General features: G+C 43.4%; 2 protein-coding genes across 11 annotated transcripts; both read right to left on the reverse strand.

Annotated features, from left to right (window-relative positions):
* Positions 1-30,598: 30,598 nt before the first annotated feature.
* Positions 30,599-42,808, reverse strand: LOC124097314 (N-acetyllactosaminide alpha-1,3-galactosyltransferase-like). The gene is made up of 5 exons (XM_046451756.2): positions 42,732-42,808; positions 42,019-42,054; positions 39,537-39,587; positions 35,379-35,522; positions 30,599-31,822 (listed from the first exon to the last, which is right to left on the reverse strand). The coding sequence occupies exons 1-5, from the start codon at positions 42,806-42,808 to the stop codon at positions 31,129-31,131; spliced, it is 1,002 nt and encodes a 333-aa protein (XP_046307712.1). The 3' UTR covers positions 30,599-31,128.
* Positions 42,809-59,037: 16,229 nt separating this feature from the next.
* Positions 59,038-121,689, reverse strand: Ggta1 (glycoprotein alpha-galactosyltransferase 1 (inactive)). 10 transcript variants are annotated; one of them, XM_058581679.1, is made up of 10 exons: positions 121,558-121,689; positions 89,310-89,436; positions 89,039-89,154; positions 88,733-88,793; positions 78,583-78,671; positions 74,427-74,462; positions 72,779-72,841; positions 72,133-72,246; positions 65,041-65,178; positions 59,038-61,572 (listed from the first exon to the last, which is right to left on the reverse strand). In XM_058581679.1, the coding sequence occupies exons 5-10, from the start codon at positions 78,660-78,662 to the stop codon at positions 60,879-60,881; spliced, it is 1,125 nt and encodes a 374-aa protein (XP_058437662.1). In that variant the 5' UTR covers positions 78,663-78,671; positions 88,733-88,793; positions 89,039-89,154; positions 89,310-89,436; positions 121,558-121,689; the 3' UTR covers positions 59,038-60,878. The 10 variants fall into 10 exon arrangements, with proteins under 10 accessions (XP_058437662.1, XP_058437659.1, XP_058437660.1 ...); XM_058581676.1 differs by having other exon boundaries at positions 88,712-88,793; XM_058581677.1 differs by lacking the exon at positions 121,558-121,689 and adding an exon at positions 121,266-121,397 and having other exon boundaries at positions 88,712-88,793.
* Between the last annotated feature and the right edge of the window lie 21,253 nt (positions 121,690-142,942).

Genomic DNA, 142,942 nt, shown 5'->3' on the forward strand with positions numbered 1-142,942 from the left:
AAGGTTTACTTCTAATGATAACAAAATGATGGAAGAAACAGCAGTACTAATAAATAATTTGAATGGAGGAGAGTATTAAACTATTAAAGCAAATTAAGACATATATTTTGGAAGGAATTGAATACAAAGTCATTTTGATATTGGGGATTGCAAGCTTTAATTACTAATATAGATCTAGACAGGGTAGGTTTGGCAACCCTTACTAGTTATTAATAATGGTTATTATAATCTGTAATAACAAATCCTTCAAAGTTCCCTCTCTTACTATTTTAGAGATTCTTTAATTTATATATTTAGCAATACTAGGATTGGGCCCAGGGGTGCTATAATTCTGAGCTATATTTCCAGTCTTTTTTTTTTTAATTTAGTTGTAAATGTACAAAATACCTTTATTTTTATGTGGTGTTGAGAATCAAACCCAGTGCCTCACATGTGTGAGGTGAGCATTGTGTCACTGAGCTACAACCCCACCCCTCCAGTCTTTTTCATTTTTTAATTTGAGACAGGGTCTTATTCAGTTTTCCAGGTTGGCCTTGAATATGTGATCCTCCTGCCTCAGCTGCCTCCTGCAACACCATGACCAGTTTATACAATAATTTAAAAAGTCCTCTATACTTACAGCTTATAGACACACATTTCTCCTTAAACTACAATCTAAAATTTTATCTAAAACCATCCAGATTTATCCTTGTCAAAATGATGGCAGTTATAAATTAGCATGCTAATTTATAAAAATATAAATTTGAAAAAAAAATCTATTTGAAAGGATTATAACACTTTGAGAATTATTCCTCTTTTCTAAATGAATCAGATTTAAGGTTTGCTGCCAGATTGAAAAAAAATATTTCTGAAAGTAGGAGGCAATTAAAAATCTGGGCTAATAAATTGTTTAATTAAAGACAAAACAGAAGAGGAAGTAGGAGAAGAAACATGAGTCATTATATTTGTAATTTAGATATGAAGCTCTTCACCTGGGAGGTAAATGCTGGCCAGAGGGCATCCTGTACAAAAAGGACTCTCAGTAGTCTGGTGACAAGATGTCAGCATCTTCCCTAGATGTCCTTATTGCTGGTTTAATGAGCCTCTATACAAACTGGCCTCAGCTACAGGAATGGAGATTACACATGGGCTCAATAACATGGACATCTTACTAAGGTTGTGCTATAACCAGTGCTGAGCACCCAATCTGCCACAGCAAGGGCTGACTCAGAGCCCACAGAATGATTCTGTTTCCCAGGGGAACCACCCAGCCATCTGATAGCTGTTTGACTACATTAGACGGCATCACAAAGGGGATATCACCTTTTTCTCTGGGAAAATACTTTTATTTTCTGGTATGGATTTGCTTTGTCTACAAATCTGCCAGCTTCATTGACTTGCATAATATCTTATTCATTTTCATGGTATTACACAGTTGCCTCACCCACATGTTTTATGGTAAGAAAAGTGTGGCAGTTGGCTCACTTCCATAATGTTCTCTGGTCTTCTACGTGCATTCCTTTTTAGAAGCAGCTGGCCTGGTAAAAAGTGGAATGATCAGTAGAAATCTCCATTTCAGTATTAGTTGAGAGATAATTCTTGGAAAGGTCAAAGTACTTAATGTCTGTAAGATGCCATCCACACTTTGAATCAACAACTGATATGAAATACTTTTTCTTCCAAAGCTACAATATATAGTCTATAAAGTAAGGTGGATTTGGGAATGCTCTTGCTCATGGTTACACCTAGTAACTCACTTATGGAATGTTTAGTTACCATTGTTATGACCTTGTATTCTGTAGGTTCAGAGTTCTTAGTTCTCAGGGGAGGAAGAGCTCCTTTAGGGAATAAAGTCATGGTTCCATAAAGCTAATAACAGTCATTTGAGGTTTCTCATGGTATTGAGCCAATAGGCAGCCATAGCATTACTGTGCTGTCTGTGGCAACCGATTCTCATCCCCAAGGAGATACTGAGTTGCTTTTTACACAGTGATGGCAAGGAGGGCTGCATATAGAACCCAAAGAATTATCTGGGGTGCCCCTTAATACTCCCAATTCCAGTAATAAAGGAGTATTAATAAAGGGAAGTTGTGGCATCTTGATAAGGTGTGATCACTAGGGGATCCTAATCTTCAGGAATGGAGGTTTGGGTCACCCTATCAGAACTGTGGCCATCAAAGATATTAGCATGGTTAAGGAAACCATGAAACTGATTATCATCTATCTCCTTTTATTGTCACTCTCCTGAACAGCTACAGAAGCAGTGATTTATTATGTTCATTATTTTCTCCCTTTTCCCTGTTACCATGTATGAAGAGTACTAGAGGTGGCTAATGTTACAATTTAAATTCAGATGGGAATGTGACTGAATTGTCATCACCTCCTGATGATAGAGTAGCTGATAGGACTTTGTGTTTCTCTTATTTGGGAGACATAAGCTTCTTCATCCAAATGAAGGTGGAGAAATTCTGCTGAGTGGCAGAAGGCCTGGATTATGCTAGTTATTCTCCATTTACCTTCTCCTTATCCATTTTTACTCCTTCTCTGCCTGGCTGTATGCTCTGGGTGCAGATTTGTCACCCACAGTCTCTTTAAATAGGGTTTCCAGTGGGTTCTGATAATGAGAAGCACGAGTATAAGGTTAGAGGGCAAGAAGAGAAGCTGGGCTATCTGATTTCTTTCTCTCTCTCCAGGTTTATTGAGACTTAGAAAGTGGCTGTGTCCTTCTGCCTTCAGCTTCTACTTGGATGTTCTTCTTTCATGGTTCTATCAAACTCCAGTCTCTGTCAACATCATTTCTGCTCTTGCCCCTTTAGAGCTGGGAGTGGTCACAGCTTCCTGCTGTTGCAAGCCTTTGGATGCTTCTTATGTCCCTTTGGGGTCTCTAAAAATCTCTACAATCCCATCATTAAAGTTACTGTATCTCATTTTCTCTTATACCCTGACAGATTTAGTATCTGAGGCAGTTTTAACGCACTGAATAAGGCCTAAGCAGATGATGTTCAGCAGGGCAAAAGGTGACCTAACCACAAAGTATAATATTTGCAATGAAAATTTCCAGAAAGAAGGTATACAAATAAAATGTTAAAAGTTTCTAGTATTATGGAGTATCATAGCTGTGATAAAGAAAAGGCATAGCAGTAAGGAGGGACAATATATATATATGGCCTAAGATAGCAGACACATTACTTGTAGAGAATAAGTATTTAAATGAATTTGAAATTTCAGTGCTAGACAGTATCAGTAAAATTTGATAAGATGTGATAGATACATGGGCTGGGGATATAGTTCTGTTGGTAGAGTTTTTACCTTGCATGCATAAAACCCTGAGTTCTAATTCCTAGCACCACATTAAAAAAAAATCTGTCCCTGGGGTGGACTCAGCAACACATTGAAAGCAATAAATGAAGAAAAAAATTTTAAAAAATAAATGATACATGATAATAGTATGGGAGAGTATAATTTTTTCAAAAAGTATATTTGAGCAGAAATAGTAGCAATTCCTCTTGTAAGCCAACATTATATTGACTTATATTTCGAAACAGGAAACTGAAATCTAAAAGGAGAGAGAAACAGAAGTGATATAGTAGATATATACTATAAACTGATAGAACAGTGCTAGAACATTTTCAAGGTGTATATTACCCACGTTTACTCTTGTTCCATTAGTATAGTTTCTCCATTTCCTGCCTTTCTGGCTGGATTGTCATATTAGTAGCCTAGTTTGTGCCTTTCAATTTCTTTCTTCATACTTATGTAATTTTACAAATAACATGTGTATAATATATACATATACAGAGATACATATATCCATCCAGGCTTTTAAATTTTGTTTATTTTACGGTAGAGATAATGCATACTTTTCTGCATCTTGCTTTCTTCACTCAGTACCACCTTGTGGAAATCCCTCCAAGTATTCTGAAATAGTTCTCACCAGTTACTCTTTATTTTGTTTTATTTTTGTGGTACTGTGGATTAAACCCAGGGCCCCTCACATTCTAGGCAAACATTTTACCACTGAGCTACATCCCCAACCATTACAATTCCTTCTTAAAGACTATAATTTTGGGGGGGCTGGGGATGTGGCTCAAGTGGTAGTGTGCTAACCTGGTATGCGTGCGGCCCGGGTTCGATCCTCAGCACCACATACAAACAAAGATGTTGTGTCCGCCGAAAACTAAAAAATAAATATTAAAAAAATATTCTCTCTCTCTCTCTCTCTCTCTCTCTCTTTAAAAAAAAAAAGACTAATTTTTCACATTTCCAACAGTATTTTTCCTACATGTTTAGGTTCTAGGTTTTAAAATTTTTGCTTTGATGAGTATAAATAATAGCTCATTCTTGCATTATTTTACATTTTTCTGATTTCTAGTGAATTTGAGCATTTTTTCATAAGCTTATTGGCCATCTCAATTTGCTGTATTGAGTTTCATGTTTCTCTCTTTTTTCTCGGTGATTTATTAAAAGAGTTTCTTATATTTAGATAATTACACTGTCATTTGTATTACAAATAATTTTCCCCCAGTGGTTTTCTTATCTACTTAATTTTGTGGGTTTTTTTTTTTTTTGGTACTGGGGATTGAACTCAGGGGCACTCGACCACTGAGCTACATCCCCAGCCCTATTTTGTATTTTATTTAGAGACAGGGTCTCACTGACTTACTTTGCACCTCGCTTTTGCTGAGGCTGGCTTTGAACTTGCAATCCTCCTGCCTCAGCCTCCTGAGCCACTGTGGGTTTTGTTTGTTTGTTTGTTTGTTTTTTTAACCCAAATACAATTTAAAAACTTTTGTATGGTCAAATATTTCTTTTTAAAGAGCGACTAGTCCACTCAACATGGCGGCGGGCGAGGAGGCAGCGCTTTCAGCACCTCCTCAGCCACACGGACAGAGAGACACATCAGAATGTTCAGATTATGCCTGCTGAGAAACTCCCAGCAAAATTCCGCTGAAGTGAGACCTAGACGAGGAGTTTGGAATTATTGGAGGTGACAGCTTGCCCCGGAGAGGTGAATCTTGGCCACCCTGCACGCGGAGGTGCGGACCGCCGCTGTATGGCAACCAGTGCAGAAGGAGGCGTTTCAGCACTGCCGGATACCGTGTGCGGCGTAGAGACCCTTTGAAGAGGTTGCTAACCAAGCTTTCGTGAAACAGCGGACCAACAACCGAAACGAAGACTGGGACAGACCAGAGACAGGCCAGACCCAGCCCTCCCATTGGACATTCTGGCAAGGAGTCTGGGGCCACCATAATAGAGAACTGATGTCACCAGAGTTCGGAGGTCGGGATCCCTTCCCAGTGGAATCATCTTTAGCAGGTGTGTGACTCCCATCCCCACCAGATGCATATAGTTGGGAACCTCAAAAATCTCGCCCCAGAGCTCCGTGGGCATGACGGTAGGGGCTGAGGGAAGCAGAGGGGACTCCCGACCCCCAACTCCCCCTACTACCAGCAGCAACACCCAAGGCCTTAACCGGCAGCACCTGGGGACGTGGCCACCAAAGGAGTCCAGGCAATTTAAGCTGACGGTTCCCAGATCACCCTCTCCACAACCTTGGGGTCTGGATGAAAAGCAAACAGAGAGAGTGCTCAGTCATTCGGGAAATAGGGCACTCAGGGGGCTGCAAGTGTAACTAGATCTGTGGAGATCACCTCCAGTGAGCGGGGCCTGGCTTGCTGGCAGGAGGAAGGGGAGGAGGGGCCAGAGAAGAGAAACTGCTCTGGACTAACAGGATTGGAGAGACGCCCAGTAGGGGATGAGGAGTCGCCTTACAGGGATTGCTGCGGGCACATAGAGGGCAGAAGCTTGGCTCGGAGGATACAGCCCCACCTACTGGAAGAGAAGAAAACAGAACTCTAAGACTTCATTTATCATTTTTTTTCTCTTTTTCTTTTTTCCTTTTTTTCCCTTTTCAATTTTTATTGTTCTTTCCATTCTCCTCTATTCTACCTATTTTTCTCTCCCTCTTTTTCTTTAAGGAATTATTCCTTCCCCTTCCCCCTAACGTTTACCCCAAGCATTACGACTTTCATTATGGGTAATTTTCTAAATGCAAATAGGTAAATGTTCCGAGGCTGTCTATAGGGTTCCTAAGTACCTAGCTACTACCAAATACCCTGATCCTTTCGCCTGTTAATATCCCCCTTCAGTAGAGCAATCTTCCAAGTTGCCAAGACATACTAACCTTCATACCATCATATCACCCAACCTAAACATAAAGTCCTAAGACCAAACAACAGATCACTATATGCCTACAGAATCCATAGGCCTTTTATGAAATGAATGAATCAACTTTAAATTACAATAAAGCCCAACAGCTCTAGACATAGTCTCCCACCACAAAGGAGAGACCACAGAGATATACAAAACCAAAACAAATTTATAGGAGAAAACAGAAGCACAGCAGTTAAACAGAGTTGGAAAGTAACGTGAACACCATGAAAAAACAAGGGAAAAAAGGATTACAAACAATGCAGGACAACTTAAATTTACAGGAGAACCTAGAGGCATCAGAAAAATGGACAGAGAAAGAACTCAAGGCATACCTGACTCAGATGGAATGGAATCTTAGAGAAGTCATTAGACAGCAAGTACAAACAATGAAAGAATACTTTGAAAATGAATTACATAAGCAGATTCAAGAAGCAAAAAATCAACTCTACCAGGAGTTAGAGATTTAAAAAAAAAACAAACAGTAATCCTAGAAATGCAGGAAACCATAAACCAAATGAAAAACTCAAATGAGAATATTAGAAGTAGACTAGATAAAATAGAAGTCAGAACATCAGATAATGAAGACAAAGTTTATCAACTCGAAAAGAGTATAGTCAACGCAGAAAGGCTGGTAAGAAACCACGAGCAAAACATCCAAGAGATATGGGATGTCATAAAAAAAAAAAAAAAAACTTAAGTCATTGGGATAGAGGAAGGTATAGAGGTCCAAACCAAAGGAATGAGCAATCTGTTGAATGAAATAATTTTAGAAAACTTTCCAGACATGAAAGAGGGAATGGATTGCCAAATTCTAGAAGCCTACAGGACCCCAAACATACAAAACCATAATAGACCAACTCCAAGACACATTATTATGAAGATATCCAACATACAGAACAAGGAGAGGATATTAAAAGCTACAAGAGAATGGAGGCAGATTACATTCAGGGGTAAACCAATTAGGTTGACAGCTGATTTTTCATCACAGACGTTGAAAGCGAGAAGATCCTGGAGCAATGTATTTCAAACACTGAAAAATAATGGATTCCAACCAAGAATATTGTATCCAGCAAAATTAAGCTTCAGGTTTGACAATGAAATTAAAATTTTTCACGATAAACAAAAGTTAAAAGAATTCGCAGCCAGAAAACCAGCACTGCAAAGCATTTTGAGCAAAACACTACAAGAAGAGGAAATGAAAAACAGCACCCCAAACTAACAATGGGAGGTAACTCAGTAAAGCGGGGGGGGGGGGAATAATCAAAGAGGAAAAACAAGCCAAATTAAAATAAATAAATAAACATGTGGAAGTACAAACAATATATCAATAGTAACCCTAAACGTTAATGGCTTAAACTCACCAATCAAGTGACATAGGCTAGTAACTTGGATTAAAAAAACAGATCCAACAATATGCTGCCTTCAGGAGACTCATATGATAGGAAAAGACATACACAGGCTGAAGGTGAAAGGTTGGGAAAAATCATATCACTCACATGGTCCTTGGAAGCAAGCAGGAGTGGCCATACTCATATCGAATAAAATCAACTTCAAACCTAAGTTAATCAAAAAGGATAAAAAAGGACACTATATACTGTTAAAAGGAACCATTCACCAACAAGACATAACAATTATCAATATGTATGCACCAAATAATGGTGCTGCAACGTTCATAAAACAAACTCTCCTCAAGTTCAAGAATCAAATAGACCACAACACAATAATTATAGGTGACTTCAACACACCATTCTCACCATTGGACAGATCCTCCAAACAAAAGTTGAATAAAGAAACTATAGAACTAAATAACACAATCAATAACCTAGACTTAACCGACATATATAGAATATATCAACCATCATCAAGTGGATATACATTTTTCTCAGAAGCACATGGATCCTTCTGAAAGATAGACCATATATTAACCATATTTACCCTTAGTAAATATAAAGGGGTGGAGATAATACCATGCATCTTATCTGATCAATGGAATGAAACTGGAAATCAATAATAAAAGAAGGAAGGAAAAATCCTGCATCACCTGGAAAATGAACAATATGTTACTGAATGATCAAAGGGTTACAGAAGACATAAAGGAGGAAATCAAAAAATTCTTAGAGATAAATGAAAATACAGACACAACATATCGGAATCTATGGGACACAATGAAAAGCAGTTTTAAGAGGGAAATTCATTGCCTGGAGTTCATTCCTCAAAAAAAGAAAAAAACCAACAAATAAATGAGCTCACACTTCATCTCAAAACCCTAGAAAAGGAAGAGCAAAACAACAGCAAATGTAGCAGAAGGCAAGAAATAATTTAAATCAGAGCGGAAATCAACAAAATTGAAACAAAAGAAATCATTGAAAAAATTGACAAAACTAAAAGTTGGTTCTTCGAAAAAATAAATAAGACCGACAGACCCTTAGCCATGCTAATGAAGAGAAGAAGAGAGAGAACTCAAATTACTAACATACGGGATGAAAAAGGCAATATCACAACAGACACTACAGAAATACAGAAGATAATTAGAAATTATTTTGAAACCCTATATTCCAATAAAATAGAAGATAGTGAAGATATCCACAAATTTCTTAAGTCATATGATTTGCCCAGATTGAGTCAGGAAGATACACACAATTTAAACAGACCAATAACAAAGGAGAAAATAGAAGAAGCCATCAAAAGACTACCAACCAAGAAAAGCCCTGGACCAGATGGGTATACAGCAGAGTTCTACAAAACCTTATAGAAGAATTAATACCAATACTTTTCAAGTTATTTCAGGAAATAGAAAAAGAAGGAGCTCTTCCAAATTCATTCTATGAGGCCAACATCACCCTGATCCCGAAACCAGACAAAGACACTTCAAAGAAAGAAAACTACAGACCAATATCTCCAATGAACCTAGATGCAAAAATCCTCAATAAAATTCTGGCGAAATGGATACAAAAACATATCAAAAAAATTGTGCACCATGATCAAGTAGGATTCATCCCTGGGATGCAAAGCTGGTTCAATATAGGGAAATCAATAAATGTTATTCACCACATCAATAGATTTAAAGATAAGAACCATATGATCATCTCGATAGATGCAGAAAAAGCATTCGACAAAGTACAGCATCCCTTTATGTTCAAAACACTAGAAAAACTATGGATAACAGGAACTTACCTCAACATTGTAAAAGCTATCTATGCTAAGCCTCAGGCTAGCATCATTCTAAATGGAGAAAAACTGAAGGCATTCCCTCTAAAATCTGGAACAAGACAGGGATGCTCTCTCTCACCACTTCTATTCAATATAGTTCTCGAAATACTGGCCAGAGCAATTAGACTGATGAAAGAAATTAAAGGCATAAAAATAGGAAAAGAAGAACTTAAATTATCACTATTTGCGGAGGACATGATTCTATACCTAGCAGACCCAAAAGGGTCTACAAAGAAACTACTAGAACTAATAAACGAATTCAGCAAAGTGGCAGGATATAAAATCAACATGCATAAATCAAAGGCATTCCTGTATAGTAGCGACAAATCTTCTGAAATGGAAATGAGGACAACCACCCCATTCACAATATCCTCAAATAAAATAAAATACTTGGGAATCAACCTAACAAAAGAGGTGAAAGATTTATACAATGAAAACTACAGAACCCTAAAGAGAGAAATAGAAGAAGATCTTAGAAGATGGAAAAATATACCCTGTTCATGGATAAGCAGAACTAACATCATCAAAATGGCGATATTACCAAAAGTTCTCTATAGGTTTAATGCAATGCCAATCAAAATCCCAACGGCATGTCTTGTAGAAATAGATAAAGCAATCATGAAATTCATATGGAAAAATAAAAGACCCAGAATAGCAAAAGCGATTCTAAGCAGGAAGAGTGAATCTGGAGGTATAGTGATACCAGACTTCAAACTATACTACAGAGCAATAGTAACAAAAACAGCATGGTACTGGTACCAAAACAGGAGGGTGGACCAATGGTACAGAATAGAGAACACAGAGACCAATCCGCAAAATTACAACTATCTTATTTTTGACAAAGGGGCTAAAAGCATTCAATGGAGGAAGGATAGCATCTTCAACAAATGTTGCTGGGAAAACTGGAAATCCATATGCAACAAAATGAATCTGAATCCCTTTCTCTTGCCATGCATAAAAGTTAACTCAAAATGGATCAAGGAACTTGATATCAAAACAGAGTCTCTGCATCTGATAGAAGAAAAAGTTGGCTCCAATCTACACACTGTGGGGTCAGGCTCCAAATCCCTTAATAGGACACCCATAGCACAAGAGTTAAAACAAGAATCAACAAATGGGACTTACTCAAACTAAAAAGATTTTTCTCAGCAAGAGAAACAATAAGAGAGGTAAATAGGGAGCCTACATCCTGGGAACAAATTTTTACTCCTCACACTTTAGATAGAGCCCTAATATCCAGAGTATACAAAGAACTCAAAAAATTAAACAATAAGAAAACAAATAACCCAATCAATAAATGGGCCAAGGACCTGAAAAAACACTTCTCAGAGGAGGACGTACAAACAATCAACAAGTACATGAAAAAATGCTCACCATCTCTAGCAGTCAGAGAAATGCAAATCAAAACCACCCTAAGATACCATCTCACTCCAGTAAGATTGGCAGCCATTATGAAGTCAAACAACAACAAGTGCAGTCGAAGACGTGGGGAAAAGGGTACACTTGTACATTGCTGGTGGGACTGCAAATTGGTGTGGCCAATGTGGAAAGCAGTATGGAGATTCCTTGGAAAGCTAGGAATGGAACCACCATTTGACCCAGCTATTCCCCTTCTCGGACTATTCCCTAAAGATCTTAAAAGAGTGTACTATAGGGATACTGCTACATCGATGTTCATAGCAGCACAATTCACAATAGCTAGACTGTGGAACCAACTTAGATGCCCTTCAATAGATGAATGGATAAAAAAATGTGGCATTTATACACAATGGAGTATTACTCAGCACTAAAAAAATGACAAAATCATGGCATTTGCATGGAAATGGATGGCACCAGAGCAGATTATGCTAAGTGAAGCTAGCCAATCCCTAAAAAACAAATGCCAAATGTCTTCTTTGATATAAGGAGAGCAACTAAGAACAGAGTAGGGAGGAAGAGCATGAGAAGAAGATTACCATTAAACAGGGATGAGAGGTGGGAGGGAAAGGGAGAGAGAAGGGAAATTGCATGGAAATGGAAGGAGACCCTCATTGTTATACAAAATTACATATAAGAGGAAATGAGGGGAAAGGGAAAAAACACAAGGGAGAGAAATGAATTACAGTAGATGGGGTAGAAAGAGAAGATGGGAGGGGAGGGGAGGGGGATAGTAGAGGATAGGAAAGGCAGCAGAATACAACAGACACTAGTATGGCAATATGTAAAAACGTGGATGTGTAACCAATGTGATTCTGCAATCTGTATACGGGGTAAAAATGGGAGTTCATAACCCACTTGAATCAAATGTATGAAATATGATATGTCAAGAGCTATGTAATGTTTTGAACAACTAATAAAAAAAACATATGTACCATAAAAAAAAAAAAAAGACCTACTAGTCTTCCAGCATTAGTTAAGATCTCTTTCTTGACTAGATTCGTGTGTTGTCTTGTAGACTTTTGTTTTTTCTTTCTGGTTTCAGAGATTGAACCCAGGGGCACATTCCCAGCCCTTTATTTTTTACTTTGAGACAGAATCTTAGTAAGATGTTAAGGCTGGCCTTGAACTAGAGATCCTTCTGCCTTAGCCTCCCAAATTGCTGGGATTACTGGTATGTGCCTCTGTACCTAGTGTCTTATAGATTTTTTTATAACATTTTTATTTTTTTATTTTTTCATTCATCTTAAAATAAGCAAATTGATTTTATTAATTAAGTAAATAAAATTGATTAACTTTAAATAAATTCACCAGGAATAAGATGGTGTTTGATGGGGTCCACTTTTTTCTCCATTTGGATTGCCAGTAGTGCCAGCATTAATGATTCGTCCTTTTCTCACTGATTTTTAAAACACTATCTTTGTTATACTTTCACGTACACTGTGATCTAATCCCAGGTTCACTATTCCTCTGACCTATTTCTTGTTGATTTACTTAAATTGGTGTTAAAATATGTTCTGATATTTGTTAACATAAAATTCTATTAACTTTCTTGTTTTTCACACTTTCCTTGGCTATTCTGAGACATCTGTCTTTCATTTTAGTTAAAGCTTATAGTTTTTTTTTTTCTTTTTAAAAGATCTGACAATGTGTGTCTTCCCTGATACCTCACACATTAAAGAAGTCATTTCTTTTCTGAGTACGTATCTTCAAAAAACAGCCAATGTGATGCTCAATTTTAAAAAAATCCAAGCCTTCCAATTAAAGAACGCTGACTTCACCATTATTACAGTTTTAGGAAGTTAGTCATTGCAACTAGACAGAAGGTTTCATACATTTCTTTATTCTACAAATATTGAGCCTCTCCTATGTCTCGGTACATTCTAGTGAAGAGAGACAGATAATAAATGAACAGGCAAATACATGGTATGCCAGGCTATGTCCATAAATACAATGGAAAGAAGAAAGCTCGGAGGGTATGTCATTTTATACAGGGTGGTTGAGAAGCCTTCACTGATGAAGTAAAATTTGGGAGGAGTCTTGAAAGAAGTGCAAGAATGAGCCATTTGGCCATTTAAAGGATGAATGGTTCATGCAGAAGGAACAAAAGAGGCAAAGTCCTGGGAAGAGAGCAGGCTTCACTTATGTGAGGGATAGCAGAGAGGACAGAGTGCTGCAGTGGAGCGAGTGAGGGAGACAGTAGTTAAGATAAGGCCAGAGATAGAGGTCAGGCAGCAGTTTTATCTATATGTAATTGAGGGAAAGCACTTGTGATGCACGTCACTGACAGAGAATTAGTATCAAAAATATATTTTATAAATAAACAAACGGGATGCAAATAATTTTACAGAAATAGGTGAAAATATGTGAACACATTCACTGAAGATGAAGCACATAAAGACATATTCCATTGCTTTATTGATCAGAGAAATGCAGAATGCCACAAAGAAAAAGTTTATGTCCATTCTATTGGCAATACTGGGTATCTGAGAGCATGCACATCCACAGGCTCTCTTGTTCATTGCTGGTGGGGGAATTTAAGTTGGTACACCCACTTTGGAAAATAATATTGGCACTCACTCATAGGTTCAACATTCACATTCAGAGATTACACTTCAACTCAAGAAGACATGTATATAAACATTTATAGCAACACTGATCTTAATATTTAAAACCTAGAAATTCTTCAAGTGCCCATTAATAGGACAGCAAATAAATAAATTGATAAATTGATAGTTGCACAGTAAATTATTATACAGTCATCAACATGAATGTTAGTGATAATTTCCAGATGAATCTTGGCAATCTAATATTAAGGGGAAAAATAAGTCCCTGGAAACTACACGAAGCATGATAACCTCTTAATAGTTATAAACAACCAAAATTTTAAAATGGACTTTACTCCCAGAACACATATAAAGGATATAAATATATATTTTTAAAAAGAAGCTGGGCATGGTGATACTGCCTCTAACTCTAACAACTCTGGAGGCTGAGACAGGAGGATCAGAAGTTCAAGGCCAGCCTGGGCAACTTAATGAGACCCTCTCTTAAAATAAAATTAAAAAATAAAGGGCTGGGATGTAGCTCAGTGGTAGAGTGCTTGCCTAGCATGTGAGAACTCTGGGTTCCATACAAACAGATACACATGAATGATGAACCAAGTTCAGGAAAGTAGCTATTTTAGAGGGTCAAGTGAGGAAGATAGGAAAAGACACAAAGGCAGGTGTTGAAGTTACTAAAGGTTGTAATTTTTTTTCATTAAAAATAAATAAGCAAGACAGGCATGGTAGCACACACCTATAATCCCAGCAGCTTGGATCACGAGTTCAAGCCAGCCCCAGCAAAAGCGAGGCACTAAGCAATTCAGTGAGACCCTGTCTCTAAATAAAACACAAAATAGGGCTGGAGACATGGCTCAGTGTTTGAGTGCCCCTGAGTTCAATCCCTGGTATCCCCCTGCCAAAAAATTAAATAAATAAATAAGCAAGATGGGACTAGGGTGGGTCAGTGGTAGAGCACTTGCCTAGAATGCAGGAGGTTCTGAGTTCAATCCCCAGCACTGCCTAAATAATAAATAAATAAATAAATAAATAAATAAATAAACAAATAAATAAATAAGCATGACAGCAAACAAATAAATGGTATATAGGCTTCTTTTGAACCAATTGCAATAAATGTCATGAACCAAGGATTGTTGTTTATCTAATTTTGTGTACCTGCAGTCTGTTAAAAACATAAGTGTGAAAAAAATTTACAAAAGAGGCAATACAAATAAATTATAAAAGATGCTCAAACTCAGTTTGAGAAATGAGAATAAAATTGAAATATCTTAACTGTTTTGCTAATAATAAAATATTTGATATTACTAGACTAGTACCAAGTAAATAAATATAATAACAAAATAAATAAAATATTAATAAAATTTATCCACTGCTGATTAGAAAATGAATGGTACAATTATTAAAGAGTAGTTGAGCAACCTGAATCAACTTTACAATCCTTTTGACTGATGACTCACCCTAGGAATTTATCCTACAGATAAATTTACACAATGATATAATAAATATACAAGGATATTTATTGGAATATTACTTACAATAGCCCCCAAATTGCAAACAGTACAAAGTTAACAGGGATGGGGAAATAAATTGATATATGACCATAAAATGGAATATTAAATAACCATTAAAAAGAATAAGGTTCTTCCTTGAGTGTTAATACCAAAATCAAGAGTAGCCACTAATTAGGGCTGGGGATGTGGCTCAGCGGTAGCGCGCTCGCCTGGCATGCGTGCGGCCCGGGTTCGATCCTCAGCACCACATACAAACAAAGATGTTGTGTCCGCCGAGAACTAAAAAAAATAAATATTTAAAAAAAAAGAGTAGCTACTAATGATATTTTCATGCTATTTTATTTTTTTATGATTTTTTTACTTTATTGGTTGTTCAAAACATTACAAAGCTCTTGATATATCATATTTCATACATTTGATTCAAGTGGGTTATGAACTCCCATTTTTACCCCGTATACAGATTGCAGAATCACATTGGTTACACATCCACGTTTTTACATATTGCCATACTAGTGACTATTGTATTCTGCTATCTTTCCTATCCTCTACTATCCCCCTCCCCTGCCCTCCCATCTTCTCTCTCTACCCCATCTACTGTAATTCATTTCTCTCCCTTGATTTTTTTCCCCTTTCCCCTCACATCCTCTTATATGTAATTTTGTATAACAATGAGGGTCTCCTTCCATTTCCATGCAATTTCCCTTCTCTCTCCCTTTCCCTCCCACCTCTTGTCCCTGTTTAATGGTAATCTTTTTCTCATGCTCTTCCTCCCTGCTCTGTTTTTAGTTGCTCTCCTTATATCAAAGAAGACATTTGGCATTTGTTTTTTAGGGATTGGCTAGCTTCACTTAGCATAATCTGCTCTAATGCCATCCATTTCCCTGCAAATTCCATGATTTTGTCATTTTTTAGTGCTGAGTAATACTCCATTGTGTATAAATGCCATGTTTTTTTAATCCATTCATCTATTGAAGGGCATCTAAGTTGGTTCCACAGTCTTGCTATTGTGAATTGTGCTGCTATGAACATCGATGTAGCAGTATCCCTATAGTACACTCTTTTAAAGTCTTCAGGGAATAGTCCGAGAAGGGCAATAGCTGGGTTAAATGGTGGTTCCATTCCCAGCTTTCCCAGGAATCTCCATACTGCTTTCCAAATTGGCCGCACCAATTTGCAGTCCCACCAGCAATGTACAAGTGTACCCTTTTCCCCACATCCTCGCCAGCACTTGTTGTTTGACTTCATAATGGCTGCCAATCTTACTGGAGTGAGATTGATTTTGATTTGCATTTCTCTGACTGCTAGAGATGTTGAGCATTTTTCATGTACTTGTTGATTGATTGTATATCCTCCTCTGAGAAGTGTCTGTTCAGGTCCTTGGCCCATTTGTTGATTGGGTTATTTGTTTTCTTATTGCTTAATTTTTTGAGTGCTTTGTATACTCTGGATATTAGGGCTCTATCTGAAGTGTGAGGAGTAAAGATTTGTTCCCAGGATGTAGGCTCCCTATTTACCTCTCTTATTGTTTCTCTTGCTGAGAAAAAAACTTTTTAGTTTAAGTAAGTCCCATTTGTTGATTCTTGTTTTTAACTCTTGTACTATGGGTGTCCTATTAAGGAATTTGGAGCCCGACCCTACAATATGTAGATCGGAGCCAACTTTTTCTTCTATCAGACGCAGAGTCTCTGATTTGATATCAAGCTCCTTGATCCATTTTGAGTTAACTTTTGTGCATAGTGAGAGAAAGGGATTCAGTTTCATTTTGTTGCATATGGATTTCCAGTTTTCCCAGCACCATTTGTTGAAGATGCTATCCTTCCTCCATTGCATGCTTTTAGCCCCTTTATCAAATATAAGATAGTTGTAATTTTGTGGATTTGTTTCTGTGTCCTCTATTCTGTACCATTGGTCCACCGGCCTGTTTTGGTACCAGTACCATGCTATTTTTGTTACTATTGCTCTGTAGTACAGTTTGAAATCTGGTATCACTATACCTCCTGATTCACACTTCCTGCTTAGAATTTTTTTTGCTGTTCTGGGTCTTTTATGTTTCCATATTTCATGCTATTTTAAAAGACACTTCTTTCCTCTAATAATACCAGGAATTTTAAACAAGGTAGAGTATGACAACTTTCTCATTACTACCCTCAACTGCTTGATTCTTGGTAAATGGACCCTATATTTATATGTAAAAAGCTTTTAAAGCAGAAAATCCTAATGGTACCTCCATTATTCAAATTGAGTTAAAATTTTGTGAGCAGAATTTTTTGTTCTTACTTAGAATTAAACCATTTTGAGAGCTGAGGTTCTTCTATTTGATCATTCCTAGGTACAAAGAGAAAAGTCAAATTGAGTAATTCTTTCCCTCAATAAATATTTGTTGAGTTTCTATAATATGACAGGTACACTCTGGTGCTGGTCCCACAACTATGCACAGGAAGCATACAGAAGAGCACGAAAGAGTACTGATAGATACTTATGGGCCAGAGGAGAAAGTGCTAATAGAGAAAAGCAAAGTTTGGTGGATGCATCAGTGTCTGGTGGATGAGTGGGGCATCCAACATGAAAAGCAGAGTCTGGTGGATGAGTGGGGCATCCAATATGAATTTGAGGTTAAGGAAAACCCTTTAGAGAAGGTGTAGGTAAAGTGGGCCTGGAAGGATAAGGGCTAGTCCAAGAAAGAGGAATGTGTTAGAAGTCATGACCAAACTTAGAAAGGTGAGGAGGAGCATGGTTCTTGCGGGTGGGGGTGGGTGGGCGGAGACATATTTTTAAAATGAACAGAGTAGATAGAAAGATATAATAGAAAGAAATATAGAAATATAGATTTAATTAATTCATTTTAATCTTTTGTAGCTTACTATGTGGTAGGTACTCTGTTATGTGTTGAAATAATTGGGTTGGAATAAAAAACCAGGAAAAGGGCAACTAGCAGGACAGAAAACTTTTAGAGACTGATTATTCTGCTCCAGTCAGATACTGTGGCCTCCATCTCTACAATGCCCTTGTGGGTGGATGTTTCACCAGAAACCATGGAGGCCAAAAGGAAGTGGTATAGTGCTCCAAGAAAGTAACTGTCAACCAAAATGTCCCTGGTGAAACAAACTTTGATGTATTTATTCGTAGAATCCCATCCAGCAATGAAAAGAAGGGAAGCGTTGTTAAACACAACAACCTGCTTCGCATTTCAGCCTTATGCTGAGTGAAAAAAGCTCATCTCAATAAGTCATACACTATATGACCTCATTTATAAAATGCTCTCCAAGTGCCAAATTTCAGCATTTGAAAATAAATTAGTTGTAATACCAGAGGGTAAGGAGGGTCTGGAGGAGAGAGTTACACATGAGTTCAAATGGGACATTTTGTGGTAATGGGATGCTTTTGTATCTTGATCGTCATGGTAGTTACATGAATCTACACATTTGATAAGATTATATAGCTATATATGCACTGCTTCAATGTTAATTTCCTGATTTTGATGATTTGAGATGTAACATTGGGGAAAACTGGGTGAAAGGTATACATGGTCTCTGAAACTGCTTATGAATCTGTCATTATTTTGAAATAAATTTAGGAAAAAACCTTAAAGAATGCTTTTCTTTATGTTTTCATAGGTGTCTTCAGCTAAAAATATTTTGTTATGGGATTCCTCAGGAAGCTGATCTTTCAAATTGCAAACATTAAAATATACAGTGGCAAATATAGGACTTTTTAAAAATTTATTCTTATGAAGGTTGGTTTCACTATTTTTGGGTTCTTACACCATGATCAATGGTAGAAAACACAGTTGATTAAAGGGAGACTATCATAATCTAAAGAAAAATGTTATACTTACTGGATAGAGACATCTGAACTACAGCAAATGTCAAAAACTTGTCTAGTGTAAGTGGAGGGTGTTAAGTGAGCAAAATTTGGAGGTGTTTACATACACAAGTTTATATAAACTCGTAGATACAAGTATGCTCATGAACATAGACTATTTCTGAACTGCTATCCAAGAAATTTATCAGTGGTTGCTTCTATGGAATTCAATCTAGTTTTCTGTTTTCTCCACCATCACTATTAGAACTCATCTAATTGCAACCAATTTGCCCTCAATAGTTGGTAGAGTATTTATAGGACAGATTCTTACCAGCAGATATACATCTTCTGTAAGTGATTCTTTATTCTTTAGATAAATGAAAAAAAATGTTTTAAATTTAAACAAATGCCTATTATTATTGGAATAACATTACAGTATCTAGATTTCAGTTTCATCCACCCACTCTTTTGTTAGCCATAACAAGCTAAACACTTTTTATATGTTAAGCATAATGCTTCAGTTATGGAGTACGTGACAAATCCAGGCCTGCAATAAGCTGATGATCTGTTATTTCTATTTTACTAAGTCCTTTATTATCTTCAAAAAGGCGACATTAATATTATATAACTGGCCAGCAGCTTGTTTTCATTAAGGTACAATACCCTTGGAGGGTAAATAATGTGTAGAATATAATATCAAAGAAATAGGGTTTATTTAAAAAGTCATTAGCTCTTACATAGCTCTTACAAAATGATTCAAAACAGCATTCAGTAATATTGCATTACTTATGAAAAAGATCATAAAAGGACAACATGGAGGAGGTCAGAATTTGAATTTTAATTTTTCTATGAGAGAATTTTAGTAGGTTAACAAATTTTTTTCTCTGGTATAGCCAGGTTTCTATAGCAAGTTGCTTTTAGTTCTGTTCATATTGGATGGAACATTTAAGTTTAAAATTTCCCCAAACAGCAGTCTGAAACTATCCTCTTTCCTTGCCTTATTTCTTTCTGCCTAGAATTATTATATAAAATATAATATCCATGACATTATATTATATACTTCTTTGCTTATTTTCCTTCTCCACATAGATTGTAAAGCTCCGTAAGAGAAGTTACTTTGGGTCATTGCTGTTTTCCACCACCTAGACCAGGTCCTAGCACCAAGAAGGGGGTCAATAAATATGTATTCAGTGTTAAAAATATGAAAATAATTAATGCATTGTTTCCTCAAATAAGAGATAATTCTGATTAATTTATTTTTTGACTAAAGCTCATTATTTTAGATCAGTTCTATCAATCATTAAAGATAAAGATTCATCAATATTTTATATTTACCTGAACTGATGCTCAATCCATGTCAACAATGAAGCAAATAAAATCAATAGCAGTATTTTTTTTTTAATTAATTCTTTTCTAGAAAAGGAAGAGAAAATTTTTTTTGGAAAGTAAAACTGCTTCTTCACCCCCTTCTAACATATCAATGTATGGAAATTTGGCCACCAATCTCAGTGTCTGATTCTAGCTAACTCAGCCTCAGGAAGAAAGCATACTTAAGTAAGGGAAACCACCTCTTCTCCTTGAAGTGCCTGAAAAATTTTTTAGGATGTCAACTGATGATTTTTGGATTAGGGATGAAGTGTCTATGGAGCTTCCTTTGCATTCCTTTATCAAAGTTCACCCTGATTGCATAAGGGACGTTCAATAAAACTCTCCTATTTCACTTGTGCTGTTTTGAGAATAAAAAGGTAATTATGAAGACGTGTCAGAAGCCGTCCATGATTGCATGTGGGTCACTGTGCATGGAAGCCTCATGGATAGACACATCTGGTATCTGGGAATGACCAGTGGACATTTCCTCTGGCCTATTGCCCAGGGACAATGAGAATCTCTATCCCACTCTACTGTGGCCCACACTGCACCTGAGATGGGTGTGATCTTCCAAGATGTCAATCAACCTGCTGACTATAAGACATCAGAAGCAAGACTCCTCCCTTGAAACCTTATCCCTGCCTTTGATGTACCCCTTAAATAAACCACCATAGCCATTTTCCCTTTGCCTAGTTCCAGAATCCATATGGACTAGATCTGTCAGGGGCTTTGCTTTCTGTAAATATATTTCTGAGTATTTGTGCTTTGTTATTTACAAATTATTTGAGATTGTAAATTTTATGGTAGCTTGGATTATCCTGGGCAGGAAGAAGAACCCCTTAATGAGACGCTGGCCATTGTCGCCTGATAGACATGCCCTGGGATCTATACTGTCCCAAAATTGATTTTATATGTTTTCTTAATAAAAGATAAAAAGACCAATAATTTATTCAAAGACTATAAGAGTAGTAACCTAAAAATATTTGAGCTCTCACCCAAGTATATCCTTGTAAACAGTAATTAAAAGTGTAAATTAAAAGTATTAAGCTCTAAAGTGGAATCTTTGGCTCCAGCCACTGCATTGAGCTTGTTTATACTGGAGGTATTAGATGTCTACAAGCATAAGATGGTTTTTGGTAGGCATCTGCCAACAGTAGGTTTTTCCTTCGTATTATGTATTGGAGTAAAATAGAGGCTTCTGATATTTAATTTTTGAATACATTTAATGAGCAGATGTTTTAAATCTGTACTTTATAATACAATGGCCATTAGTCAGATATGGCTGGTATATCCTTATAAGAAGATTTAGTAGGAGAAAAAGAATTTAAGATGTCTCATAAGTTTTTATATTGACTACTTGCTGAAATAAAATTTCGGATATAGTGAGTAAAATATTAAAAGCAATTTAATCTGTTTCTTCTTACCATTTTTCAGTATAGCTCCAGAATTCTTAAAGTGACAAATGTGCTTTATATTTCTATAGCTAATATCACACCGGGCAGGCTTCATTTGGGTATAACTTTAGTGTCTCAGCAATGACACTAAAGATCATTTGAAACTCTATATCAAGACTGTGGCCCATCTAGCCAGATTATTTTCTGTCATTATGACCTCAGTGACCTTTTTTTTAAGTCCAGTGATGTTGATGAGTTACATATTATTCTATACAGTGTGCTTTTAAGGCCAAGATTTGGGGATGAGCGCTACCTATGATTTTGCCATAATTACCCCAAATTTTACATAGTTACTTCCTAAGAGCTACTTTACCTTCAGTCTTGATGATCTAAAGAGAAGTACTAGGATAGATTGTTTCCCAGGCATTATATTTTTAAGTGTATAAAAGAACAGAAAATTGAATTCAATACCATTCTCTCGTGCTGTTTGAGTCTTCTATTAATGGTGATGTCACCAGATTCTTTTGATGATGAAAGTGTTAGAAAGGCACTGTCATAATGAGTCATCTGGTGGCAAGTCGCTATCATTGCTACAAAAACAATAGAACTTTGTCTCATTTGAAAACTTAAAGGATTTTAAAATGTTCTACCTTTAGTTACCTTTGTTGTACTTCCTTAGCTTTGTGACTGATCTTTACTCAAATGGTGTGTTATATGTATATGTGTGTGTTTGACAGGGATAAAGTGCAGCAGGCTTTCTTTTTTATCCTCTTTTAGATGTTGTCTAGTTATTCTAGGCAGACCAAATTTTTTCTTTGTTTTAAAAGTATTTATTTTATGATTATAGAAATAATACATTTTCCTGTTATAAAATACAAGTACATAAAAACACAAAGGAAAAATGATCACTTTTAATCACACTAGTCTGACATAGTCATGCTTAACTTAATATGCACCATTGTTTTCCCTTCCCATTTAAAACTAAATTTGTTGGGCTGGGCTGTAGTTCAGTGGTTAAGTGCTTGCCTGGCATGTGTGAAGCACTGGATTCGATCCTCAGCACCACATAAAAATAAATAAAGATACTGTGTGTTCATCTACAACTAAATAAATATTTTAAAAAAATAAAAATAAATTGTTTTTCTTATTTAAAAAGATGTGCATGTGTGTGCACACAATAAAAGATTCTTAAAGAAAAAAAAAGAGTGTTATAGTGTACATTGAGTCATCTTCTACCCCAGCACCTGACTCCTCTTGTTGCCCCATCCCCAGTATTGACCACTCTTCACAATTTCTTGGGATTTATTCTATAATTATTCTATGCCAATAGAGACATGTATATTTTTATATAGTTCCCTTTTAATGCAAATGACAGCATACTAAATATATTCTTAGTATTTTCAATTTCTCACTCAACAAAATATTTTGAAGATCATTCCATTATACTTCATACAAATGTGGCTCATTCTTTTTCTGTGGGTGAAGTGTTTTTAGTTACATGAATGTATCATTTATTTAAGATGTTTTCCATATTGCTAGACATTTAGATTGTTTACTATTTTTGCTCTTATAAGAAATTCCACAGTGAAGTGCTTGAACATTATAAGCACTCGTTGAACAAATAGTGAAGGACAAGTTCCTCGTATTTATGTTGCAAGATAAATTCCTAGAAATGAAATTTCTGGGCCATAACTTAAACTCATTTAGGCTGGGGTCGTGGCTCAGTGGTAGAGCGTTTGCCTGGCATACATGAGGCACTGGGTTTGATCCTCAGCACCACATAAAAATAAAATAAAGGTATTGTGTCCACCTACAACTAAGAATACATATTTAAAGAAAAACTTAAACTCATTTAAAATTTAAGTAAATATCATTACACTGCTTTCTATAGAGGTTGTATAATGAGCTTTCGACATCAGTGTATTGATTTATCCTATTATTACTATTATTGGGCATCTTCTCACTTGTTTAAAGCCATTATATTCTCTAAACTGCTCATAACTTGTTAATTTTCTATTCAATCTTTGTTTACATTTTAAAAGTTATTTTAATTTTGACATAATTTTAGATTTGAAGACATAGTAATCAAGACAACATGGGATAACTGTGTTTATGTGGGTATGTCTCTGTGTCTTCTGTTCCATTGGTCTTCATATCTGTTTTTGTGCCAATACCATGCCTTTTTTGTTACTATAGCTCTGTAGTATAATTTAAGGTCTGGTATTGTGATGCCTCCTGCTTCACTTTCCTTGCTAAGGATTGCTTTGGTTATTCTGGGCCTCTTATTTTTCCAAATGAATTTTATGACTGCTTTTTCTATTTCTATGAAGAACATCATTGGAATTTTAATAAGAATCGCATTAAATCCATGATGTAGCCACATCAGCTTAATTCACAATAGCCAACCTATGGAACCAACCTAGGTGTTCTTCAACAGATGAATGTATAAAGAAAATGTGGTATATACACACAATGGAATATTACTCAGCCATAAATAAGAATGAAATTAAGACATTTGCCAATAAGTAGATGTAACTGGAGAATATCATGCTAAATGAAATAAGACAGTTTCAAACAACTAAAAGCCAAATGTCCTCTCTAATACATGGATGCTATACCACAACAAGGGAGGGTGGAAAAGGGTGGAATAGAAGTCCATTGGATTAGACAAGGGGAATGAAGGGAATGGAGGGGGGAGGCAGTAGGAAGGACAGTAGAATTAATTGGACGTAACTTTCCTATCCTTGTATTTGAATACACTACCAGGGTAACTCTGCATCATGTTCAACCACAAGAATAGAATCCTAATTAGAATAAGTTATATTCCATGTATGTATATTATGCTAAAATACACTCTAATGTCATGTATATCTAAAAAGAAGAAGAAGAACAACAAAAGACCATATGGTTTTTAAGATAAACGAAGAGGTTATTGGAACAGAATAGAGTCCATATATAGACCCACATATATATAAACAACTTACTTTTGAAACATAAAAAAGACAATTTAGGGCTGGGGATGTGGCTCAAGCGGTAGCGCGCTCGCCTGGCATGCGTGCGGCCCGGGTTCGATACTCAGCACCACATACCAACAAAGATGTGTCCGCCGAGAACTAAAAATAAAATAAATTTAAAAAAAAAAAAGAATTGTTAAAAAAAAAAGACAATTTATTAGAGAAAGAATAGTCTTTTAAAGTGGCTCTGGAATAATTGAATATCCATAAGCAAAAATAAAACCAAAAAGTCAGTATGTCATCATACACAAAAATTAATTCTAAATGTATCATTGACCTAAATGTAAACTCTAAAGTCATTAAATATTAAGAAAACATAGTTCCTCCATTTTCCCCACTCCCCCACCAGTTATGGATCAGCATTCACTTATCAAAGAGAACATTTGGCCTTTGGTTTAGGGGGAATGGTTTGTTAAGCATGATATTCTCCAACTCCATTCATTTACCTGCAAATGCCATAATTTTATTCTCTTTTAATGCTGAGTAATATTCCATTGTGTATATATACTACAGATTCTTTATCTATTCATCTATTGAAGGGCATCTAGGTTGATTCCACAGTTTAGCTGTTGTGAATTGAGCTGCTATAAACATTGATGTGGCTACATTACAATAGTATGCTGATTTTAAGTCCTTTGGGTATACACTGAGGAGTGGGATAGCTGGGTCAAATTGTGGTTCCGTTCCAAATTTTCCAAGGAATCTCCAAAATGGAGGAACTTTGGACTGAGGGGAGGGGAGGAGACATGGGGCAGGAAAGATGGTGGAATGAGATGGACATCATTACCTTAGGTACATGCATGACTGCACATATGTTGCGACACTGCATCGTGTACAACCAGAGAAATGAAAAGTTGTGCTGCAATTGTGTATAGTGAACCAAAATGCATTCTGCTGTCATATATACCTAATTAGAATAAATAAATAAATATTTTAAAAAATAAAACAGAAAAAAAAACAATAAAGAAAGCTTCATATTAGGAGAAATAGTTTTTTAAAAAAATAGACAAAAGATTTAAATAACCACATCACCAGAAACACATACACACACACACACACACACACACAAATAAGTGTAGTCACTCCTTAGTATTTATGAGGGGTTGGTCCCAGGACCTACAAATGCCAAAGTCTGTGATGTTCAATTTGCTTATATAAAATGGTGTAGTATTGGGGTATAAGCTAACATACACTCTCCAGTATACTGTCAATCATCTCTGGATTACTTATAATGCCCAATGCAATGTGTAAGTAATTGTTATACTATATTGTTTAGGGAATATTGACAAGAAAAATTCTGTACATGTACAGTACAGGTATAATTTTTTTTTAAATATTTTTGATCCACAGTTGGTTGAATCTAAGGATGTAGAAGGCCAATGTATACATGAGAAGATGGTCAATGTTGTTAGTCTTCAGGCAAATGCAAATTAAAACCAGAATATCAAATTACTGCACTCCTATGGGAATAGCTAAAATTAAGAAAACTAAGTGCTGGTAAGAATATAGAGACTGGATCTCTCATATGCTGTTGGTGGGAATATAATATGATACAGGTGCTTTGGAGAAGAGTTTGCAGTTTCTTAACAAGCTAAGAACACACTTATACAATCTGGCAGTTTTACTCTTAGGTATTTATTCAGATAAATGGAAGTATATGTCTATAAAAAGAGCCATATGTGATTGTTCATAGTAGTTTTATTAGTAATAGCCAAAAACTGGAAATAGCCTTCAATAGATGAATGATTATCCTACTCCTGACACCAAGACAAAAAAAGATGAATGATTAAATAAACTGTAGCATATCCATTCATTAGAATAGTATTGAATAATAAAGAAGAGTGAAGTATTGATATACACCACAGCATAAATGAACCTTAAAATAATTATACAGTGAAAGAAGTCACGCACACAAAAGAGCTCATACTGTATAAAATTCTTAAACATAAAACATTCATACTACATAATGTACATTTTTATGTTTTAGTTGCCCAGAATCTGAGCATCTTTCTTTTAGGGATAACTCTGAATCTGAGAAGCAGCAGTATTCTTCTTTTCAGTGTGGAAGCTGAAATGAGCAGAAATCTCCTCTTTCTCTTCCCACTCCTTGCAGTTACTGATGATCCTGGCTTTTGGCTTTTCTGTGTCCTTCTGGCACTAAGACTGTCATACCTTCTCAGTTTCTTTGTTGTTCCATTTAATTACTTAGCAGTTTCATCATCTGTATAACCAATTCTGACACTAAAATATCTCATTTGAAATACCCAGATTTTCTGATTCATCCTTCTTGATATAATTTCTAGTATCAGAAGTGGTCTGGTAATCAGCTTTTACTGTAAAACGAACAACCCCAAACCTTAATGGGTTGAAGCAACAATGCTTTATTTTTTTTCATGAGTCTGGCCATTTGTGTGCTTCTGTTGATCTGAACCAGGCTCATTTAATCTTATCTAGGGAGCACTCATGGAACTACAATCATCTGTTGGTTTCTTGGGGCTTTCTGGCCTGTATTCACATGTCTGACTGTTAACTGGGGGCAATGCAGAATGTTGTAATGAATTTATTATGTTCAATCCATTCCCCTTTCTCTTATGGCTATGGATACAGAGAGGAAATAATGGTATTTTTGCAACTATTTACCAAAGACCCTTAGAATCAGATTTTCAGAATGAGATTTTAGGATTGGGTTGCTCACCCATTTGAGTTGGACTAACATAAAACCTTTTTACAAGTAGAACAGGGTTGCTACAAACCTTGGGCATATAGTGGCATCACAGTTATTTAGATTACCTTATCATCTCTAGAAACTTGGGAAGAAGAATCAGTTGAAGGGAAGACTGAGAACTAAATTGCTGCTGTATTGTAGCACCACGTTGTGGTTATACTGAGTACAAGATGTGTGGGAAGGAATGCCGCATCTGATTGTGCAAAAGGAGTTTTGGAAATGAATTAAGAAATCCATAGAGATTTACACTCGAGTCATAGACACAGAGCCAGATGAATTTTGGGGGCCATTGTGTGTGTGTGTGTGTGTGTGTGTGTGTGTAAAGCATATACAACTGAGAATAAGGCCAAAAATATAATTGTGTAATGTGGTTAATCAGAACTTCTCAAAGTATCTTGTGTTAAAATTAGAGAACTTGGAAAGACTTGGACTACAAGTGGGATGAGAACACTTGGGTGGAGTCAGATGAATCTGGAGTGTCCCTTGTCAGTGGAAATATATTTCTGAGGAGACAAGACTTTTCCTGCTTAAAAATGCTTTGTTATTCCTATCCAAAATAATTGGATCTCCAAGGGGCTTTTGTTCTCATTACCTGTAGACCAAATATCTGGAGTCAAATACATGTTAAGGTTTGATCTCTAGGAGACAGCTACTACCATAAAAGAATTTCAAGCTCTTGCTAATGTGTATTAGTATGTAAACCCATAAGAGGATGAATTATAAGGATATTATACCAACATGAATGGAATATAAAATTGGACTGAGTTAAAGTTATTGAAACAAGTATACTTACTTGAGATTCTGGACTTAATGTTATCTTAGTTAACTGTGACAAGGTCTAAGAATTTTCTTGATTATTAAACTAAGATTTGAATTCAGTGGTAGCCTACAATTAATGAGGTTTAAATGTCGTAATTTCACTGGCATAATGTAGAAGAAATCCAAAGGTTTAGGGAGGCAGGAATGTTGGAATGAATTTATTATGTTCAATCCATTTCCCTTCACCCTGTGCTCCCCAGTGAGGGTGAGGCTTTGAGGACATTTTCCTTCACTAAGTCATTGAGAAATGAATCAGTGTGGGGAAATTCTGAAATGAGCCTTCAATTTCAATAAGAACAATGGGTACTATATTAATGAACAAACTCTAGGCCTGGAGATGGAAATCTAACTTGAGTTGTCATGACAAATAGTTATGGGGGAGGCTGAGGCAGGAGGATTGCAAGTTTGACATTAGCCTCGGCAACTCAGAGAGACCCTGCCTCAAAATTAAAAATAAAAAGGGCTGAGAATGTAGCTCAGTGGTAGAGCACACCCCTGGGTTCAATCCCCAGAACTGAGTAATGATGATGATGATGATGATGATGATAATAATAATAATAAAATAATAATAATAATAATAATAATAAATGGTCTCTTGATACGTTCCTATAACTAAGTCAGTTTACAGACCATGAGTCCTTTGATTAAAGGGGAGTTGAGATGCTGCATTTAATGTTATCTTAGTTAACTGTGACAGGGTCTAAGAATTTTTCTGCTTATTAAATTGAGGGAGGACATCAAGTCACTTACTAGAATGACTGTGTACTTGGAGGAAAATAAAGAATGGATGCTAGTTCTGAGTTGAAGCATTATTTCTAGAGTCTGAAAATGCCACTGTGGTCTACTGAACAGAATTGAGACTTAGGGAGAGTGGAGGATAAATTAAAATTTGCCCTGAATTTATTTTAGAGAAGTCCCAGAATTTATAAAAGCAAAATCTACTGCTGAATTTATGATTGGAATATTATACCTAGCAACTTGTAGAATATTTGCAATAGTGTCTGTCCCAAGGAGTAAGGGCTAAAATGCTAAGAGTCAAATGAAAACCAGTGGAAAATCTCTCCTACTAAGATAGTAAATAAAAAGTATTGGGCTGGGGATGTGGCTCAAGCGGTAGCGCGCTCGCCTGGCATGTGCGGGACCCTGGATTCAGTCCTCAGCACCACATAAAAAATAAAATAAAATAAAGATATTGTGTGCAACGAAAACTGAAAAATAAATATTAAAAAAATTATCTCTCTCTTAAAAAAAAAGTATTAACACTTGTAAAGATTAGTGTTGCCATTTAAAGACTTGAAAATTAACAGGCTGTTAATTCCTATCACATCCTTGTTTAACTTACTTGCTTGGCCATATAGAAGCCAGATGGATTTGGAAAATTCCTGTGAATCCCTGTAAAGTTAATTAAGTGGTGACTCCAATGACAGCTACTTTTCCAGGAGCATCTTTGTTGGAGCAAATCAACTGGCAGTTGGTATTCAGATAAATGTGGTTTCCCTATATCAATTAGTAAAGACTATCAAAATCAGTTTGCTTTCACCTTAAACCTCAGAACTGAACTCATCTAGACATTTCACAGGATATGATTGTTGACATCAAGCTAATTGGATCATTTAAGTAGAAAATAGCAAGAATCCCAGATGTCATGCTAATACAAATATAGCCCATAAAAACGTAGGAGCCTGACACATCAGTGACATTTCTGAGTAGCAGGTATGCATATCTGCTCTAGACAAGATCCTGTACCTTGCACCACTTTTGACTAAATTCAGAGGCATAGTGCTCTGGATATTGGAGGCAACATCTACTGCATTTGGGTGTGCCACTCTGACCTATATATTGAGCACCTGGTAACCCTGCACATTTTGAAGAGAAGGCTCTATGAAAGGTTCAATATACACAGCAAGATCTGTACCTCTTTGCATGGGCCAGGTAGAGAATCGATGCTTGATCCATGGGTACTTGAACTATTTCTTCCCCTACCCATTAATAATTCAATGCTCTCTGATCGAACAAACTAAAAGTGTGAATGTATGCATCTGCAATCCATTGAAATATAAGTTTATATGAGATTGAACTTGGACAGATTGGAAAATTGGTGAAAAAATATGAAGTCCTTTATGGACTTAGGAAATAGGCACACACAGCGATGATTTATGTGTCCCATGAAAATGTTCTCCAAAGAGCAATATCAGTAGAGGAAATTCTCAGTAATCAAGTAAATGAGATAATCAATTCTGCAAGATCAGCCAGCCTCTTTCTGTAGATACCACAGTGCTTCATCAATGGGTCTACGTACAAAGTGGCCTTGGTGGCAGGGATGGAGCCTGTTCCTGGGCTCAGTAAGGTAGTTTTCTTTTCATGAACAATGGCCTTGCTATCTCCTCTGCTAAATATCCAACATGCCAACAGCTGGGATCCTCCATCATCTGGGAATCCTAGACATCTGATATGGTGTGGGACCATGTCAGATAGTATTTGGTGTTCCACCTTTTGGGGAAGAAAGTGCTTGTTCATTTGTGCAAAAGATGGAAGGATAGGTTTTCAAAAGGAAAGTAAATAGCATATTTTAGTTTTTCTCTCTATAAATTTTATTTTCATTTGTTTGTAAAACAATATATATGTATTTTTTTGACTGACTCAAATTTTCTTAAGTAACTATCTGCCCATCTAATAGCTGCTTTAATGTCTTCAAGGTTTTACCTACTGGTCGTATTAGCATAGTTGCAAGAATCTTCCTTTCCCCATACCACTAAACAACCCCTTTTCTTAAGCAATATGAGAAATTTACATCTTCTTGGATCAATTGAAACGTTTCAGGTTTTATTTTATATTCTGTTCTTGTGTGATCTAACAAATAATATTTCTTCAACATTCATACAAGGTTTGAAACTACTCCATCTCCATCTGATTTCAATAAATTCATTCTACAATGACTATGTTCCATGTTATGTGACTCAAAATGAATGTGAGGAAAAGCATGTTTGTTGTGTTGGTGGGCCTACCTTTTCGGTAGTCGAACTTTTAGTGCTAAAATTCATCCAGTGCTAATTTTCTAAGCAATAAGACAAAATGATGCCCTAAATTCAGAAACATGAAGGAAGGGCTATAAAATTAATCATTCACTCTAAGAAGTTCATAATTCTTAATATCCCAAGAGAGTTTAATGTTTTTAATATCAGGAGTCCTTTTTTGATATAAATCCCAGTAGTATTCTGATGATAAGATTTTAGTGGGTTTATGGAGAAAGAAATATTTGTTTAAGTGGCTTTCATCATGCCACACTGCTTCAATGTTATTTTTCTTGTCATTCATGATTCCTTTGGAGCATTCCCTGGCAATATTGAGAACCTGAATGGGAGTACCACCAAAAACAGCAGCATGGTAATAAAAATCTCCCTCACCCATAGGTATATAAGCTTCTGATAACTGATTTCTCTCATAAGGCAACACTGTAGAATTTGCCTTATACCAGTAAGTATGTAACTGAGCTACTGACTCTCCCAGAGTCTCCAAACCATATTTTCCTCTGAAGATTTGATCCACATCCATGCAGAAAAGGAAGTCAACTTCATTCTGGATGTGATCCACAATATGTTCACTGATGATCTTCATGCGCACCATACTGATATCTTGCCATCTCTCTTCTCGTTTAATTTTAAAGATTTTGAATGTGTGGAGGCGGCTCAGAGGCATCCAACGAATAGTGGAAAAATTATCTACCATGACATAAAAGATGACTTTCTGGTCGACCATGAAAAACTTATCAGCAGATGACAAAAAACTGTGCAAATAGAACTGAAGGTATCTGTGAAGTAAATAAGAAGTGAAGTTTGTCTTCTTATATTTTAGTGGAACACATATAATCAAAATACATGAACTGTAACTTATCCAGCCATGCTACTAAGCAACCAGAATTAGATATGCTTTTTGAATAGCATAGAAGAAAGGGAAATTATCCACGTGTTCTTTTGCTGTTGGAGTTTTACAGATCATACAATAGACATTCCTCATAAGAGAAATGAAACTTAGATCAGACCCCCCGCAAAATAACAACAACAACAAAAAACAAATAAGAGCCAGAATTTTCAGGGTTATAAGAGCGATGAAACTCGTTTTGGGAGTTGCAGGCAGGAAAGGTCTTGGGTCTCTGCAAGAGGAGTTGTTGCTGTCCACAGCTTGTGTTATGAATAGTTATGCATACAAGATCTGAGATGGTATAGTCAGCAGTGCAAAGAAAAACACTCCACATTGTTTTTCTTAGTTTGTATTATGGCTCTTTCTATGGTGCTAAAATAGCGGGGATGGAAAACAAAATTTCTCATTTTCAGTCTTGCAAGTCAATAAAAGATTTCAGAGTAAATAAAATTTCTTAGTTTAATTCAAAAGAGGAAAGGTGGCTCAATTTCAAATAAAGGTTATATAATCCTAAGAAATAAGTTCTGGATATTGATATAGATTTTTAAAAATATAGCAGACTACAGGTTGGGAGGAAAGTTTCTAGTTCAACACATCTAAAATTATTAGAAACTATGAAAATATCACTTAAAATATTTGACTGGGCTGGATGCTAGTACGTGAATCCAACCAAAAAAGGCCAGCTTATCTGTGTGTGTGTGTGTATGTGTGTGTGTGTGTGTTTTGGTTAGATTTTTTGTGCCTTATTTTAGAAAGCTTTGCCTCCTACTTAAGGTAATGAGAATGTTCTACATTTTCTTGTAGTAGCTTTATTGTTTTACCTTTCGCATTTGTCTATTATCCATCTGAATTGATTTTTGTATATGAGGTAATGTAGAGAAAATTTAAATTTTTTCTAGTAAACAAAACTTTCAACTTTGGAATGATATTAAATGTACATAAAAGTTGCAAATATATGATTGACAGCTCCCATATACACTATCTAGCTTCTCCTAACATTAATATCATTAATGATTGTACATTGATCAAAACTAGGAAATTTTGAGTAGTAATATATTATTAACTACAGATTTTATTTTGATTTTTACCATTTTTATCCCTAATAGCCTTTTTCATTTCCATGATTCAATCTAGAACACACATTGCATTTACTCATTATATCTCCTAGTCTCTTCCAATCTGTGACGCTTTCTCTCCTTATTATTCATGACCCTTGCAGTTTTGAAGAGTCCTGCCTGATCAAGTATTTAGTAGACTATCTCTTAAATTTGGTTATTCCAAAGGTTTGTCAATTTTGATGATTTTTTTCAAAAAACCAATTATTGGTTTTATTTATTCTATTTTTAATTTTCTATTTCATTTATCTCTAACATTTCATTTTTAAAATTTTGATCAAGGATAGTGGAGTTTTTAGTAATGTCATGATTTAGCAGTAGAGGCACTTAGTGCTGTAACAAATGTATATAAAACAGTGATTTTGACATCCTATTTGATAAGGAATTAAGCAGAAATTGCTTTTTGTTTTTAAATTATTGGATGAGTTTTAGGGCCTTATTTATTTTTTGCATTGTAATTGGTGAATGGAAAATGTAACATGTAAAATTTCTGGCTTAGTTTGCCCTTTTCTTTTTTATCTAGTTCCTCAAAGTAGAAGGTTATCTTATTAATATGAGATCTTTATTCTTTTCTAATGTAGGCACTTATAGCCTCTTGTACTGTTTTTATTTTATCTCATAAATTTTGATATCTTGTATTTTTGTTCACTCAGTTTTTTTGTGATTTCCTTTTTGGTCCATTGGCTATTTAAGAGTGTGTTGTTTCCATATATTTGTGAATTTTATAGATTTTCTTCTGTAATTGATTTTTAATTTCATTCCAGTGTGGTCATGGAAGAAACTTGGGTTAATTTTAGTTTTTAAAAATGCCTTACAACTTTTGTGTCTAAATATAATTTAACTGGACAGTGTTCCATGTGCACTTGAGAAGAATATGTATTTGTTGAATAGATTGTACTACATGTTTGTTATAATACAAAATGCATACATTCCTCTTTAAAGGAAAAGAGAGTGGTACTGCTAAATCATGACATTATTGAAAAATAAACAGACCTTTATGGTATGAATAGGGTTGTCTCTTCTAAGCAGCACCATCAATGTGGATTGGGGACACCTAAGTGAATATAATAGTGGTCTATTTAATGCCCCCAGATCTCATTATTGTAGATAAGGAATCATCAATTGTATTTTTTCAGGACTCTATACTATTTTAAGTAGCCAGTGCACACAATGAGGTTTGTAGATGTTTACATTTAATTTGATGTTTTCCCTATATTTGGTCCAGATTTTACATTTAGCAAATAATCTTCAAAGTTACATGTTTGATTTGGAATAATTTGCCTACTTTTGTTGATCCTAAAGGCTTCTCTTTTTTTTAATTCATATTTGTTGTTCTCCTAGGGGTTCAAAAGATAGGAAATCAGTGCAGTGGCTGCATTCTTCCATCTTTAAATGGAAATATTCAATTGTAATTGTAATTTTTTTAGTGGTTTTGATTTTCTGTTTGCTTAGAAATTAAACAAAAATTGAGCTGGGTGTGGTGGCATGTGCTTGTAATCCCAGAGGCTCAAGAGGGGGAGGCAGGAGGATTGCAAGTTAAAATCCATCCTCAGCAACTGAGTAGGACCTAAGCAAATCAGTAAGACCCTGTCTCTAATATATATATTAGATATATAATATAATATATATTATATATATTTTATATATATATATATATATATATATATATATATAGAGAGAGAGAGAGAGAGAGAGAGAGAGAGAGAGAGAGAGAGAGAGGTGGCTCAGTGGTTAAGTACTCCTAGGTTCAATTCCCAGTACCCCCCACCAAAAAAAAATAATAAGATTGGCAACAGTCTCAGAAAATTAAGTTACTATTGGGAGAAGATTGCAAAATCAATAATGGAAAAGAAACCTAAGGTTGGGATGTCTTTTTTATGTGTGCATGTGTGTGCTGGGGATTGAACCTGGGGCCTTGTGCAAGGCAAGCACTCTACCAACTAAGCTATATCCCCAGCCCTGGGATGTCTTTTGAGTGAACCTACTGGGTGGTGATATTTAGACTTATAGTAGGAACTGGCCTAGAGAGAATAATTATTTTTTTTTAAGAGAGAGGAGAAAGAGAGAAAGAGAGAGAGAGAGAGAGAGAGAGAGAGAGAATTTTAATATTTATTTTTTAGTTCTCAGCGGATACAACATCTTTGTTTTGCATGTGGTGCTGAGGATCGAACCCGGGCCGCACGCATGCCAGGCAATCGCGCTACTGCTTGAGCCACATCCCCAGCCCACAGAGAATAATTATTAAGTGAAGTTATAAAATGCTCAGTAGATTACCTCCCATTGTCTGCAACAAAAACCCTGAATGTAAAGGTTATTTGAATCATTACCTACCTTCCCACAGCAAATACAGTCAATCCCACAGTAATTTTACGATTTGCATAATAATTTTCCAAGACTGACTCATTGTAAGTACCATGCCACACAACTGGAGCTGACCATTCAGTAACACTCAAGTTCTTATCTGTGAAGTTCAGTCTATGTCTGTAAGAAAGAGAATTTTTGAATAAGATACATATAATAAAAAAAAACAGAAGATAAAGCCTTGATAAGCCTTGATTAGCCTTGATTAAGGAAGTTCTGAGATCAGAATTTCTTTACATCTAACCCAAAGCCTTGACAGTTTTTCTTTTGTGGGGGTGTACTGGGGATTGAACTCAGGGGCACTCCACAACTAAGCCACATTCCCAGTCCTATTTTTGTATTTTATTTAGAGATAGAGTCTCTCACTGAGTTGCTTAGCACTTCCCTTTTGCTGAGGCTGGCTTTGAACTTGCAATCCTCCTTTCTCTGTATCCTGAGTTGCTGGAATTACAGGCTTGTGCCACCACACCTGGCAACAGTTTTGATAAACTAAAGAAGTAGCATATCAGAAATGGCAAGATCATTCCCAAAACACATGTATATTAGTTATACTGTGATTCCAAGGTCTTTGGAAACATAGTTAAACTGACCACCCAAAATCTAAAGTATTGATTTATTTTATGTCTAGCTAAGATATCCTGGTCATAGTAGTGTTTTGTTTTGCTTTCTGACATTATATTCAAAAGCCATGTTTTTATAAAATGATTGTCCTAGTTTTTGCACCCTGAAGTGCTACCAATGCTAATATTGCTGTAATACTGTTGTTATCAACTTTATCAGAACTGTGGAGAATAGTCAAAAGTTTAGAGCAACCAAGTAAAAGGTAGGAATAAGGAGCCTTCATGGTCTTCTAATTTAGCCTATCCCCAACTGCCTCCCCAGTGTGGCAGTGGTATTGAAGACAGGAGATGGTGTCTGCAATGTGGGTATCTGCTTCTGAAGAGAGCAGAGTGGACCTGTTCCCAAGGAGATGTGTCTCTTCTGACTTGTCCTAGGGCTCTCTGAAGAACTGACACCAAACTCAGACTTCTCTCAGAGTGGAAAGGTAGCTAAAGGAAGGGTGTTTCTTGAAAACAAAGTCAAAATGCATTCTGCTGTCATGTATAACTAATTAGAACAACAACAACAAAAAAATCCTGCCACTCTGCAAAAAAGTTATAGTTGTGGCAAACTAGAAACCCTGGAACACCTGAGGAGAGTCACTTTGGACAGTAAGGGTTCTGATAGTCTCCAGTGTATAACAGGGAATTCAGAAATCCATGCACATGCCAAGGGCAGGATACATGCTCAGAAAAGACCTGAAAATGCTTTAAGTTTTCACCTCTGGTTGATATTGAGGCCCCGTGAAGCAGGAAGTTAAGACTAAGGCAGAATTGAGAACAGCTGGGCTAAGCATTGAAGGAGTACCCAAACAGGGCAGTCTGCAGACTGAGCCATATTTTCCTCTCCTTCCCTCACACCTTTCACTCCCTTCCCTCCTTTCCCCTCCCCTCTGCTTACTTCCCCTCCTCTTTTTCTCTTCTTTTTCTCCTTCTTGCTCCCTTCCTCTCCCTTTCCTTTCTTCCCCTCTCTTCCTCCTCCTCCATCTCCCTCCCTTAATCTTTCTTCCTTCTCTCTTTATCTCCACTATCCCCCACTCCCAAGTATTTAGTGAAATTCTATTAGATATTGGCTGACCACAAGCTAAAGGAACAGAGATTTCAGAGACCAAAAATGAAAAGAATATAGGCTTTAAAACTAGTTTAGAGCTGGCCATGGAGGCCCACACACACCAGCGGTTTGGGAGGCTGAGACAGGAGGATCCCAGGTTCAAAGCTAGCCTTAGAAATGGCACTGTGCTGAGCAACTCAGTGAGACCCTGTCTATAAATAAAATACAAAATAGGGCTGGGGATGGGGTTCAGAGTGGCAGAATGCCCCTGGGTTCTATCCCTGGTACCCAAAACAAAACTGGCTTAGAAAACAACCAAACACAACTATAACCCAAAGAACTCTGAGGAGCATAAAGAATAATTTCTAGAGAGACCATAATACAATAGTCAAAATGTTCACTTATTAACAAAAATTATGAAGCATTAAAAGAAACAAGAAAATATGGCCCATTCACAAGGAAAAAAATAACAGAAATTGTCTCCAAGGACCTCGTTGCGCAACGGTAGCGCGTCTGACTCCAGAAATTGTCTCCAAGGAATCCAGACATTATATGTACTAGAGAAAGATGCTAAATCAACTATTTGATATATGCTTCAAGAATTAAAGGGAACTATAGACCAAGAAATTGGGAAAATGATGGCTTAGCAAATAGAAAACATCAATAATGAGAGATTATTAAAAGTAACCAGTAGAAATTATGGAGCTGAGAAGTCAAATAACTGAAATAAAAAACTCATGATAGGGTTTTAGCAGAAGATTTGAGCAGGCAGAAAAAAATCAAAATATGCACAAAACACTTTACCTAGCAAGAGAGTATACATTCTTCTCAAGTACACAAAGAACTAGGCTCAATTATATGCTGGATTAACACAAATCTCAATAAACTTAAAAAAAAACAACTAGAAACACACAAAGTATCTTCATCAGCAATGGAATGAAATGAGAAATAAATGACAGAAAATCTGGAAAATTTACAGTATGTAGAAATTAAACATTATAATCTTAAACAACCAATGGGTCAAAGAAGAAATGACAAGGGAAATTAGAAAATACATCTTGTATCTGGCAATGGATTTTTATATGTGAAAACCAAAACACAGGCAATAGCAACACAACAAATAAATTTGGACTTTATTAAAAAGCAAAACTTGCTGGGTGTGGTGGTGCATGCCTCCCTGTAATCCCAGGGGCTTTGGAGGCTGGGGCAGGAGGATTGTGAGTTCAAAGCCAGCCTCAGCAAAAGTGAAGCACTAAGCAACTCAGTGAGACCCTGTCTCTAAATAAAATACAAAATAGGGCTGGGTATGCGGCTCAGTGGTTGAGTGCCCCTGAGTTCAGTCCCTGGTAACCAAAAAAAAAAAAAAAGCAAAACTCTTTTCATTAAAGAACACAATAAAGAAAGGAAAAGACAGCTCATAGTATGGGAGAGAGTACTTACAAATTGTACATCTGATGAATCTAATAACCAAAATATATAAAGTCTTACAACTCTATTGTCTTTTTACAGTAAAAAGACAAACAATCCAATTTAAAAATAGGCAGAGACATTTTTGTATACAAGAGGCCAATAAGCACATAAAAAGATGTTCAGCATCATTAGTCATTAGTCATCTGGTAGGAACAGAGAGAGAAAGAGAGATCAAACTGGAGCTTTAGAAAAGTGAATATCCAAGGGGTCAATACTCATATGAGAAGGTGTTCAGTATTAATGTAATCAAGAAAAAATGCAGTGGGAATTTAATTTTATCAGATACTAGCCTATTTGGCATCTATTTAAATGCTTATATAGTTTCTCCTTTGTCCATTGCTGTGATGAATCTTCACCTTGAATTAATAGGATTTATCTTGCTGATCTTGTTGATGGGATGCTGTAGCATTTATTAAGCTGTTGTCTTTCATAACTAAACCCACCATACCCTACTCTGCTTTCTTTTCCTGGGGCTAGGACTCTGCAAATCCTTTTTCTCCTCTGCCAGCTGGTACCATTAGGTTCTGCTAATAGAGGCCCACACAAAACAACAAGGCTGAAGGAAGAGGAAACTTGCTCTTTCCTATTTTTTGCAGGTTTCTTGTCTGCTTCCTGTTCCTGCAAGACCTATCTCAGTGATCTTTTTTTGCCACAGTGGCGATTTCTTCCTAGAGCAGCCCTTGAATCCAGTTTAGTGAGCCCTGCACACTTGGGCTCTGCTTCTCTCATTGGTGAAACCAGGAGAATCAATCATGTGGTTTCAAACACATGCTTACACTTTTGGTCTGACTCTGTTCTCGCACCTTTAAGTTTATGTAATTTAAAATGTCACTCAAGGAGAATATGGGTCCAAATACCCAGCCCCAGTGAGTTGGCCACTGCCTATTTTTTAGAATATTGTAATCAGAGATCTATCCACTCTCCAAAATCTGGAATGCCAGTAGTGGTATTGTTATTATCTATTACTTTTATGGATTAACCTCACATGTGTAAGATTTGAATTCTTACCTGGGATTAAACCAATCAGATAGATGCAATTCTGTTTTATTTTTAGGAGACCTAAAAGGAAAAATAATGTAAAGAGTCATACTCTATCCTCTAGCTTGAGGTAATTGAGTGTCTATGAAATCATGGGCTGTATTATAATAAAATGCAAAATAAGAGTGAAGTAGGAAAAAAAAAAACACTGATGAACTTTGATGGTGGTAGCATAGGAAAATCATGGTTTCCAACCTCAATTTAACTTTGTTCTTTGCTGCCCAGAAGTCTTTGTGTTTTCATAGTTCTCATCCTCATTCATCTCATTCACAGAGAAAACACCATCAGATTAAAGCTTCCTCAACTTTCTGACATGCCATCTTCAAATTTACCCATAGCACTGAACTGTTTTCCTTCTTTAACAATGGAAATATATCCCCACTTTCCATCTAAGGTTAGCCTTAAATATCTTATTGTCAGGAGCCTTGATTTGGGATTTGGCAATTATTCTCAGAGGGTTTCTCCTAATCCCTCTATCCAATCATCTGGCACTCTCTTCTGGCACTTTGCTGTGGTTTCAGATTGTTACCTACAGCTAAAACCTCACCCATGAACTAAAGACTTGTGTATCTTACCGTGTTCTAAAGCTCTGTACTCAGATTCTTCAAACAAATACACAATGAAGATGTTTAATTTTAAAGTCATCATTTCTCCAAAGTACCTCCTTTTTGGTTTTGGCTTTCTGTGTCTTATGGTTCATGGCCACAATGTGTGACATGACCCAGTCTTTACACTATTTCAGCCATATCTCCTTCCAGACCCTTATCACAATTTGCTTAAACATACTACAACTTTAATTAGCTAATTTCCACCTAGCCTTCAGATCCCATTTTAAATAGCCCTTCCTAAGGAAAGTGTTTCTTAATCTGCTAAATGAGATTAATAGCTAACACCCGTTGAATTCTTTCCTAAGTATTATCTAATTTATCCCACATAGCAGCCCATATGAGATGGTATTATTACTATTATTATCCCATTTTACCAGATTAGGAATTGAGGTAGAGAGAGCTTTTATTATCTTGCCCAGAGTTACACACGAAGGGAAAGACAAGCAGTTTCACCTGACTCCTTCTATTTCCTCTTTGCCATACATTCTAATGGCACCCTGGCTACAGAGCTGGGGCCCCTCTGGAGAGCCGATCCTGGGATGAGTTAAGGAAGTGATCAGGCAGCTATGGAGCTGAGTCATATATCAAGAGACTCTATCCCTAGGTGCACAGAGAGGAGTAACTGCAATGTCAAGGATGTGACTAAGACCTGGAGTTCTACTCAAACACCCACTACCATTGCCTTTGGATGATGCATATTAGTATGTTAAGGCCATAGAATTTTGAACTAACATTAATAACAGAGACTTGTTGGTAGGTGGTATTGCATTAAATACATTTGCCAGAAAACATTTTAGATCTATTCCTTCTCCAGGTTCTATGATGCAGACTTCCCTTTAATGTTTCCATCTTTGCCTAGGGGTTTGCCTGTTTTCAGGTCATTAGTCACTGTTCTCTGTTTGTTGTGGAGATTTATATATATATATATATATATATATATATAAAAGTTTATATATATGTATATATATATGTCATATTAAGAAGGTATGTTTTATATATATGTATATATATATAACATATATCTTAATATCTTATTTTCATGCATGGCACAGATTACCTAGTTATCTAGTCATGCTCTTAATAGGGCTCTTGTAAGTCACAGAACCATCAGAGAGACAAGGCCTTGGACACAATAAATATCAAAAAGGAAAGTTAATCTTCATTTTACTGTGGGGTTCCATGACTGTATGAATAATTTGAAGAATTTATACTAGTATTGGATCTTGCACAATCTTTGGGAAAGTTTTTCTCTCTGCACATATTTTGATGGTATGATTGCAGAGGTGGTGTGTGGTTAATGACACCCCCCCATCTCTCTCTCTCTTTGGTATCAGGGATTGAACTCAGGGGCCATGACCACTGAGCCACATTCCCAGCCCTATTTTGTATTTTATTTAGAGACAGGGTCTCACTAAGTTGCTTGGCATCTCCCTTTTGCTGAGGCTGGCTTAGAACTTGCAATCTTCCTGCCTCAGCCTCCCGAGCTGCTGAGATTAAAGGTGTGGGCCACTGCACCCAGCTAGTGACATCTCTTGAGAGTCATTTAGCAAGCTTTTACTCCTGTATGTTTGCCTAGAGCTTTCAAAACTCAAGGTTACTGGGGGCCAAGTTCTGGTTCCTGGAAATGTGTTTCCCGTATCCAGTTCCCACTCCCCATCAGACGACACTTTGCTAGTCTATGCTTTCTTTGGCTTCTGGTATTCTTAGTTTATCTCCAAGATGTGTTTGTAAAATTGCATGGTTTACCATGCCTGCAGGATCCAAGGACTCACAGACCCTCATGCCCTTCAACAGGGTTTATCTTTGAAGAAGAGGTTGTAGTATGTTTGTAAATAATAACTTACCAGCACTTATACATCATCATCCGTAGTTTCTTTGAGCTTAAGACAAAAGAAAAACATGTTATTTTTAAATGTATAAACAGTGTTTCTGAATATAAGGTGACTGGAGGACTACATCAATCCATTTATTTTATTGCCTAATATTACCAAATCTACTATGTGCCAAGTACATGGTGGTTATAGAGATACAGTATGAACATGATGAAAATCATTACAGGTAGGTCCTCACATGCTGTACCTTTAAAAAGAACACATCTACAACCTAATTCTTTGAGACACAAATGAATGAGAAACCTACTTAATATCATTAGAGCAGTTAATCAGTGATAAGTCTATTTGTCTCTAATTATGTAAGGTAAATACAATATATATACCTGAAGTCACCAACGTTAGGATTTTTTCTTAAAGATCTTAATTATTTCCAAATTTTTCTCTGACATTACAAACATTAAACTGCCATAATATTTTAGCTTCTTATTGCTTTTCCTCACACAGGAGGGCTTACACATGTAGTGCGCCTTTGGGCCCACTACAAACAAAGGATTTGGATGCTGAAGGCTAGGTTTATGTTGATGAATTTAGGTATATTGTATATGTTCAGGTACTATTGGACTGATCTATCTGGATGCCGATTTATTTATGGGCTTTTTACCTTGTGACATAACAGATCCTTTCCAAGTGTCAGAATAAAACATTCATTAAATTTTTATAGTTACCTGAAATAATACTTTGTGTGCAAGGCCCATAGATACAGTAAAATCAATGATATCATTATTTTCCTTTTGTATTTCATTCTTTTCCTGGGAGGAAAAAAAAACAGATGAAAGTAGATTAAATTTAGCACAGTATTAAGAGAGTAAGCTCTTGGTGATTTAAACTAGATAACTAGACAGTGGACCACAATTAAGGCACTGTTGCTCCTCAGGTGTTATCTACGTGAAAATCGAGTTGAGTCAGTGGATGCACTTGGTTTTATTTTGAGCCAGCTGCAGGAAGTCTTAGAACATTAGTGGGTCTTAGATGTTCTTGGATTAAGAGGTTTTATAACCTTCGTATTTCCTAGATTTAAAGGCTTTTTCTCCGGAAAATAAATGTGAAAATCCCTTTCCTAGCCTAACTCTAGGGTAGAGTGTCAGTGAAAAGATAATTATGAAAGGACTTACCTGGACTCTAAAGATTTGTATGAAGGAAGATAATTACTTTAGTTACGTGGCATTGTGGTGTTGAACACTACAAAAAGGTGATGAGACTGATGGCAACATAAAACATATGCCCCTTTGTAAAAGTTCTTGAAAATAAAATTGATTCAGAGCACTGGCTGGAGACTCAACTGTAATTTTTAGGTTATCTGTGCATTGACCTTGAATTTTTAGTCATGAACGTTATAAAACTCCTTTACGGTATCTAAACCACCAATATGAAGTTGTCTAGGCACAGACGAGGAATTAGGTGTGGCTAAATTTGGTTTAAATTAAAATCTCTTACCTGTTGTTTTCCTCAGATCATGGAGGAATTTAGACAGATTCTTTACTGGAGATAACATTTATGGTATAAGATGTGTTTGAAGAGATGTGGAAATTGTATGAGAGCAAGACAGTTTTCAAGCAGGACATTTTGAACCCCTTGAAAAATCATGAATCAGATGCCCAGTACTGGTTCTATGTCACTCTCAAGCAGGTGTGTTTAGTATTTTAGTCTTCTGTGAATGATGACATCATCAGGTTCTCTTTTGATGATGAAAGAATGTATGATCAAGACAATCCATATTCCAGTAACCTCTTTTTTATTCTAGGGGGCTATATTTTTGTCCTGTTCCTAAAAATAACATCCTTCAAGCTCCTTTTGTTTTGAGGGGATTTTTAACAGCTTTATAATAAAATTTTAATTGAGTTATAATTTACATAAAGTAAAACATGTAATTTAAGTGTGCCTTTCATTGTGTTTATTATATATATACACATGTGACTAACAACCACCTTAGTTAAGATGTGACCATCTCCAGGACCCCAGTTACTTTCCTTGTGCCTCTTTCAGTCAGTACTCTCTCCTTCCTGGCAAGCTGGTGTAATGAAGATATTGAAAGAGATCATCAAGAACTTAAAGGCAGCTATGATGAAAAAAATTTAAGGATTTAATAGAAAAATTTGTCAAAATGAATGAACACATAGGTATTCTCAGCCAAGAGATGGAAGCTACAAAAACAATGGGCTTCTAGAACTTTTTAAAATATGTATTTATATTTTATATACTGCTGGTGAGGCTTACTGACAGATTGAACCCTGAAGAGTAAACGGTCAATGAAAGAAAAGATAATTCAATATTAATCATCTTATTAAAAAAGAAAGGAAATGCTTTGTTAAAATAAATAAATAAAACCTCAGTACCTATAACAGAGTTATCAAGTAGTCTAATATGCAAGTATTTGGATTCCCAGAAATGCAGAAAAGAGAAAATGGAGAAGTAAAACTTAAAGAAATTATAGCCCCAAATTTCCCAACTTTGATTTTACAGAAATTATAAACTTACAGATTCAAGAAGTTTAACGAGTCCCAAACAATAAAAATGCAATTTTCCCTCAAGAAAAATTGCAAAAATGCAAAGCAAATGTAGGAATTCAGGGAAAATTGCTGTATTTTGTGCCAGTCATTCTCTAATTTAACTGCATATTTCAATCATATGGGAAACTAAAAAATCCAGCATCCAGGCTTTACCCCATGCCTATTGAACAGGAGTCTTTGGGATGAGACCCAGGCATGAATATTAGTGCTCCAGGAAATTCCAGGCCTCAGCCAAGTTTGAAAAACAACGCTTTATGCCTCCTACCACTAAGAAAGAGGCACAGCTGGGTTTTGGAGGCTTTACCCCACACGTGTGGATGACCAGGTGTTTCCCATTCACCTGATAGAATAAAAACAGTGAGCTTCAATGTAGAGCTCTGGACAGGCTTTTCAACTGATTCAGATTGCAAGCAAGTTACTCTGCCACTTAAGACCATAGTGAGCCTTGATGGAAAACTTGCTGCAGAGGCCCGCTGAATTCCAGAGCGCAGGAATGCTCCTTGTCTTGGTGTGTGCTGTGTTGCTACAGCAAAATATTACTGTCTAGGGGTGCTGGGTTTGTTCAGCAAAGGATTGAAGAACAGGATACAAAGATAGCAAGCAAGAAGTAGGTTTAGTGCAAAAGTGACGGAGATAGACTTCTCCAAAGACAAGGGGCCTCAGAGCTGGGAATCCAGTGTGGGGGTGTCTTGGCCTGTTCTTTTTATGGTCTCTGGAATTTCCTCCTTTCCTTATCTCCTCCCCTGTCCATGCTCTCCTCACTGTTATTGATTGATGCCCTCTCTGTCCACATGTTGATACTGCCAGTTATCGGTGAGTCCTGCTTCCCCAGATGTTGAAGTTTGAACATTAGGGAAGCGCACCAAGGCAAGCATATAAAGCAGGGTTTATTTTAAAGGGGTAACAGAGTTCTTCCGCGAGGGAGAAGGGGACCAAAGCTGGTATCCTGGTATCCCAAGAAGCGAGGTGTTCTGCCCTTTTTATATGTCCTAGGCTTCCTTTGTTCTCCTGCCTTTCCCCCCTTATCTTTCTCCTCCTGCTTGGCAGGATGGAGTAGACAAGGACACATTAACAACCTTATAGCTCCCTGTAGGGAGGGGAAATTCCTGGGACAGGTTACCTGGGTTGGAGCAGGGGCAGGTTCTTGATAAGATCCCTCAGGGGACCATCTCCAACTTCCCAGACTCACTCAAAATTGGCTTCCAGATCTATCTACACTGACTGACTGTCTAATTCTGGCTTCAATGTCTGTTTTAGTTTTTCTCTTGGATCCTCTGTTTAAGAGCATGAGTACGGAAGCATCTGTCTGATTGGGTTCCCTGCTTGTGTCCACAAGCACTTTTGTCAAGCAGTAAGTCGATGTCATTAGAAGACCCTCTCCATGCTCCTTTCTTCTGGTCCTGCCCACAACCTCCTCACTTGCCATCTTGCCCTGGCTGCCTAAGCCCGTTTACCTGTCCCTTAAAAATACCAGACTCTGGGCACTTTATATAGGAAAGAGGTTTATTTGGCTCAGTTCTGGAAGTTCAAGAGCATGGCATCAGTATTTGCTCAGCTTCCAGTGAGAGCATCAGGACAGTTCAATCCATAATGGAAAATTGCAAAGAGGAAATGGGCTCATGGAGAAGAGTATGTATGTGAGAGAATCAAGGGAAGGTGCCAGGATCACTTGAGGAGAACCTGCTCTCACAGTAACCAGTCCGGTCCCATGAGAACAAGAATTCCTCCTGAGAGAAAAGCATTAACCCCTCTTAAAGGCCCCAAGCCTCATCATGTGGTGACAAATCGTATTCAAACCATAGTACACCTTGAGCAGATAATCATCATTTCCCTTTTTTAAATAGAAGTTATTGTAATTTACCTCTCTTTCTTCCTTCCTTCTGTCATTATTGACTATAGTGTGTTTGAGTGTAAGCTAATTTCCCACATATTTTACAAATTTGATAATCTGTCTAAGAAACTGAAAGAAATGAAAGACTCTGAGAAGCTTGGCCCTAAGACACTAACTGTGGATTCAGTAGTCTGCCATTAGGAAGGGGGTGGGCTGGAGTACAGCAGAACATTCTAGACCATAGTGGGAGGGAGGGAGTACTTTAGTTGTGTAGGAAGAAATAACTTATGCCCAGAAGTGGTAGATAGATAAATGGAATGCATAGATGTTTTAAGAGGGTAAATACCTAGTTTTCAACAATAGATCCTTCTTTGAGAACCCCCCACAGTGTGATCACCCTCCAGTGAACCTACTCCAGGAGAGAGCTGCTGGGAGCAAAAGCAGATGCTGTGCCCTATGTGGATTTTCTTTCCAATGATTTTAGTTTTGAAGGAAGAAATCCTGAGATTGGAGATAGTTGGAGCTGGGTCACATTTATGGCAGACCTCTCGGGAAGTTCACGGTTTCCAGCTGATGAGGCCCCTGATATTCCCTGTTTTTTGCTCATGGCCTGGTTTTAGTGATGTGCTTGTAAAATTTTAACAACTGACTTTAAAAATAAAGAATAAGGAAAGTGAAGGAAAAAGAACCCCAGTTCCTAGTGTTTGCTGATTTCTGTTGTGTAAATAATTTCACCATATGTGTTAGTTAGCTTTTCATCATTGTGACCAAGATACCTGACAAGAACAACTTAGAGGAGGAAGTTTGAGATCACAGTTTCAGAGGTTCAATTCATAGTCAGACAAGTACATTGCCATAGGCTCAGGATAAGACAAAACACGATGGCAGAAGGACATGGTGGAGAAATGCTGCTTTGCTCATGGTGGACAGGAAGCAGAGAAAGGGAAAGGGAAGGAGGCTACAGGGAATGCCCCCAGTGACCCACCTCCTCCAGCCATGCCCCACCTACCTATACTTCCCACCCAAGCAGTCCATTCAAACTAGGATGGACTGATTAAGTTATAGCTCTCATAATTCAATCATTTTACCTCTGAATATTTCTGCATTAACACAGAAGCATATCCAAACTGTAACACCATGCCTATTTTAAGCCATCACAATGACGTCACCAAACAGGCAGTTGGGAAATAATGTATAGAATTGGCTCTCACAAGCCAGTGTGAACTGGTTTCAGGACATCACTGACTGTCAACTCAACTCTTGCTTGTCTTTGGTGAGAAACTCTTCAGAGCCTTCAAATATGCTCCTTTAGGGGTTTAGACAGAATAAGGGTGCTTCAGTTCCTCGAAACCAAAATATCTTAATCTCTAACCACCTCTTATTCTAAACAATTCACTGAGAGTGTTATAACTTTGACTGTTTTCACAGCCACATCCTTTAAACATTTTTAGCTACTTTCATTTATATGCAGAATTAATATCTATTTCGTCAAATGTGCAATCTTCACCAGCTGCAGAAAAGAATGTTTTAATCACTGAAGTTGCTTAGGTTAATAGGGTCGTCTTTGGAAATTTCTGCCCTCTGAGGTCTTGGATAGGGAACTACTTTATTTTAGCTGTGAGTTCTATTTTATTTTATTTTTAGGTTTAGTTCTCCAGTAGTTACCTTTATCCTCTCTTTCTCCCTTCCCCTTGATTTCACAAAATCTTTTTATTCATTTATTTTTTTAATTATTTATTTTTTCTTTTTCTGCCTTACCTTGTGAGAGGAAACATTTGGTTCTTGACTTTCTGAGTCTAACTGATGTCACTTAGTGTGTTTTTCTCCAGTTCCATCCATTTATCAGTAAATGACTTAATTTCATTCTTCTTTATGATCAGGTAGAACTCGTTGTGTATATATACCACATTTTATTTATTCATTTGTGCCGCAGTCTGGCTGGGCACAATTCACGAGCCATAGAATTGGCTCTCACAAGCCAGTGTGAGAGCCAATTCGAACTTTATTTTTAGAACTTTATATTTAGAGCCAGAAAGGATCTTTATTTTTAGAACACATGCTACACCACAGGAGCTCTTCAGGAATTCCCTCAGAGCCCAACTGCCACCTCAGGCACTCCCTGTGAGCACCTCCCCCAATCTCTTCCCACTCTTGAGGCCGATTAGCTGGGTCGAATGGGCGGAGCCAAAAGAGTCCCCCAATGAGCAGCTCTGTGATCTGAAAGGGAGGGGAAACAGCCCAATGAGCATCACCGCAGAGGAGCCAATCAGCTGGTTGCTGGGGCTGCGGTGAGCCAATCAGCTGGAAGTTTGCTGGGGCCGCTGTGAGCCAATCAGCTGGAAGTTTGCTGGGGCCGCTTTGGCTGTGGCTCTCAACATCTCCCCCTCTCTGTTTAATTAAACAACAAGCATGTGGCTTAGGGACTGTGCCTGTCTTAAGTTGTCCAATACTACATATGGTCCTTACCCGTCATCGGATGAGCTGACCTCAAGGCGTCAGCCTCCTGTCTTAGGTTGGTACCATTGCAATTGGATCTTACCCATCATTGACTACCGGTCCAGCATACAGCCACACCTGTAGATAGGCCTTTGTACCAGTGGGGGGGGTGAGGTTCTTTGCCTCACCTCTGTTGGCCCCCAAATTTTAGCTGAACGACCATCATAAGCAGAAGGGAGGAGGATACACCAAGCCAATTGACGGCTCCTTTTGGAAAAATTGTACCACCGATGACACCATCAGCAAAAATACCCCGGCACTACCACAAGTCGCTGCACCAACAGATAGTTCATAATGCATACAAGTGATACATAGTTGATGCAAGTTCTGCAAGCAGTTCAGTGATAGCTATTGAAGAAGCTGTAGTTTGGTTTTATCTTTGTCTTCACCGGCACTGGGATGAAGATAAGAATTCTGGCAATAATGGTTAAAGAAAATATTACGTAACATTCCAGCAGGCACTAAAAGAAAACAATTTTCTGAGCAATTTACATTATCCTGAACAGAATTATTAAATATAATGAAAAGGAAAGGTGAAAGTAAACAAATAGATCTGTTAACCTCCTTTTTTGTTCACATATTAAAACAATCCTCAACAGCTGTTTACCCAATTTAAATTAAACCATTTAAATCATGTGAATAAGAAAAAAATATTTGGATCCATTTTTTCATGAGCGCTCGTCATATATGATATATGGACATATGCACATACAAACATACAACACAAAACACAAGTGTGCACACATAATATAATTCATACAACACATAACATAATAGTAAAGGCCTTATAACTCTTTACAGGTGAAATCTCCATTGCAATGTTTAAAAACTCTATAGTCAAAAATAGAACTGATCAGCAAAACATTAACCTAGGTCTGTATGAGCTCAAAAAACAAAATAGAACTTTATGATTTGGGAAAGGGCAACAATAAAATAGATATTGAAAAAAAAATCCTGGTTTCATTAGCCTCCAGGTGTGGGAGAACCACTGTCACAGATGTAAGGATAGCCAAACTGGAGTTCTGGATATTAGCTGTTATGGATTTGAGCCAAATCATCTTCTTTTTGGTCTGTAGAAATCGCTTTAGTTAATCTCTCTGGAATCCAAATTGGCTGCTGTTCTCCCTGTGGAAACACACAAACAGACCTCCGACTCCAGACAATCACTGGGTCAGGACCTTTCCATTGTCCTGTTAGAATATCCTTCCAAAGTACCTTGGGCTTATGTACATTTTTTGGACACATATGCCTTTCCGCAGCACTAAGCCCTGATGAATCCAAATTTTAAAAGTTTAGAGTAAAAAGGGTTATTTTAAGTTTACCTTTGGGGGATATATACCCCTTCCCAATTTCCTCTTTTTGCTTTAATAAGTACATTTTAATAGTTTGATGAGCTCTTTCAACTGTGCCTTGTCCCTGTGGATTGTATGGGATTCCTGTTATATGAGTAATGCCAAATGATGAGCAAAATTGTTTAAAAGAGGAAGAAGTTATCTGTTTTTAACTGTTTTGGAACACCCACAGTGGCAAAATTTTGTAAGCAATGAGCTATAATATCCTTAATTTTTTCTCCAGTATGAAGGGAGCCCATCAAAAATCCGGAAGAAGTATCAACTGTAACATGCAAATATTTTAATTTTCCAAATTCTGGCAAGTGTGTGACGTCCATCTGCCAAATATGGTTAGGTATCATTCCTCTAGGATTGACTCCAAGATTAACTTGTGGTAAAAAGGTCACACAATTTTGACATTGTTTTATTATTTGTCTAGCTTGTTCCTTAGTTATTTTAAAACGCTTTTGTAAAGTATTAGCATTGACATGGAACTTTTTATGAAAATTTGTAGCTTCTTCTAGTGTAGAGAAAATATGTATGTCATGTGTAGTTTTATCTGCTAAATCATTGCCCAAACTAAGGGTTCCAGGCAATCCTGTATGTGCCTTGATATGTCCTATAAAGAATGGATCTTTTCTGTCCCAGATTAGACTTTGTATAGTGGAAAACAAAGAGAAAACAGTAGAGGAAGGGGAAATCCTACCGGCATCTTCAAGGGATACTATAACATTAACTATATACTGACTATCGGAAAATAAATTAAATACAGAATCTTTAAACATCACAAAAGCTTGTAATACTGTATTAAACTCTACCTTTTGAGCTGATTGTTTGGGTACTAACAATGTAAAAGTTTGATCAGGTGTAACTACTGCTGCTGTACCATTATTTGACCCATCAGTGAATATATTTGGAGCATTCATGATGGGTGTTTTTCTTGTCATTTTTGGAAAAATGACAGGATGCGATGACCAAAAAGGTAACAAGGATTAGATGGTAAGTGGTTATCAAATGAAACATTAGATTTGCACATGATTATTGCCCAAGTATTTATCTCATTAGCTAACTCATCAATTTGATCCATTGTATATGGAGTAATAATTTTATTGGGAAAAATTCCAAACACTCCCTTTGCTGCTTTTATTCCTTTGAGTATTAATTGTCCTACAGCCTCAGGATACCTAGTAAGAATAGTGTTAGGAGAATAAGATAAATGTATCCATAATAATGGACCTTCTTGCCAAAATAATCCTGTAGGAATATTTTTTGTTGGTAGTACAATAAATAATAAAGGCAAACTTATATCAATTCTATCCAAATGCATATTTTCCATATATGTTTCAATGATTTTTAATGTCTTTCTTGCTTCAGGCGTTAACATGCGGGGTGAATTTGGATCTGATGGACATTTTAGGATATCAAATAAAGGTCCCAACTCTCCTGTTGGTATGCCTAGATAAGGCCTTATCCAATTTATGTCTCCTAATAACTTTTGAAAGTCGTTAAGTGATTTGAGTTGATCTACTCGTATTTGAATTTTTGGTGGATGGACCATGGTTGAGGATAATAGAACTCCTAAATAATTAATTGGAAAATTTAATTGTACTTTATCTATTGCTATCTCTAGATTATAATTTTTTAATAAGTTTGTAAGTGTGGCATAACATTCTAGCAATGTGTTTTTATCTTTGTGTGCTAATAATACATCATCCATATAGTGAAATATTTAGTTCAGGATTTTGATTTCTAAGTGGCTGGATTACTTTGTTAACATAAATTTGACACATAGTTGGACTGTTAGCCATCCCTTGAGGGAGTACTTTCCATTCATATCTCTGATCAGGACCTTCATGATTCAGTGCAGGGATAGTAAATGCAAAACGTGGACTATCCTCAGGATGAATTGGAATTGAAAAAAACCATTCTTTAATATCTATAACTAAAACATACCAGGTTTTTGGCAAAGCAGACATTTGGGGAATCCCCGATTGAGCAGGTCCCATAATAACCATTTCATTATTAATGGCTCTTAAATCTTGCAGTAATCTCCATTTACCAGATTTCTTTTTGATGACAAAAATGGGAGTATTGTGGGGAGATACAGAAGGTTGTATATGTCCCTCCACTAATTGTTGTTTGACCAGGTCATGGGCTATTTGTATCTTTTCTTTAGTCAGGGGCCACTGAGGAACCCATACTGGTCTTTCTGATTTCCAAGTAATTTTTATTGTCTCAGTGACCCCTCCTGAAAACCCAATCCATGTCTATTTATTCCTTGATCTATTTGTATTGGTACTGCTATACCTTGCTCTTGTTCTCCTAATCTTTTTCCTTTCCTAAAACCTTGTCTAGCCATAATAGTGGGCACATTTGAATTGATGTTATTTGTTAATGTTAGTCCTAATTGGTCTAGGACATCTCGTCCCCATAAATTTATAGGAAGATGATCCCATACATATGGCTGTATAGTTCCCTTACATCTTTCAGGATCCTTCCAATCTAATACCATCGCACTTCTATGGGGATTGGTCACCACTCCTAGGCCTCGAAGCGTTTGAGTGGCTTGTTGTAATGGCCAATGTTTTGGCCATTCTTGATGAGAGATGATGCTAAGGTCTGCACCTGTATCCAGTAGCCCATTAAATTCATGTCCTTGAATATTTAGTTTTAGCATGGGGCGAGAATCTAAATTTAAAGAAAGCATAGCCCAATCTACACCTGTGGAGCCTAATCCCCTGGAACCTCTTTCTACAGTACGACTGGAAAATTTATCATGTAGGCTGGGTATTATTAATAACTGTGCTATTCTATCTCCTGGTGAAATTACTGATATACCCTTTGGAGAACTGGCTATAATTTTTATTTCACCTTCATAATCGGGATCAATTACCCCAGGACTTATCATAAGTCCTTTTAGAGTAGAAGAACTGTGTCCCAATAATAAGCCTACTGTTCCTTGGGGAAGAGGCCCTTTTACCCCTGTGGGAATGATTTGAACTCCCATCTCTGGAGTTAGTACTGTTCTGGCGGAGGCACAGATGTCCAATCCTGCACTTCCTCTGGTTTGTCTAGTGAGGGATCTAATGGATAATGTGTCCTGGGCACTACCCTGATGGTATTGCTGGGTTCCTCCAGTGCCCCATATATTCGTGGTCGTGGGCCCTGGAGCATTGGGCCCTGCTGGCAGCCGGAAGTGTGCTGGGGCCACCTGTCCGTTTTTTGGCAATGGAGCCTGATGCCTTTCTCCACGATATCGTGGGTAAACACCTGGTCCTTGTCTGTTTTTTGATAACGGAGTACCCTCTATGGTGGTTTGAGAACGGCATTCATTAGCCCAATGTCTTCCTCTACAGCATCGTGAGCAAATACCCCTTTGATACCTAGTATTGTTAAACCCTTCTTCTATGGGGTAATTCCTTTTAAAATGTCCTGTTTGTTCACAATTGCAGCATGTTTTTGGCCTGGCATCTAAAGCCTGTTGTACTGCAGCTGCCAAGACTTGCCCTTGTTCATTAATATCTCTACATAATTTAATATATGTGTTTAAATCTTCATGTTTCCATGGTCTAATGACCTCTCTGCACCAACAATTTGCTTGCTCATAAGCCAGTTGTTTTATTAATGGTATTGCTTGTTCTGTATCCCCAAAAACTCTGGTAGCTGTTTGAATAAGCGTATCTACAATTTCAGCGTAAGGTTCATTAGCTCCTTGTATTACCTTAGATAATTGACCTTGTAAACCTCCATGTCCTTGTAAAGTCTTCCATGCCCTAACCGCATCTACAGCAATTTGTGAGTATATGGCAGGATCATATGCAATTTGTTTGTGCTGACCCTCATAAGGTCACTTTCCTAACAACATATCTAGATTTCTCTGAGGATAACCGGCTGCTGCATTTTGCCTAGCCGTCTCTGTGCAAAATTCCTCATTGGCAACCTTCTATAACAGGTATTGTCCTCCATTTAGCACAGCTTTACACATACTAGTCCAATCTGCTGGCGTCATGCTCAAATTGGTAATGGATTCGACCATGTTTACAGTGAAGGGTGCTTGAAGACCATAGGCCTCTTTTAGCTGCTTCACTGTTTTGAAATCTAAAACATGGTGAATTCACTGTCCTCCTGCCTGCTCAAATACAGAGCATGCTAATCTTTGAGGTCCTGTCTCAGGATCCCATCTATCAACTACGGGGGTTGGGGGGCCTCCCAGTATATGGAGGCGGAGCTATTGGTTGGACACTTACGCCCTCTGGTGATAGTACGGTGTTAGTAGCAGCCTCCTGTTGTAACTTTTTCCCTGATAGTCCTTCCTCCTTTAAATTTTCTTCCTCTAACTCGAGAGACCTTCTCTTTTGCTTGATCTAACATGTTTTCTACCATAGTCTGAACCTCTAACAATTTACTTAACACTCTTTCGGTTTGTTTTTTACTAATTTCTAATCTACTATAAAGATAATGCAACCCAACAAGATAACACAAAACAAAACTGAAACAGAATGAAACAAAAACGGAACAAAATATCGTTGTATCAATTTTCCTATTTTTCTTGAAATGTATTTTCGTGGTCTATCTTTATCTCTTCCTTAGGGTGGAACAACTTCAAACCCTGAGCCAACCACTTTTCCCAGTTTGCCTGAAAAAGTTCTAGGGACAGGCAACTTAAAAATAAAATAAATCAAAACAAGAACACATTGTTTTTTAAAATGGTCACCCATTCTCTCGCTCTTCCTCAGGGGCGAGCAATTTCACTTACCCCCAAGCTTCAGGCGTTCCCCGTCTGGGCCACCAAATGCCGCAGTCTGGCTGGGCACAATTCAGGAGCCACTTATCAAGCAAGATGAATTTTATTTTTAGAACACACACGCTGCACCACAGGAGCTCTTCAGGAATTCCCTCAGAGCCCAACTGCCACCTCAGGCACTCCCTGTGAGCACCTCCCCCAATCTCTTCCCACTCTTGAGGCCGATTGGTTGGGTCATGTGGGCGGAGCCAAAAGAGTCCCCCATTGAGCAGCTCTGTGTTCTGAAAGGGCGGGGAAACAGCCCAATGAGCATCACCGCAGAGGAGCCAATCAGCTGGTTGCTGGGGCCACGGTGAGCCAATCAGCTGGAAGTTTGCTGGGGCCGCTGTGAGCCAATCAGCTGGAAGTTTGCTGGGGCTGCTTCGGCTGTGGCTCTCAACACATTTGTCTGTTGACTCTTAGGCTAGTTCCATACTTGGCTATCTTGATTTGGGCTGCTATAAACATTGGTATGCATGTATCACAACAGAATGCTGATTTTAGTTCTTTTAGATAAATGCCAAAAAATGAGATGGCTGGGTCATAAGATGGTTCCAATCTTAGTCTTTTGAGGGATCCCCACACTGCTTTCCAAAGTGGATGTGGTAATTTGCAGTCCCATCAACAATGTATAAGTATCCTTATCCCCCACATCCTCACCTTAGCTGTGAATTTTAATGGAAGAAAAGGAGGTGAGCTAGAGACTCTTGATGCCTACCAAAGGACTGTCCCCAGGGTATGGAGAGGCAGGTATTATTACATGTATTGGCTCCCCAGTGTTTCTTAATGAAATCTAGGAGAACTTAATGCCAGGGTTTCTTGACCTTGGTACCAATGACACTTTGATTCTTTGTTGTGGGGGCTGTCTTCTGCATTATAAGTTGTTCAGCAGTGTTCCTTGTTTATACCACTAGATGCCCATAGCACTCCTCCAACCAATTGTGACAACCAAAAATGCCTCCAGACATTGCCATTGCCAAATGTCCCAAGGGGCTGGAAGGGAAATGATTCCTAGTTGACAACCACTGTTCTATGCTGATGAAGCAAATGTAACTCCTGCAACTCCTGGTCCCCATATGTGCACCACAGGAGGAAATCTTCCAGATGCCACATAGAAAACCATCCACATTTTTAATAACAATTGATAATCAAAATTAAAAATTAAAGAAAAACATTTCTTATGAGGCATGATGCCATCATCCACTTGTTTATTAAATGACCTCATTGTTTAAGCACTGCCTCTGAGCTAGGTGACTTAATAGGTCCTGGGGTTGATGCAATGACAGATGACAGTCCTGCCTTTAAGGAACTAACAATCTGAGAGTGATTCAATGAGAATATTTTCATTAACAGGTGAGAGAAAGGCCAATTCCAACTGGCTTAAACAATAGTGGGTCTTTACTGGTTGCACACTTGAAAAAGCCCACAGGCAGTGCAGATGTGAAGGTTGAATCTGGCCAAGGTTGTCCCCGAGAGTGGGTTCCCTAGCTTCCCTGCTCTTCCTTCTCTATTGTCAGTCCCTCATAGGGCAGCTCCCAGTTCACATGCTTCCTCATTTCTAACAAAAGACTTAAAATTCACTTTGTTGGGCTCATTTAGGTCACCTGGCAACCCCTGAATTAGTCATTGTCACCAGGGGAATGTAAAGTGCCAATGGATGTAGCCTAGATCACTTACTCCAATTGTGGCACCTGTTTCCATAGAAATCGCAGGGATTCCCTAAAGGACACCAGACTGCAGGGTGACTGTGTCTCCAGCCAGCCAGAGCCCTTACATGGTCTTTGCTTCTTTTCACACAGCCTCTTCCAGGTGATCTCACCAGTCCCAAAGCCCTAGCACCATTTTTGTAGATTTCTATGAAAGTCTTATGACAACTTTCTGTGCTTCACTCCTGCTGCTTCTCTCATTCCATCCACTCTTCACAGTGATCCCTTCTCTTCTTTCAAACCTCAGTTCAGACTCAGCACCTCTGGGGCTACACCTCTCTGACACCCTTTCTTCCTCCATACTTTCCTAGTCCAGTATATATTTACATCACATACCTTGCTCAGGTTTCAAGTTTCCTTGTCTCCAACTATAGACTTAACACCCTGACTTTGAAAAGTTTTTAGGTTTTCTGCTCAATTCTTTATAATGCCCAACAACAACAACAAAACAAAAACAGAATTTTTGATAGTGATTCATTTGGTGTCCCCAAATTTCAAAAATAAGGTGGTTAAAGCGTATGCGTAAGAGACAGTGAGGAAGGTAGTCTACAGATGTCAAAAGACCACAGGATCTAGAGTCAGCAGTCCTGGGTTTAAATCCTAGCTCTGCACCTTTTCAGATCTGAGACTTAGACACCAATCAATCCCCACTTAGCCCTATTATCTCTCCTGAAAATTTATACAGAGCGTGTTACACATTCTGTGACTTTTCATGCCTGAGTATGCCTTTTTTATTCATTTACATAGGGCATGTTTGATAAAACAGTACACTTAATAAATGTTTGTATCTAAAAGTATTGCCAGAGCTGAGGTTCCCACATAGTGACTTTGGCTAGGAGAGATCCAAATGTGTCATTCCAAGGACAAAGAAAATATCTTCATGCCCTCCCAGCTGCATGTAGTTCCACAGTTGAGGTGGAGTGGAAGAAGGTATTGAAGCCAAATTTAAAATTAGGTAGTCAGTGTAGTTAGGTAAATCGAGTCTAATATCGAGTGAAATCTAAAATGGAGGCCATGTTGAGAATGAATTTCCGGAAAAGTTGAGCAACTCTCCTGGAATGTTAATGAAGTCCAGGAAACAGCCCCCAACAGATTTGAAGATAGCCCATCCCAAAAAAATGTTAATGAACAGCAAACTTGAAGATGCTGACTCGGAAGTGCCCAGATTACTTCTTTGGCCCACCTGTGTCCCACCCCTCAAGCCTTCCCACCTACATTCCATCACGGAAAACTATAAAATGGAGAGCAACCGCACTTCCACGGATTCGACCTCTTGGGTCCCCTTCTTCCTCCGGGAGAAGTCTTTTCTGCTGTCCTTTAATAAACTTCTATTTTCTACTCTAAACTTGCCTCGGCGTGCTTCTCTGGTGTTATACTTCAACATTGGGGAAGCAAGGACTCCTCAGAGTCAACAGCCGTAACAGTATGATGGTCCCATCCACCCACCCTGATTCCTGATGAGGCAGTCTTAGGCAATGCCATAGAGTAACAGCCCAGTGCAAGCATGTGGTGCTTACATAGCTCTTTATACACAATATAAAGATAAGAATAACAAACTTTTTTTTTTACATGATGCAGTTTAACTTATTTAATGCATTTGGAGCAGGTTTAAGGCCTAGGAAGATATCTAGCTTTTAAGATATTCTTATGACCAAAAATACCCTTTATAAGATTCTTTTACAAGTTGTATTTACACTGATCTGAAACATGGACCTGTGTATTTATTGTGTCAACACACTGTGACCTTGTGAGCTTCTTGGTTGAAATTTCAGCTCAGTCACTTACTAACTGGGTGGCTTAACTTTTCTGAATCTGATTTTTCTCATTTATATAATCGACTAATTCTCTACAATGAAGAAATCATACCTTGTGCATCTCACTATATCAGCCTGGCCACCTTATTTTTCGTATTACAAATACATTTACCCAGACTCGCTAGAAAGCCATCCTTTCCCCCTTGGCCAGCTGTGTTCCCCAGAGGTCAGAACTAATAACTCCCAAATATAGTTCTAGGATTGTTTTCTTCCTCTGCCCTGGTGCCCCACCGTGAGCCTCAGGGTCAAGCCTCTGCCCAATGGTCTTTCCACTGGCAATTAATTATCTCAGTACATCACTTTGAAAAGCTCAATATAAGCATTTGTTATTTTTAAAAGTTGGGGCTGGATCTGCAGCCTGTTCTTTGTATTATCTTTGTAATGCAACACACATTTTCAGAAAGGTGTGAGGGCTTTTCAGAGTCTAAGAACCTAAAGTTCTACATTTGACCATTCTGAACATCTTTGGGAGAAGATGCATAATCCATGACCAGACCAGAATATACTGAGAAAATAATTTATTCAATTATAAATCAGAAATTTGATTAAAAAGTGTTTAAGCATTATCATTAATTAGATCTTGAATTTGTCCATTGAGGATATAAATTTAAGTGAATTTAAATAAAAAAAAAATTCCCTCAAAATCCCTTGACCCCTTTTCTCTAAACTTTCAGGACAGATTACTTCTTTGGTTCAGGATTTAAATCATTAAACTCTCCCTACTCTAGACTGGTTCCAACATATCTTGAATAAAAGAGAAGCAAGATTCTTAACTAATGTGCGGTCTCCATTTTCTTTTTTAAAGCCCACTAATTCAGGATTTTTGGTATTTGTTGGAATGTATTTTTTCGTAACAATTGAAGGCACAGTGAAATAGTAGAGAAAATGTAGGTTTCATTTCATCAAAGAGGTCCCTTTTGCTGTTTATCAAGCCAAGCAATGGCTCTTCAAATAAATTGCTTAAAAATAGAAATGAATGATCCAAACAGGAACAAAAGCAAAATATAAATATATGTGCATATGTAAATATGGCCTACCAACTTCCTTTACATTGATTTGCTTTAACTTACAATGTGTAGGATGTCACCACTTCTCCTAGAGAAGGGTACTGATGCTCAGCTCTTTAGTCATGATGACTGGACCTCCCATAGCTATTCCCTCATGCTTTCGTTATAAAATCAGTTAACCATTTTGTAAAATACATCTGGTTGTTACACTTCCACAGTGCATATGGAACAGGGGAAAGTGAGGGGTCACTCAACAGGAGGACTTTTCTCCAGTCCACTCCTTGATGTCATCCCTCCAAGTTAGGATGTGATAGGCTGAGGAACCCTGAGATTTAGAACAGGTGCTTGGACCAGATAGTGGCAGATCGTCCTCTGATGAGCCCTGGTCCCCATAGGCCTCTTCAGTCCATTGTGTGCCTTTCCCTTCTCTGAGTCCATCCACTTCCCCTCACCAAGGTGCTGAAGATACAAGTCTGGTAGGCCAAATATGACTTTGAGAAACACAAGAAGCACCTTCCATTCAGCTCTTTGGGTTTGAGGAGGCTGAATGCCTCCTGTTTGGTGCCTGCATCTTCAGAGTAATTTAAGTGCCAAGGTCATGCCCTGTGTCCCTCTAGAGCGGCATGGCCCCACAGTGGTTAGCCCCTCTCTTTGCTATTTCATGGCAAACTCATTGTTGAGGCTTTGTTTCGTGTAAAAGCTGAGCCCACTGCCTCATCAGATTCCCTGGGACTCTGAACATGCACCACAGTGATATTCATTGGGAATCTCCTCCACTCTTTTCCATGGAAGCCAAACAGCATCCTGATGAGAAAAAATATGGATTACAAATGGCCCAAGGCAATCAGCTTTGAGGCCTTTGAGGATTGCCAAGGTAGGCAGTGTCCTTACTAGGGTTCTTCGGCTACAAATAAACTCTAAGCTGCTTTAGACACATCAAAACCAGGAAGACATTGGAATCAAGGGGACAGACACCCCTCCACACACAACTTATCTTGTTGCCAAACACTTGCCTTAGCACACTATTCTTCAGTACATTATCTGACACACATAGAATGTTCTGGCTTTTCTTTGCCTATGGCAAACTCTTTTTGATTTAGTTAATAATATTTTCCCTAAACCCAGAAGAGAAGGAGTTACTGGGAATTTACATCTGATTACCATAGATTAATTCTCCCATATTACAAGGCTCAAAGTACAAGGAGGAATAGTATGTGTCTGCCATGTTGGTGTTTTGTTAGTATTTTTTTTTAAGTTAACATTAAGTGTTATTTTTCTGAGGAACTAGCCAGAATAATACTCTCTCAAATTCAGAAACCTATTGGCCCAATTTGAAATCAGACATTATTCCTAACCAAATTATACTCTTTCTGCTGCCAAGATATCTTGACAGCTTTAATATCTGGAGGTAAGCCTATATGATAATCCCAGCAGAATTCTGGGGATAAGATTTTAGTAGGTTTGTTGTGAAGGAAATACTTGTTTAGATGGCTTTCATCATGCCACTGAGCTTCAATGTGATTTTTCTTGTCCTGGAGGATTCCCTTAAAGCACTCCTGGGTGAGGTTGAGAACCTGAATGGGTGTTCCTCCAAAAATGGCTGCATGGTAATAAAAATCCCCCTCTCCAAATGGAATATATGCTGCTGACTCACTCCGCCTCTCATAGGTAAATTCATCAGGATCTGCTTTGTACCACCAGGCCTGTAGCTGAGCCACTAACTGGCCCAGAGTCTCTACACCAAAATTATCTTGGAAGACCTGGTCCACATCCATGCAGAAGAGGTAATCAACCTCATGCTGGATGTGGGTTAAGATGTGCTCCCCAATAGTCTTCATGCGCATCATGCTGATGTCCTGCCATCTCTTCTCAGGCTTGATCTCAAACACTTTGAAGGAACGCAGACGACCCAACTCTATCAAAGGCATCCTGGAGAGATCATCTATCATGATGTAAAATATGACTTTATGGCCAACCATGAAGAACCTATCAGCAGATACTATGAACTCCTTCAAGTAACGCTCAAGGTATCTGAAACAAAGAGGAAAGGATGAATTTAATCTTTGAATTGTTTCAGGAGACCACATGCCACTATGATCCAATTATCTACATTTTACATTTAGAAGGGAATGATGTCTCCCCACATAGATGTATATTATCATGTAAAGGGACATCTGATAGTGTAACATTTCTGGCTACTTGCCATCTTCAGTCACTCAGTATGGGGGGAAGTGGAATGACTTATCTGATTGTCAATTTTGGAAGAGCAATTAGGCATGCACAGCCCTGTCCTCTTGCTCTTCTGGAAGCTAGGCAGTCTGAAAGAGCATGTGTTCTCAGTTGCTCTGCCCTGCAGTAGGCTTAGTGGTATGGGTTCTAGTCAAGGCCGGTTGTTTCTAATGCTGCAGGTGCCAGTTTTTCTAATTCTTCAGTCTTGTTTATCAACTGGTTCAGACTTTGCGCAGTCCAAGGGGGTGGTGCTAATTCTTGAACCTCCTTCAAAAACCCCCAACTACACCTCAGTATTACTACTGCCAGATCAGATGCAAAGGCGATATGACCCTTGGGTCCACTGGGGATGCATTAACCCGATCACGGCACCATCTCTTCTACCTCTGTGTTTGGTTAAGCCTAGCCAACTGCACTGTCTCACCCTCTTCTGTGATACACAGAATGAAGTATGGAATGTGGATCTCCTTCAATGTCCCACAGCCATCTTGTTGGTCATCCAAAACACCAATCCACTGTCTAGACACCACCATCATAAAATCTACCCAATGTTAAGCAAACAACCTCTAATTTTACCTTATTTTAACTATGTTTTCTCTTAAAAAATAATTGACTTTACTTTTTAGAGCAAGTTTGGGTTCAGAGCAAAATTTAATTGAAAGTATTGAGAGTTCCCATATACCCCCTACCTGCACACATACAGCCTGCCCCACTATGGACATCCTTGCACCAAAGTAGTAGGATGAACCTACACTGATACATCCTCACAACCTCTGATTGTTTATCTGTCTCCATAGTTTTGCCTTTTCCTGAATGTCATAGAGTTAGAAGTTACATTATGTAACCATTTCTGACTGGCTTCTTTCACTTAGTCATAAGACATTCCTCCATGTCTTTTCATGGCTTGAGAGCTCATTTCTTTTTAGCACTGAATAACAAATATCCTACTGTCTGGATGTACCACCATATACTTTACCGTTTATCTATAAGAAGATAACTTGGTTGCTTCAAAGTTTTAGCAATTTAAATAAAGCTCCTAAAAATATCAGTATGCAGTGTGTGTATGTGTTTGTGTGTGGATGTGTACATAATTTTCAAATCACTTGGAGCAGAGTCACTAGCTCATATGGTAATAGTATATTAACTGCTGAACTTTCTTCCAAGGTGGCTGTACCAGTTTTGCTACAGACTGTCTTATGAAGCTATGCTCTGGAGCTTATAGGGAAGAAGAAAGTCGAATGGCTTAATACAACTCATCCAAACTTAAAACTCAGCCCTGGTGAATATGGACTGAATTTAATCTACCAATCACACTACTAGCCAGTCATGATGTTTGGAAGTAACAGTGACTGGCACCTGGCACTTTTCTTTTTTGGGCTGCTTGGATTTCCCTTCTTTGTACCAAAATAAATTTTATTATTGGTGCTTTTATTCTTGGCATCTGGAAACCCAGGGATTTTTAGTATTGATTCTTTAAATGTAGAGCATGTGTCTGAGCAATACAAAGGGGGACTTTGACATGGCTCTGAGGCTGGTGGCCAGGACATTCTTCCTTATAATGGAATTTTAAGAAAAATCTATTGTACCCCCAAAGCTTGGGAAACAATACCAGGGTGAGCAGGGGAGTCACTGTGAGGTTTAAGATTGCTTAGAGATTAAAGCACTGCAGTTGGCTCCATACATCGTTATTTGAAAAGAAACCAAACTTCACACCTCCTAAAAGTCCAAATCTGCTTCTTGTGGGGATTTATTGCTGCTAGTACAAACAGCCCTCTCTTGCCTGGCAGACATAGTGCTTTTGCCAGAAAGTGTGGTTTATGGTTTGTTTTGAAACGTTGCAATTGGAAGGTTGAAGCCATTGTGGGGCAAGGGGCAATGTTCTATTCTTTTTGGGAACGCCAGGATCAAATCAATCTACAATGTGTTTGGCTTTTGCTCTTTTGTGCCAAATAATTAGGTGAGTTAAGCATTGGCTTCTGTCCCATAATACAGATCGTCTGTTAAAAATGTTAAAATTCCATAATCACCCTTCTCTAGCAGAGACACCCTTAGGCTGCTGGGATTGGCACATTCAGCAACATTAGAACTTGAGTAGTATTGTTCATAACAGTGATTGCAGTGTCTGCTGGGCTTTGGGCTGGGGAAGTTTGTCTTTGGAGAACTGTCAGATCTTTACAGATTTCTCTTTGAGGCCCTACCTTGACAGTGCTCAAGCTCCAGTCAGCTGAACTTTCAATTCTTATTGTACAAGGCTGGGGGATCAATTTACCATGTGACTTTTTCTAGAAGGTACAGACGGAAAGGCCCAGAAGGCAGAAAAAAACAGGAAAATTGAACTTTCAGTTTTATTTTAGAAAAAAATATTTTAATTCTCAAAAAGGGTAAAAGAGGCCAGGCATGGTGGCTCATGCCTATAATCCCAGTGGGTTGGGAGACTGAGGCAGGAGGATTTCAAGTTCGAAGCCAGTCTCAGCAACTTAGCAAGGCCCTAAACAACTCAGTGAGATCCCGTCTCTAAATAAAATACATAATAGGGCTGGGGATGTGGCTCAGGGGTTGAGTGCCCCAGAGTTCAATCCCTAGTACAAAAGAAAAAAAATTGGTAAAATAGATTATATTTTTAAACTAATATTTTAGCTACAAATTTCAAGTGAGAATGACTACAATTTTTCCTCATCAGGTGTTTTGAACAAGGAAATGGAAGCTGGAACCAGAATCTATCCAACCTCAGAAATAGGAAGTTCTGACCAGTCAGGTCTCCCAGGGCCAAATCCTCCAGGATGATCAGGTGGAAGGCACCTAAGGAATCCATGGGTGGTCAGCCATGCTCCTGCATGGAAAATCACGGTGTGTAGCTCCTGTGTATCTAGAACTTGCTGTAAATCCCTCTGTCCTTGGTCCTGCCCCTTAGAGAAGGAGAAGAAAGATGTAGGTTTAGGCCATCTAGCAGCTGGCACTTTTGAAATTTCCAAAGGAAGCCGTGGAGATTGCAAAGGAGGTGGCTGCAGGTGTGCTGTTGACTCTGGGTTTGGGGGGGTGTTGCAGACATTTTTTTCCTGCAACCAGAGACATTCTCCCTGAGGCAGGAACAGGGGGCTCACCTGCTATTGTTTTGTTCTCAGTTTTAGGGGCCTTAGCAGAAAGAAGACTGAAACAGTCTCACATAATTCAGAGAAATCCTAAACAACCTTCATGAAGCCATGGGTCCCCTCATAACCATTTTGATAGTAGACCAAGAAAGTCAAGGACAATTTTGTCTATAATACCTACTTTCCAACAGCAAAAACCGTCAGCCCCACAGTGATTTTCTGTTTGGCATAATAATTTTCCAGGACGGCTCTGTTGTAAGTGCCTTCCCATACAACCGGTGCCTTCCATTCTGTCACTGTCAAAACCTCTGGGCGTTTCCTGGTGATAAAACACACAGTCACATGAGTCAGAATAGTTTCACTAAGGCAGGACAGACTGTCCAAGGGAAAAAAAAAAAAAAAGGGATGACCATGATCTTCAGCAATTGTCCCTGAGTCCCCAAGCATTTGAATGGGAGGTGTGACATCTGCAGGGGCAGCCTCTGTCCCAGGTGCCTCCGGGGGCTGTCCTTGGAGGCCTTATAGGATCTTGCCTATACATCCCTGCTCTCTTTGTTCTCCTTCTACTTCTAAATCAATCCCTTTCCCTTTTCCCCAGCTGCTGAGCTGTCAGTGTCATCTTTGAGTTGTTATTTATCCCTGTTGGTGCCATCTGAGTCTAAGAAGACCCTAACCCTTGATCGAGTGGGATGAGAAAGTGACGCTAAAGCTGAGAAAAAAGGTTGTTTCAATTTGGCTTTGGCCAAAAAGGGATTTCTGGGTAGAAACCTGGTTATTGGCCAAAAAGGGTCCAGACTAAGGGGATTCTGTTACTATTTATTTTACAGACAAGGAGACAGCAGCATCCAGAAAGAAAAGGACTTGACAGCTTCCCAACATGGCCAAGGCCAGGGCATGGCTCTGGCAAAGGCTCTCTCCTTAGACCATATCGCCTCTTCACTAGGAACATCAAGGGGGCCAGAGGGAGATGTGTTTTCTGCACTCAGAAAGCTTGAAAGGGGGACTGAGGATATAGCTCAGCTGGTAGAGTGCTTGCCTGGCATGCATAAGGCCCTGGGTTCAATCCTCAGCACCATCAAAAAAAAAAAAAAAAAAGCTTGAAAGGGACTTGGTAAAGCCAATGCAGACACAGAAAGTGACAAAGTATGATACTGAAGGAAAAGTGCAGAAAGGGCAGAGCAGGAGAGGACCTTGCCCCGTGGCAGGGCTAGAGCTCCAGGTAGTAGGGGCGGCAGAGGCTAATATTATAACTACAAATTTCAAGTGAGAATGACCTGTTAGCTGTTAGCTGACACCTGTTAGCTCACGAGGCAGCTGCAGTTCCTCTCAGGAAGAGGAAACTGGCACACAGTTGCTTAGATGCAACTCCAGTGTGGGCTCAGTCCCTGCTTGACATTTGCTTCTGCTTCACTTGGGGAGCATTTCAGCGAACCGGAGAAGGTGGCAAGCAGTTGGGACAAAGTCCTGCTGGTCCTAGCCTGCTGCGCTGCTGAGGCTGTTGGAAGAGACTGACAGGAACATCCCCTGCTCCTTGCAGTGTTAGGCAGGGCGTTCACTCAACTGCACCTACCTACAGCCAGCCTGATGGGCAAGGCTAGGTTACCCCTGCCTCACCCAAGTCTCAGAGGGGCAGAGGAGCCTCCGAAGATTCTCCCCCGTGCCTCCTGTCCCTGTCACAAGCTCTGCACTCTCTAACTCTTCTGCTGACTGCCCTCCCACCCAGCCTATGTCTGCCTCTGGGCCGACATAGCTGGGCCACCTCCAGCATGGCGCAGTGTGGCAGAGATGACAGAGTGGGGTACTTTTAGCCTGTTCTCCTGGCTGCTCAGCTTGTCTGGAGCCTGAGACTTGGCTCAGTCCATAGCACTCCAGGTGTTCCTGCTGCACGGAGAACATAGTTGCTCCCGGTGAAAGGCGCATGTACAGACTCTGCACCGACCTGTTTTCCTTTAGTCCTTGCAACAGTCCTGTGATATATTGTGTGACATCCAGATAAGAAAACCAAGGCTCAGTGATATATTGTGTGACATCCAGATAAGAAAACCAAGGCTCAGAGAAGCTGAGCAAGGCCACATAACTAGTCACTGATGACAGCAACTAGCATACATTGAGCACTTCCTGTGTGACCAGGCACTGTGCAAAGGGTTCATCCTTCTGAGACAGGGTGACTTTGATTTCCAACTTACCAATGAAGCATCTATAGCACAGAAAGGTTAAGTACTTTCACAGCTATAAAGGGGCAAATCTTAGAGTCGGGTACTCTGAGCCACCACCCTATATTGTTTCTTACCTAGACATTTAATTGCTGTGCTTAAGAAATTAGGGTTTAAACCCAGTTTTGTCCTGGTCTGAAGGTAACACTACGTCCACTCAGCAGCTTTGGTATTTTCACCAGTGAAAACTGGGAAATGCTCCATTTGTATACAATGAGTTGAAATGCATTCTGCTGTCATGTGTAACTAATTAGAACAACAACAACAACAAAGACTAGGAAATGATGAGCTCTTGTGTTGTTGATTTTAGAAACTTAACATGACCCAGCCTTGCTCATCAGGCTCAGCGTGGAAAACTCTGCTTTGCTGAAGGGTAGAGCAATTGTGTGAAGACCTGGCCCTCCGCAGACTATGTGTTGGCCTCTCCCAACAGCCTCAGCAGGGTCACATGAGATCAGCCACAAAAGACCCTCAAGACTTTGCTCCAGTGGTGCTTTTAGTCCTGTAAAACCCTAAGCTTTGTCAAATGACAAATTTCAACCTGCCCCCAGACAGAAAAAGACAACGTAAACATGCACATAGGGCTCATTATTCTCCTGCCAGTGCTTTTGAACCTGAGCTTCCTTGTTCTCTCAGGCATCCATCTCATTCACTGCAGTGTTCGTTTTAGCCTGTAGAGGATCTTTTGCTAATTCTAGCCCAGTCTTCTTGCTAAGGCTTGTTGTATGTGAACCAGACATTTGGTAATCAGGTAATACAACTAGCAAAAACAGAAGAAAAAGAGGAGCAGGCACACTTATTTAATACTTACTGTGCCCCTGGGGGCCAAATACTTGGCTCGTGCTCTCTCATTTAATCTCCATGACCACCCTATGAAGTGGGTGCTGTCATCAGCCATTTTACAAATAAAGGGAGTAAGGCTAGGAGAAGGAGAAGGGGACTAAGCTTTTGGTCATTTAATTTATATAAAGGGCCAAACTGGGACTAAGTACTGGGATGAGGGAAATGAGAACAGTCCTGCCTCTTGAGAATCTTGACAGTCCCAATGGGTCGTCAAGTGCGTGCTCCTCAACTGCAGGATCACTTTGACCACATCTTCTAAAACGAAGTCAGAAACCCAGTATCCAGTTTGATTACTTGGATGGAAAGGATACCTTCAGGCAGGAAGAAAAAGTAGCAATATTAAAAATTAATGTTTAATTTAGAATTAAGGTGTGCTATTTCCCAGCTGTTAGTTACTCAAATCCACTGACAATTCCCATATACCGGTGACCCTGACTAACAGCCAGATGACAGCCTGGTAAGGAAGGTGGTGGAGAAGAAGAGGTGCAGGGAGAGAGGGAGGATGAGGTTGGGATCAGCTTCCTGGGCGAAGCTCTGAATTAAGGAGTCTCAATCATGAAAACTCACTCCCCCCACCCGCCTCGCAAAAGAGGCGACTTAGGAAAACCCACACATGTGCAAAAAACTTGTCTTTGACAATGTCAATTGCCAGAAACATCCAAGATAATGAGGATGGGGCTCTAAAAGGAGGGGGAAATGCCAGCAAAGAGCTGTCCAAAGGTCTTCCTTCCAAACCACTGTGTGACCTCTGCGTCTGCAGTTCCATCATTATAGGCCAAAAGCTTCCTGAAACATTATAGGGTTTCTGCAACCAAAACACACATGTTCCTAGGTTATTGGCGGCTTGTTAATTGTCTTTATTTATGGATCCATGTATGTGGTACCCAAGGGTTGGTTAGAGAAAACATTAAAATTCAATGAACCATGAAGTAGGTATAAAAGGATGTGGAACACACACCACCTATTAAGCAGCAGCATGGTAAACAGCAAGACAGCAAAAGAGTTAATGGCAATGTGAACAGAGATAGCAGCTATGGCGTGCAGAGAAGGGAATGATGTGGGAGGGATTTGGGAGCAATGATCAACAGAACATGCTAATGAGTTAGACTATGGGGTGGACAAAGGAAAACATCTCCTGGCCTCTGGCTTGAGCTATTTACTTCGATGGGAAATGAGGAGAAGAACAAGGGTGGGGTGGAATTGAGAAATCCATTTGGGTCATGTGAGACATGCAGAGATGCCAGGTGGGCAGGTAGACACAAGTCAGGGCTCAGAGGAAATATCTGCGCTAAAGATACCAACGTGAGAGTCATTCTCTCATAGGTGGAGTATGATGCCAGGGAAACGGAAGGGAATATATTGGAACATGGTGCACAAAGAAAAGAGAAGCCCCATGACTAATACCCATGACTTAGCCCCATGACTAATACCTGATAGCTGAGAAGAAGGAGATGGCCTTAGCAAGGAGGCTGAGAAAGGAGAATGGAGAGGAAGAAAATGAGGAAGCAAGGTAGGAGATTATGCCGTGAAAATAGGTTGCACAATACACTCTGATATGTCTGAGGTGTTTCACAGAAACGGATGCACTAATATGAAATTTGCTAATTATTTCATCCAGTCATACAATTATGCTAGAAATAGACTGGTGCCCCAAGAAGGCTTTAATTTGGTGCTGATTCAGACTGATATTGTTTAAATACTTGTTTGCCATTCATTTGGAGGTGAGGTCTAGCCATGCATGGCAGAGTGTGGACACAGTGACAGCTGGCAGCCGTGGTCTCTCTCCTTTCTTCCCCTAGCAATTCAGCCTTGGCCCCCACCTTCCAAGTCCCACACAGCAGAGCAGGAGGCCATAGTAGAACTATCCAATCCTCCTTAAAAGGTGCTTGGTCACCATTTCTGTCTCATCCAGTCTGCCTGCCCTTTCGGGGCCTCAGTTCTCTGATCTAAAGGGCTTGTCAAAATATAATGCTTCCATCTTCTTACATTTCTAGTAGTGGTTCAGCATCTCATAGGTGGCTACCCTGTTATCCAACTCACCAAAAGACAGATGAGAAGTCAAAATTCTCATCTTTTCCAAACTGGCATGAATCTTCTACTCCAAAACAATACACAGACTTGCAACAACATATTCAGTCCCCGGAACCCACAATCCTTCACACAGGAATGGATACTGGTCCCTCCTAACCTCCTCCTGCTTCTACTGGTCTCCCTGCTCCTCCATTTGAACACCTCTTCCTCCTGCAGCTACTTGGATGCCAATGTCAGATGGCCTTTCCCTGGGTGGCCTCATCCAAGCCCACAGATCCCTCTGGCAGGTAGTCTGATGATGCCTCCAATCCACACCCTCCACTGGCTCCTGAGACTTTCTGTCTAGATGCCCCATAAGCACATGGATCCACGCACAGCCTTCATGGAGCTTGTCACCTCTCTGAACTTTCAGGCCTGCATTTCTTCTTCAATTCCCTTTCCTGGTCAATGACATCATCACCCACCAATCTCTCAGGTCTCACAGTCACATTGAAAAACTTCCGTCTCCTCAGCCCCCAAACCACATCCTGCCAGTTACTGATCACATCTCCTTACCAATCTTGGCAAATATTAGTTTCATATCTATCCCACATACAAGATCCAAGTGAAGAACAACAACTTCTTTTTCTTTTTCGTGTGTGTGTGTGTGCTGAGACTCGAACCCAAGACCATGAACTTCTTGAATACAACCATATTGGGAGATTTCACCTGTCTTCTGTGCCTAACACAATGTCTGCCACAGTATATTTTTTACCATAACTCATGAAATACATTTTATATCACAACCAAATGCATGCACATACTCTTATATACAGAATCAAAAATTTGACTAAATAATACTTACCCTTTAGTCTTCTATTTTAATTTTTTAAAAAGCTAGTTTTGATCTAATAAGCTAGTTTCTGAATACACAAATGAGTAGTTACTGACAATTTGAGAAGTACCAACAAGCACATCATAAGATTTAGTTTGTTTTGTTTTGATTGGTGGGATGGGTACTAGGGATTGAATCTAGGCCACTTTACCACTGAACTACATCTTAGTCCTTTTTATTTTTCATTCTGAGAAAGCGTCTCATGAAGTCACTTAGTGTCTAAGTTCCTGAGGTTTGTCTCAAATTTTCAATCCTCCTGCCTCAGCCTCTGTAGTTGCTGGGATTTCAGCTACTACATGGTAGCAATGATGCTACCACGCTCAGCAGCATCATAAATTTTTCTTTTTTTTTTGGTACCAGGGATTATACCCAGGTACCAAACCACTTAACCACTGAGCCACATCCCCAGCCCTTTTTATTTTTTATTTTGAGATAGGGTCTTGCTAAGTAGCTAAGGTTGTCTTTGAACGTGTGATCCTCCTGCCTCAGCCTCCTGAGCCCAACTACAGGTGTGCACTACTGCACCCAGCACATTGTAAGTTTTGATAAACATTTTTTGTATGGTTGCTTAATGAATGAATTTATGGTTCTATGACACTTTTTTTTTTAAGTTTCAGATGGACACATCTTTATTTTATTTATTTTTATGTGGTGCTGAGGATCAAACCCAGGGCCTCAGACATGCTAGGCAAGCACTCTACCCCTGAGCCACAACCCCAGCCCTTCCATGACACTTTTTAAAAACAATTTTTTTTAGTTGTAGGTGGACACAATACTTTTGTTTTATTTATCTATTTTTATGTGGTGCTGAGGATCGAACCCAGTGCCTCACAAGTGCTAGGTGAGTGCTCTACCACTGAGCCACAACAGCAGCCCTTCCATGACATTTTTAAAAAATGAGTTAACTTAATCTCAGAATTTCTCCCCAATTCCCAATCCTGTGGCTTTCCACAATATCTTTGGCCTATAAAAAAGACCCATTCTAGGGCTGGGGATGTGGCTCAAGCAGTAGTCTCTCCTCTCTTTCTCACTCTTTCTTTAAAAAAAAAAAAAAAAAGACCCCATTCTAGCACTAATATTTTGTGACTGGTTAGCTGCCATTGGCCATTTACTGTCAGAATTACTGTGCTGCTCAATCCAGTGGATTCAAAGTACCTAGGTCCCTGTTTCTTATCCAAAGTCTTATCTAAAGTCTAATGCTAAATGCTAAGACCGTTTCTCCCAAGTCAGGGATGTTCTCAGAGCTGCCTGCACGGCCTGCTCCACTCCTGGTGAGCCCTGGAACCACTGCATGAGGAGCCACACTTCTTACTTTGGATTAAACCAGTCCCACAGTTGAAGCTCTTCATCCTCATCTTCTTTTCTTTGTTTCTTCGATTTTCCTTTTTCTATATCCTCCTCTTCATCTCCCTGGTAATTGTAGGTCCTGAGTACAAAGGGGAAGAAAGACAGGTAAGTCAAGGAGGGTGGTGTGTGGTGGCAGGGCAGTGGGGGACAATCTCATGAAACATGTCCTGAGGCAGAGGGTGCATGTACAAAGTGCACTGGTTGGAGATAGGCTCATGATGCTAAGCATTTATTCACAAGAACATACTTGAGATGAAAACACGCAGTATTCGTCTTTCTTATTAGCCTTCCAAGTTAGCAGTTAGCAGTTTAATGACCCAATAATCCTTGAGTTATTTTAGGGGGCAGGGGAGACTTGTTAAAATAGCCCTCCTAAGAACATTTTGGTTTATGATTTTCTTTCCTTCCATTTAAACTTCCACTCATGCCTCACTCTTAAGTTAGCTGGAAATTAAATGTCCTAGCCCAACCACAAAATGGATTCCTTGTATAATTTTGATAAGCAAGAAATATAAGTGACTGGGAAAGTCATGAACATGGAGCCATTTCAACTGAATTCTCCACAAAAGTTGGTTGGATGGACAAACATATCCATAGTCTGATCTCCTTACCTATTTTTAAACCAGCTTGGAAACCACCAGCCCTTCTGAATGCTGCCGTCACCAATTGGGTCCCTAAGAAGTGAAAAAGAATGTAAACATTTTTAGAAAATGATCAGTCCCCAAACTGGAGGGATCCCAAACTTTTTTTTTTTTAATAGCAGAGATCATTATTTAAAAAATTAATTTTAAGCTGCTAATTCAGAATATGAAAACAAAAGTGAAATCCTTTAGCTGAATGGGAGGAAAGAGAGCTGAAGACCCCTTGGCCTGCTGTCCCCAGGGAGGCTCGGCACTCCACTCATCCAGTGAGCCCTAGCAGGACAGGGGAGAAAGAGGGCAAGGGGGGGCCTCCGTAAACGCACAAGCCTGAGTTCCGGATCTGCCACTCACCGGCTGTACGACTGTGGTAGGACATTTTCCCTCTCTGAATTTTTACTTTCTATTCTGAAAAGTGTTTTTAATAACAATAATAAACCTGCCATGAAGATAATTTTGAAGACTGAATAAAATACCATATGGATAAGAGCTTGATAAGCTGAGAGTGACTGTAATGAGTTGTAGTGTGAATAAGAAACCAAGCACATTTTCAAGAATCTTCTGAAACCTTGACTTAGTCACCCAGGTATGTAATTGCACATGACCTTTGTCATCCCCAATAAAAGTTTTACCTTTATTTTCAATTTACAGCTGAGATATTGGCTGAGTGGATTTGAGCAATTCAAATGGAATGTAAGGATAAAAACCAGAAGTAATACCAGGTGCAAACTGCTGAGAACATGCACTCAGAGCTTCCTGGCAACCATGCCAAAGATAGGAAAATAAAGATTTAGTTGGTTGTAGTAGTTCATGCTGTGATCCCAGTGATTCGAGAGGCTGAGGCAGGAGAATCCCAAGTTAGAGGCAAGCCTCAGCAACTTAGTGAGACCCTGTCTCAAAATTTAAATAAATAAATAAAAAGCTCTGGAGGATGTGGCTCAGTGAATGTCTCTGGGTTTAATCCCCAGTACCAAAAATTAATTAATTTTAAAAAATCTGCACACACAGCTCTCATTTTCTTTTTAAAAAAGTGAGGGAAAAAAAAAGGGGCCAGGGTTGTGGCTTAGTGGTAGAGCGCTTGCCTAGCATGTGTGAGGCACTGGGTTCGATCCTCAGCACCACATAAAAATAAAAAAATAAAATAAATGTATAAAAAAAGTGAAAAAATTTTAAAAAGGATACACACTAATTCATCAAGAAACCCAGACTTCCAGGTATGGATCATATGTCAAAATATACCCTACTGTCATATATATATATCAACAAAAAATAAAAAAACCCAAACTTTTTTTCTTGCTCTTACACAGTTCTTTAGACAACGTATATAGAGAAGAATGATGGAGATTATCTCCCAGATTCTTTTTCTCAGTGAAACAGGAATATTCCCCCAAAAAAACACCACTTAAAGAGGCCCTTGATAAGAACCCAAGGCAAAACACAAGTTGTGCTTCTATAAAGACAAGTCTGGGGGCTGGAGGAATACAATCCAGAGCCCCAGATTCCTAGGATCCTTTCCCCTTTTTGGCCTGAGCGCATCACTGGCTGGTGCAAAGAGACTGTGGACGGTGAGAGAGCACATATGGGAGTCAGCCAATGGACACCTAGAATTCAAAGCACTTACTTTGAGTGATAAATCCACAAGAAAGAGCCTTCTGGGCTAAGAGCAAAGGAGAAATAAAAACATCATGTTACTTTTAGTTCCAAGAAAGGCTATTTTGTAACCATTATCACTGAGCCCTGGGCTGAGCAGAGAGCCAGGTTTTAGCTTCTCCCAGTTTCCACCTTCCTCTGAGATATACCTAGTGGAAATAGGAATTTCCATTTGCAGTGCTTCCAGATTTCCAGGGGAAGAGGGCATCTGGAGAATCTCAAGTTGTGTTTTTTTTTTTTTAATAATCAGTTCTCCATTGCCCAGGGGTGGCTTCACTGAGGGGCAGAGGCTCCACCGAAGGTCCCCTCCTGCAGCCTACTCAGCTGTCTGGCAATGAAGAAGGCCTGGAAGGTGGAAGCACCCTGGCCCAGCCACTCCTCACTTAGGATTTATCTTTACCCAGATGCTGAGGGCCATTGCTAAGTAAGAATGATACATGGCAATTTATTTGTCAGCCTACCCAATGTTGCTTAGAGGAAGGACTCTCCATATTGACCCAGGTCATTTGCAGTGTCATTGTATGTAAGGTGACCTTGCTCAAGGATCAGGGCGGATGGGGTTTAGGGTGTTCCCGGTTTAGGACAATCCGGGTTTAGGGTGGTTCCAGGTTTAAGGTTATTCCTGCTGGGAATAGGGCGTATCCTGCTGCCTGAGTTCCCCTTGAGTTCTCACGGGATTCAGACAGTATTTTTTGGGAGACAGAAGCCCAGTGGGGGTGGATTTGGGCAGAGAACGTGGATTTCCCCAGAACGTGATTGTAGAGTGCCGGTGTGAGTTCGGGAATAAAGAATTGCTGTTTGAATCTACAAGCTGTGTGGTGGCTCGTGATTTTGTGCCCAGCCAGACTGCAGCACCCAGAAAACAGAGCATCAGTTGCATGGCCTACTACCACCCCCAGTGCACAGCCTTCCTCAGACCAGTCCCCAAAGGCATTTTTTCAACTCATGAAAGCAGGGAGGCTGGGATAGGTCATTGGCCAAGACCAGTACAGTCCTCAACCTTGTGGAACATATAATGTAGGAGGGAAGACAGACCTTGGTCACATAGTCACATGGCTACACAACCTCATACTCCAAGAAGCACCATGAAGAAAAGCATAAGCAATCACAAGTACTCCTCTACTTCTGTCATTCTTCTACTTAGTAGCGTTGGTTATTTATCCACACATCCTGTTGCCCCATTCAGATCATATCTGGAGGGCAGGGGTTCTACTTGGCCCATGTGCCATCCCTCATAACACTCAGCACAGATGAGGACCTCCGGAAGGAGTTGGGGACAAAGGATCAGGAGATCTGAGTTCTAGTTACAACAGGGACATAAGTTCACTAAAAAGACACTTCACCTATTTGGTCCCCATTCTGTCACTTGAAAAATGGAGTCTCAACTAAATGAAGGCTGTGTAGTGGGTAAGAGATTGAGCTGCAGACAGCCGAGACCTAGCTCTTCCTAAAATGTGATCTTGAACCTTAACTTTTACCATTTGGGAACTTCATGTCCTTATCTGGAAACTTGGAAAAGTACCAACTGTGCAGGACTAGTATAAGAACTGGAAATGATGCCACACAAACTCACACTAGAAACTAGTACCTGCTGTCAAAAGATTTAATGAGCCAGCAGTGATGCTATCAGCATCACTATTATTATAACTTTTAAGTCTAAGATTTTTTTTTTCCATCCGGCCTCAAATCAAATGCTGTCCTGGGTGATATTCTCTCAGAGTGCTTTATTGACAACAGTGCTTCGATTAACTACTTGGTAGATGTGTTCAATTTATTTTCTTTTTTTTAAAGAGAGAGAGAGAGAGAATTTTTTTTAATATTTATTTTTTAGTTTTCGGTGGACACAACATCTTTGTATGTGGTGCTGAGGATCGAACCCGGGCCACACGCATGCCAGGCGAGTGCGCTACAGCTTGAGCCACATCCCCAGCCCCAATTTATTTGTTTTTAAGATTGTTCCGAACTCAGTGCCACCCATCCTTCTCAGGGTAATGTCCTCAGGTCACCTTAGGCTATCTCATGACCAGTTCTTAAAGTGGCAACCATCTGCTCCCTTGTGCAGACAGGTGGATTCTGCACATCAAAGAAAGATGCAGCCAAAGTCCAGGTGCCTAAAGATGGCCCCAAGGAACAGTCAGAACCTGCTATAGCCACTGTGCTGAAAGAACATGCCCAGCACTGAAAAATAACCCCCTTTCTGAGAGGCCAAGGCCAATATACACATTTAAGCCTTTGGTTCCCAAATATGGAAGTACAAATCTGGCTACAATTCAGAACATCCAGCAAAATTATCCAATCAAGTATTCAGATTCGGAGACAAACCGTCAGCCAAGCAAGTATTCCAGCAAGCACCCCAAAGGGCTCATGTTCTTTTGCTTGTGACTGCTGGAGTCATCTTTCTCAGTCAAAATCCCTTATCATGTTTTGCCCTCAGCAGCAAATGATGATGGTTGTGACTGTTATGAAGTGAATGTTCATGTCCCCCCAAAATTTATGTATTGAAGCCCTATCCCCAGTATGATGGCATTTGGAGGTGGGGCCTTTGAGAGATAATTAGATTAAATAAGGATGGGGGCTCCATGATAAAATTAGTGTCCTTATAAGAAGAAGGAGTACTATAACTTGCTTGCTGTCCATCATTGTGGATGTTTTGGGAAAAGGTGACTGTCTGCAAGCCAGGAAGAGAGCCCTTATATGGGAACTAAATCAGCCGGTGCCTTGACCTCGGACTCCCCAGCTGTAGAACTTGGAGAAGTAAGTTCCTGTTGTTAAGGCCCCCAATTTATAGCATCTTGTTATAATGGCCTGAGCTGAGGAGGAAGATACTGGTGATGGCATTTGGCATTTACTGAATGCTTATGAAGTCCAGCCACTGGCCCTGGTGCTCTGTACACAATAATATTTAATCACAATGAAGCAGGTACTATTATATTCCCTACCTTTAAGGGTAGAGAAACCAAAGAACAGAGTAGTTGAGTAACTTTCCCAAGGCCACCGAGGAGGTCCCCATACCTAACTTTGAGTCATCTCTTCTTTGAACTAATTTCCTCAATTCAAAAGACCTAGTTTCCAGATGCTTTTAACTTGACCACACTTGAGCTTGTCCTATTTTCCTTAAAATTAGTGATTCAGAATGAAACAAAAGAACATTCTAGAAGTGGCTATATCTGTCCACATCTGAAGATTTTGTTTCTGCATTTTGGAGATTCCTCCTGCTATTGATGCACCCAAAGTTGCAGTTCTTTTTTTAGTAGCAAAGACAGTCCTGCTGGCTCATTTAATCTTAGAATTTGATGTCTAAAAGTAATATTTAAATGTTACACCAGGCTGCCATCTTGAACTTGAGGGCCACTAAAACATTTCACCCTGAAAATAATAATGGTGCTGAGACAACTCAGCACAGAGGACTTACTGGAAAGTGAAGGCTGAGCTTTATCATTATATCTCAAGTCAAAAGCATCACACATTTCTGTGTATGTGGAGACTTTTGGTCAGAAGCCTCTCTAGCTAGAATCTCCAAGGCAAGGTGGTTTCAAAAGCACAGAGGTAGTTCTTATATTTGAGTAGTCTGCAGATGAATTTGAAAACTCAAAAACATTCTATTCATTCTGCTCTCCAGAGTTAAAGAGAGAGAGAGGGAGAGACCCAGAAGTTTCAGCCAGGCACAAATGAATCACCAGCAACTCAGTGTGTATTTTTGCAGCAAAAGTCAATAACTCAAATTGTTCTGTTAAACTCTGCAGATATCTTAGAATTGCAAAATTCAGGGTGGATTTCTCATGGAATTCCTGTCTGAAATTTCTTAAGATAATTTCTTTATGTAATCATATAAACCACTTCAGATCACATTTGGAGCTTAATTGATTTCCCTCTTTCTGGATCAAGCCTACCAGTATAAATGTCAAAATAATGGGAACACAGCAGGAAGAAGATGATTAATTAGCCAGAAGTTACTTGGGAGCCTAGTGATTTTTAACAACAATCCAGGAAGATAAGAAGGGTGGGCCCCATTATTTATGGTTTCAGTTAATCTCAGTTTTAACTTTACTTGATAACTTGGCTATAACTAGTAAAACAGAATCAAAGCATTATTTCATCAACATTATTTCATCATGTTTCATAATTACCTGTTGATATATTCCCAAAACACAACAATCACAGTTGAGACAATCAGCATTGACAATATTAATTTTCCTTTGTCATTCATTATTTTCTCCTGGGGAGAGGGAAGAAGAGAAGAAAAATAGATTAAATGTAATGAAATCCAGAGTGATACATGGTTTTGAAGAAATGCTTCTATCCACATCCTAAGAAGATAAATTCATGAATAATTAACTAGGGCTGAGGAGGGTGTTCTACCTTAAATTACATGAGCCTGCAATGGCAAATTAGGCCAACTCAGTTAACAAGGAGGCTGCCTGTGTGGGAGGGATGCCAAGGCCACATGGGACCACATTGGGGCTTAGGGGGAAAGTATCCTGATCCACCATTGATGTAGGAGAGTGGAGTGGAGGAAAATGGTTCCCAGGAATTCCAGTTACCTCCAATTCAGCTCGACCTTGACATGTGACTGCAGGGAGGTGTACTGACTACATGTCCCCTGCACAGGGGGAAAAATGACCCTAGTCCTTTACAATCTAAGCCTCCCCCACCTCCCAGCCCCAGACATTTCGCCCGACCACACTCACAGGCAAGCAGTTGGCACACAGCAGGTACATGGATTTTTTTTGGATTACTGCGTGAACTTGTGATCAAAAGGAAAGGGGTGCTGTGTGGAGAATAATGGATTGGGAAATACCACCTGAATGATCAGGTGGTCAGGGATGGCTCCCTGCTAAAGGGACATGGAAACTGAATCTCAAGGGATAAAGACAAGATGAAAAAGCATGACGTGTGCCATGAGAAGGAAGAGAATCTAATAACAGTGGAGAGGAGAAGCAGCTTCTGTGGTTAAGGAATGAAAACAAAAGAACCAATAAAAACTGAACAAGAGAAATATACTGGTCTCAGAGTGGTTGGAACAGGAGGGATGGTGGTGGGCAAGAAGATGGTGAGCAGGGGCAGATGGAACCTTAGAAGGTGTAGGTGGGGCGGAGGACAGGGAGCCACCAGAGCTTTTGAAGGCGGAGAATAACAAGATCCAGCGTCACTCAGAGGGACCTTTCTGCCTGCTGGGCTGTGGAGGATGGATATCAGGGGAATAGGAGTAATAGTTGGAGAGGCACAGATTCGTCTAATGGCCAAAGAGAGGGATGGATGTATTTACATTTAGACATCTTTAAAATATTTTCTGGGTAGGGACAGACTACCCTTCCCAGGGCTCTCCAGTTCTTAGGGAGAGCAAGGGCCAGGAGGGAACATGCCTTGGATATACAGATGGTTATGGTTCGGGTCTGGAATGTCCCCAGAAACTCATGGTCCCCAATGCAGCAAGGTGCAGAGGTGGGGCCTTCAGGCAATGATTGGGTCATGAGGCTCTGACCTCATCTGTGGATTAATGATCCATTGATAGCTGCATGGACCACTGGGAATTGGGACCTATTTGAAGGAAGCTGGTCACTGGAGGCCTCTAGCCTCTCTTGCTCTCTCTCTCTCTCTGTTTTCCAGCTGCCATGAGTTCAGCCGATTTCCTCTGCCACACCCTTTTACCATGAAGTTTCTGTCTTGGAGCCAGTTGACCATAGACTTAGTCCTCTGAAACCGTGAGCCAAAATAAATCTTTCCTCCTCTAAGTTGTTCTTGTGGGGTATTTTGGTCACAACAATAAAAAACTGACTAACACACACACACACTAGCCAATCTAGAGCAATGCCAGGTAGCAATATGAATAGGCCTTCATCATCCCAGGGCCAAGGACCAGACTATTAGAGACCCCCCCCATAACTTAGAGCCTGCCAAAGTTATTGCGACTAACCAGTCCTGAGCTGTTCCCCCTGCCCTCCACTGCCTTTCCACAGAAACCCCAATAAGGGCTCTGGCCTCTTGTTTTCCCTTGTTCCCTTGTTCCCTCCTGCCCACCCTGGTGTCCATGCATGGTGTGCCATGTCTCTTTGCCTAGGTCCTATGAGTATAGCACATTTTGCTTTTTCCTGAGCCTGTTCTCTGTCTCCTTTGGGGTACATACCTGACAATGGAGTAAAAGAACACAGAATGATGCCCTGGGCTAAAAAGGAGGCAGAGAAATGAGCAGAGGGAGATTCAACCACAATGTACTTTGGAGCCAGGCACAGAAAGACGTGCCCGACAGGATCTCATTCATGTAGAATCTGAAAATATTGTAAGTGGATCTTGTAAAATTGACTATAGAATGGTGGTTATCAGAGCCTGGGAAAGTGGGGGAGGGGCTGAGGAGAGGCTGGTCAGTGGGTACTAAGTTATAGTCAGACAGGAGCAAGAAGCTCTGGTGAAGCCAGGTGCAGTCCAGCGACTCTGTAGACTGAGGCAGGAGGATGGCAAGTCTGAGGTCAGCTACTTAGCGAGGCCCTAAGCAATGTGGTGAGACTCTGTTTCAAAATAAAAAAAATTTTAAAAGGGTTGGGGATGTGGCTCAGTGGTAAAGTCCCTGGATTTAATTTCCAGTACTAGAAGAAGAAAAAAAAGCAGCAGCTCGGGTGTACAATTGTGACTACAGATAACAATGAGATACTATATATTTCAAGAAACTAGAAGGACTTTGAAAGTTTTCACCATTAAAAAAGTAAACATTTGAGGAGATATATTTACCCAATGATTAACATTATGCAATGTATACATGTCTTAGCACATTACTTGGTAACCAATTAATATGCACAATTTTTATGTTCTTATATATCAGTTTAAGCACAGTTTGGAGAAAGAGCTGGCAGGAATTGGCTGGTAATTTAGGTATCAGGGCTGAGGGAGGGGAGAGAAGCAAGGATTCTGCTTGAGCAGCTGGGTGGACAATTGCAACATTTCCTAAAGCTGTAGGGCAGGTTAGGGAAGGAACTGGTTTAGGGGATAAGAGTCCCGAGTTTCCACTTGAATGTGTTAATTTCGACAAGTGCAAGTGGGTATATTCAAGTTGGGAGTTCAGCCGACCTGTGGGCTGACGTGCCAGGGGAGGAGGTACTCAGGTGTGGAAGGTGTGTGATGTTAAGGAAATGAATGAGGAAACCTAGGGAAGGAGGGTAAAGAGAGAAGCAGGAGAAGGTGGCCCAGGCCTGGAGCCTGACAATGCCAACAATTGAGGGAGGAAATGCAAAGGAAAGGCCCAGGGGGTCAGAGGGAAATCAGGAGTGTGGCCATCTGGAGGCTAAGGGGAGACAGTGGCCAGCCAATGCACCAAGTATCATAGCTCTGTGAAGCCACTCTTACTCCCACCCTGACTCCTAGCCCAGCCCCTTTTCTCCCTGGCTGCCTGGTCACTCTGCTGTGCTGTATGGAAGAGGCACACATGGCTGTATCCTCACATGGCTCTGTCTCCTGTCTGTGGCTGTCAGTCTGGGAGCTTCTGGAGGGCAAGAACCTGGTCGAATCCTGGATTCCCACAGTGCCACCTAGATCAGGAGGACCTCAATAAGTGATCAGTGAGTGAATGAAATGAGATTTGCACTGAGATCGGCCACTTTGGGGTTATTTTCCAATTTCCAGGTTATTTTCCAATTCTTTTCTAAGAGAGTTCTTAAATTTCATCACCTCATCTTTCTCTCAGGTCTTTCTCACATCACTTTTATCATCAAATCCACTTTGAAAAGGGAGGAACGGGGCTTTCAACTACATTATTCTACTTGGATTAAACAAAGAGCTGTGTTGGAAAGAGAAAAGCCAAGGCTAAATTCAGTGCCATGACACAACTTCCAGCTTTCAGTACCACTGAGATGGGTGGCACCCTGACACCCTGAAAAGATGAGTCTGCTGGGCCACATGTAAACCTCAGCCTGGGGCTTTTTTCCTCCAGGTATCATGCGAGCTGGCACAGACAGCTCACAGCCCACAGCAAGGTCAAAACTGCAGCAGGCCGCATGGAATGCAGCCCCCTCCTAACCTAAGTCGGCCTCAATAGTACTAGCATCGAGTGCTGAAAGAGTCCTGAATTTGGGAGCCCGTAGATCTCTATCTGAGGCAGTACATAGGGGTTTGAATCTCAACTTTGACACAAGTAACTGTATATCTCCTCAGGCCTTCATCCACAACTACCAACCACTCTGAAAAGCAAACACCTTTTTATAATCTAATTGGTATTAAGGCTCCAATCAATATGAGGACATTTACAATCTTTATCCCACTGAATGAAACTGTTTAAACATTTGTATGCATAACTATTGATGTATTATGTGGTGTTGCTGTACTAGAGATGCTACATAATAGACAATTTATAACTCACATCCAAAGACTTCTGAATTCCAACATGTCTACCCTAGGGTTTCTGATAAGGGATTGTGGATCTCTACCAGACCACATTAAATTGATTCCTTGTCTTTAAAATGGGGATACAATAGTGATTATCATGACAGATAATGCCTACAAAATGCTCAGCACTGTGCCTTGGCATAGGATAAATGCTTTAAAAAAAAAAAAAAAGCTAGTTCTTATACTTGTGCTCATAAAACAGGCTGTTGGGAGGATTAAGTGAGACAGCAGCACAATGCCTGGTATTAACAAATGCTCAAAGTGTATTTGAAGGAAAAGGAGCGAGTATTCCAGAATAAGAGCATACTATACAATGAAGTGCAAATAAGAGACTGGAAAAGCTTTCCCATCTGTTCTGAGTCTCAGCCTGATTAAAAGCCTTTCGGAAGTGGGACTAACTTTTTCCCTGATCAAGCCCCAGGCTCTGCTACAAGAATGCAGGCGTGCTGAGAGGCAAGAGTGCCCCTGGCTGAGTGGCCAGCTTTACCAACCCCACCTGCTGAGGATCAAATGCAAATTGTCTCCCGACTGGAAAGAGCATTAAACAAAGCCACATGAAAACTCTCCTGGTGCAGAACATTGATGCTCATGTCAGAACCCAACTCGGGCACACTCCCTAATCCCGGCCCCAAATGTGCAGGTGTTGATACCTGTTTTCATTTCAGGAATAAGCATCAGAGGCAACCCATTTCTTTCTGGCCCTCATAGATGGCTCAAATCTACTTACTCTTTTGCTAAGGCCAACCTTTATTCTGGTACGAGATTTATAATTGAAAGCTGTCTGAATGAGCCAATTTTGTATCCTGTAGCAAAGCACTAGAAATGGGTATCGACATGCTTCCTGAAATCTGGAACCCAAGTCTCCAGGAAAAGAAGGGTTGGCAGGGCAGCCACCATGACTTTTTAAACATTTTTTCTCTGTGAACAAAACAAGGCATTGGATAGCCAGTGTGGTCAAAAAGTCCTTCTTCTATGTTTGTCTCTCAGAATTTTCAAAACTGTGTAATTCTGAAGACTGATGGTGGACTGTCACCTAATGGGGAAAAAACATCAATTTGTTTCTAAATTCTTGTGAAGGGCAGTCCTCAGAATTAAGAGCTGCTCAGTACCAATACCCTGTTTTAAGTGGGAGAGTGGAGCTCTGACGTCCTCTGGCCCGACTGCTGGTGAACTCGGCCAGCCCTGGGTGCACAACCTGTGGGACCTCCTGCCACCTCAGAACTCTGACTTAACACTCATGTTTCTCTCTAAATCCATTCTGTAGCCCCACAGGGGCTGCTCTCAGACCACTCCCAGGACTTAGCCACCCAGAACTCGGTTCCTGTACTTGGCTTCCAAATAGAACCACTCACATCCTAGAACGTGTGCAGATCAAGCTAAAGATGTGGGGCATTTTGTAAGGCAGAGTCTCACTATAAAGCCAGCATTTTACCACCTCCGCTGCTCTGTGTTCCCCTCCTCCTTTTCTGCTGATATTTCCCTGAAGGGTCAGACAGACCTTTCCATGTGGTCCCTACATTAACTCTCTCCTCTCCACCTCCTTCCTGTCTCACTCAGAACAGCACACACTCCTTCAGAGAACCTCACAGGTCCACCCTGACAGGGTGAAGTGCAAGTATTCCTTCCAAACAGACTTCCTCTCTGGAAGAATCCCAGTAGACAGGGAAAACTCTCAGCTAAATAGTCCTGCACTCAGAGGTCTGAAAACACCATTATCTCTGAGTATAGGAGTCAACAGGGTGAAAATGGTGGCAGAGGAAACCAAACCTTCACTTTGCTGTAGCCCAACCAGCCCAGGTTCTCTTCTCTGCCCATGATCCCTCTACTGTGTCCTGGAACCTCTCTCATCCCTGAGGGGTTACCACTGCTTTGTGTTTCAAGCATTTGGGGCTTTTGGAATGGACCCAGGCAGGTACATTCTGAGTTCTTGTGAACAAATGAGTAAGGAGAACCCGAGGAGCTTCAGTTCTGCTGCCCCATGGATCCAACAACCGACACGGAACTGAGCTACTGTGCACCAGGTGGTTCTTGGACCTGGAGACCTGTGAGTAAAGACCACCATGGAGCTTCCTCCATTCCTGGGACTCAACAGGGTAGAGTGTCAGGTGGTGACAAGTGTAGCAAAGGAAATGAAACAGTAAGTTGTCCCTGGATGTTGATGACCCTGGACAAGACTCCATTCCTTTTTGTTTTGTTGCTGTTGTTTGGTGGTGCTGGGGATAGAACTTGGCATTGCACATGCGAGGCAAGCTCTCCACTGAGTTCCAGCCCCAGCCCCAGCCTGAGATTCCATTTTTTGGTCCCCCATGCCATCCATTATAAATGAGGGTGTTTAGATCCAGCATTCTAGGTAAAAGTTAGCTCTAAGTCTAAGACCTACATCAGCAGAATCTTTGAACAAGCCACTTTCACTCTCTGAACCTTTGTCTAATATGCAAAATGCAGATGCAAACACCCTCCTCAGAGAGAGTTCTGAAAAGGACAGAAGTAGACCATGACTATGAAGCACATCATGTCCAGCAGTCAGAAAATTCCACAAAAGGAAGCTGTAATAATGATGGTGCTTCTGTATTATTATATATAATTATTAGTGCATATTAATTGTACAAAATAATGGGTTTCATTATGACAATTTCATATGTGCATTCTGACATTCTGATTGCAACCACTCTGCCTATTGTCCTCTCTTATCCCCCCCCGCCCCCAATAATGATGCTTTTTAAGGGAAAAGACTTGAGCCCTGCACGCAGAGCTGTGGGTTTGCCTAGGACAGCATCCTTGGTCCTCCAGAGCAGCAGAGGGCACCAGCAGCCACTGTGTATTGTGATAAAGTCAGCTCTGCTGGCCCTCAGGGAAGGGTGCAACCTGGCCAGCTGCATGGCTCCTCCTCTTTGCCAGGTACTTGTGCTAATGTGGGGCTGGGGAGGAAGCTAGGACTGCTTCTCACAGGAGACTTGTTGGTTAGCCTAGTGCCTCAGTCTCCTTGTCTATGAAACAAGTCTTTGGACCTAAACTTCCCTCACAGGCTTTCCTGATTGACTCAGGACCCAACAAGAAATTAGCTGCAGGAAAGGAAGCCTCATTTTTTCAAAAGAATAGGTCACTCGGCCACATAAAGAACATCTTGCTGCAGTGCCCATGTGAATTCCTTGATGCGGTGAATAAATAATAGGATTCCTCAACCAATGTGTACAGGTTGCAGAAGTGGCTAATCAGGAGCTGATGAAGCTTGGGCATGGGATCCCTCGCTGCATGTGTCCCCTTGCAAGACCTGGCCTGATTTCTATTGGGGTGGGGGTAGGGAAGTCCCAAATGCTTCCTAGAGGCAGAGGGTGCTGACCCTGCCTGGAAGAATCACTGCCTAGGTCTGGTGGCCTTTGCCTCTGTAGGCAGACATGAAGGGCTGACCCAGCTTGTATACCCACCTGGGTCCTAGGAACAATCTGCCCAGGATCCTCCCCTTGGGTCCCAAGGACAAGGAACTGCACTATGCGTGCTGCCTTCCCTGCTCAGGGGTGCTGTGGTCCTGGCCCCACAGCCACCGCATGCCTGCCCCATCCAGGAGGTCCAGCTGCTTACTGTGCCCAGAGAGGATCAAAGGGTTGAGTTCTCTGGAGACCTGGCTGGAGCCACCTGAGTGAGAAACTACCTAAAGCTTTACAGATATAGCATCACCAATAACAAACCGTGAAGCTGAAAGAAACTCTTCTAAACTCTGTGATGAAAAAAAAATAACTGGGCTGGGGATGTGGCTCAAGCGGTAGCACGCTCGCCTGGCATGTGTGCAGCCCGGGTTCGATCCTCAGCACCACATACAAACAAAGATGTTGTGTCCGCCAAAAACTAAAAAAATAAATATATATAAAAAAAGAATTTTTAAAAAAAAGAAGAAAAAATAACCACAGATGAGCTATACTAGAGGCAACATTGATTTATCTTGTGTTCAGTCTTCTATTGAAGATGACACTAGGAAATCCACATCAAGATAATGAATGTTATGGGCCAGGCTATATGGGCAATGACCAAACAGACTCCATTTTACCCTGAGACTCCATATCATGTAAGAAATGCTTCTCCTGTGGGAAAGCCACATCCCTGAACCCATTAATAGTTACCTAGCATACTTGGCATAGCATGCTTGGCAACACAAAACAGCAATTCTTATACAATGAAAATTGTTCTCTTTGGTTTCCATTTTTCTTGGGTGATGCACCTTGTCAGAGATTGATTGTCTAGACGTTAGTAACCATTCTCTAACTTGTACTGAATTAGGGTCATTTTGACCCCCTTCCCTCTGCTTGCTTGCTGCTATGCCAAGCTGGAAAGTCCCGTGGGAAATACCAGTGTACCCATTGCATTGTCTCGCTAACTGCCCAATCCAGCTTCTGTACCTGTTTGCTTGCAGCTACGTCAACCCAGATGTGGTTTTTGCCTTTAAATATCCTAAAATTCTCAGGCTTAGGGCTGTTCCTTGCAGAGACAGTTATGGGTCCTGTGGGGAGCTGCCACCGGCTGGCCAGCTAAATAAGGACTCTTCAATTTGGACAAAACTGGGACTTGATATGTTTTCTGAGCGACCTGCCCCACAACAATAAGAGGTAGAGAGTATGCAGCCAAATACGACAGGTGCACCCAGCAGCCAAGAAGGAGGAGCCAACTTTGTCTCATTTTTCCAGCATTTTATTATTGTGTTATTTTCTGGGTTTTTGTCATACTTGGGGAATTTGTCCCTTTTGTCATTTGTTGTGATATCCCTTCTCATAGTCTCAATATTCACTCCCATACCTAATACTGTATTTGCCACTGTGCATTTCTTTCCTTAAGGAGGCCCCCAAATGGAATCAGTGCAAGCCCTGCAATGCCTGGAGCTTTCTCGACTGAGCCAGGCCAGGCCGGGCCCTGGGCTCAACTCTTTCCAGCATATTTTACAGATGTGAAACGGAAGCTCAGAAAAGTTAAATAACTTGTCCAGGGTCATATAGCATAAAGTGGTGAAGCTGGGGTTCAATTCAGGGAGCCAGCCTCTGTGCCCTCTTTTAATCTCTAAAGGTGCGCCCATATCATGGGGGCTTAGCCACAGAGTCGCCATTCATATCTGCCTGGGGCACCCTCTCTTCTTGCCTCTTATGATTACTACTTAGCAGATGACCCAAAGCTAGCCAAACACCAGCTGGACTCTCTGTAGATCCAGCTTTTCCTTGAACCACCTGGGGAACCTGACTGTCTCAGCTCCTGGGTATCAGGTGTGGGGCATCCTCATACACATCATCTTGTTTATTCCTCACTATGGTGGCTTTCTTTTGGCTGAGCAGACTGAGCTTTAGGGAAAGGGAGTAGCTAGCCTGAGATCACTAGGCACACCCAGAAGTTGTGGATTTTAAAGGCGGACCCTCTGCCTGCAGGCCCCTCTCAGCCCTAGGACCGTACCTGGGGTGGGGAGGGAAGGGACAGGGCTATATCATCCTGAAACCACTCCAAACTGTGGTACAGGGAAACCCTCCCCGCTGAAGGAAGCCTGGTGCGATCGTGGGGGAAAAGTGCAGGGAAGCCTGTTTTCAGGTCTGTTTTTCATTATAAGGGTCAGAGTAAACACAGACACAGGAAAATGAGAGACAGGGCTCAGACTAAATACATGGCTAACCCTCATGCAGCCATCACAAACAGAACAACCTGTTCCCTCAGTTACATCTTGTAGTGCCTTTTCTTGAATCCCCTTCAGGAAATCTAAAGCCTGGATCCAGCAGCAGCTTTTACTTGCTGCCTGGCCCAGAAATCACTGTGCGAGGATTTTTCCAAAGGGAACCAAAGCAAGAGGGAGGTGCTGCCCCATCCTGAGGGGGCTCCACGTCCACCCACAAATCCCACCCCCAAGATCCCAAGACTCACACCCTGCCTCTGCATTGTCACCTTGGATCCGTCAGAGAAAAGTCCAGGCCACAGCCACTGCCAGCCACAGCCCTACGAGATCCTGCCAAAGGAAGCAAAATAAAGTAGAACTTACAGCGAAAGACCCTGAGCCAGCATCCCACCAACTACTGCTTCCAGATCCAATCCTGGGGAGAAAGGGACTTGGTTCCCTTCCAAAACTACTGCAGGGACCAGGCAGAGGCTAGGGGAATAGATCCTTCCCCAGGTGGGTCCACGCGGCAGCCTGCTCGCAGTTCGCAGTGACCCAGGCCTGGCAGAAGCAAATCATTTCAACATTTCACATACCTCATTGTCTGCTTCTTTCCTTCCAGAGCAAAAGGCAAAACAACAAAGTTCTGTTGAGCTCGGTCCTGCAGAAGGAGGCAGGGCTCAGAAGAAGGGAAGGTAGCGCATTCCAGCTCCTGCCAAAAGAATAAACATCTGTTTCAGGAAGAGGCCCTAGGAAATGGGCTGTTTGTCAGGTCTAGAAACTAGATATAACCATTAAAGGTTGGGCCACCTGCTTGAGAACTTTAGCTTCAAAGGCTCTCCTTGTACAAGAATCAAAAACACTAACCTTTGGGGCTGGGGGTGTGGCTCAAGCGGTAGCGCGCTCTCCTGGTGTGCGTGCGGCCCAGGTTCGATCCTCAGCACCACATACAAACAAAGATGTTGTGTCCGCCGGAAAAAAAAATATTAAAATTCTAAAAAAAAAAACAAAAAAAAACACTAACCTTTGGTTCTCCTATCACAGTCCACTCTCCATATCACCTCTGTGAACTCAAAGGCCTTCAAACTCTTCCTCCCTCCAGGATTCTTTCCCATAAAGTTGCCCTTGTAGAGGATTCTACACTGACTTTTCAACCCTGTCCACCGATTAATCTGGCCAGTCTTCTCCCTTCTCCCTCAAAACACTCCCATCCTCTGTTCCACTCCTGTGTAGACCCTAGAAGAGCTTCTACCTCACCCTACCCACATTCGAGGGAGGCCTCTGCCACAGGCCACTGGCACAGTGTTTACTGATGGAAGCTCTTTTCTTTGCCAGGGCACCCGCAGGGCTGGATACGCTGTAGTATCCTTAATGAAATCATTGAGGCCAAGCCTCTACCCGGCAACGCCTCCAACCAACAGGTGGAACTTATCGCTCTCACCAGGGCCTTCACCCTAGCTCAGGGCTACACCCTTAACGTTTATACCAACGCCACATATGCTTTCCACATTCTCTTGTCACACTCAGCCAGACGGGAGGAGGAGAGGGGACTCCTCACCACCACGGGGACCTCACTGGTTAATGCTTCCTACATCGTGCCCCTGCTGGAGGCCTCCCACCTCCCCACTGCAACTGGAGGACCTCACTGCAGATCCCATCAAACCGACACTTCTCCCGTTTCCAAGGGAAACCACAAAGCTGATGAGGCAGCAAGACAGGCAGAGGCCCCCGTCAGGACGCTGTCTTCCTCACCTCAGACCCAAACCCCAACCACCACTAACTTACCTACATAACCTCTTTCACCCCAACCTCTGCCCTGTGAGAATACATGGAGTTCTATATTCCCCTCTCCCCCAGGACTCAAAATTCCTAAAGACCCTCTCTGTCTCTTGCGACATCTGCCAAAGGTCTAATCCCAACTCGAACCTTCGCCCCCCTGCCTTCCCGTCCATCAAGCCCAGGGCCATTTGCCCGCATCTGATTGGCAGATGGACTTCACCCATATGCCCACAGTCAAGAGATTTAAATATCTCCTGGTCCTGGTAGATACCTTCCCCGGCTGGACAGAGGCCTTCCCGACTACAAATAAAAGGGCCCAAATGGTAGCTGACAACTTGACAGAAGAAATCATTCCTGCTTTGGGTTGCCTTGGTCACTGCAGACTGACCATGGCCCGGAGTTTACGTCCAAATATCCCAAATCATTTCAAAGGCCCTAAATATTCCTTGGCCTTTTCACATTCCCTACCATCCTCAGTCGTCTGGAAAGGTGGAAGGAACCAATCGAACCCTAAAATCAACCTTGGCTAAACTATCACTAGAATTACATTTAGACTGGCTTAAACTTAAATTTAGACTGACCCTACTTAGGGTTAGGGCCCTACCAAGAAAACCCCTAAACATTTCCCACTTCGAGCTAATGTACAGTCGCCCCATGCTCCTCCTGCTTTAGCTCACCAACCCCCGCCTCCCCGCCTCGTCTAATGACCCCTCTCACACTGTCTCAGAAATTTACTCTGAGCCCATGCTGATCAACTGCTGCCCAATCCTAAGGCCTCATGCTTCTCTGACTCCGGGAGTTCTCTTCTCTCTAGTCCTCTTCTTTCCCCACCACACTTCCCTCCTTCACTAACCTCAAAATGGAAGGGACATTCAGGGTAATCTTAACTACCCCCTCTGCAGCCAAACTCGAGGGCATTCCACACTGGATTCACAATTCCCATCTCAAACTGTTCACACCATCTCACTATACGGCAACCCCCACAGGACCTCTGTCTTTGTACATTTCCAAAACCTTGACTTTCAACCCTCCAAAGCTCCCCGCTGATTCCTAAAGAAGACTCTTCTAGGTCAGAGGAGGCCACTACAAAGACTACCAGCCCCTGACGCCCAAGACGGAGACATACAACTCGTGGTCAACTCCTCCAACTCCAGAGACTCTGCCCCTACCTAAAACCCTCCGTGACCCCCTTTACAGGAATGAGATTCTTCGCCCCTAACCAACAGGAAGAAGCTACAGAAGAAAGACCATCGCCCCCAGCCCCAGTATCTATAAAAACAAAAAGGAGGAATATTGGCATCAGATTTGCCATTTTATCTAGAGGCTCCCAGGTTTCAATTCTGAGGCAGTGCTGCTTAACTTCCCACAAGAGCATGGGCCTGCTAAAGGATCAGCCCCACCCCAGCTTATGACACAACTCCTAAGCAGCTTATGGAATTCCTCTTGGGGCTATAAAGCAGCTCTGTGAGGGCCGACAGGCGGCTGCTCTCCTGGGAGCCACAGCCTTGTGGGTTTGCTTCATGCTTCAGACAATAAATCTCTTGCGTGAGATTCCAGTGTGTGGCGTGGTCTTTGAACTTTGCATGGACCCTGCGAGTGACCTTTCAGTAGAGAGGGCCCTTCGCCACTTTCACAGATGAGGCTCTGAGAGGCTGGGGTGTCTCCCTGGTGACACAGTGCTGTTCTTCCTTCCTGGGGGCCTCCAGGGGACTGAAGGATAAGGCTCCAGGCTGGTTAAGCCACAGCACTTCAGACCAGCAGGGCAGGATGTGACCCTGCAGTTCCTGGAGGATTCAGACCCAGCAGCCTTCCTCCTCCCCTGACCCACTCTCCTCCTCTAGCTCTCAAAACAAAGGAGCACACGATCAGGGTCATTCCTCAACTCAGAGGCAGGGGACCATAGGTGCTCTGCCAATCCAAATCCAGGGCTGCCCAGCCACGAACGGAATAAGGAATCTCATCACTCCAGTCCTGGCAGCACACAGATGTGTCTGAGGGCAGCCCACGTTCAGCCCTTGTCCATCTTCCACCTCCCAAGACAGAGAATCCCGGGACCTCAGCACTGGGTGGAGGAAGCCGCAGCCCTGTGCTGGGAGCCCTGGCTTTGCATCCCAGACCACTTCCTGCTGGGAAACAGGAAGGTCAAGATTTCCACCCTGCTTGCCTCTGTGGCAGGGTGAGGGTTAAGTGTTCTTGGCAAAAAACATATAGAAATGAAGCTTGAAAGTTGTCATTGTTTGTTTCATCCTAAATATGTTTAGGTGGTCACAGAAGACATGCTTGCTGATGCTTACAAGTGATAAAGCAATTTGGTTGGTTTCCTGCTCTGAAATGGGAATCATCACAGTCCCCACCTCTCAGGGTGACTGAGGTGCTGTAAAACACGCTGATACTAAGGACAGACTCTTGAGGCCTGGCTGCCCGACTGTGTTTCTGGCTCTGCCCCTTATGCTGTGCGATCCTAGGCAACTTAACTTCTCTGTGCCTCCACTTCTACATCTGTCAAAAGGGAATGATAGCATTTGGAGGGTAGGTGCTATATATAATACCCCTCATTACAAGAATTAGATAGTCCTCAAGGACATGCTGCATCTCAAAGTGCTCAAGAATTGTTAGCCCCTGATATTCAACTAACCCACTGTTGTCATCCTCTCATATATACGTTTTTGTAAAAAAAAAAAAAAAATACATTGTGATCACATCAGTCCTGGAAGAGGCCGTAGAAAGAGAAAAAGAAGTCTTCCATGACCGTAAGAGCTAGCTGCAGACTCAGGGGTCTAGCTGAAATGATAGTGGCAGCTGACTTGACAAACCACTGCAGTCAGAAGAGTCTGTGCCCATAGGCTGTGTCCCCACCGAGGCCAGTCCAGGCTGGAGAAATGAAATCATCATGACTCTCTCTAAGCAACACACAGCAAGCCATCTTGAGATCTAGCTCTGTCCCACCCAGTCTGGGACAAAGTGCACAACAGCCATGCTGGAGAATTCGCTCTGTGGCCACAAGCCTCCCTCCCCAGCTATAGTCCCTTGCATAAGGAAGTCCCTCCCTGGGACTAATCCCCTTCTTCACGCTGTAGGTTAGTCTCTTTCTAGATAAGAAGTTGGCATTGTTGACACCTTACAAGAGCTCCCACCCAAGGACAAGGCTCAGAGCGCAGATGACAACCAGTGGAGGATTTCCTCAACCTGCCCTCCTTGGGTTCCTCCCAACACTTCTTTGGGCAGATGGCCCTGGGGGGGGGGGTGGAATCCTGACCTAATCCAGAAAGCTGTCCTCCCCCTTCTAGAAAGGATCACCCCTCCCCTGGCTTCAGAGAATCTTGACAAACCATGCAGGCCAGCCCCCTGCCTCAGAACTACATCTTTAACAGATGAGAAGCTCAGCTTCCATCAAGATCACAGTCACGTCCGGTTTAGAGCCTTTTGCTGTCAACAAAGCCTCATCTGACTTTCATTCAAACCCAAGATAAAGATTATGATAGTCATGAAAAAGGAAACTGAAGGTCAGGTCAGAACCCTGCCCAGTTGTGTGGTTTCTGGGGGGTCTTTCCTTGACTCTACCCCACCTTGACCTCTCCTACCCCTGTCGGTGGGGAAGTCAGACCAAGCCAGGATGCTAATGGGTGTGGTTCAAGGCAGGGTTGTCAACGTCACTAGAACAAAACTCCGATCAGACTGGGACAGTCTTGCCCTTTTGTTCACTGCCGGCTTTTCAAGTTCCTGGAATAGTACCAGGCCCCTGTTAGGAGCTCCTAGACAGCTGTGGAGTGTGAGTGGAAATCTACAGGGGCCCAGGCGGCGAGGATGCATGAACTGACCAGGTGCAAGACAACGGGGAGGAGTGGGCGGGCGTGCGGGCCACTCGGGAACTCCTGCCAAAATCACAGCAGAAGCAGATATTTTTTTTTCTTTTACATATTTTTCTTTTAAATATTTATTAAGATAAAGATCTGGGGGGGGTGGGAGGAAAAAATATAAAGATCTGGAAATTAACGAGCTGGAAAGCCTACTTTATTAGAAAAAGAACTGGAGAGTAGACCTAATGGAAAAGGGGAGCATGCCATTGCAGTCCCACAGACGTTCACAAAGGACATCCAGTGGCTCATTTCAGGAACCAGTATGTCCAGACAAGGGCCGCGTTAGGAAGGGGACCTGCAAGCCATTTTCACTTATGAATATGAAGAAATCAGATTTTCGGAGGAAAGACAGACAAAACAACTCTGCCCAGTGGCACTTCCCAGCTGCTGAGTGGGGGACGTTGCCCTTGGCGATTCTCCCTTCAGGAGAAAGTTTTGTGCAGGATGCTAGAACTGTCAGGATTGCTTGTGTGATCGAGGCACGTCCCCCTCCTTTGCCAGGGCTTTCCCCTCCATCTGTGAAGTAGGCATCCCTTCCAACTCCACTCTACTTTGCCTGGCCAGCGCCTGGAGTGCCGCTGAGATCCAGGCTCCCACAGAAGTCTACCTGGGGAATCTCTGGAGGCTTCCTGGAGGAGGTGATGTGGCTGGACCTTTCCAAATGGGCTTTTGGAAACTTCTTCCTTCCAGAGGCCAGGCCACCCAGGCCCTAGGCCCTCTCCCCCTTCCCACATGCTTCCTGACGCCAGCTAGGAGGCCGCCCACTCTGCAGGATTTAAAGCCTCCTCCACTCAGGCCTGGCTCCCTGCAATCCTTCCTTATGAACCGGCCAGCTTTAGCTTTCTGTGGGGGATAGAATGCCACAGAATGGCCAGTCCACTCAGGGGTTCCCTGATCCCTCCCCAGGGAAGTCCCAGTGAGAGAAAAGAGGAACCAGGAACCAGGGCTCTGGTTCTGACACGGAAATGGAGGCCAGCAGCCACGCAAATCGCGGGGAAACCCAGCTTCCTGAGGCAGAACTCAAGGTCTGGTAGGGCCTGGCAAGGACTTCCCTCCCACGCGGGTCACAGCAAAGGCCAGGGTGAGGACACGGCAACTCTGGAGATGACGGGGCATGCAGTGGGCCTCCCTCCCACCCAGCCTGCAAATCAAATGGCTTGCAATGAGAAAATGTAAAAAAAAAAAAAAAAAAAAAGTTTAAATCAACGCTAACAATACAACTAGCAAAAAAGAGAATCCAATAGCACATGTAAGAGGCCAACGGCCAGGTTCCTAAGCCACATGACCTTGGGCAAGTCCTTTCCCCTGCTTGAGCCTCACAGTTCCCACCCAGACACAATGAGGTGAAACGGCATTCCTGGAATCCCTCATGGCTCTTTGTTACTTTTTAGGTGGCAAGGGCTTGGCAGGGCCCATGTGGGCTCCGCGGCTGGGAAGAGCCCACTCTCACTTGCATAGCAAACCTGGCTGGGAAACGTGCAGGCTCACAACCCAATGCCTCCTCCTCACAGGTCTGTTTTCTGCCAGAGCAAATACTCCCCTGGGTCCCCGCGGTCCATGTGTGGCTGCTCCTTCCAGGTTCCTGTAGCACAGGGGGCTGGGCCTGCCTCCATCTTCCCTCCAAGGTTCTCAAGGACAGAGTGATGTGCCATCTACCTTGAGGTGGTCCTTGCACAGGGCCTGGAACTGAGGAGGTGGGGGGAATGGAGGACAGGTGGACGGGCAGTGCCTTGGCTTTCTGGAGCTGCAGTGACAGGTTACCCCAGACTGGGCAGCTGAACACAACAGACATCTGTTCTTTCACAGTTCTGGAGGTCACAGGTCCCAAATCAAGCTGTGGGCAAAGCTGGTTTTTTTGGGGAGGCTCAGAGGGAGAATCTGTTCCACGCCCCCTGGCTTCTGGTAGTTTCGGGCAATCCTTGGGATGCCTTGTGGCCACCAACCTACAAACTGCCTCTGTTGTCACAAGATGTCCTACCCATATGGGTCTTCTGTGTCCCAATTTCCCTCTCTTAGGAGGATGCTAGCCATGGAGTGTCACTCACCACAATCCATTGGGATTTAATTTTAACTTGAGGACATCTATAAAGGTCCTCTTTCCAAAAAGGGTCACATACACAGGTACCAGGGGTTTGGACTTAAACATATGTATTTTGTGAGACAATTGCAGCCTCCAGAGGAAGTTGCCAAATAGCTATTGCCTTTAACCTCTGGCGTCAGGAAACTCAATGCAAGTGCACAGCTCAATGCTAGGTTTCAGGGCCCCTAAGTGAAAGTCAGGTGAGGTCACTGTAGGGACCTCTTTCAAGATGCTGGTCTGAGAAGGGTTGGAGATAGGGTGTCAGCTAGAAGAGACTGGAGAAAAAAGGGAAGTATTTCCAGAGTACAAAGCAGATGTGGAAGTCATCTGAAAAGTCAGAGCCGGGGGGAGAAGGAGCTGGAAGGCTCAGAGGGAGAAGACAGAGTTGAAGGCATTCTTGCCGGGCCAAGTGGGGTTGCCTCAGGCACAGGAAGAGGGCAGAAGGCTTCTCCTTCATGCAGAAGGAAGGAGATAAGGATGGGTGGTTGCTGGTAAGTTCAGGGTACATATAGGGAACAGGAAGTTGAGAAGTTCTGGTCCAAAGCAGCTGAAGTATGAGGATACATTGGGTGGGCAGCGGGGAGGTGGGAGCTGGGAGGAGATGGAGGACCTCGCAGAATCTCATCTTGAAGCTGCATTTCATCCTAATAGACTGGGGGATCCTTCTGTGGCATTAGGCAAAGCGTCCTACACGATTTCCTTTTTAGCTGTAGGGTGAGGGTGGGTGGGAGAAGGAAAATCTCCAGCCTGGAAGACTAGCCAGAAGGCACTGTCAATGTCCAGGGGAAAGACGGACCAAACCAACGGAAGTGACTGGAAGATAAGGAAGCAGCAGTGGTTTGGGAGAAATGAAGAAAGTGGCATCACGTGAACTTCTGTCACATGAAATGAATTCTCTTTCAAATTTTGCCTAAATGTCACCTTCTTGGTGATACCTTCCTTGATTTAAAGTTGCTTTCTTTTGGTAGTTTTCTTTTCTTTCTTTCTTTTTTTTTTAGTTGTAGATGAACACAATATCTTTATTTCATTTATTTATTTTTATGTGGTGCTGAGGATCGAACCCAGGGCCTCACATGTGTGAGGTAAGTGCTCTACCACTGAGCCACAGCCACAGCTCTGGTAGTTTTCTTAATTGTCTTTTAAATTTCTTTCTTTCTCTACCAGAATGTAAAATTCGGGGGCAGATATTTTTTTGCACTAATGCAGAAGCTCACAGCAGTCAGTAAGCATTTGTAGGTTAAAAGTCAGGCCTCCTATAGGGCATGGCACCCAAGCGTTCCATAAATGATATTATTTTCATAATAATGATAACAGTAAGCAGTGGGATGGAAGAAAGGAGACAGGAGGAAAGAGCCCAGCGTTGCTCAGTGTGGAACACCAGCAGTATCCACATGGCCTGGAGCCTGATAGAAACGCAGCTCCCTGGGACCCACCCAGGGCCACCAAACCTGAATGTCCGTCAGGCCTGGGAATCTGCATTTCAGATTCAGGCGGTCTCGGATGGCCCTCCCTCCTCTTCCCACTATAGTTTGCAAAGCTCTGCTCCGAGCCGATGCCCAGTCTTCTGGTTGCAGTCGGTGGTGAGTGGTGTTGCCATTGGCTGAGAAACAGAATAAGAGGTTGAGAATGGAGGAAGTAGTGGGTTCTTTTAGATGCACTGAGTTTGAGGAACCAACTGAAGACAGCCCTGCAATGGAAGAGCCTTCTGGAGCCGGATGTGACAGTTCCAGTGTGCTGGCAAAGGAGAAGCCGAGCTGGGTGCAGTGCTGCACACCTGTAAGCCCTGTGGCTTGGGACAAACCTCTGAGACAAGAGGAGTGCAAATTCAAGCCCAGCCTCAGAAACTTTGTGAAGCCCTAAGCAACTTGGTGAGACCCTGTCTCAAAACAACAAAAAGGGCTGGGGAGGTGGCTCAGTGGTAAAGTGTCCTTGGATTCAATTCCCAAAAAAAGGGGGGGATAGGGAGAGGTGGGCAAGTCTGATGTGTGCAAAGGCAGAGAAATGGAGTGGGGAAGGGCGGGAGGGTGGTCCCTAAAGGGCACCACCCTGAAACGAGAAGGGCACAGTCAAGAGGCAGGACATCTGGGAATAAAAGCATCCTGAAGGCCAGGGGAGGACCCCAAGTGCTGCCAACAAGTTCGCCCGTTGGAGGGCTGCAAGTTAGAGGATGGGAAGCTGCCGTGGGGTCCAGGCTGGATTCAGTGCCCCACCTTGGCCTGCTCATCTGACCCCCGCTGGCTCCACCTGCCTCTGGAAGAGAGAAGCAGCAATGGATGTGTGACTAGGCAGGGTGACTGCTGTCCAGCTGGGTGTCAGGGTGACAAGATGTCATACAGCTGTCTGAGGATCTAAGGTGAATATCAACTCTTGTGCCGCACAGGGGAGGCCCGCAGGTGTGGGAACCGAACCTAGTGTGTGGTTAATTTCCTCCACCCGTCGCTCTGCAGATGACAAGGTTGAACAGTGTCTCTCACTCTGCATTTGTGTCGCAGCTCTAGGGGCTCCCGGTGCACCAATGCCCAGTCAGACTCTAGGCAAAGACCTGGAGCGGCTGAGCGGGTGGATCTTTCAGAGCCGTAGGCACAGGCCACAGCTCAGAGCCTGGCATGGAGCGCAGAGGCCGCCTTGGCACAGAGGAAAGCCATCTGCACAGGGAGCTGCACCTCCCCCAGGCTCCGTGTGGCTGCCCTCCGAACGCTGGGAGTCAAGTTCTTAAGAAGCCTTCTCCGTCCTCAGCCAAGCTGGGAGGCCCCCAAAGCAGCCAGCAGCCATTTGGTGGGAAGGAAGTAAAAAGTTTCAGGCTGGCTCTGTGTGTTTCTTCTCCTCCCAGAGGCAGATACCATTTCTCAAGGGGACAAAGTCCCAGCCCCAGCCTCATTGCCCCGGGGCTATTCCCCAGCTGACAGACAGCACAGAGACAAGTAAGCCACTCCAGCCCACCTGGGCTCAAGTCGGTCGGGTTCTTATGCCAGTAGTCAATTCTGCCCAGTGTCCTGCTCGCCCAGCCTCCCTCCCGGGAGTCACCCCATGTACAGCACTCTGCCTGAAGCCTACTAGTGACGGGACTCACCACCACCCCAGGCAGCGTTTCGTCTCTAGACTCTTCTGATCCTAAACCAGTGTGGGCTGAGCTGGCCTCCCAGGATGTTATTAATAATGATAAAGGCTACAGTTTGTTTCCATCCATGGTTTCATTTAATCCTTACTACCTGTCTGCTTCCCAGACAGGGAAACTGACGCCCCGGTTCAGGAACAAGAGCGCAGAGCGGATAGTCCCACCTGTAGGGTGAGCTCTGCCCTCCCCGGAGGACATAACAGCTCCTTGGCGATCAGGCTCCCTGACTCCTCTCCCAGTGTAGCCCCTTCCCCACACACTTCAGGAACACCTTGCCCGCCAGCTCTGATCTCCTCCAGATGTTTGGTGGGCATTCCTCACTCTGAGGACGGTGCGTGGGAGCAGACCTACTCCCTGCACAAACAGGAACGGGTGTGCACAAAGATGCCCGGGGTACCTGAGGACCCCGACTCCCACTGACCCACTGCCAGGCCTGGTATGTGTGTAGCAGGGTCCCCGATGCCAGCTGATGGAAGCCCTGCTGCTGTCTCCTGGGGCCCCATCCCCTGCTGTGCTGTCGTTTAGTCAGTGTCCTAATTTTGCTTTGGCGTGTGCCTCTTTACTCCTGGCGCAGGCATTTTCTTCCCTTTACAGATGTAGAAGTGAGGTTGGGGAAATCAGGGTGGCGGGGCTCTGGTTTGTTCCTGCCCTGAATCAGTTGACAGGTAATTTTAGTTCTCCCTTTTATTCTCGGAAGGGCATCCGTCTGGAGGATAAATCACAGGGTCATCCCATGTAAAAATGAACCAATAAAACAATTCAATGAAGTCTTCTTCGAGCACCTTCCAGCTTGAACCCTCTGGGATTCAGGGCTTGGTTTTTTTTGTTTGTTTGTTTTGTTTTTTGTTTTTGAGAGAGAGAATTTTTAATATTTATTTTTTAGTTTTCGGTGGACACAACATCTTTGTTTGTATGTGGTGCTGAGGATCAAACCCAGGCCGCACGCATGCCAGGTGAGCGTGCTACCGCTTGAGCCACATCCCCAGCCCACAGGGCTTGTTTTTAATGCCTACTGGTCCTGTAGGATGCAGGGTACTTCCTGTGGCTGCTCAGAGGTGGTGCAGTCCCAGCCCTTGAGTGATTCTCCCTGACCTTATTTCTCCTTCTACCTGTGTCCCTGAAGCCAGGAGGGCTCGGCTGTGACCGCTTCCTGCAGGACCCCCTCAGGCTCCCCTCACTCCTATGTGCTCACAGCCTCTCTAAATTGGTTCCCTGCCAAATCTGTTGCTCACCAAGTGAGGTAAACTCAAAGAAGTGGCTGCGTGGCCAGGGGTATTCAAAGTCTAAGAATTCACTAAAAATCCTGAGGTCGTTTTCTCTTAGATTTTTTTTTTCCCTCTATTATTTTCCTGGGTCTCTTGTCATAAATTGACTCAGCATAAAAAACATTTCAAGAATTAGTCTCTAACGAAGAAGTTGCAGGAACCCTAGCAGGAAGCTAAAATCAAACCAAAACAATCTCTCCAAACAAACAAATGAAATAAACAAGTCTTCATTTTCCTACCTGTTCTTAGCATGAGACAGCCTCAGCTTCAAATCCCAGGTTGCTGTGTGAACCTGGGTGAAATCATTTCATCCTCTCTGAGCCTCAGTTTACTCATCTATAAAATAGGGACAGTTCCTTACTCGTGGGTTGCCAGTGTAGCTCAGTGGTAGAGCATTTGCCCAGCATGAAATCCCAGTGCTGCAAAAAAACACAAAAAGTAGCAGGGCCTCAAGTGGTTCGCGCTTATAGTCCCAGCTACTCAGGAGGCTGAGGCGGTACCATCCCTGGTGCCTAAGGGTCTCCACCTCCTCATGGGCCAGCATTTGAGAAGGCTCTGGCTGTTGACTAAGGGCATTTGGGCCAGTGACTTGAGCTTTCTGGGACGTGGTTTCTCTCATCTGTAAAATGAGCATAAGGATACCTCTCTTGGACCAGAGACGAGATGGGCCCATAAAGTGCTCGGGGCAGGGTCTGGTATTAGCAAGTGCCCAATAATAATAGCTCCTCAATTCCTGATGATGATATTCCAGAACTCTCTGCCACACAGGCTCTGGCAGGCACAAGCTACTCTGTGTATCCAAGGAGTCCACTGTGTGCCCATGTCCTCAAATGGGACTTGGCAGTTCCAGAGCATTTTTTAATCCTCCTTCCTGCTGGGCCTCCACCACAGCTGGAGGACAGGGCCATGCTGCTTGGTGCCCTGCACAGCCAAGGAGCCTGGGACTTGCCCAAGGTGACTCAGTTGGGATTGGAGCTGGGTTTAGTTAGAGTCAAGGACTCCCTGACCTCGTCTTACCCCATAGAAAGTCTGCAAGCCCTTGATTCAGTCACAGGGACCTATGTGTTCATCTGTTTATTCACTCAAATATTTATTTAGCACCGATATTAGCATCCACCATGTGCCAGGCACTGTTGGGCTGTTGGGTTTACAGTGACATGGCCTCTGTTTGCTGGAGCTCACTGTCCAGTGGGAAGCTGGGCCCTGCAGCCAAACATATGCTTCTAGACATGTTCTTCCACCCAGGGAGTGCCCTGTGACAACCAGGACGAAGGCCTCCTCACCACCACATCCAGTCACCCCCTTAATCTAAGCTCCATGGACTTCTGGATGACTCCGACAATCTCACATGCCACTATGCTGGGTTGTTCTCCTCCCGAGCATGTAGCCAGCTTTCTGAGCTGCCCCATTTTACACGTGAGGCCCCAAGGGAGGGATGTGACTTATCCAAGTCCACTCAGCCTTGAAGTGAGGAGGCCGGGAGGGATTGGCACCTGGGAATCCAACATGGCTCTGCTGTAAAGTGTCTCTTAACCATAGCACAGGAAACCACTGAGACCAGGGAAGCAGCTGGGTGTTGCTGTCAATCATCTCCTTCCTGAGTTTCCTCATCTGTGCCCTAGAAAGCCTCAGAAACCTCTGTGAGAGATGGCCACCTCTCTGTCCTTTCTTCCTCACTGCTCATGATTGGTCATGGGATGCCCTGCCGGTAAGAGCACAGGGTGCCATGGGGAGAAGTATGCATGGGCTGGGGGTAAGCAAGGTGTAACATTCAGAAAGAACATCATCACTCAAGCAAAACATAAGACAGAAACAGCAAGAATACCTCAGAGGCACTCCACTCATGAGATGGCGCAGGGGCCCTTCTGCAGAGCCCCGTTCCAAAATAGATCCCACCTCATCACTTCTGCCCCCTGCAGGGATTGTACCCCCTGAAGGAGCCTGGAGCCCAGCAGGTACTGTCTGCCCCCTTGCTGGTTACCTCCTTCCTTGCTGAGCTTCTGCCTCTTGTTTCTGCAGAGCTGAGGGCAGCCACGTGCACCCTTTGGTTCCTCTGCTTAGTGCTACAGACTGAGAAGCAACTTTGGGGTTTTCTTGTCTAGGTGTGGTTTCTTAGCACTCACAATGGAAAGCCCACAGGCTGCTCTGTCTGTGGGACCCAGGCCAATACCTTGGCTGACTGAACTGACATCAGCAAGTTGGGCTCAATGGGGAACATCCAACCTAGGTACTTTTTAGTGCTGTTCTCCAGATATTTCCAGTTCCCTATCTTCACAGGATTTCGTTTCCTGGCTGCCTTGTGGTTGGTTGGGTAGAGCCAAGCATCTAGTCTGACCAAAAACATGGGAGTGGGCCTAAGCATTTAACTGCCTGTGCAAGACCTTCTAGGGCTCTCTTAGTGCCATGGAACTTATTCGAGAAGACAGGTATTCCATCAGCCTAGTTCCTTGAACAAAAAGTATAGCCTCAGCTGGCCCAAGATGTTCATATTAACTGAACACACACACACACAGAGACACACACATACACATACACACACACACACACACACACACATTGGGGCCTGAAGATGTAGGGGTTGTTTGTTACTGCAGCCTAACCTGCCTCATCCTGACTGATAACACTACCCATCTCAGAGAGTAAGAGTATGGCTAGATATTAGTGACTTTCTTTCCTGAACACTTTTCTTTTTAATAAGAATAATGTGTGATTAAGGAAAACAAGAGTGGAGAACATTGAGCTGAATTGTAAAGGAGTTACAAGGAAATTCAGCATGTTCTCTCTGGCCTCCCTTTCCTATGAAATAGGAAGGTCGGTTTTTTGATCAGAGCAGGAGGTGAAGAGCAGCAGCCATAAGCCCTGGGGCAGGACACTAACCAGGGATGGAAACACAGGTGCCATGCAGCACAGCAACCTACTAGGGTCACCATAGAACCAACCACATGGTCCCATTCACCAGCCCGGTGGATAGTGGCAGAGGTGGTAACTGAGGGATCCATCCACAGTTAGGGACTGACTGGTCATGTGAGAGTGCCAGAAAGGCAAGGGGGGGGGGTGATGCCTAAAACCTGGGATGGGCATGTGATCTAGCCAGTTGTTCACAGGAGGGGCGGTGCTCACAGCGTTCCTGGGAGCAGAGTCTATTATCTCCATTTGACCCAGAAGGAAATGCAGTCTCAAAGAGGTTCCGCTCCTTACCCATGCTCAGAAGGCCAAGGGTCAAAGCCAGAGCTGCTCCCAGGCTGGCTGGCATAAGAGCTTAACCACTAATGTTCTCCATTGGGGGCAAGTTCAGTCTTTCTGAATTTCCTTGCTCTTTATTGGGCTTCTTTTCTGCACCCTTTACCTCATTCATTAATTACTACCACATATATGTCTTCTCTCCCGTTCCAGCTTGTACACTCCTTAGAAGCAGGGATCTGTATCTAATCATATTAATAATAATAACAATTGTAATAATAGCAGTAGGAGCAACAGCAAAAGCCGCTATTAATCGTGGGCTCACACACCAAGCCAGGTTCTAAGCACATTCCGCTCATTATTTCATTCCAGTCTCGCTAACTCTATGAGATCAGTACTGGAATCCTCCCCATTTTCAGATGAGGACACAGCTCAGTTCAGCCAACCTGAGATTCAACCCCTAGTGTCAATAATAAGTACTGTTTAACATGACTCATTTCTGCGCTCATCCTATTTACTTCAAATTTACATGTAAAACTGGGCTGGGGATGTGGCTCAAGTGGTAGCGCGCTCGCCTGGCATGCGTGCGGCCCGGGTTCGATCCTCAGCACCACATACAAACAAAGATGTGTCCGCTGAAAACTAAAAAAAATAAATATTAAAAAATTCTCTCTCTCATCCATCCCGTTGGAATCCAGAGGTCCTGGATGAGACAGAGCGGAAGAATCCTCTGTCATGTTTGCCCAAGGGCGAGGAGTGACTAATCACTACTGCAGGACATTCACACATCATAACCTTCTTTGAATTTCCGCAGTATGACACATCTGTAACATTCATCATGATTAACAAGTTCTACTTTTTCTTTTAAAAAGCACTCTTCTTTTTTTAACACTTATTTTATTTATTTTTATGTGGTGCTGAGGATCAACCCCAGTGCCTCATATGTGTTAGGCAAGCACCACAACCCCAGCCCCACAAGTTTCACATTTTATCCCCAATAAAAAAATCAATTTTTAACCCCCAGTGTGCTAACTGGAAAAGCACCAGTTGTTGATCCAAAGACAGGGTACCAGGAGGGCTTGTAGCAGCTGCCTCTGGAGGTAACATGGGCATCCTGGAGGCAGGTTTGCTGACCACCCCAAGGGGACCTGCTTTCTTGGCCTCTCACACTGAAGTGGGCCTCACATGCTATCCCATAATGTTTACTCTGAGGTGTTGGAAAGTAAATTGCAGGTATCAAAACAGGTATGCCAGGTCAAAAAACCATGCTCGCTGGGGTTCAGAAACCCCTGAGCCAGAGACTGGCTTCTATGGGACACAGGCGCAGAATAGGCCCTGACCACACCAGATAGCTGCCCTCCTTGTCGGATAGTTAATGCTGGGAGCTGGGCCCTCGACCCTTGAGCATCTGATGGGCTGCGTGACTTCCATGCTGCCCATATTTGGACCTTGGTTTTCGAATCCTCCAAATATGGGGTTATACTAATTCCAGTCAATAAACAATGACAAAGCACCTACTGTGTGCTTGGCACTGTGGGGAATACAAGGATGACACACACCCCTAAGCTCTCCTCCTAGAAAGCTTACATTCTAACAGGGAGCTAGGCCTGGAAATTATGAACTGTTACCCAGGACTGAAGGAAAGAAGAGTGGGTGAAGATAGAAGTTCCATGTTCCGGGGCCACAGAGGAAGAAGTAAGTCATCCCACATGGGGCTGTGCAGGTGGGTTTCAAAGAGGATGGCTTCAAGGGTTAAGGGCATCCTCAGGTTGAAGGACAAGCATCTGCAAATGTAGGCAGCTGAAATGGGGAGCAGCACACGAAGTCCAGGATGGACAGCAGAGGTAGGAGATCCATCCTGGTCTCTCTCCACACCTACTGCCAGAAAGAAGAGTTCTGAGAAAGAAAGAGTTCCCAAAATAAGAGTTCTGAGAGTGATTCTGACATGCAGGTACTGAGTAATGACTGAATGAATGAAGAAATGAACTTGACCTCAGGCAAGTCTCCACCTCTCTTGAAGTGTCCAGCTCATCTTTAAATGAAGGCACTGGACTAGCCTGGTTCCAAAGAACCTGAAGTCCTCCAGAGACCATGGAGAAGAGACAGGGTCTCAGGGAGTAGACCACCCAATCCCCCATCCCTTCTTCACATTATCCCTCTGTTCATCTGTCTGCTACCATTCATCTGCCTCCGTGGGCTGGCTTGTTTGAGTAAGAGTTCCTTGGATTAAAACAAAACAAAACAAAAAAACCTTTAAAAACCACTGAGTTGGATGAGCCCCAAGAATCATCCAGGAGAAATGGAAAGAACTTCTTGAAGGCAGCAACCTGCATTGTTACATATTTCTCAAACAAGTGTGTACTGTTAGGCTATTTACCAGAAGCAACTTATTTATCACCACCATTTAAAATCTTTTGCTGAAGTCTAAAAGTCGATGAGTGGAGAGAAAAACTGTGACCTAGCAATGCAGTGCAATATTATGCAACCTTTCATCTATGATGTTTTTTTAAGAATAGTGAATCAAGTGAAAATTTGAGTGAGAAAGTCATGTATTAATCTGTACCAGATCTCAACCATGGAACTGATACACCAAAACTGCTGGACAGATATGGCAGCACCTCAAAAAATCAAACATGGAAATACCAGATGATTCAATAACCCTTTCTAGTTATAGCACCACCCACCCCCCACATTGAAAGCAGGGGCTCAAAATTGATAATTGAATATCCATGTTTAAGCAGCATTACTGTCAAGAGCCCAAAAGGTCAAGCCAGCTCAGCTATCCAGATGGATAAATGGATAAATATGGTGCAGTATGCACACACAATGGCACGTTTTATTCAGCCTCTGAAGGAATGAAATTCTGACACATGCTACAAGATGGATGCAGTTGTTAGGCTGGTCGTTAGGCTAAGAGAGATAAGCCAGAAACAAAAGGAAAAATAGCGTATGATTCAACCCATGTGATGTACCAAGTCAAATTCATAGTCAGAAAGTAGAATGGTGGTTACCAGTGGCTGGGGACACAGAGAATAAGAAACTATTGCTTCATTGGTACAGTTTCTGCTTGGGATGATGGAAAACAGCAGCGATGGTTATACAACATTGTGAATATACTTGATGCTACTGAATTGTCCACTCAGAAAGGGTTAAAGTGGTAAACTGTATTCTGTATGTATTCCAAGAATGCACTGCTGCTTGGATATGAATGTGAGCTTCACTTTCTGTATTTAACGAATTCAAGGGGTCAGGTTCAGGGACACCAACTAAAGTATACTCCAAGCTGCTCAGTCCAAATAAGGCTCATCGTTCTCATCTATATTTAAATAAATTTGAAATAAAAACAGAACCAAAATAAATCCTGTAATAAGCCTCCCCAGAAGCTGTCTGGCTTGGAAATATTCAACCACAAACTGAAGAGAAAAGGAGAAGTGCAGAAATTGGGCAGTGGAGAGTGTTTTTTCGGGACGTCAACTCACTGCAGCTGGGAAAGTGACTTTGTCAGGGAATTTCTGTCCTTTCTGCTTGACAAAAGGTTCCTGTGTAGGGCAAAATCCAGAATCCAGGAGAGGCCCACCGCTCTTACTCATTGCAAATCCATTTCCTCCAACACTCCCCACTCCAGATAAATGTTGAACAAATATTTAAAGAATATTGGTTTGAAAGGCAGCCAGCATCTCTGCCTGTCGGGGTGCCCTAGGTCCCCGCCACAGGGGTCCACCTTTCCTGGTTCCTGGGCCTTCTACTCAGGGTAGAGCCTAGGCAGACAGAGCAGAATCAGCCTCCAGGAAGGGTTTGGGGGGCTGAAACACACCCCCTGAGTCGCTCTGCCCCACCTGACTAGGTGACAGTGTCCTTAGGTGGTGTCCCTCAGAGCTCTGGGGTTGCTACTCCTTCCAGTGTGCAGAAGAGTTTTTGGGGTGAGGAGTCTATCATGCATGTAATTCAAGTTCCTTTGAAATACACATCTTAAAGAGGCCGCTAGGAGGAGAGAAAGTTGCCAAGTAGCCAGCTGGGGGAGGGGCAGGTTAGGGGATTACAGTAAGACAAGGGGGTAGAGGCAAGACTCCCCAGACCCAGCCCAGGAGGGGCGCCCTGCAGCACCCTGCCCTGCCCCAGGGTCTGCACAACTGGACACAAACACCCCCACCAAGGCTGTGCAAGACCAGCCAGGCTCCAATCCCCAGATGAAGACAAGGACATTACTAAGGTTTCCATTCAAGGTCACGGTTAGGAGACAGCCAGTTTGAGGGTTTTCTAAAATTCCCTTGGCCTGAGGGAGGAGCAAGGTCCTGCCACCAGCTCCTTGTTGTGCTCATTACCTCCTGCCTCTCTCCTTAAAAATAAATTTAAAAGGGAGGCAGTCTTCAGCTTCCTCACCCGTGATGAGCTGGGGCTGACGGACTGGCCCTCCTCACCACTCAGGTGCTAGGTGGGCCACTATTTGGACACGCATGATTACCTGATTGATTTTTTGATTTATATTTGCCCCCCACTGGACACAGTCCTCCTTAGTCAGCAGCCACGAGCGCTCCGTGGCATTTGTTAATGCTCACTGGAAGTGTGTTCTTCTCTGGGCTGTGCCAGCAGCCAGCTCTGGAATCTGCAGGAAGTCCCTTCCCCACCCGGCTCAGATTCTCCTCGAAGGCACATGGACTGGGGAACCTCCGAGTTTTCTGCCAGCTCCCACATTCATGGCTTTATCATCTCAAAATTTAACCAAAATAAGTAAAAAGAGAGAGAGAGAGAGAGAGAAAACTCGTGATTCCGGCACACGTGTGAATTAAGTCAGGTTCTCACATTCTTCGAGGCTCAGTTTCCCCATCTACAAAATGAAGGTTTAGGCCGAGTCTTCTAGGCCTTTTCCACCTCTGACCACTGTGATTCCGGTAAGGAAGTTCCGCCCTCCCCCACCCTCCTAGCCCTTCACCTAAAACTCCACTTAGGTCCCTATGCACAAACAGGAAATGTGCCCCAGCAGCGGATGGAGCAGCTCTCGCTCTGTCGCATGCACCAGCTGAAAGGGAAATAAAGAGGTTCTGAGCTTTCCAGCTAAAGCCAGACTCCAGGTCCCAGGACCTCTCCCGGCCTGTGTGGAGGATCCTGTGAGCCTTGGGCTGGGCCTCCCTCGCCATGGCCACCCTGTTAGCACACAAGAGGCTTCTCAGCATGTAATGGGCAGATTAGCAGCTGGGGTGCTACCCAGCCCCCAAAGCAGATGGGACAGGACTTCTGGGCTCCAGTCTGGTTTTCTCTGGGCTGGGCTGGGCTTCCCTCACTCCCTGCCACTTGAGAGGTTTTCTTTCTGCAGGTGGTATGGTACCATGCTACTGCATGCATCTTAATCCCAAATCTCTTGTCCTGTGTGACCCTAGGACATTTTGGAATCTCTCGGGGCCTCTGTTTCCTTATTTCCAAAACTGGAACAATAACAATCCTCACCATCATGGTTCTTGAATGGAAGGTGGGCCTCCTAAACAGTGTCTGCAGAGTGAAAAACGCCGCCCCCCCCCACCTCCCATAGGCAGGATCTATCATTTATTTTAACTGGTTCCTGGATCACTTCTCCTTCCCCATTTGTCCATCTGTAAAAAGGGCAAGCAGAGCTCCGACAGCCCTGTTAGCTCTGCAGACCACAGCCCCTCCCCCCTCAGAGAAGGTAAACATGGGCTCAGGTGGATCCCAGCATGCAGAAGGAAACTGTAGGCCGAGGAAGGAAATCCTATAATGCTGCTTCAAAGCAGATGGCTTTGGGGACTGGCTGTTGCCCTGGTTGCCTGAGAGGCTCCAGCTGCACCCAGACTCAGAGATACCAGGAGAGTTCCTGGCCCAAGCCCAGTCCATCCCACAGAACACAAGAAATTGGAGGTGGCAGAAGATGCTGGCTCTGGGTTGGTCTCTACTCCTACTCCTTCCCTGAACCTCATGGGTGCACAAGAAGGCTGGACTCCTTCATCTCAGCTTCCAGAAGAATGGCAAAGGGTGTGGTGCCTCTGTCTGGTGGGCTGCTGTCTCTCGTTTCTGGGGCACAGAAGGGGTGGGTGGGGCCGCGTCCTTCTGCTCCTAGTGGGGAGCGCCTGGAAGCCTGCCTGTGCCTCCCTGTTCTCACCTGCCAAGTACAGAGACTCAAATAGAGATGTCCCCTGACTGTGATGGTTTGACTTAACAATTTTTTGACTTTATGGTGATACAAAAGTGATATGCATAGAAACCGTAAGTTGAATTTTGACCATTCCTCAGGGTAGTGGTCCGTGGTAAGATACCCTGCTGTGATGCTGGGCAGACACAGCACTGCGATCACAAGGGTAAACAACTGGCACTCATAGTGGCCTGTGCTGCTGTGCTAGGATGTTCAGCAGGTAGAGGGTATATGAAACGCATTTTCAATTTGTGATTTTTTTTTTTTTTACTTAAAATGGGTTTATCTGGATGTAACCCCATTGTAAGTTGAGGAGCTTCTGTTTTGGCTTTGCCAGTGGCTGGGAGAGTGAAAGCCAGAGGCAGCTGGTGTCTCCCAGGATGGTGGCTCTCAAAGTGTGGACCCTGGACAGAGAGGCTGTTTGTTCCTCCATGAGGAGGCACAGAAACCGAGTCACTCATTTTTACTGTATTTTATCAAAATCCCAGTCCCCAGAGTATTGGAAATAAAGGAAGAACTGTGCTAAGATGGAAAGCAGACACCCTGCCTCCTACAGCTGCCCATTTGGCTCCACTGGGCTCTGTGCTCAAGATGGACCTGTGGGTCCCTAACTCACTGGACCCTCTCACCCCGGCAGACTGAACTCCTTGATCCTGGAACAGCTTATCCAGGGGCAAAGGCCATGGGCCTCACAGTATCCACTTAGAAACAGGGACTTTGTCATCTTAAGAGGGCTGGCTCCCTCTCAGCAAAGCCCAGAATGCTGGGCTGGGCCAATCATGATGTCCAAAGGAAACCATTTTGAAATCAGTGTTAAATAACTGCCCTCAGAGGAGAGGACAAAACAGATGCTCTAAGAACCAGCACCCTGGCTCCCACCCTTGAAAGTGCTCAGTTGAGGATGTGTGTTGGGCTAGGCTATGTGGAGAGATGTCTCCATCAGGACAGAGACTTTTACAGCTAAAGGCAATCTTAGGAGTCTCCATTCTAACCCAAAAGATGCCCATTCAGAGAAGCAGGGTGTGAACAAACCCTTGCAGTCTCCTTGACCTGTCTCCATTCATTCAAACAACCCATGTTTTTTGAGGGCCTATTACACGCCGGCCAGTGCTGTAGTACTGTAAGCACTGGGGATTCTGCATTGAACCCAACAGGCAGGCAGACATTCCAAACAGGCAAACTGACTGGTAAATGTGCCAGTCAGTTTTCCATCTCTATGACAAATACCTGAGATAATCAACTCATAAGGAGAAGAGGTTTATTTGGGCTCACAGTTTTAGTCTGTGACTGGTTGGCCCAGCTGCTTTGGGGGCCTGTGGCCAAGCAGCAAATCAAATCAGGAAGTGCCTGGCAGAGTAAAGCCACTCAACTAACTCATGGCTGGGAAGCAAAGGAAAGGAAGAGAACGGGACTGGGGTCCCATTATCCCCTTCAAGGGTATGAACCCAATAACCTGAAGGTCTCCCACCAGGCCCCACCTCTCACGGTGTCTACTACCTCCCAACAGCACCACCCTGGGGACCACGCCCTTAACATGTGGGCCTCTGGGGAAACTAAGGCTCCAAACTGCAGCAGTAAACAAATAAATACAGGAAACAATTGCAGGCGTCAAAGATGGTTATAAAGCTGGGCAGGTGATGTAGCTTGGTGGAGGAGTGCTTGCCCAGCATGCATGAGGCCCTGGGTCCCATCCCCCCACCGCAAAACAAAAGGTTACAGGAAATGAAAGATGTTGACATGACTCAAGATGTGAGGAGGCCCTGTGTTCAGGGATGGCCTCTTTGTGCTGGCTCCTCTGTAGGATCACTGACGCCAGTAGTGTGACAAAGCAGATTCACAATGGCTTGCAAGAGCCACATGTTAAAGTTGTTGTTTTTTAATTCACACACAATCATTTATACACATTCATGATGTGCAGTGTGATTTTCTTTTCAACTCACATATACAACATTTAGTGATCCGATTATTAGAATTTTCAGGAAGTTGGCAAGCCAGTTGTTAAACACAGCCAATACCAAAAACTTCAGTTAGATACATTTAAATGAGTTACACTAAGAACAAAGAAAATAAGAACTCTTCACTTCCTAATCATCTTATTACATTGTACCCTATGGAGGTTGCTTATCTATTATATCCAGGCAGAGTGGAAGATACCAAACCACAGGGCAGGGCTGCACACCTTCTCTCAGCTCCTCCAGCAGCAAGTGAGGAAGGGCTGGGGTGGACATATTTACACCATGGAAACTGGCCTGGCCTTTGTGTCTTGAAGAGCTGGCCATCAAACATCTGCAGGCACCACACCGCCCCCCAGTCCTCTGTGTCTGAGGGAGGCTGCATTTCCCAGTGGGCAGCAGGGGGTACTCTCCTGGGGACAAGGTGGGTGCCCCCTCCCTCTTTAGGCCTCTGCACTGAGGAAGCAGGTCTGGGATGCTAAGCAGATCGTCTACCCTGCAAGACAATGGACCTCTGCAACTTCAGGGATCAAAAATGTGTAAGAGGTGACTTCCTGTTATTTGTTTCTTTATTTTTGACAAACCAAATCCTGTTTTTATGAATCCTGGGGAGATGAAGATTTAGAGGAGCCTTGCTGAGAATCTCCTTGTAAGAAACGCCTATGGCCGCTCCTGAATTCCTCTAGGTTTTCATACATTGGATTTCTTTCCTTTGAGGACACAGCTATGGTCATAATAGTTGAATGAGGTCACTCAGCTGTTCTACAGCCAATAATGACAACAGCAGCTGCTACTTCATAGCGACATATGGCTCTAAAATCAATCCAACCCATTTCACACATGAGAACGCTGAGGTTCAGAAGTTCAGTGAATTGAGTGAGGTCAGGCTGCCCCTCTGTAAGTTCCCCTCAGGGCTCTGTGCCCCCCTCTTAGACCTGTCGAATTCTGAAGCACTATGAAGTCCCCATCTCTGGTGGCACTGATGGACTTGGTGGCTGCCCAATTGGTGTCAGGAACCTCCCCATCCACTACCAGGGAAAAACAAGATGGAGCCTCCCCTGTTCATCCATCTGCACCTGGAATGCAGGAGCAGGACCTACGCCTTGACCAGTCAGCGGCTCCGCATCCCAAGGAGGTGGCAGGGAAATGGAGACACGTTGTGTACAGCAGCCCTGGGGGCCGCTCCTCCACAGACCCTGCGGTGTGTATTGCCCAGCCTTTGTCGGTTCTGCTGGCCTGGTTTTCCAGGGAGCTGTGAAGGAAATCTTGCCCAGGGTGCCTCTTCTGTCTCTGGGAGCTACAGGCTCCTTCTGTTGCTTACAACCACAATGTCTGACAGCTCCACCTTCTCAGGAGCTACTAAATATTCTCAGTCCCAGTCACTGAGCCCTTCCCATGTGGAATTTACATGACGGCCACAGAATGAATTCCATTCAATTTGCATTAGAAATATCATTTCTCCCTTCCTTTACATGGCTCTGGCTGACATTCGAGAACCGCGTTTGTTACACAAGATATCAATCTATAGACGGCCATCAGCAAACCCAAACCCTACTCCCGTTCTCAAGGACCCAAGTCCACCTTAAAAGGAACCCTGCCCCTCATTTTGGAAGAGTCCTGGCTTCCCCTCAGATGCCAGGGACAGCTGGCCTGCCACTTGAGGACTCGGGATGTCCCTGAGGCAGGAGGAAGGCAGGCAGCTGCTCTTCCCACATGGCCAACCCCGGCGTCACCACTCTGGGCAGCTGTTTGTCATCCTGGACTTGCTTCTTCCTCTATGTTCCTCTGTGCCCTCCAGTCACCGGGGCCCTCCCTCTGGGTTCTGGAGAACCAGAGGGACACCAGGATGGTTGGTTCTCACTGCCTCTTCCTTTGCCTGAAACACAATTCCCTCTGCACCCCCAATGTAAAGGTGATGTCCTCAGGGAAACCTGCTCTGGCCACCCCCCACAGAGGATCAGGCCCCTGTGACAACATTCTTCACCTCTCTCTATACAATTATGTCTTCACCACTGTCTCCCAAGCTGAATTCCAGCCTCCATACGGGCAGGGATTGTGTATCTCATTCACCACTACATCTCACTTCTTGCCCAGCACTTCGTAGGTGCTCAGTAAATCCTGGGTGACTATTAAGTGAAGGAAAGGACGGAAGGCAGCTCAGTGGATGTTGAACAGGCACAAGTCCCCAGAACAGGTGCATCTCCTAAAGCCTTAGCTCCTGGTGCCCAAACTCCCAAGAGGAAGCTGAAAACTTGGGGTCCCTCTGGGGATAACAGCTGCTTCTTCCTTGTAGGTTTGGGTTTAAGCATCCATTTCCTGTGGGTTTGGACTTCCTTTTTGGGCCTTTTTTCCAACTGCAGAGAGAAGTTTGCTGGGTCTGTGCTTTGTGCCGTCTGGCTGACAGGGACACTGAGTGGCTACGACCACCTCACCTTCAGCCCAGAGCATCTCATCCCCAGGGAGAGCCCCACCCAGGGTGGTTAAAGCAAGACTCCCAAGGATGGGAGCACCCAGGCTGAGATGGGTAAAAACTGGTCTCAGAGTCTGGCCTCTTACCCCAGCCTCTTCCACCTAGAGCTTTCTCTCTGGCTGACTTCTGTCTGAGCAGCACCAACCAGGAACCCTCTTCTGTGCCCCAGTGAAGGTCACTACAGCTGCCCCCAGCATCCCTCTACCTTCTGGGAGCCACCAAGGGCTCCAGCCACACTAGAGGCAAATCTGGCTTTCAGGCCTCAGTTCTACCTGTGTGGGGGGCGGGGGGAGGTGGGTGCTGGGGATCGACCCAGGGCCCTCCACCACTGAGCTACGTCTCAAGCCCTTTTTCTTTCTTATTTTGACACAGGGTCTTGCTAAGTTCCCCAGGCTGGCCCTGAACTTGTGATCCTCCAGCCTCCACCTCTCCAAGTCTCTGGGATTATAGGCACGTGTCACCTAGGCAGGCTTCTACCATTAATTCTTTGAGAGTCTTTGTCCAAGGCCTTAAAACTTGAAGCCTCAGTTTACTCATGTGTAAAATCAGGAAATAATGTCAGCTCTTCCAACTTCACAGGGCTTTTTTTGTGAGGCCCAGGTGAGATAAGTATGTAGTCGCTCACTTCTCAAATTGTCAAGCAGTGTAGAGAACTGTCATTATAATGATTCTGAAGTTAATTTTCTGTTTTCCCCACAGTCTTACTGTCATCCAACTAAGTTGACCTCTTCTGGGTCCTTCTTTCCACCCACCCTCTCTATACCACTCAGCTCTCTTGGCCACATTTCCCAGAAGCCCTCTCTCTGAGCTGGGCCTTGCTCCAAGTGGCAGTTCCATATCTTTTCCTGTCATTCACATCTGCCAACCACACACAGCTTCGTAAAAGAGCCACAGGAAGCACGTGCCTCCCACCCAGGTCCCTTGTGAATGCTGCTGAGGGGTTCCCCCGGGGCACAAAACTGTGAGGGTGAGGCACTGGCTCTCCACTCCCTGCTACCCATGCCTCTGCTTTATGAGACTCTGTTTGGCAATAAAAGTTAACATAAAGGTTGCTAAAGCCCTAGTCCAGGAAACTCCCATGGCCTGTCTGGACTGCATGTCCCTGGGTTCTGAGGCCTCTGCATTGCGTTAGGACAAGCTGAGCAGATCAGCTCTTTGGCTGGAGATTAACACAATATAGTTTAACTTCCTCTTTTTTTTTCTTTCTTAACTGGAAGGATTTTCAGAAACAGTTCTGGGTTAAACATACTGACCTTTTGCCTGCAACCCATGAACTAAATCTACATAGCCCTTTGGCTCCCGAAGGGAACTCCACCCGCCTCCCTTTCAGGAGTGATGCTCCCATCAGCAGACTCAGGGCACAGGCAGAGGGGTGACACACCTTGCCCCAGGTCTGACAGTCATTAAAGATGCAGCTCAGGCGGCAGGTCCCCCAGGCCATACCTGACCACCAGAGTGTGTCAGGTACAGAGCTCTGTGGTCATGTGAGTAGTGTACTCTTTGAAGGGAAGAAAGAATGACATGTGGCAAAACTGTAGCTGGGGCTGTGTGTGGCAGGATGCCCAGATCCTGGGGCATGGGGGGCAGGGGGAGGAGGGGATGCTTCATTCATGGGGTGGGCGCAGGCGCAGGATGAAGGCATTGGCCTCCCAGAGAACGCGCTGATGAAGCTAGGTCTTCAAAGTGGGAATCTGTAGGTGGATTTGTGGAGGGTGCAGCGAGAGCGCTTTAAGCAGGAGCCGCAGCATGGAGGCAAGGCTGCAGGCGTAAGCCAGGAGAGGGTTCCAGGAACGGCAGTAATTCCTGAGGCCAGAGAAGATGTTCCGAGGAGCGGGGAAACGAGGCCAGAAGTTCAGAGTGTAACTCGTGCAGGATCCTGGATGTCATGCAAAGGAATATGTGCTTTATCCTGAAGGCAGAGGGAGCCTTGGAAAGAGCAAAACACCCAGTGAACTGGTGCCTGGCAGGAAGACTTTGATGCAGTGTTGAAGTGTACTGGGAGAGACGGGCAGGAGCAACAGCCACCCTGGCTGAAGGGGGTGCATCTGAACTAAGTGGGAGCAGCGGGGCTGGACTTCGGAGGACTCTTTGGGGAGCTGGTAGAGATGAGCCACTACACCAGGCCAGAGATTTGGTGGTGGGGGTTGGGCGCTGTAGTTGGAATAAATTTCCTCCCAAGGCCCTTGTGAAAGCCTTGATCCCCAGCTTCTGGCACTGCTGGGAGTGGCAGAAGCTCTAGGAGGTGAAGCCTGCAGAAGTTAGGTCATTGGGGGTGTGCCTTTGGAGGGCATATTGGGACTCTGATTCTTTCTTTTCCTCTCTCCCTTTGCTTCTCAGCTGTTGTGAAGTGAACAGGCTTCCTCTGTCACGTGCTCCTGCCATGATGTACTTACTCTGCCTCCACAGGTCCAAAGCTTCAGGTCCAAAACCACAGGACCAAGTGACCATGGACTGAAACCTCTGAAACTGTGAGCCTAAACAAACCTTTCCTCTTTTTAGGTTGATCCTCTCAGTTATTTTGTCACAGTAATGGAAAGTAATGGGAGATGACACCTAGACAGAGAGATTCTATTCCCAAAGATATAGAGACTTGAGAGGACATTTTGAGCAATTGTCTCAGACAGTAGGCTGTGTGAAGGGGATGAAGTTGGAGAGCAAGAGTTAGGTGGACACCTGTATCATTGAGTTTTAATAGTAAACTCTTATGGGTGGTTTTGCTTTGGGGGGTTTTAATTACTTATGATCAGCCATTCTGAAAGCATTAAATTGAAAATTCCAGAAATAAGCAAGTCATAAGTTTTCAACTGTGTACTACTGAAATGTGCATGCTAGTACAAGAAGAAATCTACCGCCATCCCACATTGTCCATCCCAGGATGTGAAGCATCCTTCATCCAGTATCTCCCCCACTGTATATATGTCTGACTTTAGTTACTAAGTAGCTAGAGGAAAAAACATAGTGTCCATAGGGTTTGGTACTGTCCAAGATTTCAGGCATCCACTGGGGGTCTTGGACTCTATCCCCCACAGATTAGGGATCACTAGTCTATTAGCAAACACTTGGTCAATTGGATTATTGTTTCCAAATATTCATTCCCTGCCAATAGGCAAAGTATACATCTCTATCGAGTTGACTTTGGATCTGGTTATATGACTGACTATGACCAGTAGAAAGTGGGAAATGGCAGAATGGAAGCTTTAAGAGGTATCATATCATCTCTTTCTTATTCCAGCTTTCACCATAAAACAGTATATACCAGACAGAAGCATCTCCCTCAGCTTGGGCTCCAGAATGAGAAGCCACTTGGAGCAAATTTTTGATCTCTCCGGCACCTAGAGCAAAGCCACAAAACCATGCCCTACAACTGTACTGCAGCTAATGCCTTGTGTGAATAATAAACAAACAGCTCAGAAGCTAAGCTTGGGGTTGTTTGTTATGCAGCATGATCGCATCAAAAGCTAAATGATACACGCTTATACATGAATGTAAATCCACACGTGCCATGACAAGGAGTTGTGAGCTGTGGGGAATCAACAAAGAATGTTCTCATTGGTGAGTCTTTGCATCTTACGCACAACCAGTTTCACAGAAGGAGACAATCCATTCTACTTCAAAGTCATCTCTCCCCATTGCCTCCTGCTCCTCCTAGCACCTGGTTTTATCCACCATCCCTTCCCTCTCCTGGACTGAATCCTTCCCCTGAACCTATTCTTCACCAGTCTTTTCCATTTTAAAAATCCTTTCCTTTACCCTGTCTCCCTACAGCTCCCTACAGTTAAGTCTCTCTCCTGACCTTCTCAAATAAACTTCTTAAAAGAACTGACTGCACTGTCTCCATATCTTACCTTCTCACCTACCAGCCATCTAGCTTACTAGTGCTTCACCAAACCAGAACTGCTCCTAATCTCCTTATTGCCCAATCCAACTTCCAGGCTTTACTTGCGTAGACTGCTTTCCATCATTTGGCATGGAACTCAGTTCATTATCATCCCCCACCTTAATTGCTCAGCTTCTGAGCATGCATCAGTGACCCATGATAGAAAGCCACCGTGAGATAATGAATTCTTTCCTGGTCTTGTTGAGTTTACAGAGCCTTGCAACATACAAGAAGAAATACTCCAGGGGCAGTTAAACATGGATTGGGAGCCCAACATGTGAGGTGAGATGAATGCTGCAGAAGTCACATCTAAAACTATGAGCATTCCTCAACTTGCCCAGTTTGTAGAATATGTAAAGTACCAAGTCTGTAAATCCCCACTGATACACAGAGGCCTCGCCGGAGCCCAGAAATCCCTATTCCTGTGGTCACCGTGCAACCACCACTTGGTTCCTTCTCTGCTAAATCATGGTGCACAGTGGCTCTCACACCACCATCTCATATTTCACCCCTGCTCATTCTGTCTTCTCCAAAAATTAAAATTTGATTAGAAAAACAGAAAGTAAAAATCACTAACCAGTTCATCAAAATAGCTAAAATCAAAAATACTGTCAGTCAAATACTGTCAAAAATCAAAAATACTGTCAATCAAATACTGTCAAAAATCAAAAATACTGTCAATCAAATACTGTCAAAAATCAAAAATACTGTCAATCAAATACTGTCGAGAAAAACATTCCTAGTTGTCACATATTGCAGGTGTCCCAGAAACTCCACTCCCAGACTTGCACAAGAATGATCACATAATAGCGTCAAACTGGAAATAAGCAAGATATTCATTAGCAGAAGAGACAAACTGAGGTATATCCACACCTCGGAATACGATTCAGCATTAACAAAGTGCAGTTTGTTTCACATACAAAACATCACACCCAGTGATGTGATGTGAGACCTGAAAGAGTACATTCCAACAACAGGCAAAATTAATCAGTAAGAAAATCAGAAAATGGGGGCCTCACAGGGTAGAAGAAAAATTAACTGGAAATAGGAATTTTCTAGACTGACGCAGGTAAATATTTATGTCTCATTTGGGGCGGCTACACAGATGGAAACAACTTCAAAACTCATGGAACAAAACTCTTCAGATTGGTGGATTTTAGCATATGTAAATTATACTTTAGTTAAAAATTTAAAAATAAGCAACTATAAACAATCACCAAAATAAAAAGAAAGCACGGGGCAGAAAACATTCATATTCAAACAAAATACTATTTCTGCTATAAATGCACCTGTATAAATGCCTAGTTAATACATTTCCCCGTTCAGCCATTGTCCCCCACCCCTACCCTGATCTGGATGACATCTGTCCCTTAGCCATTTTATAGTCATCCTGAGATATGCTGAAATGGAAGAACTCAAGCCTTAGAGCCAGGCGGAAATGTATTCAAATCCCATCTGCGATTTAATAGCGGAGGGGCCGCTAGTGGGTTACTCGCTCTCTGTTGAATCTTCATCTCCTCCACTATAAACCGGGTTAGTGGTGCCTAGCACACCCTGTTAGGCTGGGAAACCTGTGAGACCAACCCATATTTTAAAGTCCCACTAAAGGCCTGGAAGTACAGAGATTGCGAGTCATTTCTTCTCTCAGAAGGTTAGGAAGGCAGCCGAGGAGCCCTGGAGTTTAAATATAGGTGAGCTGGTGCCAAGAGCTGGGGGAAGCGGCTGCCAGAATCACCACGGCCAGGGAAGGCCACTGCTGGCCTAGGACTCCAGAGACAGGTTTCCCAGCAAGGTTCAACCACTGGAAGCCCTTCCCCTAATTGCTTTGCAGACCTTTGACCTCAGACCCTTGATCTCATAAAATGACCAGAGAAGAAGGTATAAGGACACCTTCCCAAACACCCTCTGGAACTCACCAAAACAAAGAAGAGATAAAGGTGGACCTGAACTGGTTTTGTCAGAAATGAGAATGGGGGTGGGGTGGGGCAGAGCCCTGCCTTCTAGGTTCCCCTCCCCCACGCTGATGCTAGGCCTTCTGGGACACAATTTGAAATCTCCTGGAGCAGGAAATCCCTAGGGAGTCTTTCAGCTCTGCCTTATTCAGCCATTGAACATCTGTTACCTGTAACAGATAACTTAGACCTGCATCCTGCCCCATCTGGTAAGAGAGGCAAGATACTTCCCCCCAGAAGGTAGAAAAAGTGCTTAGTGTAGCCAGAAAAGCAGAGAAGTTAATCACGTCCTTTACCTCAGTCCCATTCAGGTCCTGGCCTCTGGCAATACACTTTGCATTTGCTTCCTGGGAACAAGGTCTCCAGCATAATCTATTTCTCAGTGGAGGAACCTGCGGGTCTGCCTGGGAAATCGTCTGCCTGCAAAAGCAGCAAGGCCAGGCCTCCACCCAGCATCTCCTGCCTCCTGAGACACACCTATTCCCAGGTACAATGAAGGAGGCAGCCAGGCCTGCTCAGGAGCCAGAAGGAGTGGGCGCAAACTGCAAGCAAAGCCACAAAGCCTGGGTCTCAGTTCCTTCCTGGGGGGAGGAGCAGCACTGACACCCTCTGCCCCGCCCCCACCCGCCAGAGGGAAAAATCGGGGAATCTCAAGTTGCTCTGCTTTCTCTCTCTGCGCGCTAACATTTTCCCTCCTTTACTGTTTCTTGGATGCTTTTCAAGAGTTTGTGCAATCATTCTGTTTAGCTGTTTTCCTGCCATTTCCAAACGCGGGGTGGTGTCCTTCTTGAGAGGGAAAGAGGTAGTTTGAAAAGTTGAAGGGACCCTTTGCCTCCCTTCACCCCCACCCCCTGCAGCAAGCACTTTGGCTGCCCAAGTTATAGTGTCCGAAACTTTCCGCAGGCTGGGTTTGGGTTTGGCCCTTGGCTCTGCGAAACCCTGCTCTCCGGGTTGAGGCACCGCTCATTTTACGCCCACCCCAGTCCCCTTTCCCAGAGGTACCCCCTTCCCATCGTGTCTCGGGCAAGAACCAGTCTCTGTCCTGCCGGGACAGACACCTCCTGCCTTTCAGGACTTCATGGGAGGGTCATAACCTGTGCTCCCCGCGAGCTCCCTCTCGTGCCATCCCTACCCTACGAACGCCAGGAGGGGCAGACCTGGGTCCGCAGTCTTGCAGGCGGTAATCTCCAAGGCTGGACAGAGGCAGAGACAGGCACAGTCTGGCGACAGACCGGATCAGATCTGGGCACCAGAGCAAACCACCAGAACAAAAGCTAGGGCCAGAGGCAGGGCAGGCACCGGGCAGGGCTGGAGCAGCGGCCCGCCCCGCTCCCCCACCCCGCCACCTCCGCCACCCACGCGCGGAACCCGGAGCCTGGCCACTCAGCGCCAGGCTCCCCACGCGCGGCTCTCAGCTTCGGGGCTGGACCGGCGCCCCGGGGGACCCACCTGATCCTCTGAACCTGAGCGCCAGGGCCCGCGCGCGGCCGCGGGCGCTCGGGGCAGGAACGCGCCCTCGGCGGGTGGTCCCGGCGGCGCCCTCCGCTGACCGAAATGTCGCCGCGCCGCCTGGGCCGGAGGCGGCGGGGCGTGCCAGGGCGGGGTGCGCGCCCTCCCTCCCGCGTGGGCCCGTGGCGGGCCGGCGCCTCCTCCTGGCCGCGGGCAGCAGGCAGCAGGCAGCAGGCAGCAGGCTGCGGGCAGGGGCGCGAGGAGCCGGCGTGCGCTGGACAGCGAGCGCGCTCCCGTCCCGCCGGCCGTGCCAAGCCAGTCCCCGCCCCGGACACCGGCAGCTAGGAGGCCGGCCGCCCGGGCGCGCGAGGGCGAGGGCGTGTGTGTCGCCTGCTGGGGAGGGGATGGTGTTTGTTTCATTTTCACTCAGGCAGAAAAAAGCCTGAAACCAGCAGAAAAGAAAATAAAGTCCCCGGTGAGGGTTGCTGAACCTCTTCTGCCTTTGCAGGCCCGCACGTGGTGATGATGGTGGCGGCCGAGAAGGGATCGGGCGGAGTGCGAGGGGGGCCGTTGAGGGGTGATCATCGGAGGGTGGGGTGGGATCTGTCACCCTTTACTGCGGGGAGGGGCTCGGGGGCCCTGGAGCACAGCCAAATGCTGGGAAACTGACAGCCTGGGAGGTCGGGTCCACCGTGTGCTTCCCAGGGAAGGAAAAGGGCAGATAAAGACAGCAACAGGCTGGGAGGGCTGCTCTGGTGCCTCTGCTGGGGATGGGGTGGGGAGTCCCCCGAGTCCTGAGCTCCGGAAGTGAGCGGCTGGTCATCGGGCACTTAGCGCAGGGCCTGCCTCTGTTCATCCACAGACTCCATGGTCTTTGAGCCCAGAGTTCCTCAAACAGCCTCAGGGATTCTCTTCTAGAATTATTTAGAAGACAAGCAAAGAAATTTCTACTTCAGAGTTTGTGTTTCGTGGTTCACTTCCAGTGAATTGATGGAGGCACTTCAGGCTGCCTTCATTTAACTTGTCCCATACTGCTAAGGACAGTGGCCACCCTTGAGCTCATATAGATTTACATTACTGGTAGAAAACTCAAATTTTTCTTTGCCAGGATTATTTGCCATTGAACATCATTTTCATAGGCTAAGAAATTAGCTTCTTAAATAATTGAATGTGTTGGAACTGTAACTTGACCCAGTGTGAATGGCACAGAGCATGGGATGACATATAATGTCAGTTGTCTCAGGAACAGAGGCCTGGTTGAGAGACAGGACACACAGAGCCAGGACAGGACAGGTGATGTCACGGAACTTCAGAGAATGGAGTTTCCTGGTGGGCCCACAGAGTACAGTGGTGGGAGAATCTAACCACCAGCCCCACATAGCCTCTCAGGAATGAGGAGCTCACGCTGCCAGCACAATGGGCCCTTTGCTAGAGGATAAATTGCGCCATTATTGTCTTTTGTGAACATACTTGCAATAGTTCATTAGCAGTGAGTGCCACAGTAAACACAGTGAGTGACGTGAGCCTAAGTGCATTATTTCCCACTTTCCATTACTGCATTTGAGAGAGCATTGTTCAAATTGCTGAACCCATCTAATTGGATTATAAACATAAAAAAATAAGAGTATGAGAGTAGCTCAAATGATAGTCCATTGTAATCAAAATCAAAAGAAGACACAGAAAATATGACAGCTCCCCAAATCACTCTACTCCTGTTAAAGCCAATGTCAGAAGCTTACTTGGTCTCTTAATATAGTGATGATTTGAATTTTTTAAATTGGCTTGTGGTTCTGTTTGTATTTGCTTTGAAGACTTGTGTTGGTTTTATGTTGGTTGATAGAACCATGAGCATAAGAAAGTCAAGTTTAATTTTAGGTTTATATCTACTTTAGTAAAAATTAAAAATAATGTGAGTCAATACTGGTCAGTTTTTGTTGTTGTTGTTGTTGTTGTTGTTTTCATTTTTTGAGAGGAACCATATAGTTCTCAAAGTCAAACTAGCAATTCTACTGACCAAATGTCTGATCTGGAAAATACCACAAAGATTATCCGTGTTGGGTTTGGGGTCAGGAGCTCTGGCTTGAAGGTCTTTGATGAGTCACTCGGCCTCTCCAAGACTCCTTCGCCTCATATGAAAATTTGGAGTAAGATGTCTAGTTTGTGGGAGAAATTAAATAAAAATGAGATGGTTTCAAGGAACAGACTTTGTAGCCTCCCAGCATCACACAGCTGAGAGCCTGAGACATTCCTGGAGGAGAAGAGTGGGCCAGGCAAAGGCTTTGGTAGCCCTGACCACTTAATAGACATGGCTCTAGGACCTTTACATCAAGACTGGTTTACTCCCTGGCCCAAGCTATAAGGTGGACACTAATCACATCACATCCCCTTTCCCAGGGGAACAAGGAGAGACACAGGAAGTTTTTACTTTGCCATCTCTAGGCATGGCAAACACCCTAGGGCCCGAAGACTGTCCTCTCACTTCCTTTATTTATTTATTTATTTATTTTTTTTGAGAGAGAGAGAGAGAGAATTTTTTAATATTTTTATTTTTTAGTTTTTGGTGGACACAACATCTTTATTTTATTTGTATGTGGTGCTGAGGATGGAACCCAGGGCCCCAGCGCATGCCAGGCGAGCGTGCTACCGCTTGAGCCACATCCCCAGCCCCCTTTATTCTTTCAACAGATATTTAGTGGTTCCCTGTATCTGTCAGCATGGAGGTCACAGGGCCATAGCTCAGGAGGAACTTGCAGCCTCCCAAGAGGCAGATAGCAAACCAGGAACCACCCAACTCATTGATTCAGGACAGTGACGCCTGGGGCTCAGAGGGGGATCCAGGCTACAGAGATCTCTCCAGAAACAGATAACTGAGACCTGAGGAGGGAGTTGGCCAGAGGGACATGGGGGACAATTAACCCCAGCAGAATGGTGTGTGGAAGTCTCAGGCTGGGAAGAAAATGATTTATGAGTTTTCTGGGAAGTTTCAACATTACAAAGATGGAAATTCTCCTCAAGCCACTGAAAACACAAACCAAAGCCCAGTCGAATTTTTGTGAAGTTTGATGAGCTGCTCCTCAAATTCATATCAAAGGTAAAGGCCCTGAGTTAAATGAGACAGAGAGGGGAAGGAGGGCAGTTGCTTGACCAGTTATCAAGATGCACCATGCAGCTGTAACGGTTTAGGCAGCACACCCAAGGGGAGGATGTTCCAAGGCACCCAGAGGATGCCTCACTTAATTTTTTGACTTTACAGTGGTGCTAAAGTACATCTGTACAATCTTTCTGTTTTTTGCTTTCAGTGTAATTCAGGAAATTACAGAGGTATGTAATACTTTATGATAAAATAGGCTGTTGCATGATTTTGCCCAGCTACTGGCTAATGTAAGTGTTCTGAGCACATTTAGGGTACGCTAGGCTAAGTTCTTGTGCTTCACAAACAAAGTGTATTAAATGCATTTTCAACCTACATGGGACATACTCCCAATAAGTCCAGAAGCGTCTAATATAGAGTACTACGGTTTTTTCCTGTCCCTATGAAGCTCTGCTGTGATGAACTTATAACTTAGGTCCAATAAGAGTTTCACAACAACTATTACAGCATGTTATAATAAAAATTATTTAAAACTTGTGAATCGTTTATTTCTGGAATTTTCCATTTAATATTTTCAGTCCATAGTTGACCCTGGGTAATTAAAACCCCAGAAACTACAGTGTTAATACTAGGATGGATAATTACACCAATGGATCAGGATCAGAAGCCTTGAAAGAGAGACTCACACATGTGTGGAGGCTGGGTCTGCTACAGAGGTGGAACTGCAGATCTGTGAGGGGAAGAACAGATTGTGCAAAATGTGTTGTTAGCCACTAAGACTGTTGGAAGCTGGCGTGCAAACAAAACATTCGTACAGAAATGTTCGCGGCATAGCCACTCACAACAGCCAAAGAGTGGAATCAGCCCATGTCCGTCAACAGTGCACTGGATAAACCGAATGTGTCCTGTCCTTGCCCTGGAATATTACACAGCTTCAGAAGGAATGGAGTGCTGCAACCTAGTGCAACAGGGGCGAACTTTGAAAACAAGGTGCTGCGTGAAGGAAGCCAGACTCAGAACACCATGTATTGTATACCTTCATTTATCTGAAATGTCCAAAATAGGTGAATTCATAGAGACAGGAAGCAGGTAAGTGGTTGCTGGGGCTTGGGGTTGGGGAGGGGCAGAGCCTCCCTAATGGGAACTAGGTTTCCTTTTGAGTTGATGGCTAAGATGGCTAAGGCTCTGAAACTAGATAGTGGTAACAGTTACACAATGTTCTAAATGCTGCTGACTTAGGCACTTGAAAATGATTTAACCAAGGTAGGTTGCGGCTCTGCATGTTTGTAATCCCAACTACTTGGGAGCCTGAGGCAGAAGGGCCGAAAGCTTGAGGCCAGCCTGGGTGGCTTAGAAAGATCCAAGTCTCAAAATAAAATAGAAAGGGCTGGGGATGTAACTCAGTGGTAGAAGAGTCCTCAGTTCAATTCACGGTACCTCAAAAATAAATAAATAAAATGACTTACCATTTAAAATATGATTTTACGTTATATGAATTATACCACAATTTTAAAAAGTGTTAGCTATCCATACAAAAAAATTAAAAAATAAGATCCCTTACACACACACACACACACACACACACACCCTCCCTCTCCCCTACCCCCTGCCTCCATGTACTATGTGGCTAAAAAGACCAGAAAGGAGGAAATTGAAAGGTTTTAGAAGAAAATAATCTTAGCGCTTCAGAATAGATAAGCATTTATTTAAATGTGCACACACACACACACATGAGCACTGCCTGTGAAAAAATATAGATCAAATTTTCTACGTTAAAATGCTGAGCAAATTAAGAACCAGATTCAGAGATCAAGAGAGAGATTCGCAACCTCAGTAGCCAGCCGATGATTGGCACGACATAAAGAACTCCAGCCCACCATCAGGGAAAGACAGTCTTCCTCCATTTTCCCATCAGACTAAAGTTCTGGATGACGTGTCACCTGGTCAGGCACTCTGTCACAATGCAACAGACACAACTTTTTGATTAGCAGCACACCCACAAGTCAGTGGCCCCATCTCAGCCTGGGGCCGCTCCCCCAGGACACACTCCCAGGCACGCAGAGAAACGAAATAACCAGGTGCTGCTGATGGGGGACAGATGCCTGAGAGAAGGCAGAGCATGCCGGGAGATTCCTAATGCTCCAGCTGGGCCTGGATGGCGGGCTGCTTGAGGGCAGGGTCACCTTGGGCTCATTCTTTTGACCTGTGACTTGGTAAACATCTTGTCCACTCTTACAGGGTGTCCTCTTCCCGGGGCACTTGGCCTCCGGCCTCCACCTCTCGGCCTGCCTTCCTCTCTATCAAAGTGCTTTGCCACCTCAGCTTCTCCATGTCAGGAGCACTGAGGTGAGGTGGCCTCTGGCAGCAGGGTTTGGAATGCACAGCCAGAAGGTTCTTGGCAGGGAAAACTGCCTCCTAGGGACCTTGGCAAGAACTGTCCAGAAGCGTGGGCAGAATCAATATCCCTGAAGTTCGATGGGTCCTTCTCACAGAAACACTGGATGAAGAGCATCCCCAACTTTCCTAGAACCAGAAAAACACACAGCCCTGGGCCCCCAGAGATGGCTCGTCCGGCCTCATTTACAGATGAGGAAATGAGATCCAGATGGAGGAGTGACTTCTCAAAACCACAGACAAGGAATTTGCAGAGCCAGGATTCTTTCCTAAGGTGCTCACTTACCCAGAGGCAGGTGGGGAGACACCCAGGTGCACAGGGGAGGGACCTTTCAAGAAGCTACCAGAGGGTGGAGATAGCCAGGAAAGGCACAGGTGAGGTAAGACCAGGCTCTGGGAGGAAGTGGGTGAGCAGAGCTTTGGGGAGAGGACTCCAGGCAGAGAGGACTCCCTGGGGCCTGGTGCAAGGAAAGCAGCTCCAGGAGGTGCTGGGGAGCTGCATGGCCAGCCAGGGGGACACAGTCCAGGGGTCACCACAGACAGGCTTAAGGAGAAGACCGGGGGTGCACATTTTATCCCATCATTAGGGAGGAGGCTCTAGAAGATTCCCCAAGAAGGGAGGGTAAGCTGCTTACAGTGGTGCACACTTGTGATCCCAGCGATCGAGAGGCTGAGGCAGGAGGACTGCAAGTTCAAGGCCAGCCTTACCAACTTAGACCCTGTGTCACAACAAAACAAAATTTAAAAGGGCTGGGGATGTAGCTCCGTGATAGAGCTTCCCAGGGTTCAACCAGAAGAGGAAGGAGGTGGGGATTAAGTTGGAAGGGAAGTCTCCTGCCCTGGCCAAGCAAGAGTCACTGCTGGGAAGTTAAGTTATAGGGAAGGAAAGAAAGAAGGGAGTAGAGGAGAGAGAGAGAGAGACTAAAATAAAGAGCGGATGGACAGGGGTCCGGAGGAAAGAGGGAAGAAAGGGAAAGCAAGAAGGCAAGCAAGAGAGGCTTTCTGGCTGCGGACTGGCCACAAAACCATAGCTTTTCTTCTGGTTTGACCATAAATAAGATGAGCTGTCCATCAACATCCCTGTCCCTCGTTAACTCCCCCAAAGAAAGTGCTGCTAAAACCATTATTTCCAGGGGAGGGAATGTTCTCTCTCTTTACCTAGTTGTGTACTTGGAAGTCTTCCGTTTTCTAAGGTTATTAAATTCCACTGCTGGCATTTACATATCTAATTTTAAAAGGCAGAAACAAGGAGAGAGCCAAGTATTTTTATACCCTTGGGTTCATTTTTTAAAAACTGTCTGTGTTCCAGGGCCAAAGAATTCGACCAGTTGAAAAAAAAAAGTTACCTGCGTAACCAAAATTTATAAACTCACATTCCATCAGTTTTAAAAGTCTCCTCTTCCCAAGTCTTACAAGTAAGGTCATAGAAGTAATTAATTCACTTGAGTGAGAGGAAACTTTTGCAGTAAACCATTTTATATTTTATATTTCTGAATTATTTCTCCATGACAATGTCTTACCTGTTTTTAAAATTAAGTACATAAACAATATGTGAAAGCACAAATATAAAAAGTTAATGTATTGGATCTTCTCACGATTTTGAAGAGTGTCTTCTTTAGAAATAAAAGGTGAATCTAGTAGGACGAGCCTGGGATCAGTCTGGGTTCTAATTCCATCACCACAATTCCATAGGTTGTGCAACTTTCAGAGGAAGAAACCTCTCTGGGCCTCAAAACACTTATCTCTACAATTGGAATAATCATCTTCCTTCCCCAGGGATTTATAAAGATTAAAAAAAAATGACACAATGTATGTGTATGTTCTTGCAAAAGGGACTCTAAATACAACAAGGCACCAAAAAAATGTGAGCTCCTCTTATTCGTTATCTAAACAGATTTTTAAAAAACGTTCTTTAGCCACCAAACCCTGCAGGAACGGGGTTCCCCATCCTGCTGTTCTCTCTTTGCCAACTTAACCTCTCACGCAGGTCTCAGCTCAGATACCACCCCGCTGTCTGGTGGTCCCCTGCTACCACTCTTCCCTACTCCGGGAATTCTAGCCACAGGCTCCTTGGCGTCATCTCTCCAACAGGTCAAGCCCAGCCACACCTGACCCTTGCGTCTGCCACTCCTTCGCCTGGGACCCCCCTACCCCCTCATCCCTGGGCTTTCCCGCTCCCTGTGTTCAGGTCCCTGCAGAAGCCACATTACAGCACTTGGCCTCCTCTACCACCCCTATAAGTGACTTGCCACCCCGTCACACTCCCTGTCCCCGTAACACACCCTGCTTTCTCCTTCCCCATGGCACTTAGGGTCACGACATTCTGCTTAGATGGATGTGGCTGGGAGGAGCTCCTCAGGAGGGCAGCGATTCCTCAGCTCCTGGCTCTCAACATGTCTTAGTGAAGGTGATGGTTGGATCACACGCCACCCGCTCCCCGTGCAGCCAGGCCTGGGGCAATCTCCTATTATGCACCTTGGAGCATCCATGAACAAATGAGTGAATGAAGGAAAAGGTAAGGCCTTCCTGTGACAATGAGGATGACAGACAGAAAGACAAACCCCTGGGCCCTGGGTGAGATTTCCAGCCACAGAATAACCACCTGTGAAGCAGCCCACCTATGGACGTGCCTAAGTCATTTTGAAACAGGGCTTTGATTCCTTGAAGCTGTCGAGCTCCTAATAGACACCTTTGATCTGGTCAGAAACATGGCCCCTGTCTGGCCGCCTTGGACCTGAGTTCCGGTGGCTGATGCTGTTTGCCCGGCCTGGGCTCTGCTTCCTTCGTGACAAGCTCCCATTATCCAAGCACTCACTTGGAGCTGGCTCCTGGTAATTCATCTCTGAGGTTAGCCAGTTTCTGAAGGGCCCTCAGGTCACTGCCATAAAAGAAGTCGCTGAATACCACTCCTCCCACACTCCGCTCTTACTTTTGTTTTCAAAAGCCTGACTCTGCCAAAGGCAATTATGCTAGGAGGTGACAGGCTGTTACTTTGGAGCCAGGGTGAAGAAGTGGGAAGGGGTGGAGAAGAGGCCATCTTATTTGTGGTCCTGGGGATTAAACCCAGAGCCTCCCACAGGGTAGGCAGGTGTTCTAACCCTGAGCCACATCCCTGGTCCTTTTAATTTTATTTGGAGGGAGGGTCTTACTGAATGTTGAGGTTGGCCTCAAATAAACTTGCAATCTTCCTGCCTTAGCCTCCTGAGTGAACTGGGATTACAGGTGTGTGCCACCATGCCAGGCCAATCTCACTTATCTTTGACAACAGGATGACGAAAAGTCAGAAAGTTCTTCAGGTGGGCTAGCCAAACCAGTGGGATCTAAGCTGGCCACCAGACTGACCACCAGACAACCTCTGACTTCATAGGGTTCCATCTGCATGGTAAATGACACACTCTGGTGCCATGACAGTTGCCAATTGCCATTTGAGGACCAGAAAGAATCATAAAAGGAGCATAAAAGGGGGTGCCTGAAATCCCCAAATCTCTGCCCATTCCCAGAAAACATATGAACGTTCCTCTCCTTTATTAACTAATCCCTCCCCCTTTTCTTTTTCTTTTTTTGGTACCGAGGATTATACTCAGGGGCACTTGGCCACTGAGCCACATCCCCAGCCCTATTTTGTATTTTATTTAGGGACAGGATCTCACTGACTTGCTTAGCACCTCGCTTTTGCTGAGGCTGGCTTTGAACTCACAATCCTCCTGCCTCAGCCTTCTGGGCCACCTGGGATTATAGGCGTGTGCCACTATGCCGGGCTCCCCCTCATTTCTTTTTCCATATATCTATGACCTCCTGACCCCCCCAAGGATGGAGAAGTTGATTTGTGAGTTTATCCCCCCCCACACTTTCCTGTTCTTGCCCCCAAACAAACCTTCCTTTATTGTTCAGTGAGCACTTGGTCTTGTTATTAGTTCCATAATTTCAGGAGGGATAAAGGACCCAGTTTGGGATTAAAAAATAATTGGTATCAGAGGTCCCCCATCTCAGCCCAGCAACCACTGCCCCGACTTTATCCAATAACAGCTGAGAGTTCCCATCAGCCTTAGGGAAAGTCGGGTGATGTGCCTGGGTGGCAGAGGACGGAGCCACCACAGGCATGAATCTCCCCCGTTTTACAGGTAGACATGGGGCCTTGGCAGGGGGAAGCCCAGGTCCCACGGCTCCTGAATGGCATGGCTGGAACTCAAAGCCAGGGCTCTGCAACACCGATGAATCCTCACAACAGACAACAATGTCAGGAGGTCACTGTTATTGTCTTCGTTTTATCCCCATAAGGAAGCGGAGGCTCAGGTCAACGTGCCCTGGGTGTGTGCACTCCTGACCGTGAGGGTTGGGACTTGAACTGAGCTCTGTCTGACTCGAAAGTGACCCATTACGTTAGGTTCATCTGTTTGGGTCTTTTTTCCTCTTCGGCACAGTCAATGTGATCTCCTACTGTGTGCTGGGCTCCTTCCTCACGTCGGGTTTCCCTTTCGTGTTCAAATGGAGGAAAATCAAGTTTCTTGCTCCTGAGAGCAAACTCATACCCACCACACATACGTTAGAGTTCTCAGGACCCGCCCTGGGAGCAGGGTGGAATTCTTCTCATCTTACGGAACAGGAAACTTAAAGACTCAGAGGAGTGATTACCAAACAGTAGCCCTAAGTGCCAGTGCAGGCTTCGCTCAGGTCGGGAGGATCCCAGAGCCACACAAGGGCGAAAGCTTCAAGCTGCCACCAGGAAGCAGGTGGTAGCTGGCCTCATGCCAGACCCCTCAAGTCTGGGGCAGGTGTGTTGGAGACTCCTCTCTGGGTGGTCACAGGAGCCATGGTGGTCTGGGCCCCGGCTGGGGCTACTTTTCATCTGAACACACTCCCTGATAGCCACCAAGCCCTGCTGGTTAGGTGAGGGTGCAGGCCTGGGAAAAATGGACGCCAACATATTTGGGATGATGTTGGTGACCTCAGTAGATCACCGTGAGGGTTGGGACTTGAACTGAGCTCTGTCTGACTCGAAAGTGACCCATTACGTTAGGTTCATCTGTTTGGGTCTTTTTTCCTCTTCGGCACAGTCAATGTGATCTCCTACTGTGTGCTGGGCTCCTTCCTCACGTCGGGTTTCCCTTTCGTGTTCAAATGGAGGAAAATCAAGTTTCTTAGTAGATCACCTCTGCTCTCCCCGATTTGATGAGTAATGCCACGTAATGACATTTTGGTCAACAAAGGACAGAATGTGTGCTGGTGGCCATCCACCCAGCCTGGGCTCTCAGTAGGCTATGCCATTGAGTTTGGGGCAAGTGCACTCTGTCAGTCCTCCCTATGACACTCCCAGAAAGTAGCACCTATAACCATTTACACAGCGAACACACTTACCACCACCCCTCAGAGGGTCTGTCCATCCCAGGCAGCTCTGACTCATTGCAAGCCCTTCCTTAGTCTCATACGTTCTTAGTAACTCAATTAAATATTTCTGGAAGTACAATCGGGCGGCCTCTGTTAAAACTACAAGTGCTCATGGTCTTTGTCTCCACCCCTCCACTTGAACTGCTCTGTCCTGTAGCTCCATCCATGCACGTGGACATATCTACAAGGATGCTCATTGCTTCCGTGCTTGAAATATCTGGACACAATCTCAAGGTCAGTCAGGAAGGGACCAGTCAAACAGGTGTTGCCACATCTATTTAATAGAATATAATGCATTCAGTGAATGAGGACAATTTACATGACTGAGGGGAAAAGCCCTCTGTGATGTACTATTAAGTGAAAAGAGGGAAGATACCCAGGAAGAGGCAGAGAGTCTCATTTTTAAAGTAGATTCCTAGAGAAAAGCAGAAAATAATTGGTAGGGAAACAGTTTCACTTTAACCATTTCTCTACGTGTTAGCAGGTACTTCTTAAATGGTATTTATTGAAAACAAAACAAAAAGCTCTGTCTCCAGCTGGGTGCAGTGGCCCACACCTGTGATCCTAGCATCTTGGGAGGCTGAGTCAGGAGGGTCGTGAGTTCAAAGCCAGCCTCGGCAAAAGCGAGGCACTAAGGAACTCAGTGGGACCCTGTCTCTAAATAAAATACAAAATAGGGCTGAGGATGTGGCTCAGGGGTTGAGTGTGTCTGAGTTCAATCCCTGATACCAAAAACAAAAAAATAAACTCTGTCTCCATTGATCCTGGCTTTTCATCTCTGGGGCTGTGGTAAAGCCCCAGGCCTGGAGCCCCAGTTGGTTTTCTGCTTTGTAACGTTGTTGTTAGGATGTCCCTGAGCAGAGACCCTGTGCCCAGGTCTGTGTCCCGCATGGGGTGACCCCATGGCTCCCCACGTTCTGTGCCTTCTATCTCTCCATCTACGTCCCCAGGTTTACACCTGGCTCCTAGAGGTCATCTCATTTCCAGAGCAGAAGTCGCTGCAGTCCTGAGAACCCTGGAGCTGTCAGTGGAAGCCCCCGCAGAGATGCTCCCACCCCGCCTGTCTCTCCCAGCTGGGCTCTTTGGGAAATACGCTGTTCCTCCGAGAAGCTCAGTGTCTTTACTTGTAAAGCAAGGAATCCTGCCTCTCAGGATTCAATGGCTGGGACACATGACAGTATGGGACTCCTGTGATGATATGTCAGGGCACTGAGGCATGAGCCGCAAGAGGTGGAATGTCAGGAACTGTAATGGGCACCCGGGGAGGTACAGGGCGGGGTGGGGGGGTGCACTTTTGGACCATCTCATTTCACAGCTGTGGGCCACAGCCATCGTCTCAAACCCAAGAATCCAGCCCGTCTCTCTTTGCAAAGGAAGGTGTGGGGCGGAGATGGTCTCTATTTCGAATGCTTGGCGCGTGGCTGGTTTCCCTCCATCCTGCTCATGGTGCATGCTGGGGTCCTGGACAAAACTGAATTGTTGCCTTAATCATGGATCACTTCTGGAGAATCCATTGTTTTTATCTGCCTTGCAGTTGACTATAACTGTGGCTCCTTTCCTTTGTAAAGCGAGTGCAATTCATGTAAGATATTTATTGAGCGTCAACTAAGTGCCAAACTGTTCACAAGCCGTTCATGGGTTGCATGTGGGTCACTGAGCATGGAAGCCTTGTGGATAGAGACATCTGGTGTCTGGGAATAACCAGTGGACATTTCCTCTGGCCAACTGTCCAGGGACAATGTGAATCTCTTTCCCGCCCTGCTGTGGCCCGCACTGCACCTGACATAGGTGTGACCTGCCAAGAAGTCAATCAGCCTGCTGACTGTAAGACTTCAGGAAGCAAGACTCTGCCCTTGAAACCATATCTCTGCCTTTGAGGTACCCTTTAAATAAACCACTGTAGCCATTTTCCCTTTGTCTAGCTCCAGAACCCATGTGGACTAGATCTATTAGGAGCTTCACATTATGTAAACATATTCCTGAGTATCTGTGTTTTGTTACTTATTAATTATCCGAGTTTGTAAGTTTTAGGATGGCTTGGATTACTGGGTAGAAAGAAGGACCCCTTATTGAGACGCTGGCAATCATTTCCCTCCCCTGAAACCAGACCCAAGACCTGTGATATAAGTTCAATCTGCATGATGACAGCATTTTGACCCTTTTCTGTGGACCCTTGGCCCTGTCTCTTTTCAGGGACAGGAGGGGGACAGCTGAGTGCCCACCTTTGTTTCTACAAGCTTGACAAATGACATTTATGTCAGGTGCTGACTGACTACTCAGCCCAACCACATGAGCCTTAGCAAGACTCCTTCTGCCCTGTTCCTGGCTGGAGTCCCAGCTCTCCTGAGAAGATGCTCCACCATTATCTTGCTTTGTAGACCAAGTCCCCTTCCATGGGCCCCAGACGCCCCATTTGTACAAAGACCCAGTGGGGGGGAGAGTCTCTGCTGGCCCATGGGCATCTCTGTCAGCACAGTGCTCTCTGGGTTTAGCAGAATATTCTACTTATGTGACAGTGACCAAGTGACTTTACCTTCCTGTGCCTCAGTTGCCTTCTTGGCAAAATGAGTGTGATAATTTACTAGAGTTGAGAACAACCTTATAGTGCCTGGAGTGAAGTAGGCACTATATGTGAGGCGCTTATCCTCATTTCCACCATCATCATCATCACCACCTTTATTATCACCGCCACCATTATCACAACCATCATCATCACCACTACCACCATCATTATCCATACCATCATTACCACCACCATCAGCAACGACAGCAGCAGCATGACCACAACAGTCATTATTACCATATCATCATCACTACCACCACCGTCATCACCATCACCATTATTAGCATCACCACCACCATCACCACCATAATCTCAGTCAGCACCACCACCATCATCACCATCACCATTATCACCACTACCATAACCACCATACCACCATCATCATAGTCATTGCCCATCATCATCACTACCACCAGCATCATTATAATCATGACCACCATCATAATCACCACCATCTTCAACACCCTCATTACAGTCATGACCACCATCACCACCACAACCATAGTTACCACCATCCTCATCATCTAACACCGTTAGGTTGCTGGTGGATGATGCTGGTGTGGGAAAATCTGCCCAGAACAGGACAGCTTGACACCTGGGTACAAGCCCTTGCTTAAGCCAGTTCCTGCCTCTTCCCCAACCTTAATAATCCTCATTCCAAACATGGAGGGATCTGTCCTGATGGTTGGTGCAAGGGATGTATCTCGTGGTCAGAGACTAGACCCTTCTCTGGGTACAGATGGAACCTCTGGCTCTGTGGATTTCCAAACATATTCTTTAAATGTTGGACTCCAGGTCAGATTTCACTCTTTTCTTCCATGAGGTCATGTCCTCAGTTAAAGGCAGTCTGGTTGATCTGAATCAAAAAAGAAGGTTCAAAACAAGGTAGGACAAGAGAGAAATCTGGACCCACAAGGTTCTCAGGTTGAATTTCTTACCGATGTAGCCCAACTTTGTAACCACCCATCTCCCGAGGTAGACAGGAGACACACTGGGGGAAGGAAAGGAGGGGAGGGGAGGACAGAGGAGGGAGGAGGAGGAAGGCGAGACCAGAGCAGGAAAGGCAGAGAGGATGTGGAGAAGGTAAAGGGAAGAGGTCCCTACGGTTTGCCTCTCTTACTAGAGAAGCATTGTCTCTGGTTACTGAGAAATCAGATAAGTGTGTACCTTCAGGACACTCTTCCCTACCCACTTGTCATCTGTGTTTGTATATATCTGAGTGCTTGTGACTGTGTGGGCTTGAGTATGCGTCTTCCTGTGTGGAGGCGTGTTGAATGTGTCCCTGTGTACTGTGTTTCCCACATTCGTGGACGGTGGCTGGCTAGATGCTCCATCAATGTTTGGTAACCCCGTGAATGTGTGCAGGAGTGGAGGTGTGCACTTGTGGGAATTTGCATATTGATGCACATACGTGGCTGTGTGCATTTCTGTGTGTTCACCTGGATGTGCCTGTCTGTGCTCTGTGGCGGGTGGTGTGTGGTCTGTGTGTCCCTGGGTATGTGTCCCGGTTCAGCAGGCCGGCTGGTGCATTTAGAATGTGAGTGCGGGTCTCCTGTGTGCCCTGAATGGCTGAGTGAGGGAGCAGGCCCTTGGGTGATGGCAGGTGTGGCTGTGTGCATGTGTGTGCATGCATGTGTGCTAGGTGGGGGGTGCCTGAGCACCTGCATGTGCAGGGAGCTAGTGGTCTTGGGTTGGTTTTCCCTGCCCTGAGTCAGCAACTGCCTGTGGTTTATCTAGATGGTCAGTTCCCACTTCACTACGTGGGAGGAGTAAGGGTTTCTGGCAGCCTTTACTGGTTCTCACCCACTGTGGTTATTTCTGTTTCCTTTGTGGGAACGAAAGGGCACATGTTTGCAGGAGCTGGTCTGTGTTTCCTTACTCTGGGCCTGGAGGCAAAGACCACGACTCTGGTTCCAAGGAGGGAGTCCCTGTTGTGTCCCCTCTTACTGCACTCCTAGTTCTCCTGGTGTGCAGTGGGGAAGGGTCCCTGCCCCAGGCAGGTGAGCTGCAGAACCTGCAGGAGGAATGGATGGGGCAAGAGACAAGGAGGCACCACCTGAGTCTAGGTACTGCTTCCACCCTGGGGTGACTACTAGGCTTTGGACAAGTTGCTAAGTGAATGAGACTCTTGATACCAAGGTTTCAGTGAGCATGACCCATATCCTTGAAGGCATGTAACAGGTGCTGCCAGGGCCCTCTCCTGCAGTCCTCTCTGCCGGGGCACCTGTTGCCAGACTCTAGGAGATCTGGCTTCCAAGGTCACAGCTGCCCCGTTCTTTAGAGAATTGTTCTGGGCTGACTGGAAGTTGCTTTGCCTTGGAGGTCAAGTCTGCCCCAGGACGCTGAGTACCTCTCATCTCAAGATGGAATTCACACTTTAGAGAGCTCACCGTGATGTCGGGATGGCTAACAGCAACCAAGATCCCAGCCTTCCCTAGAAGGTCTTTCCCTGCCCCTGCCCTGCATCCTTGGTCCCCCCGATCAGGAGAGCACGCCCTCCCTCCAGGGAACCCCAGAGTGAACAGCAAGCACTTCCCTGGCCTTGTCTCATCTCATACACCCAGAACCCCAGGAGCTTGCTATGAGTCAGCTGTTATCATTCCATTTCATGATGAGAAATGGAGGTCAGAGGAGGATTAAATGAACTAATGGAGAAGAAAGTGCTTAGAATGCATTGAGAAGCCCAAGAACTGGGCCTGGCAGGCCACAAATAGCCCATCAGCAATTTCCTATGTTCCCCAGCCCTCCGGGTTCTTGAGATTGAAGGGAAACCTGAAGCTCATCTGGCACACCCACCAATGACAGTTTCCCCTCTAGACACTGCCCACTTCAGGCAAGTGTTCAGTCTGTATTTTAACGCTTCTCGGGGATGGGAGCCTCACTCTCTTCAAAGAAGCATCTTCTACTTGTAGGCAGCTTAATTCTGCCTTTCATTCATTCATTCAGCAAGTATTTTTTAAGCACCTACCATGTGCCAGCCCTTATACAAAGCTCAGAGGGTGCAGGGCTGGTGAAGAGAGAGGACCAATGAGAAACAGGCACAGAAATAAAAATGTGACCTTGAGTCAAGTTGAAGGAGGGGGACAGGTGCCTGGAGGACTTCTGATGCCGAAAATCTAGCCTCACTTAAGGAGGTCAGGAGGCTTTGCTGAGGACCTGATGGCTGAGCTGGTATCTGAGGATGAGTGGGAAGTAATGAGGGGGTGAGAGAAGGAAAACTGTCCAAGAGAGCAGGAATGGCATGTGCCAAGGGCTGTGGCAGGCAGACACAGAGAGTGACCTGAATGTAGCACTTAAGGAACCAGAGAGAGGGCTCAGAGCACGGGCTGGAGGGGGATGGCTGGGAAGAGGGCATGCCCCAAACCAGCTACCACCTGAGAGCAGCAGAGGCCCTCCTCCTCCCAGATCCTCAGGGCCTCGTCTTCCAATTGTTCTCATGACAAAATGACCACTCTGCCGGTTCTCAGCATTCCCGTTCCCACCAGGATTCCTGTGCAGGCTCCAGCAGGTCCCCTCTGCACACTGCTCACCCCAGGTGACTCAGAACGCAGGCATCTGAGGATCTCAGACACACCTAGAAGTGACTGCTGCCACCACAAGCTGTATCAGTAATAAGTATCAACAGCATGAAGGTGACGAGGTGGCACCAGGAACAGAAAGGCAAGTTTCTGGGAGTCAGAAGAACCCCTGGGGTTCTCCTCTGGGGTTCCCCCTCACTGTCTCCCTGGGTCCCCCCCCACCCCCGGCCACACACGTGCACTTCAGGCCTGAGTGGAAACACACGGCCGTGGGGCGCTCTGGGGTTCTGGTTTGTCTGAGCAGGAGGAGGAAGGGGAGGATGTAGCTCTGGAGGCAGAGGAAGAAGAAGGCCCCTTGGAAACAGATGGGTCTGTAGAGCGCTGACCAGGAAACCTCCGCCTCAGCTCCCCTCACCCTGCCTTTTCCCCAGTCCCCACTTCCTCTCCTGGGCCCCTGAGCTCCCAGCATGCCTTGCAGCAAAACCTGCTGAATAATGAGGTTTTGGACTGATGACTAAGGGTGTTTTAACATAGGTGATTGTAAGTTCTATTTCAAACATTTTATATGTGCACACACCTCTAGATGCCCACCCAGAGACACCAGCTGTGTGCATATTCAAATGTGCCACAAACACACAGGCATGCACGCATGATTCCAACCCAAGCCTGATCAAACATAATCATCAGGATTATCAGAGGAGCCTGTCCCTGGCCACAAATATCAGTTCAGCTCTTGTCTTCAGGGAGCCCCAGGAACCTGCCCCGTAACAAGGAGTGGAAGGAGATTAATGGCTGCCCAAAGATGTTCACACCTTAATCCCCAGAACCCATCAAAATGTAACATTACATGCCAAAGGGCAATTGAAGGAGTGGATGGAATTAAGGCTGCTTGTTGGCTGACTTTTAAACAAAATGTTGAAATGCTGGATTATCTGGGTACAATGGACTGAATGTCTGAGTCACTATAATATTTATACAATTAAACCTTAAGCCCCAGTGTGATGGTATGAGGAGGTGGGGGCTTTGAAAGTAATTAGGTCATGAGGGTGGAAGCCTTTATAAATGGGAGTAGTACCTTTATAAAAGTTACCCCAGAGTCAGGGGTGGTGGTGCACCCCTGTAACCCAGAGACTTGAGAGGCTGAGGAAGAAGGATCGTAAGTTTAAGACCAGTCTCAGCAACTTAGCAAGACCCTGTCTCAAAATAAAAATATAAAAAGAGCTGGGGATGTGGCTCAATGGTTAAGTACCACTGAGTTCAATCTCTAATACCAAAAAAGCCCTCTCCCCCAGGTTCAATTCTCAGAAGAAGAAGAAGAGGAGGAGGAGGAGGAGGAGGAGGAGGAGGAGGAGGAGGAGGAATAGGAACTACAGAGAGCTCTCAAATCTATCCATTGTGTGAGGATAGCATGGGCAGATGGCAGTCTGTAACCTGGAAGAGGACACTCACCAGAACCCACCAGGCTGGTACCCTGACCTTGGAATTGTAGCATCCAGAACTGGAAGAAATACATTTCTGTTGCTTATAAGCCCACCCATCCATGGTACACTGCTGTAGCAGCCCTGATGTGCTAAGGTACTGGCTGAGCCCAAGACAAGTGTCTAAATGCAAAAGAAGGAGGCAGAAGGAGTTTGAGTCTGAGCAGGAAGCAGAGGCTGGAGTGGGGCCAGGCCAGGACTCGGCCTTGGTTACTGACTTTGAAGATGGAAGGAGTCCACACACCAAGGGAGGCTGGCAGCCTTCAGAAGTTGAGAAAAGCAAGGAAACAGTTTCTCCGCTGGAGCCCTGGAAGGAACACAGCCCTGGGACACCTTGATGTTAGCCCAGAGAGACCCGTGTCCGACTTCTGACCTCAGAGCCACGAGGTCATGAATGAGTGTGTTTTAAGCACCCCGTGGCAACTGTCACGGCAGTGGTAAGAGACAGACACACAGCACCGTCATGCTGGTGCAGAGGCCTGGGACCCCTGGGCTCCTCCAGCCAGCCAGTCTCTGCTGTGGGAATGGGCCTCCCTTGCCAAATGGAGGCAGACACCGGGAACAGAGCCTCTGGCTTTAAAACAGCTTTCGGGGGCCCTGGGTGGACACAGACTCTTCCTAGGACTGCCTGCCTTCCATTAGGGCACTGTCCATACCAGCTACTACCGGAGGCACTGATCAAGGAGTTGCCCTGAAGATTCAAGAAATACCGTGGCAACCAAGCCCGAGTCCCAGCTTCTGGGAAGCTTATGGGCAGAAGAAGAAACAGGAATGGGAACAAGTTGGAATCAAAAGCCATTAAGACTCAGAATAATTAAGCCATTAAGACTCAGACTAATTAAGTCCCAATGACAGAGTATCAGGAAGTGGCACGGATGGCGCAGGAGCCTCCCCTGGCTTCACCCCAAGCTACACAGTCTGCCTTGGAACAAGATGACCCGGCACCTGTCCTCAGCCCTAGGAAGCTATGTGACCCAGCAGCTGCTTCCTTCCTGGGGCCCAGGCTCCTGCTGTGGAACATGGTACCTTCCTCTTTTCAGTCTTTCTCCTTCTGATGCTGAGCAGGAGAAGGGAAGAGGGATGGGCCTGCGGTCAGTCAGTTATCCTCAGACATCTCTGACCGCCTACATTTGCCGGCCTCAGCTGGAGGGTCACACACGTATTTTTTAGTGATTCCTTAAAACACTCTAAAGCAATTCAGTGAAAGAAGCCAGACACAGAGAACAGCTATCTTATGATTTCCTTTATGAAGAGTACTTGGAAGAGGAGAATTCATAGACAGAAAGAGGCACAGTAGGTGCCAGGGGGTGGGTGGGAGGGTGGGGGTGGGGACTGGGGAATTGGTGTCTTATGGGTGCAGATTTCATTTAGGGGTGATGAAAAGGTTCTGGTGGTGATGTCACATAAGAATCTAAATTTACGGGATGTTGCTACATCGTATAATTTAAAAAAGTGAGAATGGTAAATTTTGTGTTAGTTATATTTTACCATAATTTAAACAAATGCTTTAAAGCAGAAATGATTCATCCATTTTATAGATGAAGAAACGGAGGTTTAAAGAGATACACTGACTTGCCCAACAGCTTATAGCAGAGAATAGAGGAGTTGGGATTTGAACCTATGTTTGGCTCTAAATCCAGGGTACTTCCCCCGCCCACCGACCCATTCTCATGCATAGTGAAGGGACAGAGAAATAGGACACAGGCGGGCCTCAGAGGATCCTTCCACAGATGAGGAACAGGCTTGACGCTGAGGTCATGAGCAGGACTAGAGGAGGAGTCTGGGGCCCAGCCCTCTTACCCTTAGGATTTAGTTTCCCTTGACAACCTTTGTTTTCCCCAGTGACATTGGGTGCAGCTGGCCTCGGAGAGCAGCAACCCAAAGCCCCTTTGCAGGAAGAAGTTTATAGACACACCTGAATGCTCTCTGTTTGTAGCAATGGTCACTAGAGAGAACTCTGATAATCCTGCCACCCAGAGGGAGGGAACACGAGGGAGGTTGGTGCCCACCCAGAGTCGCCCAGCAAACCTGCAGAAGTTTTTAAAATCAGGACCCAAGTCCAGCTCGGTTGTTCCCCTCCACTCAGGTGGGATGCTCTAGACTCAGAGTTTGACACAGAGAGAAGCTGGGCCATCTCATGGGACAGACAGGTTCTACCCTTGCACCAGAATATTCCAGAACACAGAGGGGCAGGTGGCTGGAGAACACGCCTATTGGCAAATAGGAAACAGGAGCCCAGGGAGGGCAGGGCTACTCCCAGGGGCCTTCAGAGTTGGTGAAAGAAAAGACAGAGCCATTGTTAGTTACCCCCCTCCTCTGTATCAAATTACTCCAAAGCTCAATGGCTTGATACAACAAACATTAATGATCTTAGTTTCTGGGGTCAGAAATCTGGTTCCATTTAGCTGGGTGCCTCTAGCTCAACGTCACTCAGGTGTTGGCCGGGGCTGTAATCTCAGCAGAAGACGTTCCTGGGGTGGAGTGGTGAGGCGGGGGGGCTGTTAGGGTTTAAACATTGGGTGTCCCCCAAAGCTCGTGTGAGACAGGTTTAGAGGAGAAATGAGTGGGCTATGAGAGCCTTCATCCAATCAGTGAATTTATTCCCTGATAGGGATTAACTGAGTGGTGGCTGAGGGTGGGTAGGGTGTGGCTGGAGAAGGCACTGGGGGCCTGCCTTCGTATCTGGAAAGTGGAGACTCATTCTGCTTCCTGGGGTGATTTCCTGAGCCACTCCTATACCACACTCTTCTGCCATGATGTCCTGCCTCATCTCGGGTCCCAAAGAATGGAATTGGCTGTCTATGGACTAAGACCTCTGAAGCTGCAAGTCCCCAAATAAACTTTTCCTCTTCTAATTGTTCTTGTCAGGTCTTTGTGTCACGGCAACAACAACAACAACAACTGACTAAAACAGGGGCATTCCCTTCTTAGTTCATTCACCTGTGGGATTTACTTC

The sequence above is a fragment of the Marmota monax genome, unplaced genomic scaffold (genome assembly GCF_021218885.2).
Source record: "Marmota monax isolate L192 unplaced genomic scaffold, Marmota_monax_Labrador192_F-V1.1 WCK01_AAM20220418_F8-fsc00020, whole genome shotgun sequence".
Classification (NCBI taxonomy): domain Eukaryota; kingdom Metazoa; phylum Chordata; class Mammalia; order Rodentia; family Sciuridae; genus Marmota; species Marmota monax.

Coding starts and splice junctions, on each gene's coding strand:
- LOC124097314 (XM_046451756.2), bottom strand. CDS start 42,808: ATGAAATACAAAAGGAAAATAATGATATCATTGATTTTACTGTATCTA. Junction 39,588..42,018: donor ATGATGATGTATAAGTGCTG/GTAAGTTATTAT, acceptor TTTTCCTTTTAG/GTCTCCTAAAAATAAAACAG. Junction 35,523..39,536: donor TCTGATTGGTTTAATCCCAG/GTAAGAATTCAA, acceptor TTACAGACATAG/ACTGAACTTCACAGATAAGA.
- Ggta1 (XM_058581676.1), bottom strand. Junction 72,247..72,778: donor CCAAGCTGGTTTAAAAATAG/GTAAGGAGATCA, acceptor CTTTGTACTCAG/GACCTACAATTACCAGGGAG. Junction 61,573..65,040: donor ACGGTTTTTGCTGTTGGAAA/GTAGGTATTATA, acceptor TCTTTGTTTCAG/ATACCTTGAGCGTTACTTGA.